Raw genomic sequence first — 127,365 nt, 5'->3', positions numbered from 1 at the left:
ACATAATCAATTCCATGACTCCCTCTTAGGAACGGTTGAAACCAGCCTGAGTAATGGACCAATCTTTTTCAATTGCTTCCCAGATCTAACTGTTAGTCTGGAAGATAAAAACATCCTTGATGTCCTCTTCCTAAATATCAAGCTTCACGGCCTTGATATGAAAGAAGATTCCATTCCAATCTCTTTGATCTACAGGGTTCAATACAAGGTAATGAACTCTATCAAATCTTATTTCTTGCGAACCAATTGTGAGAAATCTGGAGAAACTACCCTCTTCCTCACAGATTATGATAAGGCCAATGTTATTGTGCCCAAAACCATCCAATGGAGTGATATCACCCTTCCAGAAAAATGGTCTTTGGAAAAGGCTACTCCAGCCCAACCTGCTGAAACTCCTGAGTTTCGTGAAATCATCCAACACCAATCTGGCCAAGTAGATCTCATCTTTGATAGGAGAAATTCCTTCTCTATCCCTAGATCTATTAGGACGTCCTCAAATGATTTCCAATCCGCCATGTCTAGAAGATCTTTTTCTATGACTAGAAGGAACCAGCCTGAGTCTAATGCTCGACCTTCCCTCTCTCATGACGGATCTACTATCCATTTAGCTGGATATGTCAATACCACTCCTGTCAAGACTACCTATGACAAGGGTGATGAAGATCATCAATCCACCTTATCTCCAACGTATTCTTCTCTAGAAACCCCTGGAGAAACTTCTGATTTCATTGGAGCAATCACTACTGAATTCGTCATCGACAAAGGAAGTATCAAGGCAGATTTCTACTCTGACCGATGGACTCAGCAAAGAAAATGGTTCTTTGCAAAGTATCAGGGTGAAAAGAGAAAGAAGATCCAAGAAAAATTCTATGGGTTCCTTGAGAAAACCCAGCAAAACATCTTCTTTTTTGAATGGTTTCAAGATTATGCCAACAAGAATTGGAAATCTTACCCCTTCCAAATTGACATGGTTAAATGGCAGCATAAGGATGGAAAAGAAACCCTTTCTAACCTGCCACCTAAAACTCCTTTCCTTCTTAAAGGAGCTCAATCTACACCTGTCCTAGCTTCTCCCTTCAAGACTAGGAAAGAAGAAGGTGATGTCACTGGTAAAGACATCAAAGACCTCATGGAACAATCCAATTATACCAATAAGTATCTTCAAATTCTTGGAGAATCCCAAGTGCAGGATTCCTCTTCCAGGAAAGGAAAAGAAAAGGTCAAGATTGAACCTTCCTCTTCTAATCTTGATATCCCTAAAGGATGTCAACTTGAAAAACCTCTTTTCAAACCTTTTCAAATCAGTAGCCGTTCCAGACACTCGGCTCAAACTCTTCGAGCAAAAAAGGAATCTGACAATGAGCTCCTCCAAAAGGTGGTAGAGCAACTTCAGCTTCTCAAACAAGTTATTCCTGAGACTCCGGAACCTCCTGAGACTCCGGAACCTACTCCGGAAGCAGTTTCTAATCCCACTATTACTGCTCCTCCTCCTCCAAAAACTCGTACTTCTACTCGTAATACCTCTACTTCTTTAAATAATATTGAAGATGGTAAGGTTGAGTCTGATTCTGATATTCAATCTATGAAGTCTGACGTTCAATCTATCAAGAGTATTCCGGTCAATACTGTCATTCACAATTCTAAGAATCAGTGGAGAAAAGAAACCAAGCTCTACTATCCTAGAGCTACTGCTCCTGATCTTCTTTTAGAAGAATCTTCAAACTTCAAAAGCTTCAGTGCCAACAATGTCTATGAATGGAATATTGATGGTGAAAACGAGTATGGCATCACCAAAATCCTCCAAAATATGACTATGGTAGCCACTGCCTATGTTACCGCCAACAATTGTCCTGAATCTCTTATCGTTGAAGTCTTGGTTGCTGGTTTCTGTGGCCAGCTCAAAGGTTGGTGGGATAATTATCTCACTCAAGACGAGAAGGATCAGATCTTGACCGCTGTCAAGACTGATGAAGAAGGTAATCCTATCATGGAAGATGGCAAATTCATCTCTGATGCTGTCAACTCCTTAATCTTTACCATAGCCCAACATTTTGTTGGAGATCCTTCCCTCATCAAGGACAGATCTGGTGATCTTTTGTCCAATCTGAAGTGCAAATCTTTGGGTGATTTCAGATGGTATAAGGATACCTTCCTGACCAGGGTTTACACCCGTGAAGACAGCCAACAAGCCTTCTGGAAAGAGAAATTCCTGGCCGGTCTTCCTAAATCTTTTGGCGACAAAGTTCGTGAGAAACTTAGAAGCCAAAATCCGGGGGGAGAAATCCCATATCACACCCTTAGTTATGGACAGCTCATAGCTATCATTCAAAGAGTTGCTCTCAAAATCTGTCAGGATGACAAAATCCAACAGCAACTCACTAAGGAGAAGTCTCAGAATCGCAGGGATTTGGGTACTTTTTGCGAACAATTCGGAATTCAAGGTTGTCCCAAGAAACCTAAACCCAGAAAGCAAGATCCTCCTCCCAAACAACAATGGAGAAAGAGATATAGCAGGAATGATCATAGGAAACCCAAGCCTAGATCAAAACCCCAATCTTCGCAAATTCCAAAGAACCCTCCTGAGACTAGACCCTCTCAAGGAAAAGATGTTACCTGCTACAACTGCGGCAAGCCGGGCCATATTAGCAGGTATTGCAGACTCAAAAGGAGAATCTCTGAGCTTCATCTTGAACCTGAGATCGAGGACAAGATCAACAATCTCCTCATTCAAACTTCTGATGAAGAAGAATCTAATCCTTCGGATTCTGAGGTCTCTGAAGACCTAAATCAAATTCAGAATGATGATTCTCAATCATCATCTTCCGTCAATACCTTGTCCATCAACACTTTGACCAATGAACAAGACCTTCTCTTCAGGGCCATTAATTCTATCCCTGATCCTGAGGAAAAGAAAATCTATTTGGAACGCCTCAGGTCTACTCTTGAAGATAGGCCTCCCAAAAGTCCTATAACCACCAATAAATTCAATCTTAGAGATACTTTCAAGCGTCTTGAGAAATCTACGGTCAAACCCGTCACTATTCAAGACCTTCAATCTGAAGTCAATTCCCTCAAGACTGAGGTTAAAAGTCTCAAACAAATCCAAAATAGTCAGCAGCTTATCTTAGAAAAACTGACTAGAAATTATGAGGAAGATGATTCTTCTGTACCTGATTCCAATCCTGCTCCTAACAACAATTGCGAAGACTTTCTGGAGAATATTAACCAGGTCACCATTCAGAAATTCTTCATCCATGTCAAAATCCTCATAGGAGATTTTATTCTCGAAATCCCTGCCCTCTTTGACACAGGGGCAGATTCCAGTTGTATCTCGGAGGGACTCATTCCCACCAGATATTTTGAGAAAACCACTGAGAAGCTCAGCGCTGCTGAAGGATCTAGACTAAAGATCAAGTATAAAATCCCCTCAGCTATCATAAAAAATGGTAGTCTTGAAATCGAAACTCCATTTCTGTTAGTCAGAAATTTGAGTCAAAAAATCATTATAGGGACCCCTTTCATTAAGAAGCTCTTCCCCTATAATACTGACGAAAACGGCATCACTGTTCAGCATCTTGGACAGCCTATCTTGTTCAAATTCTCTGAACCTCCCATAGATAAGACTTTGAACGTCATATCCTACAAGGAGAAGCAGATCAACTTCCTCAGGGAAGAAATCTCTTACAGAACCATTGAGGATCAATTGCAACAACCTTCTGTTAAATCAAGGATTGAGAATATTTTGGAAAATATTCAATCCAGCATCTGTTCTGATCTACCCAACGCTTTTTGGGAAAGAAGGAGCCATATGGTGGAACTTCCTTATGAAAAAGATTTTTCAGACAAACAGATTCCAACCAAGGCTAGGCCTATTCAAATGAATGAAGAACTTCTTCATTTCTGCCAAAAGGAAATCAATGATCTCCTTGAAAAGAAACTTATTCGCAGGAGTAAGAGCCCTTGGTCCTGTGCAGCCTTCTATGTCAACAAACAAGCTGAGATAGAACGGGGAACCCCTAGGCTGGTTATTAACTACAAACCTCTCAATCAAGCCCTTTGTTGGATTAGATACCCTATCCCCAACAAGAAAGATCTCTTAGCCAGACTGCATGATGCTAAGGTCTTTTCAAAATTCGACATGAAATCTGGATTCTGGCAAATCCAATTGCAAGAGAAGGATAGGTATAAAACTGCTTTTACTGTTCCTTTTGGGCAGTATGAGTGGAACGTTATGCCTTTTGGGCTAAAGAACGCCCCATCTGAATTCCAAAGGATTATGAACGAAATCTTCAATCCTTATTCCAAATTCACTATTGTCTACATTGACGATGTTCTAATCTTTTCCCAAACTTTAGATCAACATTTCAAACATCTCAATACGTTCATCTCTGTAATCAAAAGGAATGGCTTGGCTGTATCCAAGACAAAGGTCAGTTTGTTCCAAACCAAAATCAGATTTCTTGGTCACAACATCCACCAAGGAACCATCATTCCTATCAATAGAGCCATCGAGTTCACGGATAAATTCCCTGATCAAATCATTGACAAAACCCAACTACAAAGATTCCTGGGTTGTCTCAATTATGTTGCGGACTTCTGTCCTCAACTCAGTACCATAATCAAACCCCTTCATGATAGACTCAAGAAGGATCCTCCACCTTGGTCCGATATTCATACCAATGTGGTCAAACAAATCAAACTTCGTGTCAAGAATCTCCCTTGTCTTTATCTCCCTAATCCTCAAGCTTTCAAAATTATTGAAACTGATGCCTCTGATATTGGCTTTGGTGGTATTTTGAAACAAAAGGTTTTTGACAAGGAACAAATTATTGCTTTTACTTCAAAACATTGGAATCCTGCTCAACAGAATTATTCTACTGTCAAAAAAGAAGTTTTAGCAATCGTTTTATCTATTTCAAAATTTCAATCTGATTTGATTAATCAAAAATTCTTAGTCCGTGTAGACTGCAAATCTGCGAAAGAAATCTTACAAAAAGATGTCAAAAACTTAGCTTCAAAACATATCTTTGCCACTCGTGAATATTTGCAGGGAAGATCATAAGATGTCCTCCAGAGGAGGATCCTCCTCCTCCCGAGGAAGAGGAAGAAACAAAGAAAAGAGCAAAGGTATTATAATCTCTGACTCTTTAATCTTATCTGGGCCCACTGCCCATCAATTTGGACCCACTGTCCAAAAATCTGAGCCCACTGCTCAAAACCAATCTTCACAACCAAAACAAACCAAAGCTGATTATGCTTTATCAATTCCAACTCTCCTTGCCTTCAAACAAGCAGGCCTGGATAATGTTCCTCAGGGACTCATCAATTTACCAAATAAATCTTGGGCCAGCATCGCTGATAAAGATGATGACCTAGATCTCCAATCCCTCCAATCTTTTATTGAAAGAACAAAAAGCTTAGCAACTCATGATGGAAAGAAACCAGTTGTTGTTGCCCAATCTAGCCCAGTTACCAAATCTAACCCAAAATCGGAATATTTGACCAAAACTATCTCCAAATTCCAAACCTTGATTGAACCAGAATGGTGGGACCATTCAGGAGGGAACCTCGCCAATAAAATTGGTACTAAACTTTTCCCTGGTTATCTTGATCCAATCCACCCAAACAAAACCCAGAGATTCTATGAGTTTATCTTGGTTGATACAAACAGTGTGGATATTAAGCATTTTAGGGATAAAAATGACAACTCCCTAATTACCCACTCCACACTCCAAATTCTCCGTGTCCTTCGTCCCACTGACTTTGGACCCAATCCAAACACCTACAGAAAATTTTCCCAGAATTTTGACCCTATAGGTTTTAATTATTGGGATTACATCAAAGCTTGGGAATTTACAATCCTTGGCCTGCAAAACCAAAATTTCAAGCATTCTTGGCTCATTTACTTCAAATGGACAAACAAATATTCCTTTCCAATTTGGTTCCATTCTTGGTGGAGCTTCTTTGGTCCAACTACTGAAATCTTTCCCCCTGAAGTTCTGGAGGGATACAATCTTTTCCTGAAACATTGGGACAAAGAGTTTAACAATTATCCTGATTGTTTAAACTTTTATACAATCTTTTCCCTTTCTTGGGTATTCTCTTGGAGGTACGGTCTTAAAGCCAAACCCCAACCAATTCTCAACAAACATGCCCTTATCAAGTGGTGGAAGGCTTTTGATGCTTCCAAAGCTCACAAGGATAAAGTAATTCAATGGTTCAAAAACAACCAGAAATATCTCAAGCATGCAAGTCCGCAAACCAGCCTCTTGCTAAATCAAAAGGCCCACATCACAGCGGCCCTTGCAGGAGCTTCAACAGAAGAAGACTTGCTAAGAAATCTTCAATCTGCTCTTCAATTATTGAAGGAACCAATTAAGCAAGCCTCATCTTCAAAGGCCCCTCAACACAAAGTCTCCGAGCCATCCTCTCTTGGGTCGTCAGATTTTGTCCAAACCACAGAATCAGATGATGATGACTTCTGCTAAGTTTGTCGTCTTGTAATCATTTTTATTCTGTAATAATTCAATTTTTGTACTGTAGCAAATAGTAAAATTGACTTTTTACTGTAGCAAATAGTGCCAGTCAAATAGTACCGTCTACCGGAACTATTCAACCGGAACTATTCAAACAGTGCCCAATCTTTTCTTTAAATAGGCTCATTCTGAACCTTGTTAAGGAGAGTTTTGGATAGAGCTTAGATAGAGAGTTTAGAGAGAGAAACACTGAGAGAATTCCTTCTGTAAGTTCTCCTTCAGTTTTCCTTTCTTTCAATCTTTTCTGTTTTTAAGTTTCAGTTTTTCAGTTTTTAAGTTTCAGTTTTGTAATCTATGTTTATGTAATATATATCTTGTTCAAGTTTTATTTTCCTGTTTATGGAAGGCTGAGCCTCCTGTTTTAATTCCTGTTTTTAATTTCTGCAAGTTTTATTTTTCTGTTTATGGAAGGCTGAGCCTCCTGCTTTAATTCCTGTATTTAATTTTCTGCAAAAAGCCCCTCCGTGGTGGCGTCCTACTTCTCTTAATCCTCTTCTCATTCCCCTCCTTCTGCTTCCGACCCCCTCTTGGTATATATATATATATATATATATATATATATATATATATATATATATATATATATATATATATATATATATATATATATACACGAAGTCATTTATTTTATCAGTTAATTTGGGATTTTTAGGGTCTTGTGTATAATCTTTAGGGTTTTAATTACTTAATGTTTTATGCTGATTGTGTCAAGTTGAGTGTGCATACTTGTTATTATTTTCCTTATGTATTTGTGCATTGTTGTACCACTTTATAAAATGTAGTCTCACATGTTGTAAGTACTGTTTCACAATCGTTTAGACTTCCATTCCAAACAATATTAACAAAAATAAATAAATTTATCATATATGACGCATGACATTCGTTCAGAATTATATATTATCTCTAAAATAAGTTAAGGGAGTAGTACCTTTAAAACCCAAGAATCACCAAAAGGAGGGAGAAGAGAAGAAGAAAAATCCGTGTTACCCACCATACCCTGTCCATAACGAAAGAAAAGAAGGTTCGTGGATGCATTTCCAAAATTGTACTCTTGTTAGTTGTTACTACGTCTTATTTCATTAGTTAATTAAGGACCAAATTGCTTTAAAAGGAGGAAGAAAGAAGAAGAAGAAGTACAAAATGGAGGAGTGTTGCTCGTTGTGTGAGAAGAGAGCGGCGATACTCTGCGATTCTGACCAAGCCAAGCTATGCTGGGGTTGTGACGCTAGAGTTCACAGTGCGAATTTCTTGGTGGCCAAGCACTCCAGGGTCCTTTTATGCTCTCTCTGCAACTCTCTTACCCCATGGAATGCCTCAGGTCCCAAGCTCACTCCCACTCTCTCCTTCTGTCATTCTTGCTCTGCCCATCGACGCGCCGCCAGGCTCCGCCGTGATGATGATTATGTCAATAATGATGATGATGATGATCGAGAATATAGTTCTCATTCTCACCATGATGACGATGATGACGACGGAGACGATGATGGAGAAGAATCAGAAGAAGAAGAAGGTGGAGAAAACCAAGTAGTGCCAATGTCATAATTATCTTAGATCGTTAGTAACTTTTCCAGTTCAGATATCATAATTATCTTTTTCGTCCTTCTATTTTCGCCAGGCATTGTAACCCACTATATGCATTATCAATTATCCAATTATAGTAACAGATTGACAATAGCTGCTATCTTCCAATTTGTAGTAGTGACGTATCTAGCGTAATTGTGCAGTGGTGACAAATATACGTGGCTAGCAGTTGAAGAGTTGTGGATGTTTTGGCTTTTTTAGCACCAACACATTGTCATGGGCTATAAAGTAGTAAGAATACAGTGTATATAGAAGGCAGATTGATTGAGTGGGACTTGGTAACATATGCGATAGGTGCGTGACAAAGAATTTAAAGATAATTGAATAAAATACAATTTAATTAGTGGGATAATCTGAGTTGTGTTTTATGGTTTTCAACTTGCCATTATCTCGTTCTTTTTTTCCTTTCTGGGAGAGTAGAGTTGTACGTGCCTACGTGGAGATGGGAATTGTTGGCCGGTGAAGATGCGGTTGAATTTTATGCTTGTCATGTAGCTTAATTAGGTCGTGTGGTTATTTATGTTCAAGTATTGAATTTGAATGACATATTCTAGCTAGTGTTTGAATTTGATTCGCAAAAGTGATGTCTGAAATGGATATCATACACACGAAGTAATATTGTTCAAGACTTCAAGTAGAGATATATTCACCATTTGGTAGAGATAGCTTTTTTATTTCCCCATACACATGACTAGAACTCAATATCTTAATAAAATGAATTAAACATGCAAAAATTGAACCAACCACATGTGAGAATACATGCAATATTTTAAGTGTGAAGTTATTTTTAAACCCTTAAATTAACTTCAATGTAGTTCGCACCCTTGTCTGATCTTTCACTGTCTAAAACTGTGGTCCTCTTAGCCATAGCCCACCACTGTCATAAGCCACCAACGATGTCGTCTCTTTGAATGCCATGTGTCATGTTTCTAAGTTCCAATAGCACCGCATCGTCGCCGAGACTTATCCCCATACCAAAGTCACACTGTACAAGCTCCAGCTCTGATGAAAAGCTTCGACCTTTCATCCAACTTTAAATTGATAGCTATATTTGCCTTGGCATTTATATATATTGATGTCTATAATCCTTAGACCAACCATAGGATTGTCCAACAAAAATTCAAACCGTGTTTATTTAAGAATAAATAGTTATTTTGCTCCTAGTTTACTTGAACTACTTGGTAAAACTGTAAAAGTATTTTTTACGATTACATATATGAGATGTTTGATAAGAGACACAACTAAATGGAGATAACAATAGGTGAGGCAATTCATGGTTAATGCCTTACGCCTAAGAAAAGTTTATGGTTTTTTTTCTTTTGACAAACTTAAAATTTATGGTTCAATAACCGACAGAACTCAAGTTCATAACTCTTACAAACTAACTAATGCATAAGACAACTGAGTAAAATAATCATAAAATCAAATACAAAATGGTAGTATCTTTCTACACGACATAACCCATTCATAAGACAAGTGAGTGAAATAATATCTTAGCATGTTTGTTTCCCCATTTGCCATCAAACACAAAAGTTCTTCAAACAAAATAATTCACAAAAACAGGCTTAGATATATGTGGCAAGCCAACTTGGCCCATATTAAATGTCGAGCAGCAATTAGCAAATCAATACTTCTTTTTTGCACCAAAGATATTCCTCAATTAAAGATTAATCCCTTTTGGGAATTTTCAAGCCATGAAAATTACCAGAGACAGTGAACTCCAGCACCGCCAACAAACCTTTTTCTACATTCTCAACCAGTTTAAAAGTTGTTTTAGGGTGTGTTTGTGAAGAGGGAGAGAAGGACGAGACTTATGAGAAACCCTCCATTGGGAGATTTTAAATAGGGCCCTGGCTTTGGGTATTTATAAAAACCCTCTCTTAGTTATATTATTTATACCCCCAAATCAGAGGGTTTTGGAAAACAAGGGAACTAGGGAAGGGCTTACCTCCTAACCCCCTTCCCCTCCCCTCCCCTAAAAACTCACACCCTTAGCAAAACACTATTCTATAAGTCAACCCAACTTAAGTCTATTGATCACAAAAGATGTTCATATTGTTGACAAAATATTAAAACTCTCCTCAAACATGCATAACAGTTGCATCACATTCAGACCTAAAACCAGATAACTTCAAATCAAGCCAAGCTAAACTTCTATGTTATGCCCATAAACTACCTTAAGAATTTCCATTCAAAAAATAGAAATATTATGTTCAGAAAAAGAATTTTAATTTCTGACAGATTGCCTAATACCATACTCTGGAAATCGTTATAAAAAATAGTTTAACCTAGTTCATGTTTCTGAAGTCTGAACAATGGTTAACCTGACAAATGCCCAAAATAGAGTCAGTTCCATCAACACAGTTCTTTAAAATCTAGCTAAGTACTCATCAAGATAATCGGATCTGTCACATACAAATTGGGAAAATAACCCCAAAACAAGTCACGGACAAACTTTTACATCTACATGAAAGAGTATATACCATTTCGGAACCAAAAACAATCATCCAACAGCCTAAAGGAACCGAGATCATTCATATCAAACCATACAAAATAATCCATAATCTTTCCAGAGTTCTCACATGCAGGAAATGCTCTAAGTACAACCTGACAGGAACAGAAAGAGTTCTACAACCATTTCCACCAATCCCTTACGGATCAGCTACATTCTGCGATCCAATAAAAAACGAAAAGAAAATCAAGATGCATGCAATTTACAAAGGATTTTCATAGGAAAGCTTAAATGAAAAAGTGCACCAACAAGTGTTGAATCTGATAAATCTAATGGTCTTAAGCATTACTGGCCAGACCAACAGGTAGAATCCCAGACAGTCGCAATTATAAAGATGGTTATTTGAACATTCAAATGCACATACGAGGGACAAAATGGTTGTGAGAGCACACCTGCAGAGATTGTTGAATAATTACTTGACTCCAGCTAATCCTCTGTAAAAACCACAAACTTCATATTAAACAGAACCCTATCTGGTTTTCAAATCAAATCAAATCAATAAAGCACAATTACAGGTAAAATGAAGTTTTGAGAGAAAGAAGTTATTTCAATGAATCAACATTCTATCCAAGCAATGCAATATAAAATTCATACTAAACAGAACTCTATCCAGTTTTCACCATCATCCAGAGTAGACTAATACTATAGCATATGGCATGACAAAACCAACATGAATTGCAATTAAAACTACTCAAGCACTTGAGCCACTAATTTTAAAATTCTCTTGCTAAGCTCATCAAATGATCACCATGGTTTTCACGAAGCTCTCTCAGAAATTTTAAAAATCCAGTCCAATGTGAATTTACTCTGAATCAGAAAAGCACACTATTGAAAAATATAAAAACTAGTTGATCAAGCATGTAAAATGAACGTAAGCAACCACATCCAGTCACTTGATATCACTTTTTAGTATTTGCAATGCATTGCAGAAAGATGACAAAGGGTGCCTCCAAGGGATTCCAATTATAGACATGGCTCACTCTGCTAACAAAACCAGAAGGATTCCAGTTGTTTTACAAGGTGGCTCCCTGATGTAAGCCAAGCTTAAGAGAAGCCCTCGTCCAACTAATTCATGAATGATTTGGATGCATTTGCAAAACCACACATCATCGATCATATGGCAAACCAAACATATCACAAGCTTAACAAATAAAACCTATTCATACCATCAGAGTGGTTTACTAGACTACTAATGATCGATTACTATGCCCCTTGAAAATCCATATCTCACTCACTCAATATGCTATTCAAATTAGTTCATGAATCACGACGACACATTAATTGTCCCTGCTAACATGGACAAAAAAAATCCACACAAAAATTGAAGATAGAACCTCCCTTGATCCATCAAATGACTCAATTCTAATATCCGGAAGCCATCAACCACCAATTACCAGAACCAAAACCTCTGTTGTTCACGGGAGAATAGAACCTAAGGTCGATACACCCCCTAAATTTTACACGAATCTTCCACCTCTCTCTTCTTCTTTTTAACACATCACTCATCATATCTCCCACTTATCTCAACACAATGTACAAAATATCATTTCTGTGCTACACAAATCCCAACCCACCCTTTCAAGTTGAATAATGCTCAAGCAGCACAATCCATATTCAAATGTCAAAATCAACACCCAGTTGGGAGGCACCTCTCATCACTCTGATCAACAAAAATAGAAAGACCAATACAAATGATTCAAGCACTACAACCAAACATAGCAAGAAACTAAATTCAATTGAAAAGTCTCAGTAAAAACCTGAAAACCCTAACCTTTCTTATGTTCAGAGACAGGCTTGATGACAGCCTCTCCTTCATCACCCTCTTTGACAGCAACAACAGCATCAGCAACAACAGCATCATCCCTGTCCTCAGGATAGCGAACAACAACAACAGGGCAGACACAGTGGTGAACACAGTAATCGCTGACGCTTCCAAGCTTCCCGTCGCTACCACGGCGGACGGCGCCAAACCCGCGGCTCCCCATGATGACAGCGCTGAGTCCAAGACGCTCAACCTCGAGACAGAGACGCTCCTTCATGTCATGGTCCTTCACGATGTGGATCTTGTACGGAATCTGCGCGTCGCGTATCGGCTTCGCGATATCGGCGGACTTGGTGGCGGTGAAGGCGTCGAAGTCATCCTCCAGCTTCCGCTTGCTCAGGCTGTTGCCGCCACCGCTACCGCCGGTGTTGTTGTTGTGGTCGTTGACGGAGGTGAGAGCTTCCTCCTCGGAGTTAGGGTCGGTGTTGATGGAGAGGTCGATGGAGCCCCAATCGGCGCCGAAGAGGACGTTGGTAGGGCTGACGTGGAGGAGGATCACGGCGTCGCCGGGGCGGATGTAGTGCTGTACGGCCCAGCGTACAGCGTACGCGCTTTCATCGGAGAGGTCAACGGCGACGCCGATCTTGCGGCGGGCGCCGGCGGTGGGGGTGGGAGTTGCGGCGGTGGAAGGGTGGCGTGGGGAGGAGGGGTGGTGGATTCTGATTTGTGGGAGTTGCGGGTCAGAATCCAGTGCGGGTGCGGGTGGGTTGTTCTGCTGGGGCTGCATTTTTTGGTTTGCGAAGGGAAAGGGAGAGAATCAGAGAAGAGAGATTTCTAGATGCTTTGTTTTGTTTCGTGCTTACTAGGAAGTAGCCAGTAGGGAACTGCGTGAATCAAGGGGATGGTGTTTCTTTATTAAGCTAACTTGCCAATTGGATTAACATGGAAGAAAGAGAGAGAAAGAGAGTAAGTTGGGCTTAGTTTTATGTGGGTTGGGCCTACTCATTGAACAAAAAAATGTCTAATGGAGTGTCATTGTCTAATTTTTAGTTTTGTATTTTGTTTTCGAGTATATTCGAACAGTCTGCGAGTGTCCCCGAATGATAACTTAAGTGGTAAGAGCTATGGAACATATGAATTAGGGTAGGGAGGTCCATGAATCAAATTATCAAAATCTCTGGTGGGTGCAAATGTACTAAAAAAAAACAGTCGGCAATTATGAGACTAATTCACTCAAGACTCTAAGATCACATTAAATAGGTATATCACACTATTAATAAATCACTTCTCATATACACGGCTAACGTATCAAATTTTGAACTAAATGTTTAAGGAGTTTAGCTAGTCTAATTTTAACTTTTAAGTGTTTGAGAAGTTGTTTGAGTTGTTTATAGGGAAGGGGATTGAAAGCCCCTTGTTTGTAGTTAGAGTTGTTTATGGGGAACATGGGAATGGATGTACGGTTGAAATTTGAAAATAATGATGTTTGTTGGTTGCAACTTGCTAGAAGATTCTGCTTTATCCATTCTTACCTACTGCTATGTGTACCGAGCTGGAAGGATGCAATGTATCTTTACTATCTTTGACAAAATTTTCATCATTCTCTGTTTACATGATACAATTGACCTTTGAGCAACTTGATGATTTTTTTATTATTAAAAAATGTTTGGTTTTGGTTTGTTTTTTTATTTGACGCCATAGCATAGAGCATTTTCAGATTCTGAAGGTAGTTTGTATTGACTTGAATGAACCGAGACTGGCGGGGAATGTTTGCGAATATGTATTATGCAGGAGAATCTCTACCATCAACTTGTGGACGTGCCGGAGTGGTTATCGGGCATGACTAGAAATCATGTGGGCTTTGCCCGCGCAGGTTCGAATCCTGCCGTCCACGCTTTTTTAATTTCTTGGTATTGTTTTGGACTTTGGTGATCAAATCATCAAATATAAGGGGTTGGTTTTGGACAATAAAAAAATTGAAAACATTATTTGCCTTTTTTGCAAGTTATTGTCGAGAACCAACGCCACAACTTTTTTTTTTTTTTTAATTATCAGAACCAGAATTTTGAGTTTCACAAATTCAAACTACTAAAGTGATAAACAAATATACTTCCAGAAGTTAACATGTGAAGCATAAAATATTAGCTTTTGATGTTAAACTTTTGGAACCATATTTATTTTGCAATTTCAGAATTTGAACTTGAACTTTAAGAAGGTAAACTTTTTGTGTTTCAAAAATTGATCTTCCATAGGTTCAAAACAAATACACTTTCGGATGGTTAATGTCTGAAACACAAAATTTTAGTATTTATTTAGCACTTCCGAAACTAGAATTATGATAGCTAAATTTTCAAATTCGATGGAGAGGAAGATTATTTCTAATCTCACTCTGGCTATGTTTGGCACGTTTAGCTGATAAGTTAGTAGAAAGTTGAAAAGCTAGCTGAAAGCTGAAAGCTGATAACTGATAGCTGAAAAGCTACGTAATTTGAACAAAAGTGTTTGGTAAAACTAGTTGTTTTTTTTTTTTTTTTTGATAACAAACTAGTTGTTAAACAAGCTGAAATTGTAAAATGACATAAAATGACACACTTGTATTTTTTTCTTTGTTACAAAAGGACACACTTGTATGATTCTTTTTATATTTAACGTTACTTTATTTTCACATTAATACCTATATGATATTAATATTAAAATTATTATAAATATTTTAATTTCACTCAAATTATTTATCATCTTAAAAATATAATATTAATTTTTACTTATTTAATTTTCTATATTTTTATTAAATTAAATAGAATAAAACAAATAATTTGTAATTTGTAATATAAAATTATTTATTTTATTCTAAAGTAGTAATTATTTCTGTGCGGGAACAGTGTACATATGAGACAAGTGTGATAACTGATAAGTAAATAAAAAAAATTTTTGGTACATCGGAAAATGAGTAGGTAAATAGGTTTAATAAAAAACATATAAGGCTAAAGGTGAAATTTTGATAAAATAATAAGGATAAAAATGAGAATATATTTAATAAGCTATAAGCTTTAAGCTTTAAGCTACCTGAGATAGTTTATAGCTTAAAGCTTTAAGCTACTGAAATAAGTTACTTCACCAAACATTTTTATAGAGCTTTTAAGCTAGTCAAATAAGCTTTAAGCTAGTCAAATAAGCTATAAGCTAGTTGAAATGGCATGTCAAACATAGTCACTATTGTCGGAATTAAGCTATAAGCTATAAGTTATCTTTATAGATTTTTTTTACTAAAGAAAACAAAATTAACAGTGAAGAAGATAAAGATGTATTCAGATTTCAGGCATGGACTATGTTCGAAGTGTTAACGAATCAACCGCACATTCTAATTCTAAATCTATAAGGATAACTTTTTTTTGACAGTATCTATAAGGATAACTTAATATAATCTTAAGGGTACTAATGATATTAAAGACCATGCTCAACACAGTTTTCTTTTTTCCGTTAACTATAATTTTCGGTTATTTAATTTTGTTATGAAAATATTATAAATAAATATAAACAAGAGCATTAAAAAGCTCATTTAGCATATGATATTTGATAATATAAGCTTATACAATACAATATGAGTTTATTAGTTTGTGTAATGTTAATATTGTATTATATTAACTTATCAATCAATCTAATCTTATATTATATGATGGATTATTTAATCAAATCTACAAAGGTGAGATAAGACTTAATAATTTTGTGACATAAAAACTACTTAAAAATATTTAATCATCTATTTATGCCCCCTTTGCCACTGCCACCACCGCTGCCCTCCATCACCAACACCACTACCACCATCAGATCTTATCCTATGGCTTTTGACACATATATAGAAGCTCTACCCTCGGCTTGGCTATGGCTCCTCTACTTGATCATGTACTTTCTCCCCAGATGAGGCACCACAAAGAACCCAATTGAAGTGCAGAGTATAGCACAAAACTTTCCCCACAGAATCAACACCAGAAGACTAGTCAAAAGAAGCAAACACATGGCCGTTGTGGATCCAAAATATCCTTTTCTACTATCTCTAACATCTAATTGCTTCTGCTTTTTCACCCCAAATCCATTCATTGGAAATGACACCAAAGCCAGAGTACCTTGGGAACTACTTAAACATGTAGAAGATGATGATGAATACACGGTGAATGCAGGGGTAGTAGTTTTCTGCTCTATGTTAGAGATTCTATCACCTTCTTCTAACTTGCCGATTCTTGATTTGGAAAAAGCAGTATCCTTCTTTATTTTTCTACTTTTAACAATCTTCTTGCCCTGTAAAAGATGATCACTAGTTATCCACAAATTTAATATACATGCATGTCAACATCAACCAACATTATACACTATAAACAGATAACATTGACGGATTGACCCAAACGGTTAGTTACCACAAGCATGCATGCATTCAAATTGAGGATTATGGTGAAAAACCTAAATTAGAGAATTAACAAAGTGTAAAGAACATAATTTCAAATCCATCAATTGCACAACACAATCATTGCAGTGTGTTTGAAAATTACAAAAAAAAAATTAATAATTACCATAACATGAGATTGGTATGGCTCTATAATGTGTGTATTTCATTTTGCTTGAACGTTTGTGATTCAAAACGGAAAAGCAACAATTAGGATTCTTAGTCAAACTCAAACTTATGTGGGAAAACCTGCACTAAGACTAACCAATGATGTGTGATTCAAAGCCGCCATTAATGCCCGGCGACAACTTCTCCCTATCTTTCTCCGACGACATGCACTTTCTTTTCCTTCACCCTTCGCCGCCGTGCAAGCCGAGGACAGAATGGTTTGTAAAAACGAGCCCTGCTTCTCCGCCACGGCAATGTAAGAGAAGAGCGGGTCGACGGTTTTGGGCTTTCGACGTGGTGGCAAACAGTGGGAAAAATAACGACGTTGGCCTGTGTTGTTGGGCATGTTCGGAGGTGGTTGGTGGCGGTTGGGATTTGACGGTTGGCGAGGAAGGAGGGAGTGTTTGGATTGCGAGAAAAATGAGGGACGTGAAGAACGTGAGCATGGCATAATTAGGAGGTGTTTGAGCAAATGAAGGGAGTTCTAATTTTCTACACTACTATGCAAAGACGGAGAGTGCATGTGGGTGGGGTTTGAGATTTGGGTCCGTTTGAAGTGAGATAAACAAGAGATATGAGGTGTGGTGTGATATGAAAATGTGTCACATGATATGAAAAACAGAGAAATATTAAGAAAAAAAATAAGGGATTCACTCACTCTAGGAGTAAGTTTCTTAAGATAGCGTTTGGTAGACAGGTGAGAAGGGAACAGAACATGACACATGAGTTCCGTTCTGTGTTTGTCATGTTTTTAAGATGGAACGGAACAGAACAAAAGACTCCAGGAACGAGACACTTTGGTTCCCTGAAAAAGGGTGGAACGGAAGGGAACAGAACGAAACACTCTCTTAAAACTTTTGCAAGTTCAAAAATACCCCTAATTTATATTTGAAATTTTATGTATCTAAACAGTTTAAAATCACTTCTAAAATTGAAAGCACTTATTATATTTATAGACAAAGTTAAATGAAAATCTACTTTTTCAAAAAAAATCACTTAAAATAAAATCAATTATTTTTTCAAAAGTAAAATCAATTTTTGTAAACAATGATAGACGAGTCCATTAGATTGCGTTTGATTCAACTTATTTCGGAAAAATCACATTTTAATCAAAAAATCACTTTTTAATCAAAAAATCACTTTTAAAATAAAAAAAATCACTTTTAAAATCAAAAAATCACTTTTTTAATCAAGATATCACTTTTAGTGTTTGTTTCAGCTGAAGCTGAAAACAGATTATTTGAAACAGTTACTTTAGCTTATAATGAAAATCTATGATGATAGATGAGAGGAGATAAAAAAAGTGATTTTAATAAGAGTAGTCAAACACGAATCAACTTATGCTTTTCTGAAAATCTCTTAAAATAAAATAAAAAATTATAGTTAAAAACCAATATTTTTCATTCTAAACAAACACACTTAAAATAGCTTCAATAGATAATTAGGTTTCTGCTTTTTTCAATAGCATATTGAAACAACTTAAACAATATATAAGTGATTATTTTAAAGAAATAAGTGATTATTTCATGAAGTAAGCAATAACAAACGGTTTCTATGCAAAATGTTCAATTGAGTTCAATTTGTTTTCCTCAATCAAATATTAAACGTGCAGGGTTATATATGTAATTAAAATCATGGTTCTGTTCTATTGACTTGGAGTTACCAAACACAACACACATAACATTATTGTCCTGCTCCATCCTGTTCTGTCCCGTTCCGTTCTGTTCTGTCATGTTCCGTTCCGTCATCAAACGCTACCTAAGTTACTCCAAATCTTTAACCGTTAATTATATTACAATCTAAATGCTCATATTCATCACTAATTGCCTCATGTGATTTCACAAAAAAGAAGGAACGACGATGAAATTTACTCATCATTGCAGCTCTAAACCAAAGTCGTCGAGGGTTGAGCGATGGCGGAGGTGAATCATATTTCTTTGTTGTAGCAGGAAAGGCATATCGACAGGAAAGGCATACTGACTAAAAATAATGACTAATCCACTTGTCATTGGTGTTCACCCTTCAACGGTGAACTATTTCGATCCAAGTGTCACAAGAATTATTTTTGTTATTGAGCTCAATGTATCAACCGCTGAAAATAATGACTAATCCACTTGTCATTGGTGTTCGCACTAAGCGTTAAACAATTGACAATATTTGTTAACATATGTGTCAAAATCTTAAAGTGACAAATATTAAAGTATAGAAAACTTGACAAAATGGAGATAAGCAACTTGATGTAAGTTTTTTCCTGTATAGTATTTCTATGAAAAACTAAAATTGAGGGCATACCATGACCACAGTAGTCTACCTTGGTCCCTTTGCCCTTGCAGTAGTAGCAAGAGATAAGTTAAAAATTGTTTATTTTTATGAGTAAGACCAATTTTTACCATTTGTATGTTAGTTCAATTTTTAATAAAAATTTTAATTTTAATTTGGGGTTAGAGTATTGGAAAAAATGTAAATTTGTTATCATATCCTACTAGTTTCTAACTCACCTCCCCTCTTAGAATAAAGTTTACATATGATGAATATGATATATGCAGGGGCGGACCTATAGCTATAAGTGAGGGGGTTCAACCCCCTGAACAAAAAAAATTGCACTTAATTTCCTATATAGTTTTTTTTAAACCCCCTTAAAATTTTAATTTATACTAGTAGACTAAGTTTTGCACATATTTGCACCAAAGACCGACCTATTTGTACAATATGTCTTGTATAATTTCTAATGTATAAACATATTAAAGTTGTTTTTAATTATATTTTTACTGATGTGTTTATTTGAAAAAATTCAACCCCCTAACCCTGGGTCCTGGATCCGCCACTGGATATATGATAAGGGACTAATTTTCATTATCATACAATGTTGGCTGGCGCAAACAAACAGCAGATCACAATAGAATATAAGATAATAAAAGAGAATGTGATAGTTGTGAAACATACTCTGTTTAACAAAAAAAAAGAATGATACTATGTAAACAAAATATGATAGTTGGGAAACATAATACAAGATAATGATAATGACCACTAACCAGACTCTTTTTTTCTCTTTAATGGGTTAAAATGTATTCTCATTAAATTAAGAATGAGACTCATGTAATCTAGTGGACCTTACATAAATTTTAGGCTAAAAAGCATTTTTGGCCCCTGATGTTTCAAGTTTGTGCAAATTCTGCCCCTATCTATTTTTGTCGATGTTTCTACCCCTCATATTTTCAAACAGTGCACCGTCTACCCCTCCGTCAGGGGTAGACACTGCACTGTTTGAAAACATGAGGGGTAGACGATGCACTGTTTGAAAACATGAGGGGTAGAAACATCGACAAAAATATAGTAGGGACAGAATTTGCACAAACTTAAAACATCAGGGGCCAAAAGTGCTTTTTAGCCTAAATTTTATTAAATCAAAGAGAGAATGTCAAATAGAGTGTTGTTAGCATTAAAAAAAATACAAGAGTTCGCACTCTTGTTTGCGCCATAGCGTGTAAAAAAGCCCTAATATTCTTAATTAATTAATTGAAGTTGCACTAACAATCAAGTACTTGATATGCAAAATGAAGTTGTATTAAACTCTAACAAAATGCTTTGTTACATGTTATTGAAGGAGATAGCACATAATGTCATATTTCACATCAATAATGTTTAAAACCAGAACGCAAGAAATACTACAATCTCATATATGCCACAAAGGGAACAATAGAGTGAAATTCAAAATAAGTTTAGAAACATACTTGTCTTATGAGGGAATCCAAGGTACCTTCGTTGGAATCACTAAAGACACAAAAGCGACCACTGACAGGGGAGCTCTTATATAGGGGACAAGGTAGCGACGAGTGCCACCGTTTGTGTCGGTAAGGATCCCTTCCGCCCCTTCCTCCGTCAAACTCTCATGCCCGCAATTGTTGCCTATTTCAGTGGTTTCTCTATTGAGGATAGCCCCTACCGATCAGCGAAGCAGAGCGAGAAGGTTGTCCCAAGCTAGAAAAATTTGTCGATGTTCCTGCCTCTCAATTGTTAGATCACATGAGGCAAATTAGTTATGAATTTTAGCCTTTGAATTTTAATATAATAAATGGTTAATATTTGAAGTAACTTTAAAGACTTACTCTTGAAGTAAATGGAGCACTTCTCATCAATTAATTTAGTTATGTTATACTCCCTTTGTTCATTATTATAAGTTACTTTTCGTGAAAATATTTTGTTCATAAATATTCTAATATCTAGGAAACATTAAATATATTTTTTTTGGAAAGAAAATCACCCTCATATTTAATACAAAAGAGATGGTGAGATTATGAAATATTAACTTGGAGAGAGAAGTTGATAGGTTATTAAATAAGGGTAATCTAGGAAACTTCATAATTTTTTTACAAATTTATTGCTAGTAACTACTTTTCTTAATCTCAAAGAATTAGGTAAAATTGAGTTATATATAAGAACGGAGGAAGTAATTTTGTATTGTAACATTTTCTTAATTAATTAATCAAATTGTATCTACCATAATTAATTAAATATTGTGAGACAAACAGAAACATAGCGCTACATAAAGAGGAAAAATCAAATAATTACACACTTCACATTTTCGTGGGAAACTCAACATTTTCTCTATTCAACGCTTTTTCTCTCGCGCGACGAAGTTTCTCTGTACTAAGCGATGACATGTATCTTTCTACTTTCAATGAATGTGTCATGCTCCATTGTGTATTTCAAAGTATTGTAACTCTGTTTTGCATTTACGGTGGTTTATATGGTGCAAGTGCATCTTAGGTATACAAGAGTCAATTTTACCTGTTATAACAAGCTAAGTAATAGTTACCAGCTGAAAAAATAATAAAAAAGTCATGTTACAATAATACCCTCACATGCTCCACCCTCTCTCCTCCCTTTGGATTGTCAACCAAAGCAAGTAACTGAACCTCTTGGATCAGCAACTTTGGAATGATGAGACTTTCTAGAATGTGCCTTTGATTATGGGCTACATACAGATTAACATGACACTATTCCAAACCAAACTTTAAAATTGCATGTCTACACATTAAAATTTCCAACCTTCCTCCCCATCACTGGCAACCAAAGCAAGTAACTGAACCTCTTGAATCAACAACTTTGGAATGATGAGACTTTCTAGAATATGCCTTTGCTTATGGGCTACATACAGATTAACATGACACTATTCCAAACCAAACATCAAAATTGCATGCCTGCACATTTAAATTTCCAACCAACCACGATTTGCACAAAGAGATTACAAAGCCTTAGATTGAAACAAATTGCAAGCAAATGCAAATTGCTTTGAACCACAAAAATAAAACCAACAAGAAAGTTCTAGAGTGGTTGGAAACAGGTCGAGCATCTTCCTCTCCTCACCCAATAACACCTATTTCCCCAACCTCACCTGCTTCCTTTCCAACTTCAAACTCTGTCTCTTAACCACCCTTCTCTCCAACCTGCGCCCACGCGACTACCACATCCCCCCTCGCATAGCCATCTACACCCACGAGACTCATTAAATCCATCACTGTCTCCAAGTGAAACTACCAAATCTAGTTCTTCCTCACAAGATCTAGTTCTTCCTCATGCGCAAAATCCGAACTTGGATGCGAATCAAACAAAGTCGTTTCATTTTCTTCCTTGCTGCATTGAACTGTGTGACAATGGGATTGGGGTGATTGACCTAGGTTAATAATTGTGTTTCGATAAATATTTCTGATGAGATTTAGGAACTTTCCACGCGTGATTTATAGAAATACATTTTGAGATGAGATTGATTTAGGTTATTTTACAGAGATTGAATTAGGAAAAATCATTGAAATACAATTGATCTAGGTTATTTTGCTGAGATTGATTTAAGAAAAATCACTGAAATAAAATGTTTCTTCAAATAAAATTGATTCAGGTTATTTTCATGATTTAGAAATTTCACCGTGTTTTACTAAAATATATGTCAAAATTTAAAGACACATTCAGCCAAATGGGGTAAACAATGCATGTAAACCACCCCCAATTCCAAACAGTTGTAGAAGGTGTTGCCAGCACAAATTAAGTGTTGAACCACTTAGGAACATCATCGCATCAATTAAATGTCGTTGTCATACATAACCTAAGACAAACTTTCGATGAACTACATTAATTTAGAATCAACTTGGAATTTGTTGAACATAGTGCCTACATGAATGCAATCCATGCTACCGGTGATATCATAGCACAAGGTGTCATAGCACATGCTCAAGCAATTTAACAGTATTGGATTGTACAACATATGATTATCCAAGTTCAAGCTGCCCTTCACCCTCATGGAGGAGGGGAAGGAGCTGCTCATGAAGGAGAAGCAGTTGCTGGTGAAGCTGCTCATGGGTGAGAAGCAGCTGGTGAAGCTCACGAACTGCTCATGGGGGAGAAACAGCTGCAGGAGCTGCTCATGGAGGAGGAGCCGCTGCAAATTAAAACTGAATGTTATATACTACACTATAAAAGGTACCAGATGAGAGAGAAAAGGACTGAAACAATTACAAACTACAGTCTAATATCAGCTTCTCTTATCATTTACATATTATCATTTACTTGTAGTCTCACAAACATGAGGTTAGATATGAAGTAACATATATCTTCCATCTTCTTCACGGTTAATATCTACTTCTCTTATCCTTACATATTATCATTTACTTGTAGTCTTACAAACATGAGGTTAGATATGAAGTAGCATATATCATCCATTTTCTTCATTGTTATGTGTCACTAAAGTTTAGTAAAACTGCATGTTATACAACATTATGAAAAGTACCACACAAGAGAGAAAGGAACTGCAAGAATAAAACTATTACAAAATATAGGCTAATATATGTTTCTCTTATCCTTTACACATTGTCCTTTACTTGGCAGTCTCACAGACATGAGGTTAGAATATGAAGTAGCATATATCTTCCATTTTTTACATTGTTATGTGTCACTAAAGTTCAGAAATTAAGGAATAAAAGTAACCTGCTTGTGTACCTGCAAGAACACTTTCTTCTCTATCTAGATAGCCTTCAAGAGCTTAGGGTGCTATTTCCATTCACACTGTCATATCTTCCATCAAATAACCTTCTACACAAAATATAAATAACACAACCATTTAATAAAACATTAAATTTGTATCAAATAAAGTTTTCCCTCTAATTTAATCAAACCAAAATCTCAACATATGGATTATTTCAAAGAATCCCAAACAAAAGAACCATATGCTTTGTCCGAAAGAGAAAAAAAATTCAAAATAAAATCTTCTCCTGATTCGCTACTGAATCTTACAATTCAAAGTTGCATCCATGTTACACTTAAGTCCAATATAGGTTTCTACTTGGTCTCCCTACTGCCACCTCTCTTGTTTATCACACCTTGGTTGTCTTTTCCCTTCCATTTTCTATTGCTACTTGGTATATGTTCAACTTTTCTTTTGCATTCTGTCCTTTTATTGATGTTTTTTTAGGGATTGAACACTTGAACTTTGTGTAACTAGCAACTATTTTTCTTTTTATGGCTAGGATTGTTTGATTATTATGAAGTATATTTATATGATATATCAGTTTGTTATACAATTTATGACTAATTTTTTTTTTTGTATCAATATATTAAAAGATACATTCACAATTCAAAAGTTAGGGTTTTCCAATTCACAATACAAATCTCAATTTGAAAACCATGATCTAGAAAACCAAAAATTAGATAACTAAAGATAGAGGTATGGTAACCATTGCAATGCACTAACCAAACATGAAGACATAAACGTTTTCATGTATTCATGTTACAGACAATCAACACAAATTCATATCTTAGGGAATATCTTACAGCGATAGAATTCACTTATTTCTCAATGTGAATATTTGCTCTCAGGACCAAATATGATATGTAAATGCCTTGATATGAAAGAATACAACTAATAGATCCACTGATGCACAAACATTTTGAGAAAATAAAAAAAATTAAATTAAAAGGAATTCACGAAATTTGTCCAGATCAGGGCCAATCACTAACATACCTACTGTTTTCATTTGGAGCAAATGCATAAATTTCATAAACTGAATTGTCACAAGTAAAAGGCTTGTTGTGCTACCTACCAAACTACATGAAACCAGAAGTCCCTTTATCTTGCACAGGTGTCGAACTCGTGTGTTAAGCTGATTTCACCTGCCTAATTTGAAAAAAAAATGCATAATTTAAATTTAGATAATACTTAGTAAATCTAAATTGACACACCTCTTGTAATTTTGATCCAAGTGTAATGAAGACTAAAGTTTTCATAAAAATGGAGTTATATATAGGAAACGAGGGAGTATTTGATTCTATGATAAGTAACCATTGAGTCATTTGATTTGTCTTTATTGTTTTGTTTGATCTATGGTATGCTAGTTTGATATTTGGATTTTGGATACTAATTTCAGTTTATACCATCCAAATTTCTTTCTAATGCAAAACCATCCTAGTTGGTTATCTTGATTACTCTTGTTTATTATAATCATTTTGGGGGTTAACAACTAATCCATAACATTCCCATATGATTTGAATGTGTACTCAATATATGAACTCTTTGATTATGTAGCCAATCAAAACTTGTAGTAGTTGTGTATTTATGCAGAGCTTGGTTACAAATGATAAGAAGGGAGTATTATGTCGGTATTGTGATGAAACTGCTAGATCTATGGGGGTGATAAACTGCTAGAAAACTTCCACAAAGCACCCATTATTCTCACAACCTCAAAAGAATAAAATGATCGCAACAATACAAGAGAAAGAGAGTGAACCATTGGCTTGAGGGAAGAGGACCAATATACAAGATAAAAGAGAATTACGAGGATAGAAGAAGTCATGTTTAATTGTAACCATAGAGTCTAACGCCCCAATTTCTCGACTGGGGAATCGCATTAGTAACTGACCAAATCTAAGGACTATTTCACGCTTCTAAAAACGTTACAGTTTTAAAAAAACTTATCATCACTAAAGCAAGTGCATCTGTCGCCTTGCTGGATAAAACACTTCAATTGTAAGTTTTACAACATGACTATCCTTAACTACGAAATCAGTACCCAAAAAGATAGTAGTATAACCGAAAAGTAATCCACAATAATATAACCGAAAATTAAAAGAAATACACACTTAATGCAAAAGTAAGGTTTCAGTAAACAGGCTTTTCGGACGGCGAAGAAGCCTCAAATGAAGCCCACGAAAAAAACATGAAACTTCCTATCTCATCTTTACTCCACCGTCTTTAAGATCTCCTTCGACTCATATGTTGGTTAAGCTTCACAAACGGTTGTCCATCGCCTAATAGCGTTACGCGCTCAAACAACATGTAGCAAATAGAAAGGGTTAACCCCAAAAAATCAATCCACATAAATGATGAATATTTCATTCAAATTTAAATCCATGACATGATAAATAAGCTAACAACTTAGTTCAAGATAGATGACAACACATCCAACAACATAGAACCAATCCAGATATCAACAAAATCAAGTGTTAGTGTCAAAATTCAAGCAGGTTATTGAGCAATTCATGTCATGTACACAATAAGGTGATCAATTAAACCAGCTATATTCCTACAAAATTTAGCAAGCGTACAATAGAGTAAAACATGCCAAATTCACAATCAAACTAAAACACCTTCATCTCAACCACAAGAAATTCAATTAAAGCATACAAGACTTCTAGGGCTGAGTTTCCCTTACCTTCGCAAGTAGTAGTGCATAAGCGTTGCATCCCTAGAACAAGGAAACAAAATCTAATTTAAAAGAGTTCTAAGAGAAAGCAATCAACGCCAATACTTAACCTGTGGCCAGTGGCGGATCCAGGACCCTAGGTTAGGGGGTTCAAATTTTCAAATGAACACATCGATAAAAATATAATTAAAAACAACTTTAATATGTTTATACATCAGAAATTATATAAGTCATAGTTGTGCAAATAGGTGGGTCTTTGGTGCAAATAGGTGCAAAACTTGTTCTACTAGTATAATTTAAAATTTTCAGGGGGTTCAAAAAATAAATTTAATATGGGGGGTTAAGTGCAATTTTTTTTCCAGGCTGAACCCCTTCACTAACAAGTAGGTCTGCCCCTGCTTGTGGCCAAGAGAGAAAACGAAAGTTTCAAAAACATTTTCTGACACCCAAACTTTCCCATTTGAAAACCCTAGTATCATGCATCAATTATAGACTTTAAAAATGAGATTCCCCCCCCCCCCCCCCCCGCAAACATGATGCATGCTCACGGCCACACCAACGTTCTTAGGGATCGAACCAAACTCTTTCTTCCAAAGCTAATTTAATCCTAGTCATTTTCATGGCATTTCTATGGCTAATTCATTAACTAAACTTCAATACAAGGCTTATCTTGAATTACAAACATCTCAAGTTTCAAAATCATACATCAATTTTGCTATTTTTAGAAGCTCAAGACATGCTGATTACTAGGGGTGAGAAGAATTTTCATTTCGACCCGAAACCCGAGAAACCTGGAAATTAAAAGCCGTCCACGAGTGGTTTAATTCGAGTTCGAATTTTTTCGGATTGAGAAAGTCAGTTAACTACGGGTTAAACGTTCGACCTCGAGTGTGGAAATTTTAGTCCATCAGAACCCGAACCGACCAAAAAATAATATACAAATCGTAGCCAACTTGCAACCATCATAGCATGTGCTAGGGGTGTACAAGGGACGGGTTGGGACGGGTTTTGGTTAACCCTAACCCGGCCCTAAATGTTGATCGGGCCAACTCATAGACCCTAACCCGTCCCTAGACCCGAAGCAACCCGACATTATGCGGGTCCAATTTAGGACGGGTCTATGTAGGACGGGACCGGGTTGGCCCGAGGGACAATAAGTTTAAGACTATTTGATACTAATTGTAAAATTTAAAGATAATAACATACTAAAAGAGTTATAAGTTGGAACTATTTTCTAGAAGAAATAACTTGAAAGGATCCAATTATTTCATAATCTATTGCACTTGAGATGTTTACATTTTGTTTGATCATTTCTTCACTTGTCTCACATATGCATAATACACACACATGATTTTCTTTTGTTAGAGCATGAAAGTGTCCATAGTTTGACCAACGTTTATTCAATTCATAAGGTAGATGTTAAACATTTTAATCTCATCTACATGGTATAAGATAAATTTGAGCACCATGTATCACATTTTAATCATTATAACAAATTAAAATTTTATAAAATATATATGTGGGACGGGCCGGGTGACCCGAGTGTCAACCCGAACCCGACCCTACCCGAAGTCGGGTAACTCGAAGATCAACCCGAACCCGGTCTCTTTTAATGATCGGACCGGGTTGAACCCGGCCCTAAAGGCTTGGGCCGGGACGGGTTGGCGGGTAGGGCCGGGTCTTGTACACCCCTAGCATGTGCCCTCTCTGTCTTGGCTTTTGCGTACCTATACTACAGGTAGTCATAATTTCCCTAGCTTGGCATGCTTTCCACTGTTATGCACTTTCCAAAGCTTGTTTTAATTGATTTGTTTTTTTATTTGAAAAAGAAAAACACTACTACCAATGAATAGACAAATTCTTCTTCTCTCATGACTTTCCTCACTCCCTCTTCTCTCTATATCATCTCATTTACTCATCTGAACAAAAAAATCAAATACAACCCTAAATCTTACAAGGCACAAACTCAGCCCAATTTTCTTCCTTCATCCTCGCCGTGCCACTCTCAAACCGCCAGGGACCTTTTCCTCCTCACAAGCATGTCTTATCCACCGAGTCCACGACGTCATTGAGGGAGCACCATCACCACCATCAAGAGGAAAAGAAGTTCCATTTTCCCCCATGCATAGTATAGGGTTTGTTCTCCCTACCTCTTGTTCTCTCATCATCTTCGATAAGAAGTTTGGGAAGTTATATCGTTCATCATCTTCAGACAAACCTTGCAAGATGAGAGCTTTTTATCTCTTGTGGTGGTGATTGAGAGTAAACTTTTTGTTAATAATATGCTTTGTATTTCTTTGTTCTAGAATCACAATTTCATGCTTATTCATTTCTCTGTAATTTTTTTAATCATTATTCTCCTCTATTTTCTTATCTTTATTTCTTAACCCTATGTGTTTGGTGATGGTCGGAACCGCCTGCACAACCCGCCACCCGACTTAGCCCGAACCTGAACCCGAAAAAATCGATGTTGATCATGACCGGCCACAGACCAAGATATGCTAGGTTCGATTTTGATCGGTAAGGCCAAAATGAGCCTGAACCCCCCCTCCCGCTGCTCAGCCCTACTCATTACTCTTTCAAAAGACTTAATCCAAAAATACAAACTTGAATAAACCCTAAAAATGCAAAGTTGAGGTTTTTCAAAATTGATTCCATATTTCTCAAATTAAAGACCATCCAAACATATTTGTGAAAACACTTAGCATAAATCAAGTAAAAAATCATTTACAAGTTTTCAAGCTTCACAAGTTTTGGGGATTTCCCCTTTTCATGCAATAATCCACACAACAACAAAGATCCAAGGTTCCAAGGAGAAATTAACCATAAAAATATAATCCTAAGCCTATTAACTCAAAGCTGGGGGCCATACATACCTCAACTCAAATAAAACACAAGAGAAAGTGTTGAAGAAGAAGATGATGAAGAGGTTTGAGAAGCTCTTCACAACCTCCAAGCACTTCACCTTCAAGTTCCAAAGATTCAATCTCAAGATAAAAAAGAATCAAGAAGAATTTTTTTTCTCTTCTCCTTTCCCCTCTCAACTCACAACCTCTTCTATGAATGGAGCGAATAATATTTTTTTCCTCTCTTTAATACACTTAAGAGGATTAATTGTGTGGTGAAGAGACAAATTCTCTTTTTCACCACACAATTGGATATGTGACCCTCCACAAGGGGTTGGCATGTGTTCCTAGGTGGCCCACCTATAAGAAAATATCTCCTTAGCCCTTAGAATATCTTGGGCCAACTTGCACCGAGATCAGCTCGTTTTCGACCCGAAATTCTTCAGCGTTTGGGAAAACTTTCTTTTTAGAAAAAGATTCCCTACGACACAAGAATGACTATGGGAAAAACATAATTTCGAAACAGAGTCCCGAACATTTTTGTTCGTGACCCGGAAGTCCTCTATACCACTTGCGGGTCAAGGAAAACTTCCCCGGGCTCTGCTAATGAAACCTAACAATATTACAGTCGAAACTAACCAAATTATGAGTACTTTATCGTAATGATAAGAAAAATATTTAATTTTCACTAAAAAAATTAATTGGTGTATAAATCTCGCTTTAGGCGAAACGCGTCGTTTTCGAGATGTAATCGAATTCTCCCAAAACCAAAATAACACACCAATCAAATATAAGTCGAGATCAAATAACAAGTCAACATTCTACTGATTATCATTATTCCCATGAAATACTAATATTAATACATAATATTTGAATATTAAAAATAAAGGGTCTTACATAGAGGGTCACTATAACAATGACTAAGGCTTCTCCCCCACTTAGCCTATCATTATTATGTGTATCCTTTGTGAGAACAAAGTCTATCACGGAGCATAACCCAAGAGAATGCATGAGAAAAATAAACACCCAACGGTATCGTACACATTGTGCTAAAATTGAAGCGTGATACTAGAGACGTTGTGTCATACATAACATGGGAGTTTAAAATATTGTCATTATTAGAGGTTAAATTACAAGATCTAGCATTTTAAGAGTGCAAATCACGACCTTGACTCCCACCACCAATCTTGTTTAACCCTAACTCTCATGGTTCAACTAGAAGACACTCGATAAGGAAGATTGTATATCTCTTCAGATTCTTCCAATACGAAGTACAAGGAGGTGTTTTCCAATCTTGATGATCCTACTTCACCTTACCTCCTCATCATTGCCTTTAGATAGGGTGAATGGTCACTTTCGTCTCTAAAGTTACAGACGTCGGGCAAATTAGTCCTTATTCTATAGAAATGTCGCTCGTAGTCCCTGAAGTTGTAAAACGTCGATCACGTTGGTCCCTGCCTCTACTTCCGTTAGTCAACGTTAACAGAGACGATGATTTAGCACGTTAAGTGTCATAACGGACTTGCCACATGGATTTAAATATTGGGGAAAATTTTAAAACTTCAATTTAGTCCATGGCCAAAATCCCCAAATCAGAAAAGCATCAATCTCTCAATCATCTTCATCCTCATCATCTTACCCAGAAAAAATAATTGAACAAGATAAAAAAATCTCATTCTTCTTCATCATCTCATTCATGAACCAGGTCATAAAAAAAATTAAAATCTTCATCATCAACTCATTCATCTCCCCCCTCCATCAAAGGAACAAATTGAAAATCCAAGGAACAAATTTTCACAATTTCCCATGATTTCCACTGCCCATCACCTTCCGTATATGATGAAGCATGAAGCTTTGTCCCACATCTCACACTACACAAATTTCATGTCCTCAATTTAAACAGTGGTGTTTCCATCTCCTTTCCAACATAAAGACTCAAGATCTAACAGAGATATAAATAACAGAGATACAAAGACAAAATCATTATTCAAAACAAAATCTAATATTCCAATACCCACAACACCACAAAAATCAATACCCACTCCCCATCATATACATAAACACAAATCAGTTTCTGCATAATTCACGTGAATTGCTAATATAGAAACCAATATTAAATTTTCTTTTGATAATGTCTGAATCAACAAAAAAACAACAAGAGGTGCCCAAATCCACATTACTTCCATCACAGTGATAATTATAATTTTAAAAAATCCCAAATTCAAAAAAACCCTAACACACAAACCCAACATCCAGATTTGACAAGCCATGACCTTGCTCAGATCTTCATCTTCATCCACTTGAGGAACCCATGAAGCAAAAAGAAGGAAGGAAGGAAAGGAACTCATGACCTTGTTCACTAACCTGTTCAAGAGCTCTTCAACTTGCAAACCCACCACTCCCACGCCACTCTAGCTTCCATCTTTAGACCCATGCCTATTTGTCACCGCCGGATCTGCAAGGTTCGTGAAGAGAGCATCGCTGCATCGCCAGATTTGCAGGTCGCGTGACTAGAGGGGATGAAGGGTTGTATAAGGTTACGATGGAGGCTTGACTGCAATTCACTTCATCTCCCTTTTGGTTATGGGTCGATCTGACTGAGGAGGTAGTGTGATAGCAGTGGTGAGGAAGAAAGTGAGGGGGTGGCCTATGAAGAAGAATAAGGTTTCGGTAGAGGATTTTGGAAAAAAAAGTGATTTTAGGGTTATTTTGTTTATGGGTTTTGGTTCTAAAGTTTCAGATGTGAAAATGAAGGTGGTGGGAATGAGTTGATGATGAAGAAATTAATTTTTTTTTTGATGATCTGAAGAATAAGGAGAGTTTTTATCTTGTTCAATTAATTAATTTTTCTGGGTAAAATGATGAGGAGGATGAAGATGATGGAGAGATTGATGCTTTTCTGATTTGGGGATTTTGGTCAAGGACTAAATTGAAGTTTTAAATTTTTCCCCAATATTTAAATCCACGTGGCAAGTCCATTATGACACTTAACGTGCCAAACCATCGTCTCCGTTAACGTTCACTAACGGAAGCAGAGGCAAGGACCAACGTGATCGACGTTTTACAACATCAGGGACTATAGGCGACATTTATATAGAATAATGACTAATTTGCCCGACTCCTGTAACTTTAGGGACGAAAGTGACCATTCACCCGTGTTAGATACTACGGAGCATAGTGCTATTTTATTTATTTTTATAATAATATAATCCATTTTATTTGTTATAGTCATTCATATTTTCTTCAGTGCTAGCCCAATATTCAACAACCAATAGTTGTGAGACTAATCATCGTCTCACTGTCAGCATACTAAGCGATAGGAGGCTGACCAATGAGTTTTTTCCATATCCGCAAGAGTGAGAAATCAAACCTCAAAATGTTTGCTTAAGGAATAATAGAGCTATAGTTATTTTACAAATTGAAAGGATGATTGTGAAATCTTCTTTGAAATGTGAGATTGACACATGATAGTGTTAGTGCTAGGGCATTGCTCAAACGTGCCGGTTCAAAAAGCGGTTCAATGCCGGTTCAAAACCGGTCCATTTTCAAATCCTATCGATCGACAACACAATAGAAATTGGCAAAACCCAGCCCCTCAAACACGGCTGCGCCTACCGTGTGTCAGTTTCAAACTGACACACGGTGCTTCAGTTTCATTTTTAGAGTAATAAGACAAAAATATCCTCTATTTTTGATAAAATTCCATCTTTCTCCCTCATCATCTCCACAGTCACAACACCACCATTTGCTCCTACACCACCACCGCTTCTTCAATGAATCCGGGCAAACTTCCCCTTTTTTTTTCTTCCATTCTACCCACAACCGCACAACTCTCTTTCCTCCGGCGAACCACCGCTAGATCCAAATCGCACCCTCCCCCTTCCTCATACTCCTCCCTCTTTCCCCTTACCTTTCCTCCCCTGTTCCTCTTCTTTCTCTTCTTTTCATCTAATCTCTGTTACGATGCAAAACCCGCCACCGCGCTTCGGATCTGAACAGATCAAGCTTTTTCTTCCTTCATCAGATCTGTAGTAGACAAAAAGATAAAGGAGAGATTGGATAATTTAAGCTTTTCCTTGCAGATCTGAAGGTTCAGATCACCCACCGCCACCGCGCCTCCAGATCTAGTTGGGTTTCTCGATGTCGTGGTCGTCTCTCACTAGTGAATTTACTCAAAGTACAAAGGCTGAGCAAGAAAAAATCAACAACATTTTTCCAAATTGTCAGCAAGCCTTTCCATTTTTCATTCTCACTCTCGCTAGTTAACCCTTAAATGCTACCATTTAGTAATTCTTTTAGTTTGCCTTTCAAAAAAAAAAATAAGGGGAAGAAGATTATGGTGTGGGTGGTGAGGGAGGGAGAAGGGGCTTCTGAAATCTACTTCTTATTTTGCAAATTTAAACTTTCCATATCTCTGTTTCTGTTTTGCTTCAAAATTTCCAGATCTTGCATCAAAATATATTCAACATCAAGAGCAGTGGGAAGGAGAAGAAAGGGTAGCAGTGGAGGAAGAAGAAGTGGTGGGTCGCCGGAATGGTGGTGGCTGGAGTTAACATGTCACCGGTGGGGTGGGTCAAGATTGGGGGAGAAGGTGGGGGTGGGTTGGGGAAGAAGAAGGGTGTTTTTGTAAATTAATATATAATTAACAAATGAATTGTTTTAATGCTAATTTATTTGAACCGTTAAAATTTAAAAATATCAGATCTAACGGTGCATATGAAACTGAAGCACCGTGTGTCAGTTTGAAACTGACTCAAACTGACACACGGTAGGCGAAACCCTCAAACGGCTCAAACACAGTGAGCGTTGCGGTGAGACTTGAAAAACAGACTATTCTAGACTTGTTTGACAAGCACACTCACTCATTCACAATCAAAAGGTGCTTCACGCAATCACCGGGAATTAGATTTCCCACCCCCTGTTTTAGAATTGCCACCCTAGCCTTTTTAAAAAAATGCCGGGACTACCCTCCGGGACTTAAACCTCCATACCAGTCCAGAGGTTGATGTTCTGGACTATTCCGAGAGTTAAAAGTTCGGATTCTTTAGTTACAGTTAAAATAACATGATCGGTGTCGTGGCCGTCTTGGAGGACTTGCCTAACGAATTGTTGGGTTGAAATGTTTGGTTTGTAATTGTGGTGGTGGTTGAGATTGTAATTGATGAATATGCCTTTTGGTTTGGTCTTAACTTACTGCATTCTGCTGCTTGGTAAGAGTTATCCAGGACTTTAAGTTTCGAATCTATCCAGGACTTTAAGTTTCGGATCCATCCAGGACTTTAAGTTTCGGATCAATCCAGGACTATAAGTTTCGGACTGCTTCATAATTAAATTTACCACCCCCCTTTTTTAGACGTCCGAGAGTTGAAAAACCGGATTAATATGAAACTTCAAGATTCGGATCTTTCAAACCAGATACTGTCACAAAGACAGAAACGTGAAAATGCAGTGACAATAATATGGGACAAACAGACCTCGTTACAATACTGAAGGAAAATATTCTTGCTAATAATATGGTTACAGACATGGTTACAACATTACAAACATGAATCATATTATCAATCTTCTGTTATGTCTGTTAAATCAAAGTTGGTAATAACACGAGGACCAATCCAAACAGTGTGTTCAGCCATAAATGGGGGGTGGTTGGGTGGTTGAGGAGTTTATGCAGGCCATAATGGTGGTGAGGTAGGTGAAGCTATGGAGTAATGGTGCTGAAAAAGGTGGTAGAATCTGTCAGAGGTGTCCGGAAGTTGAAGTTTCATACTAATCCGAAGGATGAAGTTTCGTACTGATCCGAAGGTTGAAGTTTCGGACTAAAACACGGAGGGGCAATATTGGTTTTTCCCCACTTTTAAATGGGGTGGGAAATCTAAAACAGGGGGTGGGAAATCTAATACCCGCAATCACCACACCCTTCTTTTCACTCTTTCATCGCATTGGGGTTAAACCAACAACACAACACTATTTCATTTAATTTCTAAAACCCTTTCTTCTTCTTCTTCTTTCTCTAACCTAACCCTCTGGATTTGTAGAACCCTATTTCACGATGATAACCGAACCCTTGGATCTGCTTCGCTCCAATCTCTCCCGCGTTCGGATCCCCGAACCCACCAATCGCATCTTCAAGCACGAATGCTGCGTTTCTTTCGACACTCCGGTAACGACGCTGATTGCTTAATCGACTGTCTGATTTTTTCAAATTTCAACCATTCTTTTTATTTTTTGCTCTTATTATTGCTTGTTTCGTATTATTCATCTGTATCAATGAGCATTCTCGCAGTGTTATTATTGTGTATTTGTTTACTCTCTTGAGGTGGGTTGGCGATTGGGAATTTGCTGTTTTTTTTCAGCATTGAGGGTTTTAGATATTGTTGCAAAACGGTTTTAGGTTTCTTGATTCCACTTTTTCAGCTTGTAGTTGATTTTTTGTTGTTGATGAATTTCAGAAGTCGGAAGGTGGTTTGTTCGTCGACATGTCCACATTTCTTGCTTTCGGGAAAGAGTTTGTCGCTTGGAATTATGAGAAGACTGGAAATCCTGTCTATTTGCATATAAAGCAGACAAAGAAGACAGATCCCGAAGATAGGCCTACGAAGAAACCAACTCTCTTGGCTATAGGTACGTGAATTAGGTCATTCTCGGCCATTATCATCTCTCATTATCGAACATTATGATGTGAAGTGCTTTTCAATATTTGTTCAGCTGTTGTTAACACTAAAATTATAGCATTAATCCTGTGTTTGTCACTTCTATATTTCTCTAATATTCTTGTTATTGGGTTGTGGAGTCCTCACTTTGGCAGATTTTTGAAGGCTAAGTGATTGTTCTTCCAATAATCTTGTTTTTGACAATCTGCTGTTTTTATTTTCGGATAACATAGTTTTATTCGTCTTATTTATTTTTAGGTGTTGAAGGTGGATTTGATAACAATGAAGTTGAGTACGAGGAGACTCATAGTGTAGTTATATTACCTGACTATGTATCTCTTCCGTTCCCTTCTGTGGAATTGCCAGAGAAGGTACTTATTACCTGTTTTTAGGTTTCTCAACTCGTTTCTCCCTTTAAGAATTAAAAAGAAGTTTATGCTATGAACTTTTTAAGGTTAATTATTTCAATTTGTTAAAAATATTTTAGGTAAGGTTGGCAGTTGATGCAATCTTACTAGCTGATGGGGCTGAACGGAAGGATCAACTTGCAGCTTGGACTGCTGATACGAAAAAAGTTAGTGCCTATGCGATGAATTTACAACAGATTGACAATGGCGTGGTTATTCCGCCATCTGGGTGGAAATGTGCCAAGTGTGATAAGAAGGACAATCTTTGGCTGAATTTAACTGATGGAATGATGCTCTGTGGGAGGAAAAACTGGGATGGAACTGGTGGAAATAACCATGCTATTCAGCATTACGAACAGACAGGCTACCCTCTTGCTGTAAAGCTTGGGACTATTACTGCAGACCTGGAAGCAGCAGGTGATGCCCCCGTGTTGTATATTCCTTTGGTTTTAATATGTTCATATTAGTTTCAATGGTTTACTTGTATAGCATACATGTTGAGGTCATGAAGGGGTACTGTTATGCCATCTGATTAATTTTTGGTTACAACTTTTTAAGCTTTTACCTTTTTAACTCTTCATGGTCAGTTGATTATGTAGTTTTTGCTAAACTGTATTTTTGCTACTGAGGCAATGAATTATGGAGACTAACTAAACACAAATATAATTATCAACTTTAATATCTCAATGCTGGTGGAAGAGTAATTCCTTATGAAACAAGGGAAGAAATTGAAAAATATTAATATATGTAAACTAGGCAGATTCTCCCACATTGTTTAGGTAGGGGGAAGGGATGGTGTGTGTTAGTAGTTTAAGCTTGGATTCACCGTACATCATGTGTCAAAGTTTCAAAATAAATACTATGAGATGATGACCATTGTTATTAATTATGAGAAGTGTGAGCTGAACGTCTTAGAATTGACGAAATCACAGTGGAAACCAAAGAATTAGAGGAAAGGAAAATAAATCTGATTCTCTCACTGAGAAGTGTAGTCAACCCGTATACTAACACCAATTTTTCCATATCCCCCCTCTTTTGTCATGTTACTCTCCCCCCTCTTCAATTGATTCCCGAATACCCTCTCCCTTGCACCCATGCCACCTATCCGACGGGTTCTTCCCTCTCTGCTAATCACAATTTCCATTTACTTCCCCTTTCTATTATTTCACTTTCCCCCTCATAAACCAGCAGGCCTTTGTTGGGGCCCGTGTTTCCTCTCCGCCCAAGTCCCAACCAATGTGTTAAAAGCCTATCAACAAGCAGTTCAGCCTTGTCCTCAAGGCGGAAACCCTAAATAACCGTCAAATATCATCATATTCCTCCCTGGTTTTCTCTTAATCAGCCTGATAAGGACCTCCTTGGAGTCATCAAGCAAATTCCACACAGCCAACACCTCACTGGGATCAACCTGCAATCTCCATTGTTCAATTGAAAACCTGGGGATTTGTTGGCTTGGAATGTCTACTGGTAATGCTCTCACTGGTCCTACCCTCTCTTTAATCTCCAACCTCAACTGCATACTGGTCGGTTCCTTCAAGCTATATTCCCAATGTTCTTAGTAAGTCACTGTAAACAAATGTGGTAGGCTCCAACATCCACCAACATAACCACCTTCCTTAAGATAGTCCCTCATAATTTTAGAGACTTATTTCAATACTCTCCTGCTACACTACTCATGTTCAATTGCATGATGCTCCCCTCCACACCTTGACTGCTCTATCAGGGAACCATTATAAAGAACAATATTTTGTTTACTTGTGTTTGTTACATGCCAAACATGGATTGATTTTATCTGATGAGGTATTTTTAATGGTAGAAGTATGTTTACTTTAAATGTTAAATTTCCAACTGCCACTACTTATACATTTGTTAATTTTTTCATTAATGATGTATAAGTCATTATTCAAGTACATTTATGACGCTTGAATGCACTGTTTCACAATTCATGCTAAATACTTTTGTGTTTTGACCTGAACAAATAATTTGAGCTATATAATTCCAGATATGCTATGTTGAGTAAATTTCCTTTCCTTCACCATGTGCTAATTATGAGTAATGTATTGTGGCAGCTCAGATGTTTTTTCATACCCAGAGGATGACAGTGTCTTGGATCCACTATTAGCACAGCATCTGGCATTTTTTGGCATTGACTTTTCATCACTACAGAAGGTTGATTATTTGTTTTGAAATGATACTTTTTCTTGGAAAGTACTACTTAATTACTTAGTCCTTCTGTAGGACTGCACTTGTTGACTTTCTCTGTCAAAACTAAAACGCTTTATGAACTGTCTGTTTAGACCTTAAAAAGTGATTTTAAGGTTGTACTAGTTGGAAAAAAGATCTTATTTTAAGAGATTCTTTGATAAGCAGAAGTTACACTTAATGTTTGTTTATAATTATAAAGAGTGCTTTTACTTTAAAAGATTATTTTAAATCATTTGGATTTAAAAACAAACAAATTTTTTTAAAAGAAATTATACTAAAGGTCCAAAGAGAACTAGGGGAAAATGAAATTTTGAGGTTATCTATTGCCACTTTAAGGAGTTATTGAGGACAAGTTAAAACTGTATGAGATAGTGTCACCGAAAAAATGGGAATTTTATTCTGCCTACTACTAGATTGCATTAGAATTCCGTTTTTCTAAAGCTATACAAAGTAGCTTCTATGAAAAATCAGTTTTCTGCCCTTTTTATGGTTTCTTCTTTTTGTAAAACGCAGCACTTTAAAAAAAATTTAACATGATTATTTTAAAAAGTGATTATTTAATGAAATAATCAGAGACACAGATTCATTGTTAGAAAACATGAGAAAGAGTGAATTTGATAAACTGAATATAATCTGTAATAGTTGCTTTACATGATCATTTAGATTTATTATTTTTTTACTACTCTAGCTAACTATTCTATAACTGATTCTAATCAACACACATGGAAGCCTAGTGGACTCTAACAAACACATACTAGTCATAACAGAATTCTGGCTAATGGAAAAACAATTACATCAGGAAATTCTCAACACAAAATATATCTAACACTCATAATTTATCAAATTGCCTTCTTTCATGAGATAGGATAAACAGAATATTTCATGATACAGTCACTGATTACTTTTGAAATATAAACATTTGTTTTTCTAATAATCTAGTGCTTCATGTAAAACATTGTCCTCTTTTTTTCCCCTATGTATCTCATGAAAACATATTGGAATTGGACCGCTGCACTGTTGCAGGATTGCATGCTTTATTTTCTTCCTCTACTATTTATGATGTTGAGATTAGAGGGTTGCATTGCATATCTCTTATGTCAAGGGCTTGCTATTTGAGATGTCTAGAGCTCTGGTTGTAGGATATGGCCTATGGGATACATATGAAATTGGTTTTTGGGATTTTCTGTGTCTTCATTTCACTTCACCATGATATATGCTATATTACACATTCAAACAGCGAAATTCAAAATAGTAACATCTCTCAGAATTTGAGATGTTCTGATAACTGGTGATATTATATTTATATTGCTTGTATTGTATCTGATACTTCCTGTCGATGGATAGCTTAAATGAAACTAGTGTAAGAGCGCACTTACTGTAAATTAAATATAAAGTCACTCATAATTTTTGGGTGACCTGCTTTCTTATGTTCAGACTGAAATGACGACTGCTGAAAGAGAACTTGACCGAAATACAAATTTTGATTGGAATCGAATTCAAGAAAGTGGACAAGATGTTGATCCAATTTTTGGACCCGGATATACGGGATTGGTCAACATTGGTAACAGGTAGAGTTGGTCCATGTTGCTTAATATAAAATACTACTTTACTGCTTTCTTATTTCTTCTTTTTGTTTTTTTTTTCAGTTGTTACATGGCAGCGACTATGCAAGTTGTGTTTTCGACGAGATCCTTCATACAACGGTCAGTCGTGTTTTTTTTCTTTTTTTGATACATTCTATCTTGTTTGGATTTACTTCAATTCCTGTTATTATTTCATTCTTAGGTACTACTCAAACCAAAGTCTAAAGAAGGCATTTGATGTGTCTCCCGCTGATCCAACTGTTGACCTGCATATGCAGTTGTAAGTGCATGCTTGGATTAGTTTATTATAATCTTATCTATCAAAATTTTGTAACTTTAGAAAAGCAAACGCGCTAACTAACTAGTTTGTTTTAAGTTATTACACTCCTGTTACGAATTATAAATTATAAAAAAATTCAGCATAGCGGCCATCCTGCTATGCGGTATACCGCAATAGCTTTTTTGTGGTCGGTCGCTACGTGCTGCAATCCGAGATTGACAACACTGGTTACTATTTCTCTTTGGTGGTCATGTGTATGGGGGGAGAGAGCACAAGGATCAGGTGTAAGTCTTGCCAAACTAACTTAGGTGTTAGTTTGTTGAGTTTGACAAACTTAAACCCTTTAATAACTTGTTATAATTGGTAAATTTTGTCAATCTAATTGTTGGATTGAAAGTTCTCATGTAGCTGATCATGTTCAAAAGATTTTTATACAATCCAGAAATTAGTTGATACTTAATTGAACCATTTTATGTTAACTATAATGTGCAATTGAAAACTTATTATCTATTTAGGATTGCCCTAATTATCCAAAATTTGATTTATGTGATCATAAAGTTAATATCATGTAGTAAAATGGCTGTGATCAGTTGATTTCACATTCTATAATATGTTATTATGTTGTGTAAGTGTCAAAGTCTTGCACGTGGTGTTAATGACCGTTTAACTAGTTCTAACTTAAAGTCTTGACAAACTTAGCATCTAAGAACTTTTTGTAAATGATGAATTGTATCAATCCAATAGTTGAATTGAAAGTTCTTATGAAGTAAATCAAGTTTAGAAATTTCGTACAAATTAACTTATAATTCTTTGTATCATTATATTTTTAATTTATAATATGCCACTCTGAATGTAAGTAAATTTTACTATTAGATTATATGCTTGTGAATGTTTAAATTATCTAAAGTATAGGATACATGGTCATCAAGATTAAACATGATTTAGCGGTCAAAAAGTTCTTAGGTGGTGCAAGTGCCTTAGACTTACACCTAGTGTCACTAGATCTTGACTCTGTGCTTGCCCAAATGTCCCAATTCGTTCTCAGATGACTAGATAGCTCTCTCTCAACTCCCTCTTCATATATAGGCAACATGCCTTTTTTCTTCTAACTTTACCTAACTAACAACTCTCACTCACAGTCTTCTATCAATATAATATATGAGAACATTATGTTTCATTTATAAATGAAAAATGAAAAATAATAGCAAAAAGGAGATACTTCAAGGAAGAGATCCTCTTTTGTTTGCACTATAATTTAGAGAAGTATTGTAATAGTTCCATTGGTTGACAGGACTAAATTGGCGCATGGTCTACTTTCTGGTAAATACTCTGTTCCAGCATTTGAGGTATGCCATAATTTAGCTAACTTCATTTGAAAATGTGTCGAGTCTTCATAAATTTTAATGTCAATTTCATCTGTTGTCCAGAATGATGATAAAGAAAATGTGGCTACCTCAACTACAACAGCTGTAAGCTTCTGGCTCTTTGATGATTAAATTTTTTCGTCTATGTATATTTTAATGACAATTGAAGTTTTAAAATTCATTAAGTAGTGTGGGAAATATGTTTGTTTTCCTTATTTCCTTCGGGGGTTGTATATTTTACTCGATTTTGGATAAAATTATTTCTCTCATGGGGGATGGACTTTAATTAAGATAGAGTGGAAGGTGTTGTTCCTATGGCTTCTGGTTGAAGTCTCAACTGAAAATGAACTGTTCATGTTACTGAATATTCCTCACATATACTTTTTCATGTTATAGTTTCTAGTCTTGATGAATTTTCTTTTCAATATTAGAAACAACAAGGCATACACCCACATATGTTCAAATCTGTAATTGCTGCAAGCCATCCTGAATTTTCATCTGTACGGCAACAGGTATGTTTAGCAACTTCATTTTTCCTGAAGAGTTGATATGTCCAAAATTGTTTATTTATTTCATTTGTAGAGGAAACGTGTGCATAAGTGTCAAGTGAAATGTATCTGTTTACTTGGAATTTTGTCCGAGTGTCTCTTGAATGTAAAGGCAAATCGGCTTTTACTGATGTCTTTACTCTGGGGAATTTTTTTGTATCGTTTAGTCAACATTTGGTGCACCACAATTCTTGGTAATCTTGATAGTACTTATGAAATTTAACATGACTTTCAAAATATTTATCTGATAACCAAGGCTGTTCAAATTATCTAGGTTATTCAAAATGTATGACTTATAAGTGAGTTCTGTGACTGCTTTGGTCCCTTTTCAGAATATTCCAGGTGCTGACCATTAGATATAGAAATTTACACTTTCAGTTCTCTTTCATGCCTGCATTTTTAACATAACTAGTTAATTGGTAGAGAAACTTCTTAAGTCGTGCATAATATCTCTCCCCCCCCCCCCACCTTCATGTTATCACATATCAAGTATCAACTGCGAGTGAAAGGAGTGTTAGTTTTGGGAGGAAAAGGGGCGCACAAATCTTCTCTATTAGATGTTGTACAAAAATGAAGGATAATTTACCAGGTCCCGTGACCTTTAAGAGATCATTTTATTCAGCCATGTCTTAAGCATCTAATGATAGGATTTGCATCTCTTACCTTCATAATCTACATGTCTCTGAATTTAAAATTTTGGTTCAGCACTTGGCCACTTGTCATTTATAAAATGCTGTTTTTATAATCAAGCAATAAGCGTTGCTACAAATTTAATTAGACAAATTGCACTGACTTCTCATTTATTATTTAACTGGATACTAATCACCTTTATTTTATTGGGGCATTGCACTGACCTCCCCTGAGTTTTGTCATCATTGATCTGACCTTCTCTTAGATTTATCATTATAACACTCATCATTCCTCTATTATTCTAAATGGTGCATTAGGGAGGAGAGGTCAGTGCATTTTGCAAAATAGAGGGGAGGTCGGTGCAATAATGATAAACCTCAGGGGAGCTCACTGAAATATGCCCAATTTAATTTCATGTCTTCTTCAGCTCATTACCTGACGTATTTCATATTGCTTCATTTTTGTAGTAAGGTTAGGAGGATCACATTTTGTATTTTAAAGTACATTTGCCATCATAATACTACTTACCTAGAAACATTTTGAACAATTGTTGATTTATTGATACATTCTAACTAGTGATTCATAGAGCATTTATATCGCAGTCCTAGTCAAACAAAACTAAAAGAACTATAACAATAAGATAAGGATAATGATCCTAACATAACTATCTCAAGATATAACAATAAGATATTTCAACAATCCTCTTAATTTTCAGCATTTGAATTTTATCTTTGGAGTCATATAAGTTTAAAACAGCTTAGATGGATTTACTTTTTTTTTTCAAATAAAATTTAGGCCTTGTTATGTTTGTTCAGGCTTTTAATAAAACATTAAATAGATTACATATAAACATAAGGTTTTTATTCTTCAAAAGTGTCTCCCGCGTATATTGTTCTATTTAAAGTGCTCTTACTTTGCTATCTTTTGACTGCTTTGTTCCAACTTGATGTTAGGATGCATTAGAATTTTTCCTACATTTTATTGACCAAGTTGAACGAGCTAATGCTGGGAAAACTGAACTGGATCCAGCAAGGAGTTTCAAGTTTGGTATTGAAGATAAAATTTTGTGTTCATCTGGAAAAGTTGCATATAATAAAAGAAATGACTACATTCTTTCTCTCAATATCCCTTTGCTTGAAGCAACTAACAAAGGTGAGTTCTTAAGTCAATAGCCTTGACTGATAACTGAGTAGTCTTTGGGATCTTAAATCTCATATTTGTATTGTTTGATAAATCTCAGAAGAATTAGCTTCCTTTCAAAAACTGAAAGCAGTGAAGCTTGCAGAGGGAAAGGAAATGTAAGTTCAGATGCTCAGAAATCTTACTATTTCCTTCATATGCTTTTTTAGACTATGCTCACCATATTTATTCTGACAGTGGTGGTGATGAGATTGTGCGTCCAAGGGTGCCTTTAGAAGCTTGCCTTGCAAACTTCTCTGCTCCTGAGGAGATACATGATTTTTACAGCACTGCTCTGAAAACAAAGACGACAGCACTGAAGTAAGCCCCACCTGAAGTTTCTAAATACCACTTGTTGCTTCATATTTGGCAGAACTTACATTAGCTATATCATGGGTTTTCCTTAGTTTCTTTATAATTTTTTTTATTAATGTGTTATGTCTTTGGTTAGTGGATGACAATTGCATTTGATAATGTACTTTGCCAAGTTAGAATAGTTATAAATTTGTGTTCTTATTATTAGAGCATGCAAAACCATTTTGATGCTGAAAATCATTTAATCTGCAGGACTGCAGGTCTGACTTCATTTCCTGATTACCTGGTGTTACATATGCGGAGATTTGTTATGGAGGTAGGATGGGTACCCAAAAAGCTAGGTATGTTTTGTCTTAATGTATTTTCATTGCGAAGTACTATTTTTAGTTTTTTAATCTGTGTATGTTGATAAACATTTTTCTTCTTTTAGATGTATACATTGATGTTCCTGATATCATAGATATCAGTCATATGCGGAGCATAGGTCATCAGACTGGGGAAGAGCTGTTACCTGATGGAGGTATGTCAGACCTTTTCCGTTCAGGCGATATCATACAGAAATTTAGTCATGAAGACGCTATCCTAAAAGTTGAAGCTGTTGGGCAAAACCACAAATTATTTATATTATATTTCTAAAAGAGGAGGGATCAAGATACTCAAAGAGTAACTCTTATCAAAGATACTCCACTTAATAACTTTTTATAGTATGAATTTGTCAAATCCAACCATTGAATTAAAAGTTTCGAATGAGTAGATAAAATGTACAAAATTTCATAAAATTTTAAAATCATTAGATACTTCATCAAACAACTTAAATGTGATGGATAATATATGTTTTGAAATATAAGTAAATATTGACTACATGATTACGTACCTACAAATTTCTGATTTAACTGAAATTTGGTGCACATAATCATCATGATAATATTATATAATTCAATGGCTAGATTTTTACAATTCATATCCGATGTAAATATATTAAGCAGAGTAACTCTTGCTTAGTTAGTCTTGGAGTGGGTGGATCCTCCTCTTTCTAAAATGCCACTTACACAAGAGTCCATTGGCCTTAATTTGATCAGCAGTTATGGTGCAAGCTTTGTCACCGGATACCAATTGGTGTGTGAAAATGAGACCCAACTACCTTGTGTTTAAATTCAATTTTTTTATTAGAACAATGAGGGATCAAAGATTGAACCTCAGACCACTTGGTAGTCATGTATATTGCCCACGCTTCAAGCGTTATGGTCTATTGCGTGATGTGCTACAAATAAATATAAAATCATTCATGTGTCTTCTTCACCCAATAGCTTAAGCTTTTGGGATAGTTGGTTCATGACCAAAAGAAGTTGTTGGGTGAAGACAAATAAATGGTTTCATGTTATATTTCTAAAGAATTTGAATAGAGAAAAGCAAAGCTGTTTCATAGAAATCAATTATGTGTCAGAGCTGAACTTTGTTATTAACTTATTATGCCCACGTGTCACCTTTCTTTTTATGTGTGACAATTCTATATCATAAAATCATAAGTGGATTTTGATGTTAAGAGATCTAGTTTATAAATTTGGTGGCTTACATTGATAATATCATTTTCCATTGCTTATGATTCCACATACTTTTCAGCCAGGTCCAGCTAAGTAAGCTTTTTAATTTGCTTTCAATTGAAGTTCATGTTTTAAATAAGATAAAATATAATTGGCTTGTCACTAATCACTATGTCCCTTGCGCAGTAACTTTGTCTTAAATAAATGCACATGATGAATCTCGTTATGCTAATTACCTTAGTTAACTTGCAAATCTCGCTTCTCATAAGTTTTGTAACTCTTATTGACATATAAACCGGTGCCTATTTCAGCTAAATAACATAATACTATTTTACTGTCTTAACTGGAGTTATTTTTTAATCTCTTGGCGTTTATTGTCTGGATCTGCAGCACCTGATGAGGAAGATTCAAACAAACTTGTGGCCAATGAAGAAATTGTCTCGCAGCTTGTTTCCATGGGCTTTAATCATCTACATTGTCAGAAAGCTGCTATAAATACATCAAATGTTGGAGTGGAAGAAGCAATGAATTGGTTACTATCTCACATGGATGATCCAGGTATCTGAAGTTGGGTTTTCTTATCATTTTACAAGGTGCCTCATTAGTACAGGACATAATGCTGGATAACTTTGTTTTACATAGATATTGACAATCCGATTGCCGAAAGTTCGGAAACTTTGACAAATGTTGACCAATCAAAAGTTGATACTCTAATTTCGTTTGGATTTCAAGAAGAGATTGCTAGAAAGGCACTGAAGGCATCGGTAATTTTCTTCTTGTATATTTTCTCTTTCTACCTTGTTACTGAAGGATTAGGTTAAGGACAAATTGAGCAGGAACGTAATTTCTGAATGGAAGTTATTGTTCTGTTTCTGTAGGGTGGTGATATTGAGAAAGCAACAGATTGGATATTTACCAGTCCTGACGCGTCAGTCTCCAGTATGGATGCTACCTCATCAGATGCTACCTCAACTCACAATGATGTCAGTCTGCCTGATGGAGGAGGGAGTAAGTTGCTTCTACTTTCATCTGGTGCACCTTGTTGATTATATTTAAAGAAAAAAAATGTAAAAGAAAATGATGTATTAACTATTTATCATGAATCATGATCGTGTATTTCTGTCATTTCACCACACACACCTGAAGCTTGATCTTGCTAGTTTTGCTTCTATTTTTCATATGATGTTACTGGTAAGTGGTCATATTTTCTTTATAGTATATAATTAAACTGACATCAACATATGATTTGCCTCATGTTTACATGCTCGAAGAAGTTTGGAGCTATAATAGAAATGCAAAGCCCTAGTTTCAACCCCCCCCCCCCCCCCCCAGAAAATAGGACCGAAAACGTTGGCACTTTAATATTCCTCTCTTCCATGAACGATTTACCACATTTAAAGAAAATATGTACAAGATTTATGTTGCAAGCAATACTTTTATGGCCAACTTTTTGGGAGAGAAAAATTGTCACATTGTTTTTCCTTATTATTCATATTATTTAGTCTGATTTTCTTTATTTTGGCATTCCTCAGAATATCGCCTTATGGGAGTTGTTAGCCACAGTGGAACCTCAGTGCATTGTGGTCACTATGTTGCTCACATTTTAAAAGATGGTAGATGGGTGATTTTCAATGACGACAAAGTTGGGGCTTCCATAAGTCCTCCCAAGGAAATGGGGTATTTGTACTTCTACGAGAGGCTTAATGAATGAAAGATATGCTGTAAAAGTTGAACAAGGTGAATATATCAAGGGGCTATGGACGTTTAGAATGGCGCAATGTGATAGATATTTCCCACCCTTGTCTTTGTGGCATGGTAAACTATTCAATCGGCTGTATCACTTTTTCTGGGTTTACCAGTAATGAGTTAATAGACTTTTCATTCCTGTTTAAAGAACTTGCATCTTTAGGAAAACAAATGACAATGGAAGTAACGAATAATCAGTTTTAGTGAATGTTATATTACATTTTCATATATGCGAAGCCACTTACCTTTTTGGGAATGCACCACAAATTGTTCCGTGAACATAGTTTTTTTCGTCAGTCATGAGAATTTCCTTGTTGAAAATAATGTTGTGCTCGTTTTATATCTTCATTCAAAACAGAAACAACATCCACATACCCTAAAGATCTTATTTGATAAGAAATTGGGCAATAACAAGTGTGTTGTTGAAGTTTCGTTTCATGTTTTTTCCACAAAAAACGTGTTGTTTCACAAAAGCAACTAAATATAGCTTCAACGATTTTCTACTTCATGTTCCACCACTTTTTTCTATACGTGCACTTAGTTGTCCATTGTCACATGATCAACCAGAAGTATTCGACGAATGGCCCAACCTATGAATTTACCTTTGATTGGAGCTGGTTCAAATTGCATATTCTTAGTTTCCCTGTTTCTATTTGCAAATGCTCCTAAAGTTGAGGGTTGTGTAGTCTCAAACAAAATTGAATACTTATTCATTATCTTTGCTGCTTGTTATACTCTACATCACAATCATTAGAAGAATCAGAAATTGTTGATTGATTGACTTTGAAATAAACAAAAGATTAATTTTTATGCTATTATTTAGGAAAATAACAGTCTTATTGACTGATAAGATAGAGCTGTTTCAACTTCTATTTTTTAGGCTTTCATCTAGTAGTTGTTATGTTTTTGAATTTGAATTTTATGTTGGTGATTTTGCTGTATAAAACCAGTTGCTATGCTGCTGAATAAAAATATGCATTATGCTCCCAATTCTCTGCTATCGTTCTTCTCTTCTACCCATACTATATTTTTAAAATAACCAACAAATTGGCATCAGAGCCCTTTTCTTGAGGGACCTGTAAAATGGATGCTGGATCAAGCTTCTCACATGTTGCTACTCCTGTCTTTGATGGGGAAAGCTATGACCTTTGGGCTGTGAGAATGGAGTCCTACCTAGATGCTTTAGATCTGTGGGAAGCCGTGGAAGAGGATTATGAAATACTTCCGCTGCCGAATAATCCTACCATGGCTCAGATCAAAAGTCACAATGAGAGAAAAACAAGAAAGGCAAAGGAAAAAGCTTGTCTTTTTACTGGCGTTTCAAAAATGATCTTCCCCAGAGTCATGACACTCAAAACTCCCAAAGAAATTTGGAACTACCTGAAGGAAGAATATGCAGGAGATGAGAGGATTCGAAGCATGCAGGTGTTGAACTTGATGAGGGAATTTGAGTTACAAAGAATGAAGGAGTCAGAGACAATTAAAGAGTACTCAGACAAATTGTTCACCATTGCCAACAAGGTAAGGTTGTTGGGCACTGAATTTCCTGATTCCAGGATTGTACAAAAAATCCTTGTAACTGTCACTGAGAAATATGAAGCTTCTATAGCAAGCATGGAGAACACAAAGGATCTTTCGCAGATCACTTTGGCAAAGGTGTTACATGCACTCCAAGCACAAGAGCAAAGAAGGCTTATGAGGCAAGAAGGAACTACAGAGGGTGCCTTACAAGCCAAACTGCAAAACAACAACGGTGGAAGAAACAAGAAGAAGAAGCAGAACAATTTCAACAAGGCTAGAGGTTCTAACAAGTACCACCAGAAAAACAATACTCAGGTTTCTCCACCTTGTCCTCACTGCAAAAAGACAAATCATCAACCAAAATGGTGCTGGTGGAGGCCAGATGCAAAATGTCTCAAGTGTGGCCAACAAGGACACATGGAAAAGGTATGCAAGTCTCATAAACAACAAGGAGAAGTCAAGGTTGCTGAGGATCAACAAGGAGAGGAAAAATTGTTTGCAGCAACATGCTTTGCTGCCAAAAGCTCCACCAAATGGCTCATAGACAGCGGCTGCTCAAACCACATGACTTTTGACCTTGAACTCTTCAAAGAGTTTAAAGAAAAAAATTCTAAAGTCAAAATTGGTAATGGAGCTTATCTTGAAGGAAAAGGAAAAGGAACAGTGGTAATTCAAAGCCATACAGGTCTGAAATTAATTTCAGATGTTTTATATGTTCCTGAAATTGATCAAAACCTTTTGAGTGTTGCTCAGTTGCTGGAAAATAGCTATAAGGTGTTGTTTGAAGACTTGCACTGCCAGATCAAAGATCCAGAAGGCAAAGAAGTGTGCAAAGTTCAAATGAAAGACAAAAGGTTTGTCTCGGATCTCATGAACCTAGAACATGCTGCAGTGCACAAAGAAGTTAGCAATAGTACAATACTTTGGCATAAGAGATTGGGTCATTTCCATCATGACGCTCTAATATTCATGAAGAAGAACAATCTTGCAAAAGGCTTACCAGAATTAGAAGAAGATCTTCCAACATATGCTGCCTGTCAATATGGAAAGCAGTCAAGACTCCCATTTCCACAAAATACGGCATGGAGGGCTTCACAAAAGTTACAATTAGTTCACACAGATGTTGGAGGACCCATAAACACACCATCATTGAATGGCAGTAAGTATTATATTGTTTTCATTGATGATAACACAAGGATGTGCTGGATTTATTTTATGGAGCTTAAATCTGAAGTTGCTGACATCTTTTGGAAGTTCAAAGCCTGGGTTGAAACTCAGAGCAAGTGCAAATTGCAGATGATCAGATCTGATAATGGATATGAATATACCTCAGGAAAATTTAACAAGTTTTGTGAAGAGGCAGGCATAGAACACCAGCTGACAGCACCTTACTCCCCCAGCAGAATGGTGTTGCAGAAAGAAAGAATAGAACAATTATGGAGATGGCTAGATGCTTACTTCATGACAAAAGGCTACCAAAGAAATTCTGGGCAGAAGCTGCAAATACTGTTGTATTTTTGCAAAACAGGCTGCCAACAAAAGCTTTACAAAGAAGAACACCGTTTGAAGCATGGTATGGTTACAAACCTGAATTGCTTAATTTGAAGACATTTGGCTGCTTGTGTTTCTCTCACATTCCTCATGTAAAGAGAGACAAACTAGACAAGAAAGCAGAATCTGGGATTTTTGTAGGTTATAGCTTAACTTCAAAGGCCTACAGGTTCTATTTTCCACATCATAATAAAATAATTGTTAGTAGGGATGTTAAATTCATGGAGTCAGATAGCTGGAATTGGGAAGATGAAAATAAATCTGAATTCCAGGAGGAGAATGAAGATGTGGATGATGAACCAGTCAGAGGAACAAGATTACTTTCTGAAGTTTATCAAAGGTGCAATCTTGCTGTCATGGAGCTTGCTGGATATGAAGAAGCTGCAACTGATCAAAAGTGGATAAATGCAATGATGGAGGAGCTGAAAATGATTGAAAAAAATCAGACATGGGAGTTGATGGACAGACCAAATCATAAGAAAGCCATTGGAGTCAAGTGGGTTTATAGAACCAAGCTTAATCCTGATGGTTCTGTGAACAAGCATAAGGCAAGACTTGTTGTCAAGGGTTATGCCCAAATGTTTGGGGTGGATTTCTCTGAAACATTTGCCCCAGTTGCAAGGTTGGATACAATAAGGCTGTTGCTTGCACTTGCTGCACAAAATGATTGGATTGTACACCAATTGGATGTCAAATCAGCTTTTTTGAATGGATACTTGGAGGAAGAAATTTTTGTTGAACAACCAGAAGGATTTGTTCTTCAAGGACAAGAAGATAAGGGTTATCGATTAAAGAAGGCATTGTATGGCTTAAAACAAGCACCAAGGTCTTGGTACAGCAGAATTGATACACATTTAGAAAGCTTAGGCTTCGTGAAAAGTCTAAGTGAGTCTACCTTATATGTTAAAAAGGTGGATGAAGATATACTTGTGTTATCTCTATATGTTGATGATCTATTTGTTACAGGAAGTAGCAAGAAGATGATTGACAAGTTTAAAAAAGAAATGGAAGATGTCTTTGAAATGACCGATCTTGGAAAGATGACATTCTTTCTTGGTATGCAAGTGCAGAAAAAGCAACATGAAATATTTGTGTGTCAGGAAAAGTATGCAAAGGAAGTCCTCAAGAAGTTCAACATGGAAGAGTGCCATCCAACAGCTACTCCAATGAATCAAAAGGAGAAGTTTTGCAAAGAAGATGGAGCTGAAAAGATTGATGAAAAGCTGTACAGAAGCTTAATAGGATGCTTGATGTATTTAACAAGTACCAGGCCAGATATCATGCATTCAGTGAGTTTGCTATCAAGGTACATGCATTGTCCAAGTGAAATTCATTTTCAAGCAGCAAAAAGAATTCTTAGATATGTTAGAGGAACCACTGATTATGGAATAAGATACAGGCAAGTAAAAAGCTTCAGCTTTCATGGTTATTCTGATAGTGATTGGGCAGGATGTGTTGATGACATGAGAAGCACCTCTGGTTATTGTTTTACTCTTGGTTCTGGAGTTTTTTCATGGTGTTCTAAAAAGCAAGAAATTATAGCTCAGTCTACAGCGGAAGCCGAGTATGTAGCTGCTGCTGCTGTGAATCAAACTCTTTGGATTAGGAAAATCATGGCAGATTTGCATATGGAACAACATGGTAGCACTCAGATTTTGGTGGACAATCAGGCTGCAATTGCAATATCCAATGATCCAGTGTTTCATGGAAAAACAAAGCACTTCAAGATAAAGCTTTATTTTCTAAGAGAGGTTCAAAGGGAAGGAGAAGTGAAGCTAATCTACTGCAAGACAGAAAATCAAGTAGCTGATATCCTAACCAAGGCACTTCCAAAATCCAGATTTGAGTTCTTGAGGCAAAAGCTTGGAGTTTGCAGTTCCAAAGTCAAGGAGGAGTGTTGATTGATTGACTTTGAAATAAACAAACAGCAGAAGATTAATTTTTATGCTATTATTTAGGAAAATAACAGTCTTATTGACTGATAAGATAGAGCTGTTTCAACTTCTATTTTTTAGGCTTTCATCTAGTAGTTGTTATGTTTTTGAATTTGAATTTTATGTTGGTGATTCTGCTGTATAAAACCAGTTGCTATGCTGCTGAATAAAAATATGCTTTATGCTCCCAATTCTCTGTTATCGTTCTTCTCTTCTACCCATACTATATTTTTAAAATAACCAACAAATTGGCATCAGAGCCCTTTTCTTGAGGGACCTGTAAAATGGATGCTGGATCAAGCTTCTCACATGTTGCTACTCATGTCTTTGATGGGGAAAGCTATGACCTTTGGGCTGTGAGAATGGAGTCCTACCTAGATGCTTTAGATCTGTGGGAAGCCGTGGAAGAGGATTATGAAATACTTCCGCTGCCGAATAATCCTACCATGGCTCAGATCAAAAGTCACAATGAGAGAAAAACAAGAAAGGCAAAGGAAAAAGCTTGTCTTTTTACTGGCGTTTCAAAAACGATCTTCCCCAGAGTCATGACACTCAAAACTCCCAAAGAAATTTGGAACTACCTGAAGGAAGAATATGCAGGAGATGAGAGGATTCGAAGCATGCATGTGTTGAACTTGATGAGGGAATTTGAGTTACAAAGAATGAAGGAGTCAGAGACAATTAAAGAGTACTCAGACAAATTGTTCACCATTGCCAACAAGGTAAGGTTGCTGGGCACTGAATTTCCTGATTCCAGGATTGTACAAAAAATCCTTGTAACTGTCACTGAGAAATATGAAGCTTCTATAGCAAGCATGGAGAACACAAAGGATCTTTCGCAGATCACTTTGGCCAAGGTGTTACATGCACTCCAAGCACAAGAGCAAAGAAGGCTTATGAGGCAAGAAGGAACTACAGAGGGTGCCTTACAAGCCAAACTGCAAAACAACAACGGTGGAAGAAACAAGAAGAAGAAGCAGAACAATTTCAACAAGGCTAGAGGTTCTAACAAGTACCACCAGAAAAACAATACTCAGGTTTCTCCACCTTGTCCTCACTGCAAAAAGACAAATCATCAACCAAAATGGTGCTGGTGGAGGCCAGATGCAAAATGTCTCAAGTGTGGCCAGCAAGGACACATGGAAAAGGTATGCAAGTCTCATAAACAACAAGGAGAAGTCAAGGTTGCTGAGGATCAACAAGAAGATGAAAAATTGTTTGCAGCAACATGCTTTGCTGCCAAAAGCTCCACCAAATGATTAAAACCAGTTGCTATGCTGCTGAATAAAAATATGCTTCGTGCTCCCAATTCTCTGCTATCGTTCTTCTCTTCTACCCATACTATATTTTTAAAATAACCAACAAAAATTATGTGAAGACTACAATGACTTTACAATGCAAGGTTGACAGCGTGTTCTTAGTCTCAAACAAAATTGAATGCTTATTCATTATATTGCGGCTTGTTATACTCTACATCACAATCATTAGAAGAATCGGAAATTATGTGAAGACTACAACGAATTTACAATGCAAGGTTCGCAGCATGTTCTTAGAAAATAAGAACAGCTGAAAAAGAGGCATGGGAAATTGTAGATCATCGGAATAGTTCTTCACCATGCTGCTGAAATATGGGGCGACCAAAATGGCTAGCTTTCATGGGGCTACCAGTTCTCCAATGGTGTAAGACAGAGATTCTGCTAAGTCAGCTTTAAATAGCAGTTTCTGCAACGCCTGCAATACATCATATTCTGGATCGAGTCTCCGTTGCCACCCCTACGAAGGATGAAGAAACAAATTGGGTCAGATATTATGCTCATGCTTAGAGCAAGACAAAGGACAGTGTTAGCTTAGAGCTCTGAAGCAGAACTACCTCAAGCCAGTAGCATATGGTTCAGAATTTTAAAAATTTGTTTACAAAACTCAGTTTTCCACCAAATTTCAAAAATGGATTACTTGTTTAATCAGTGAAGGCATTGATTTATGATTTTTTATTCAACTGTGATAATCAGTGAAATTAACTTTTAAATTGACGTGAATAAAAAAAATTAAATTGACATAAAATGATATCATGTCTTATATAAGATAAAAACAATAAAGATAAAACATAATAAACTAAGAGTGTAGATCTTCCTAATTTGACTATGGACCATTATTTGCATAAAGAATATTTTCTATTAATACAAAAAATTGAAAATAAAAATATGGCGGGTTTGAAGTGGTTCAATACGCCAATTTTGACTCAATTCAACCAATTCTTTGCTGGTTCTTGACCCACATCCACTAGTTCTGATGTGTTTTCCCCTTCATTTGGATCGGTCACCAGACAAGTTCCCGGTTTAACTAGTTGTTCCACCCAACCCGATTTCAAAAATTATGGTTCCACATTTGAGGGATAAGTGACTCTGGGAGGGTTAGAAGTGAATAAACCATGCTATTAGTCAGGGACATCAATCTGCATGTAGGTTAGATCCATATTTCCACTCGAGATTATTATCTTCTTTTCTTTTTCAAGTTTTATACATTATGAAATGGAGAATATGCAGAAACTCACATAAAGTGACTTGGTCATGCAAGAATACCAATAGAGGCTCCAATGAAAAACGTGAAAGATTGTTTGAGACTTTGAATTCGAACCATATTAAATGCAGTATGAGAATAAAGAAAAATTAAGAAAAAACGATTAGAAAAATACCTTTCTAACGTCTCTAGAAATCTATTCTCAATATACTCAAACGGCATCAATGATGATTCATGCAGTTCCCTCACTAGGGAGATAAGGTTTGGTTATAACTTACTTTTGCTGTATGTATCCGGAAATTAAAAACCAATGCTCTTGTTCACAAGAATAAAAGTATGACGGATTGGTTTCAGTTTTAACTTTTATACAAAGCTTATCCTAAAAGCATTCTAGCCATGTCATGCCAAGAAGGTGACAGAGGCAAGCTCCCTTTTGAAGCTTATTTGAAAATCTACAGACCAACTACACTAGCCAGAACATGGTGAAGATGTCTCCTCGGGTGGTAATGAAAATTTATGCATTTATGAACAAGTACTTTACCATACTTAGATTTTTAAATAATCAGTTGCCTAAAATTTGAAAAGTATATCCAGATAAAAAATGTGTCACTGACACAGCAAAGAAAAACGGTAATAACTTTCAACAGCCTACCAATAACTACGCACCAAAACTAAACATTACTCATGCTGTTAATATTTATGAGAATACAGTAGTTACTAGCTAGCTGTTAGATTGTTACTTTTGATGTCAGCATGAGTATTCTCCTAGTCTCTTCTTATAACTGACTCCATTCTAGTCTCTTAGAGAATACCAAGTGTGACTCAAATAAGTCCCACATTGGATAGATTAGCAAGTGTACAATAGTCAATCACATATAGGGCACAGAAACCTATTGCCTTAACTTATGAATTCTAACATATAGGACCTCACTAGACACATTATATCAATTCAAGATAATATACACAGTTAGATTTCTTTCTACTATAATAATATTCACCTCATTATAAAGCTACAGAGAATAATTTGATAAAAAGGGTGATTTAGAACAGAACTTACCTCCAGAACCAATGTTGTCACTATGACAGCACAGATATTGCCATCTATGTTGACTTTGCACCGCCTAACATGCTCAAGCAACTGTTGCATTCGGTCAGCTGTGTGGACAGATTCACCTTCTGAGGACCTCCAAAACTTGAAAGAATTATCCACTTCCTGTTAAATGGTAAAAATATTTACTCAGGAAAATGTATATACTGAAACACCATACAATATTACCAATTGTAAAATGTACATCAGTTTTAGAGATGCAGAACAGAATATCCAAAATGTTTTTTAAAATCACAATCTTTCACCATATTGTCTTGAAGAGGATGCATAATATATTGTGTAAAGTGTTTAGACTTACACTGGCTGACACAGACTAAGGACATCCAATTAATTAATACTATTTTTTTTTTCGAATTCAGAAGCGCATGCAATCCCCAAAGAAAGAGTTCGACCTTAAGTTTTCTGATGTTGCAAATTCATGATCCTAATAACTTGTCAGAACTATGGGAAAACAACAAATGACCAAAACATCGAAACACCAATCAATTAAGGACCTTTAACTCACAACTGGTGATCAGAGGTCAAATGAATAGCTGAATTTCAGATACAGGATTTTAAGTAACTGATAAAAATGTCAAAATGTAAATGCACAATTGCAGTTTGTGTTGATAAGTTATCAGGATGCTAATACAAACCATGCATGGAAACCATATAATAATTATTCTTTACCTCAATGAATGATTTTGGGTCAGGGCAATTTTGTCGTTTTGATAATCTAAGGGTGCATTCTGCAGCAGTGCGGCCATCTTGAAGTGCAACAGCCTTAAAGAATTCCAGTAAATATTCTCGTTCCCCCTTAGAAAGTTCAGTAGTCATGCCAACATCAAGGAAAACGACATGGGGCCTTGACTTAAAGAGCTGCATAGGCGGTGATTTCCTTTTCACTACACGGACAAGAATATTTCCAGGATGCAAGTCTGCATGGACAAAATTATCAACCTGGAAAAAGAGGTGTATTTGAGTTAAGGAAACCAATTATTTCACTCAAATGCCTAGTTGTCCTTACAATAACATATTAGCAAGTTCAATTTACCAAGATGGAAAAGGGAGAATCATTCTGGATCTCTAGGTTGCTCTATCACATGCATTTAAGATAAATAGTAATAACATCAAATGAAGATCAAGAATCTTCGTGATAGTCCCCCTCCAATCCCAGATCTAAGCTCCTGAGAGAGATGTTGCACTCTCTGCCCCAGCTAAAAAGCTGGAGAATGCTAAATGAATAAAATATCCTACTCCACTCTCCTTATATTACTCCCCTTACATGTGTATCCTACTCTCATTATCTTGCCAACCAAACAGGCCCTTAATATTCAAGAGAAAGAGAGGTGAGAGAGAGAGAGAGGTATACAGTGAAAACAGTAACTGATTCTGTTGGATCGGTTACTAACTGTAACTAATTCTAACAGAAAGTCTGAGAGGCTAACTAACTAACTTAATCAACTGTACATATTAGCATCCTAAAATGTACACCAGTTTTAGAGATGCAGAACAAAATATCCACTTTTTTTTTTAAAAAAAAAATGACAATCTTTCACCATATTGTCTTGAAGATGATGCATAATATATTGTGTAAAGTGTTTAGACTTACACAAATGATAGGTCCAATAACATTTTAGCATTTAATACTTTCATGAACTAGATAAAACTATCAACAGAATCTGATCAATACAAAATCTACAAAGTTACAATATGAGCTAGGGAATAATATGTTGTTACAGAAAACTAAAAAATTGCAAGAAAATTCATAATATTTTACCAAAAGCATCTTTAAAAGAGCATGTGTTCCAATATGAGCTAGGGCACTTTTGATATGCTCATGTCCTTCAAGCTCTTCAACAAAGTGCAACACGTTTTGACCATGTTCATAGGTTTCCACCAAAACAGAAGGATGCACAAGGGGATACAGAGGCATTGGGAATGAAACATCTTTCCATTTCCGGAAATTATAGATAAAACGACTAAGATATGCCGCTTCCCTTGAAAGATCAACTTGAGACATCATAAAAACAGCAAACTGCTGTATGCTTTCATCTAATCTCAACCACCTCAAATTAGGGATGAAAGATGAAATCTTGGCGACAAGATTGATAATGATGAAATCCCTTCTAATTGCTTCGGACACTCCTGGATGTCGGACCTTCACTGCTACAAGAACAGGCTTGATTTGCCGACCAGGGTATTTGTATTTCAGTATAGCTCGATGAACTTGAGCAATGCTACCCGAAGCTACTGGTTCCTCCTCAAAATTTTCAAATATTTCAGTCAATTTGCGACCAAATGCATTTTCAATACTTTTTTTGCTATAGCTAAATTTATGTGCTGGTGCTTTGGTTTGAAATTCCGCAAGTTCGCCACAGAGATCCCTAGGAAAGAGATCAGGTCTGGTTGCAGCCCATTGACCCCATTTAATGAATGCTGGGCCAGCCTTTTCAAGAGTAAGGCGTACAAAATGAATCCATGTTTTCCTAAATTGAATGCCAAAATAGTCAACCAAAGGAGCCATAGCGATGCAAGGAGAGAACAAAATTACCAAATAGACAGCCCTGAGAAACAAGATTAAAATCTCAAGAACTCCCAAGAGAGCTGAGGTCAAATACACACGCTTATCTTGTGCTTGAAGGTACAGTGAATCCCTTGTTGGGAAGGATTGTGCTTCGGCTAATTCCCCTCGTGACCAAGCAAGCTCTCCTATCACGAAAGCAATCATACCATGGACAACAAAATTTGATTTCATCATCGCCAGACTTACAGCACGGGCAATTTGACCTATTTGAGGTGGAACTGTCCCTTTATTGAAACACACCCTGTTCCAAAAAACTTGAGCATGATGATGATATCTTGCATTATTTGTAGTGATGGTATACAAGTTCCTCGCTTTGCCATTCATCAGCAAGTTAACCTTCGATTTAAATAACACAAATGGAGTTTGCCCTTTGTGTGCAACTCCAAAGTATGAGAAAAGTTTGTATGTTGAGTAAGGGACCCCCATAGGATAAAATACTTCCACACAGCTAGTGTTATGTTTCTTATGAACAGCACGTGCAAACCTTTTAACATTTCCACAAGCAAGAAGCCTGCACATTAGATTCTATCAATACACTTCACATGCTTAAACTCAACGAAGCTAAGGAAAACGAAGAATGTAAATATGCAATAGCTGAAAGCTCTACACAAAAACAAATTTAAAATAATCATAACTCTATGAAACAATGTATACAAACAAAGCCCCACAAACCTTTAGCTCAGCTATCAATGTAATTCGGTTTTGAGCAGAACGGGAAATTTCTATAGCAAAGTTTCTTTCTTGTTCTGCTACCATTTTATTTAGGTCCATGTAAACATGTTATAACACTAGTGAAACAGAGATAACTCATTTTGAAGTTAAGGGTCTTTCTACTAGGATTGAAGAATCACAAAAAATTCAAAAAAAAAAAGAAAAACATAAACAACATGGATGTTCAAAATGAATGAATGAAAAACATGCATGTTGTGATTTATAAGATAACTGAGCTCAAAATTGAGAGACAGGGTGGGTATAATTGAAAGGCAAGACATGAACCTTGACATGGTGGCGTGGATTTTGTGAGGGTGAGGTCGAATGTTGCACACAACATCCTCGTCCTAGGCTGCACACGGTGGCGTTGACATGAGCTTGTGTCGGAGACACCGCAGGTAGTGAGTGAGTCACCTTGTCGGTATGCAGTTTCTCTTGATTCAGTTTGGGCTGGTTTGCTTTATGGGCCGGCCTACTTGCTACAAATCACACACCCTTTAATTTTTATTTTTTTTAAGGTTCACCCCGGTTATTGACAAAAAAAAGGTTCACCCGAGTTATTTTAATTTAAGGCTCGTTTGACACGTCGTACTAGCCATGATAGTATGTGTTTATACAATACATTGTGGACTTATCTATAGTTTGGTGCTAACATTGAATTGTATAAGCTTATACATTAATCTTCTTTTATACATTAAAATGATGAATTATTTAATTCACCCTATAGATGATGGATAAGACATGATAAGAGTGTTATGTATAAAGTTACATGAAATATTTAATCAACCGCCACCACCCTCCACTTCCACCACCGCCGCCCCCACCATCACCATCCACAACTGCCACCACCGTCGTTGTCGCTATCGCCTCCACCGCTATCACCACTGTTGTTGTCGTCATCGCTATCACTATTTCCACCGTCGCCACCACCTACCACCACTGACATCGCCACCACCATCACCTTCCAATACTACCACCACCGATGTCTCCACCACCTGAACCGCCATAGTCATCGCCACCACCCTAGAAAACGCCATGGCCCACCGCCATCACAACCACCTCCCTCCACCACCGCCACCATCACCATCACTTCCAACACCACCGCTGCTGCCGCTACCACTTGAACCACTACCGCCACTGCCGCCACCACAACACCCTCCACTATCGCCACCACCCCCTCCCTTCACTGCCACCACCATCATCACCATAACTTTCAACACCGCTGCCACCACTCAACCTCGCCACTGCCATCTCTACAAACACCACCCTCCATAACCGCCATCACCCTCCATCGCCATCATTTTGCATCTATCCTAGCCGCCATCGCCTCTTTACCACCCACTTATACCATCCTTATTTTTATAATATATATATCATTATTTAATATTTCACGAAATATATGTTTACATTTATTCAAAAGAAATGATAAGTTGTATGAACAAACGATGTATAGTATTAAATTTTTATAAAGTCTCATACTATCATGTCATATACTATCAGACCTTATACTATATAGAATACGAAGCGAGCCCTTAGGAAAAATTACACACACCTCCCCAGATTTATCAATACAACACTCACCACCTGTTTATTATTTAATCATACATCGAGCCCCTTATTTTATTAATCAAACTACATAGACACCCCCTCGTATCTAACTTTCACTTAACACTGTTACGTTCTTGAAAAAAAAAGTGAAATCACTGAGCTCCCATCTATTATTTAATAAGACACTAGCCACCCTTACCTAATTACGAATATTGCACTAACTTCCCCTGAGATTTATTATCATTGCACCAACATTCCTAAGATTTATCATTATAACACTTAACACCCCTCTGTTTTTCTAAATGATATATGAAAAAAGGAGATATGTGCATTTCTAAACTAGAGGGAGGTCGGTTCAATAATGACAAATCACGAGAGAAGTGAATACAATTACATTTTCGATAAGGTGTTTAGTAGGGACAAGAGACAACTCCATGAACAACTAGTGAATATTTAGGTGATGATAGAGAACTTCCTCCTACTGTTGAGTCTCTACGTATAAGGCAGGTTATTGATTTTGTCTCATGATCATGGATCTGGAATCAAGATATGTAATCATGTCTCATTCAGATTCTCATAATAATGACTTTTAAGATTAATTAACTAATATACAGTAAGGTGGGGTGAGAATTTTTTTTCCCGATATTCAAAAGGGTGTAACTGTCTGACACACAGACAATCTCTTTTAAGAGGTGACTTTTCTGAGATACAAGTTTGTGTCATCATTCTTACTGTAACATAATTTGCCTATCATAGACAAACACTTTGTTAGTAGACTTTATGAGATTTTGTGTTCTTACACAACCGTCTACCCCTGAGATTTAGAATTTCGAGCCTTAGGGTTTCAATCATCAAGACAATCAACGTAAGAGTAAATGAGAGAACTTATCTTATATATTGAATGAGGGGCTCAGGCTTTTATAGTGGGGCTAAACCCCAACCCTAAATCTATTACATTTGAGCCTTATATTATCTACTGGGCCTTTTAGGGAATCAAGTCTGGCTAAGTTCCTATCAAGGCTGTAAGGAGTCGACCCGCCTAGGTCGAGGGTCCCTACCAGTAAAGGTTGAGCCGCCCCGCGCAGAATGAAGACGATCCACATGCCCGCAAGACGCCAAATCCTTTGCATGAGGATGAAGTGTCTTTAGCATAAGGAGTCAACCCGCCTAGGTCGAGCCACCCCGCGCAGGGCGAGGCTGGTCCACATGCCTGAAGACGCCAAATCCTTTGCATGAGGATGAAGTGTGTCTTGAGAATCCGCATGGGACGATGATCCCTGTTGATTGAGGTCGAGCCGCCTCGCGTAGGGAAAAGCCGATCCACATGTCCGCAAGACACCGAATCCTTTGCATGAGGATGAAGTGTGTCTTTAGCATCAGGAGCCGACCCGCCTTGGACGAGGATCACTGCTGATTGAGGTGTTGTGTGTAGTCCCATATGCATATAACTAAATCCAATATTTTTTAGGAAAATGATAGAAGACACGAGAATTTGGAGCACGATGAGGCACGACCACGTCAGCACATGTTTTATAATTTTTTTATTTATTTAAAAAGTGACAAATTACAAACTCCACACTCACATGGATGAAAATCCCTTTAATTCATCTTTCACTTCTTCAATTCAACATTGCTTTCACTTTATGTGCTTTGATCCCTCCAACTGTATGATATGACAAGAATAAGCATTCACAAGTAACCCCATCCCATACGCACAGTGAGCCAAAGACAGAGCACGGGCTTTCATCTTGAATTCCCCCAATTTCTTTTGTCTGGTGAAGGTGTTGGACTCCTTTAGGGGCTTTTGGTCCTCACCAATTCTAGATCCTGACGACTCCAATTCCAATTCCAACAACAGATTCAGAAGATGACAAGGCAGGAACAACCCAGGTCGATGTCTTTGATGTGGCTGCGAAATTCTTCAAGTGGGTTCGATCTATTGGGATTGTTCTGGAGAAGAGGAGGAGGGAGGGTTTCAGTGTCATGTATCTTTTCCCCACATCGAATAGAATGGTGGATTTCAAGAAGAACAGGAAACGAGAAATTAAAAAAGGAAGGGAGCGACAAAACCGTAAACAATTTCAACATCACTCGTGCCTCATCGTGCTCTCTCTGTCATACCATATAGCGGTGCTCTATTTTTTAAACACTATGATGACATTTAGCTCATTCCATTCACTACCTCATTTCATTTCCCGTCCTAAGACTCCGTAAGAATCAGTCCGCAACGGGCCTCTATTTTCATTTACATAGCCATTGAGTTAGCAGCCAATATTCAAGCAGCCTATGCAAAGGCATGACCTAATTCAATTTTCTTCTGTGCTATTTGTATTTGACTGATTCTATTGTAATTGTCAAAATTTTAAGGTCAACCAATGTCAAAGGATAAGATTTAAAAAAGAATATATCAATATCAAAGGACGCGCCAATAACTGAATTGATTATCTGAAAATTTAAAATATGACACGCGGATTAAAAATCAGTAGTTAAGGAATAGTAAAATATTAAATTTGTGTAGTTGGATTTAACAGCATAAACGGAATCCAAAAAAATGGAACCTTCCTTAAAAATGATGTGATAAGTCTTATCCATAAAGAATATTTAATCAAATAGTTAATTGAAAAAATAATAGACACGGCTTCATGAAAATTCAAGGCTGAGATGGAAAGTCCATATTGTGCAGTCCTTTTTGAAATCTGAAGATGATTATATTTAGTTGTGTCCTCGCATGAAATGTTCTATTCTTTTTTTTTTTGAACTAAAAATGTTCTATTCCTTACTTTATAGAATTGCGATGGCTTGCTTGTGAGGTAAAACCAGTACATCATAATTAAACACATTACATCCAATAATAATTTATCATAAGAGGAACAATTATATTCACTTTTAATTTAATTAGAATAAAAATTTATTTTTTTAATTTGATAAAAGTTAATTATATATCTGTATATATAGATAAAATTTACGCTAACACCATACATATACTTTTGATCCATATATTTTCTATAATAAGGCATTCAATAATGACATTTTTACTGACTTCTTTACAATGTGTAATTAACATTTATAGACAAAGCTAATTCATGCAAAGTAAGAGTATTTTTTAAGTCCCCGAGGGTTAACTCAAGTGGTAAGAGATAAGGGACATAAGGGTGAGGAGGGGGAGGTCCAGAGTTTCGAATCCTGGAAGGAAACTTTGAAGAGATTTTCTAACTTACTAACCACTAATATTTACCTATAAAAAAAAGAGTATTTTTTAATAAATACGAAAATTAAACTAAATATAATTTAAAGTGTAAGAATACTTGAATCTTTTAATTTCAAAACTTTTTTTTAAAATAATTTAAGTTATAGAGAACCAGCTTAGCGTCTGTCCTTTTGCATGTCAAAGAACCTTCTTGATTTAATACTACTAGCAGCCAAGCCATGCTTGCGCGTATTCGATTGATGAGGACAAATACATATTTGGCAGACATTTCTTCGTCGAACTTTCCAACATAATAATGATGACAGCAAAACAAAACTAAGGAAATTTACGCCTTCTTCTTTCCGGTCTTCCACCTTAAAATTCAAATTCAAAACTAGTAAAAGCCTCTGTGGCCCCACCTTCAACTGCTTCACTTATATATATAATTTAAAAACCTCATCAATTCTGAAATCTGAAATAAAAAACAATTTCTCTTCTTCTTCTTCTTCATCTTCTTCTTCTTTCTCTGTGCGCAACGCATTTCGTGAACTTTTATTTTCATTTTGAAAAAAAGAAGAATCGAACCCTTGCTTCGCAAGCTAAACACTGTTTCTCTTTAGGATCATTCTCATTCTTGAATATACACACACAAAGCAATCCCGTTTCGGTAAGGCATCTTCCTTTTCTTCTTCTTCGCAATTTGATACCTGTTTCAGCTATGCCACCAAACCCCTATTCACTTCATTCAATTTTCAAAATTATTTTTTAATTTTTTTGGAGAATCTTTTGCTATGAATCATGACAACAGTTTCGTGATGATTTTGTTATTCTCGGATAATTTTAGTAATAGTGAAACCTTACAATGATGTTCCATCGTTTCGTTGTTCAACAAAGTTGTTAGGAAGTTGAAACGGTTATAACGATTAACAACAACCGATGAACAAAATGCGTAAAAAGCTTTCATCATGTTCGGTTTTTAGTTTCAGGAATAGGAGGTACTGGTAGAGGAGGAGGATTAACGATTACCTAATTCTTGTTTTTTTTTTTACTATTTAAGCTATTTCAGTGGTGTGTGTGTGCTGTCAATGAAGTGTGTTTTTGTTTTTCTGAGTTGTGAATTCACATTTTTTGCCATTTGAATTTGGATCAATCATCAATGTGCTGGTTGAAATTATGCAGTGAGGAAACAACAGCCATGGGGGATGGCAATGGCGTTAGAACGTTGAAGGATTTTTCGATTCCGGATTACATACTATTACCCGGAACTGAGATTCGAACTTCTTCCCATGTTCCAACATGTCCTGTGATTGTCTTCATTAATACCAAAAGTGGTGGTCAGCTTGGAGGGGAGCTTCTTGTCACCTATAGTACACTTCTTAACAAAAACCAGGTATTGGGAATGGTCGGATGTGGGTTAAAATCAAATACTATATTAAAATTGTTTTGATTTTGATGGGTGGGTGGGATCATGGGAGGAGAACCTGTTTGTTCAGCTATGTTTTTTTTTTGTTGGCATTTTATTTGGTTTGATTGATGTTGAGGTAACTTGTTTACCAGGTTTTTGATTTGGGGGTGAAAGCTCCAGACAAGGTGCTGCATCAGCTTTATGCTAATTTAGAAACGCTCAAGCACAAAGGGGATAATTTCGCTGCCGAAGTTCAGAATAGGTTGAGGATAATTGTAAGCTGATCTATCCATTGCACTTTCTGATTGTGATTTTCTTTTACGTTCCTGCACCGTGTGCCTTTAGTCTCATGTTTCAAAGCTTTTGATTTCTGATTATCTCCATGTATTCCCTGAAAAACAGGTTGCAGGTGGAGATGGTACTGCCAGCTGGCTTCTTGGGGTAGTAGCTGACCTGAAATTACCTCGGCCACCGCCAGTTGCAACAGTGCCACTGGGGACTGGAAATAATCTCCCCTTTGCATTTGGATGGGTAATTTATTTGGATATTTACTCAATACACTGAACTAAAAGAATTTCATTGTCACCTGGATCAATTTTCATTTTGTTTCTGTTCCTTCTGATTCTTGAACATGTCAACATCAATTCATAGAAGTAAACATTTCTTCACCTTATTATGATCGCCTTGTATCAGTTATCATTTTGTTTCACTTTTTTGGTCATTTTAAGTACAAACTACAAGTATCAAGTCATGAATAGCGAGGCTAATTTTTGAATTTGAAATCAGACAATTAGGATTACTCTGGTTCAAACTAGGTCTTGTTTATTTTTCTTGGACAATTGACGACATGCACCAATTATAAATTTATTGCATCTGTTAATTAGATGTTGGTAACTTACAAGATTGGTATACAAATTTTACAAGCTTATATATTAGCAACAATCTTCGTTTGCAGTTATGGTCAAATTTAAGGTTTTACTCTGTGCTGGATGCTTTGCATGAGTTATGTATATGCTCAGTTTGATGTTTCATTCTCAGGGAAAGAAAAATCCAACCACAGACATCCAATCAGTGGGGTCATTCCTGAATCTAGTAAGATCTGGAAAGGAAATGAAAATAGACAGGTTAAACTCTGATACACAGTGAATGCACAACTAAACCAGTGAGACTTTGCTTCAACAATTTAGAAATGTGATGTGTATAAGTTGCATTCAATTATAACTGTATCTGAGTCATGTGAGAGACAATTATGTGTCTAGTATTTTAACGTTGGTTACTTAAACTACTTTCGGTTGTATTTTTATATCTTGTTTTATTATTGCATCTGTATAGGGTGATTTTGTTTCTTGTAGTCAAGATATTTTACTTCCAATCGGTGCTTATTTTCTTACACTCATTTTTCATTAAGTTTCTAAGATTTGGTATGCATTAAAATAAAACTTGTGGTTTCCTAAGACTTGCTAATTTTAAAATCGGATAGTGGGGCACTATATCCAGCATATGCAAATAGGAAAGCATGCACAAAGATAAAAAATAAAACATAGTTAGCATCTTGTGTAAGTTATTTCATGACTGATGAATTTCTTTGACTCTAATGAGATCTTATTTGTAAATCATCAAATGTTTTTCAGCTGGCATATTACAATGAGAATGAGGGCCCCAAAAGAAGGTTCATGTGACCCGATTGCACCCCTTGAGCTTCCACATGCTCTGCATGCATTTCACCGTGTCTCTTCAACAGATAAACTAAACTTGGTGAGTATTTTATTTTTCTTTTCCCTTTTTTTTTCATCTGTTTATGTCTGCGCGTCATTATTTTCACTAATGCATTTGTGTGTTCAAGAATTTATTGCTGTTGTCCACATGGAAATTCTGTAAAAGAGATTAAGAAAAATAAAAGATGCTTGTTAAGTGCTCTGAAGCAATAAAGTCTTCAATGAAAATAAGTTAATCCTACTAAAATACTATTACTAATTTGAGTTAGCTTCTTTTCTTTCCTAATTCCAAAATATTGTTGAAATTCATGGTCTCTCTCTCTCTCTCTCTCTCTCACCAGAATATGACTTCTGATTTGCTATCAAAGAGTTGTGACCCGAAAGATTATTGAAATTTCTGGTCTCTCTTAGTCTTTAGGAATATAACTTCTGCTTCACCATTGAACAATTGTGATTACTAATATAGACAACACAAATCATTGTATGTAGACGTTAGTATAAATTTTAATCCTAAATAACAAATATAGAAAAGAACTAATCTTAACATGACCGATATGATTTCAATGATTTAGCTGGTCACCTACACCTATGAATATGAAAGAGTCAGAATTTTGATTTTTTTTTATAAGCGTGTCAGAATTTTGATGGTGTAGGAAAAGCGAAAGTAATTCCAAACAGAATCACGAAATTGCAGTCTTAAGTTTTTATTTCTTTAGCAATTCTTTTTACTTCAAAGAGCAAGGCATCTATGTGTTCTCATGATCTCATTGGTGAGTTGTTGTCTGTTCTCAGGAAGGTTATCACACTTACCGTGGGGGATTCTGGAACTACTTTAGCATGGGTAAGAAAATTAAACTTGTCTTGAAGTTATTGGGTCAGTGGCAAGTTCATTTTTGAAAATTTTTGGTGGTGTACATTGGAGAGAGTTCAAAGCTGCAGCAGTACATATAAAAAACTTCAAAGCTATTAGATTAGTGCATCCTCTAAGAATGCCTTAAAATGTGTGTGTATCCCATGCAGGAATGGACGCCCAAATATCCTATGCATTTCATTCTGAAAGGAAGTTACATCCAGAAAAGTTTAAAAACCAGTTATATAATCAGGTACCAAATTCCTCAAATAGTATTATGTTTTGAAGCCATGAATAATGTCATTATTTTTGTTACTATAGTCAAAAGCAGGGACAAATGTTTTTGTGATAATATAAAATGGTTGTAGTAATCTATCTATCAGGGACAAATGTTCAGTCTTATAATTTACTGCAGTCTAATTTGATAAATTTTCTGTAATTATTCATTCAAGACAAATTTCAATTATCAAGTGCCTGTATAGTTTTTGAGGTTCTTGCAGTAGTTTATAAATCAGTAACTTACCATATGATGAAATCCAAATGTCATTATATTTTGAGGCTATATGGGGTATTTTTTCTAGTTAGGGGTGAACCGTTCACTTTTATCTCTCTATTGTCAATCATTCATTTCTTTTGGTAACCAGAGTGCCTATCTGAAGCTTGGATGTCAACAAGGATGGTTCTTTTCTTCTCTGTTCCAATCGTCGCGGTTAGTTATTAAAGAGACATCAATTTATAATACTTTTGAGTCAATCTATTTCACAATTTAACTTCTATGAGGGAAGTCTAATTCAAATTTTAAATATTGACACAGGAATATTGCTCAGCTGACAAAGGTTAAGATAATGAAAAAGCAAGGTCAGTGGGAAGACCTCCACATACCTCGCAGGTTAGACACTCTTTAAAACATGGAATCATGGATTGTCTCTCAGACTTGGTATATATTTTTAAGAAACAACTTGAACTTGGACAAACTCTATAAATATGTTGTATCCTGAAAGCATTAATGGAACTTAGTGGTACTTTTATTAACGTTTGATACTCATCTTGGTGATCTGACATCTTCTACACTTGAATTTGATGAAAATATATTTATGTATTTCATTAATAATACTTGACAATAGACTACAATATATATAGACTAACAAAGAGATAAAAACAAACTAAATCTATTTAAACCTATCTCTATTTAAATAGATATCATCTCTATTTAAATAGATACTAATCTAAGATAGAGAAACAAATCTTAACTATATCTCTATGAGATAAGACTAATAATAAACTAAATCTTAACAGATATTCAACATCTACGAGTGCTTTATTCTGTATCAATTTATTTTGATTGTGCAATGAGGCTTCTCCTGAGATTTTAGACATGGGCAAACTTCATTTTCCTTAGGTTTTGGTTTTCAAGAGAGTTACTAGCCAATAGCCATTGATATGAAATAGTTCTATTCCTTAGTAAGCATTTTGTTGTTAGTAGAGTATGAAGATTTTTAGTGGAAAAGAAAATAAAGTACTAGAAATATGACTAAATCAGTCCTTACTCCTTATAGAGAGTATAGCAATCCTCACCCTTAAGCTAGCTATAGGATAGATTCGGTTAGTCCGAATTCTAAGATAAAGTAACATAAGATAAAAGTATTACATTTCTAATGATGATTTTTTATGATAATTTTATGGATCATTTATCGTATTACTCAAGCATTTGACTTTTCATCTACAGCATACGATCAATAGTTTGCCTCAACTTGCCTAGCTTTTCTGGTGGACTCAATCCTTGGGGAAAACCAAATAAAAAGAAATCAGCTTATGTAAGTGCTTAATTTCATAGCTCTATATCTTTTAGGATACACAATTGTTAAAAACTATCTTTGTACGAGGATTTTGATTGGATATGTATATTACTTTTCCTTTCAGAGGGACCTGACTCTTCCCTTTGTGGATGATGGCATGTTTGAGGTTGTCGGTTTCAGAGATGCTTGGCATGGTCTTGTATTGTTAGCACCAAATGGGCACGGGACTCGTTTGGCACAGGTAGGACATATTAGTTTTGTGTTCATAGCAATATACTTGTTATCTCATGGCCTAAAACTTGATCAGTTGTCCTCTTTCATCTAAAATTAAGCTTGTGCTTTTAGGATCAGGGACAGACCTGAGTATTGTGAAAATGGGGCAGTCGCCCCAAAAGAGAAAATTTTCTTCAATAGAATAGTATTCTGTTTCTACCCCCCATAAAACATTTACACAGTATCTTTCAACTAGTTTGTAAATTTTGCCTAATCCATTAAATTTTCGCCCTTCTTACTCATTTCTTTTCCTGGTTTGCGAATTATTAAAGTTGTAGCTAACTGATATTTGTATGCTATTATTATAATCATGAAGGCAAGCAAAATCCGTTTTGAGTTTCACAAGGCTGCAGCAGCTGACTGCACATTCATGAGAATTGACGGAGAACCATGGAAACAACCCCTCCCTCAGGATGATGACACAGTTGTTGTTGAGATATCTCATCATGGTCAAGTGAACATGCTTGCCACCCCATTATGCCGCTCTAAAAGTGTGCATGACCCCTCCTCACCCTCTGTAGACCATGAAGAAGAAGATAGCAGTGATGACGAATCATCAGAAAATTGGGAAGAGCGTCGCAAGTTTGGTGCAGCTGAGACATTCAAATATCCCGATGGAACTGATGAGGCTCACATAAGTTAGCGTAGAGCGAAGTAGCATTGCATTGCTCCATTCGGGCGTGGTGTGGTGGTTAAAACTTAGAAGGCAATAATGGTAGGAAGAATGACAGGGTAGGAGTGAAATATTTTGCTTTTGTGCATATGATTTTTCTTGCATATAATTCTTAGTGTATAGAACTTTTGGTGGGTTCGTGTACATTCTGAATGGAGACATCAATGGCCAATGGGATTGGATTTGGGGGTATTATGGCATGTGGTATCCTCTGTACGTATGTTTCATAGGTGTTTCTTCAAAACCAAAGGGAATTCATCCAGTGAAACAAAATATAAGGTTTCATGCGTTATATTGTGTTTTATTTTCATACCGTTGACTCTTTTATTTCATTTTCGTCTCAAGTCTTCGGAAACAGAATTTGATATTTATGCTATAAAATACCATATATGTTAATTTCTAACACCATTTCAAATCAAAATGTACGGTTAGCGATGTCTAACAATTACTTTTATATATAGTAAAAATTAACACAAATGCTAAGGCCCCATTGTAAAACATTTGTATTTGTATTTTGTACAAGGAAAATACTTAAATACATTGGGCCTTGCATGTCTTATATAAATGCATTGGGCCCTGCATGTCTTATATAAATTGATTGGATTATCCTAAAAATATATTATTTCTTTCGATGTCCTAAAAGTATAATTTCCCTCATGTCCTCGAAAGATACAATGTAATTACATACTTATATGTATTACATCAACTAATTACCCTATCTGCTGAAATTTAACTTTCTATTCAATGGATTGAGGGTAATGATCGAATACTGGACCGCGGTAAGAATTGAAAACTAGACCGTTTGATCATAAAAACTTTGATATCATATATCAAACAAATAATTACTAAAAGTTTAAACTATTGCGTAAGAGTCATGTGTATGTCTATCTAAAAACCATACAATGTAGATGGACTTTTTTTTTTCTTATTTGATCGACGCAAAGCCACATGTTAATGATGTCGTAATTACTTCATCTTAAATGGTGTTTTGATCAACATTACGTTTTTTTAACCTAAAGTATTCACGACTGACAGTAATGATTAATTCCTTCATTATGGGTCTCACACTAAGCGGTAAACAATTAATCACAAGTTGCGCTCTATTCCTAGGCAAAGATTAAACCCTCAACCTAATGATTAAGAGACAAATTGAGCTAACCAACTACGTCACACCTTATGGTTGATCAATATTATGTTGATGATATTCCATATTTAGTTCTTAATTATCAACAATATATTGTTAGAATCAACAAAAGATGTTAATTTCATGTTCAAACTAGACTTTTGGTCCATTTAGTTTAGTATTTAGATAAAAATTAAGCAAAAATAGTCCGGGAGTTAACTTGACATCCAATATTTACTTAATTGCTGACATGACTAACTCTAATTAACTTCCCAATTCCCACTATTAACTGATTCACTCATTATATTTCTCATTACTTCTGTCCATGTATTTATTTTAAAAGTTCATATATCATTCATATATTATCATCAAATTAATTTAATAAATTAATTCATATTTATATATAACCTAAAATAAATCGGTGTAACTATATTGATGATAATATTTTAACCTATTTTGCAGAGTTCTTCATCTCTTCCTCTCAGGTTTTTTTGGCGGGCAGTCAGAGCAGGTTGTTTTCTCCTTTTGGGATTGTTTGTTGGAACACTGCCGTTTTGGTTCCTCTGCTCCAAAGCATACTACGTAGTTTCATTGCATCCTCGTTCCAATGAATCTCCTCCGTGTTTCATTCACCGCCACCCTCAAAACCTTTCGGAACGTTAACTCTCACAACATGATGATCCGCAGCTTCGCCACCGCCACCGCCGCGGCTGTGAAACCAGATTCAGAACCGAAGAAGTTGCAGGAAGCGTATCGAAAGTTGAAGCGGTTGTGCCAGGAAGGGAATGTGATAAAGGCTGAGGAGATGCTTGAGGATCGGAGATGAAATGGAAGGGCTTGTCCGTTGATGAGAGGACTTACTCGTCTGTCATTGGTTGGTTCTGCGACCAGGATGACATTGATTCAGCTCATACCCTTTTGAGTAAAATGATTGTTAAGGGTTTTTCGCCTTCGGTTGCTACATACAATAGACTTGTTTTTGCATATTGTCGTCAGGATAGTGTTGATGAGGCTGTGGGGATTCTGAGGGCCATGGCTGAGAGAGGTTTGTCTCCTGATGTTGATAGTTATAACCGTGTTATTTCTAAGTTTTGCGAAATGGAGGAGCTGGAGGAGGCTCTTCAATTGAAGGAGGAGATGGTTGATAAATGATAAGGGCATCTTTCCTGATGCTGCCACGTATTCGTCGCTTATGGAGGCCTTGTGCGTGGAGCAAAGACTGTCGGAAGCTTTTGATCTCTTCCTAGAGATGCTGCGGAGGGTGTGTCGCCAGATAAGCTTACTTATGCTAGATTGAAGAATGCTTGTTGTCTTGTAGGTGAATTCACTAAGGCTTTTCATTTGCATGATGAAATGATACTCAAGGGGTTTTTGCCTGATTTTGTTACTGGGTTTTCGCCGGCTATTGTTACATACAATGCGCTTATTCATGGGCTTTGCTTTTTGGATAGGGTTGAGGAGGCTTTGGAGATTTTGAGGGGCATGCCTGAGATGGGGTTGTCCCCTGATGCTGTTTGTTATAGCACTGTTATATCCGGGTTTTGCCAAATCGGGGAGCTGGGGAAGGCGTACGAATTGAAGATTGAGACGGAGGAGAAGGCCATATGGTGGCTTGATAAAGATACATATGATTCACTTATGGCCAGCCTGTCGTATGAGGATACTTATTCTAGTGTGATGAATGACTACTCAGCTAAAGGTAACATGGAAAGGGCTTTTCAATTTTTTGATGATATGTCACATAATGATTATTTGTCAAGTTATGATGCCTATAGTGTGTTTATTGTTAGAAATTTTGATCAGTGGAAAACACAAACAGAAACTGAACACGTGAAAACCAGCAGACAACAGACAAAGCAGGAAACAATCAATGCAACATAACAGACAAATAAGCCTATAATTAAAATAACAAGAGAATGAGTTCAGAGTGGCCTGGGTTGAAGCACGCTAGGCGCTGTCCTTAGAGAGAAAACGCCCCAACTGCACTGGGTAAATTAAGAACTTGATGCGCTCCTCTCCCAAGATACGTCAACCCGTTGAATCTGTCGTGTGCAGCGAAAGATCCCTGAACTGATGAACAAACTGTGCTCTTTGAATGTTAATTGATGGAAAAACAGTTTTCAGAGAGGATGAATGTTAAAGGTGGAGATCGAAAAATCGTTTTCTGCAAGTCTGATAAATAGAGGTTGTTCAACGTCTTTTTCCAAAGTGGAGAACGTGCATCAGAATAATAGGAAACACGTGAAACAAATCAGAGAGGAGTGGAAAGATATTTGTGTGTAACAAAACTGAAACAAATCCTTGCATAAAAATAGGATAAATATCTTAAAATCTAAACCATATCAGAAAATAATATATAGCTTTTAAGATTGACATATCACTAACGTAAAATAGGATTTTAAATTACCTAAATATGAAATTTTCCAACAATCCCCCACATAATTTAAAATCTAGAAAGAATTTTAACATTCAAAGAGCACATGATATTGTATATTCAGCATGAGGAACCTTCCGGGTTTGAGCCCCACACCTAGTGCATATGTACCTCCGCTTGAGTAGATATGGAGACTTGATTGTCTTGAGCCATATCCACTAAAACCAAACTTTAGAACACAGCACATACAATATAGTTGTTCAATCAAAGTTCTCATCATTGGTTGCGCGTTACGGCCTTGCGCATGTATCTTGTTTCGTGAGTGTCACTTAGAGATTAGCCCAAAATCTCACAAAGGCGGCCCCACCTCCACACTCACTAGGTGAACCCTCAAAGGGTGATCCGTGACCATCACCCCTACAAACCATTGTCATTGGGTCCATTAAGAGGTAATTCCAACCTCAACCTTAAAATTGCCACAGTTTAAAATTCAAAGTACACCATGCCATAGGAATGGGAAACGGAACAGCTCCGTCATATAAATATTTTGGTGTACCATAATCAGCAAACAACTTCGTTCTTACCCGTTGAACTCCTTTCATGGGATCGCCATTAATTTGGAGACGGGTGTCCGTTGTTGCGACTAATTTATGGGCTTTAGTCCCATTCCCCTCGACGTTTCAAGTACTTGTTGACGTGTTAGGCCTTTTGTAAGCGGATCTGCAAGATTGTTTTCTGACCTGACAAAATCAAGAGAAATAACACCATGAGATATCAAATTTCTAATAGATTTATGTCTCACTCTAAGATGTCTTCTCTTTTCATTGAAATTTTTGCTATTAACCTTAGCTATAGCAGATTGGCTATCACAATGCATTGAAATTGGAGCTATAGGCTTATTTAACAAAGGCAAATCACATAACAGATTTTTTAGAAACTCAGCCTCATTAGTAGCAGTATCTAAACTAATAATTTCAGCTTCCATAGTAGAACGTGAAATAATAGTTTGCTTTGCAGATTTCCAAGATACTGCACCTCCAGCCAAAGTAAAAACATAACCACTTGTTGATTTAGTTTCATCAGAATCAGAAATCCAATTTGCATCACTAAATCCTTCTATAACACCGGGAAAAATAGTGTAATGAATGCCATAATCAATGGTTCCCTTGAGGTATTTAAAAACTCTTTCTAATGCAGTCCAATGAGATTCATCAGGATTATGAGTATATCTCCCTAATCTACCAACAGCATATGCAATATCAGGTCTAGAGAAATTTGTCAAATGCAACAAGGAACCAATAATTTGAGCATATTTAAGTTGTGAAACACCTTCTTTTGTATTTTTCTTTAATTTTACAGCAGGGTCATAAGGTGTAGAAACAGGTTTGACATTAAAATAATCAAACTTCTTTAACAGTTTTTCAACATAATGTGATTGTGTTAAAACAATGCCATCATCTTTCTTTATCAATTTAATGCCCAAAATAACATCTACAGGACCAAGGTCCTTCATATCAAAATTTCTAGACAAGAAAGATTTTACATCTTCAATAACATGCAAGTTGCTCCCAAAGATCAATATGTCATCCACATACAAGCACAAAATAACACATTCACCATCATCAAGTGTTTTCACATACACACATTTATCACTATTGTTAATTTGAAAACCATATGAAAGAATAACTTGATCAAATTTTTCATGCCACTGTTTTGGAGCTTGTTTCAAGCCATATAAAGATTTAACAAGTTTGCAAACTTTATTCTCTTTTCCAGGTTCTTCAAAACCTTCAGGTTGATTCATATAAATCTCTTCTTCTAAATCACCATTCAAAAAGGCAGTTTTAACATCCATTTGATGAATCTTTAAATTAAAAACACAAGCAAGAGCAATTAAAACTCTAATGGTAGTGATCTTAGAAACAGGAGAATAAGTATCAAAGAAGTCAACACCCTCTACTTGGCTACACCCAAGAACATCTAGCCTAGCTTTATATTTCTCAATGGAACCGTCTGTCCTTAGTTTTTTACGAAAGATCCACTTGCAACGAATACTCTTACAACCAGGGGGAAGATCAGTTAAGAACCAAGTTTTGTTAGCTCTTAGGGAGTTCATTTCATCATTTATAGCTTCCTTCCAAAAAGGAGCTTCCGGGGATCTAACAGCTTCACTATAATTTTTAGGATCATCCTCAAGTAAAAGTGTACAAAAATCAGAACCAAAATCTGTAGCTTTTCTAGTCCTTTTACTTCTTCTAGGTTCATGTTCAACATCTACATTAGCATCATTACTGCAGGACAAACCAGAACTAGAGCACTCATTAACTGGTCTAGATAAGCTACTTTTCATTGGAAAAATATTTTCAAAGAACACAGCATCACGTGACTCCATAATTGTGTTGTTAGAAATTTCAGCAATCTCAGAATTTAAAACCAAAAATCTATAAGTAGTACTATGCAGAGAATATCCAACAAAGACACAATCAATAGTTTTGGGACCTATTTTCCTTTTCTTGATGATAGGAACATTAACCTTTGCAAGACACCCCCACACTTTGAGATATTTCAAATTTGGTTTTCTATTTTTCCAAAACTCATAAGGTGTTTTATCAGAATTTTTATAAGGAATTCTATTAAGTATATGACAAGCAGTATATAATGCTTCACCCCACAGATTTTTAGGTAAACCTGAACTTATAAGCATAGAATTCACCATGTCAAGTAAAGTTCTATTTTTTCTTTCAGCTACACCATTAGATTGAGGAGCATAAGGAGGAGTAAATTCATGAACAATACCATGCATTTCAAAATATTCACTCATTTCTGTAGAAGCATATTCTCCACCTCTATCAGATCTAAGAACCTTAATTTTCCTTTCTAACTGATTTTCAACCTCTGCTTTATATGTTTTAAATCTGTCAAACAGCTCACTTTTATGATTAATTAAATACACATAGCAATATTTAGAAAAGTTATCTATAAAAGTGATGAAATATCTTTTACCACCACGAGTTAAAACATCATTGCTATCACATACTCACTATGAATTAATTCAAGCAAGCTAGTTTCCTTTTCAACACATTTATTAAAAGGTTTTCTAGGTTGTTTCGCTTGAACACATATTTCACATTTTTGTTTTACATCAACAGACATCTTAGGAATAAGATCAAGTAGCATCATTCTTCTAACAGAATTCAAATTAACATGTCCAAGCCTACCATGCCAATAATTAGAGCACTCTACATTGGAGACAATCAAAGAAGAATTTCCAGAATTTTTATTAGATGAAAAAGGCATAACATTTAACTTAAACAAACCATCACAAGTGTACCCTTTACCAATAAAAACACCAAATCTAGAAATAACAGCTCTATTTGACTCAAGTACAAATTTGTAACCTTGTTTGACTAACAAGGAAACACTTATTAAATTTCTCCTAAAATCAGAAACATGATAAACTCCATTTAAAACAAGACGCTTTCCAGAAGAGAACTCTAAGCTAATTTGGCCTTCTCCAGCAACATGTGCTACACTCCCATTCCCCATGCTCACAGTTCGTGTACTTGATTCCTGGTATAAAGAAAAGAATTTTTTATCAGTACACACATGAACATTAGCTCCAGAGTCTAAAAACCAATCATTTGAGTTAAAAACAAAGTTTAACTCTGGGCCAGTGACATGGTACCTGTCAGATAGGGAATTGGAGGCAGCACCCACAGAGACAACATTGGCTTCAGGCTTATGGGTAGACATTGGTTGACGACGACGTTGAAAACAGTTCTTAGCAACATGATTCGCTCGTCCACATATAAAGCAAAAGGTCTCATTCCCTTGAATTTTAGCCACATGCCTATTGTTGTTATTAGGAGCATTGTCTTTATTTTTAGAGAAAGCTGGTTTTTTGAAAGACTTATATCTGTTTGGCCCGTGCCTATTGAAGGACTTTGAAGAGGATTTACTAGAGCCTTCAACCATGTGGACTTTAGCTTGAAAATTAGAGGCTTGCAAATTCTTTTGAGAAAGACGATGTTTTTCCTCAATACGCAGACATATAAGCAACTCATCAAAAGTAAAACCTTCAGGCTTATGTTTCAAACTTCTAGCAAAATCAGACCAAGAAGGAGGCAATTTTGAAATCATGAAGGTCACAAGCATGACATCAGGCAAAACAATTCCTTTTAGTTTCATGTCATAAACAATATTTTCAAACTCATGGATTTGATCTAACACAGACTTCTTATCAACCATATGAAACTCAATCATTTTTTCACAAGAATAACGACTTAACCCTTTCTCAGCTGAACCATATTTCTTTTCAAGGGCTTCCCATAACTCAACTGCAGTTTTGGTATGACAAAATATTTTATAAATATTATCAGACAATGCACTCAAAATACGACCATGACACAAGATATCTTTATCTGTTGCATCATCATTAGCATCCTCTTTAGTACTAGCAGGGGTTTTAGTACCATCAATTTCAACAACCTCTTTAGATGATGATGTTGTTTGTTTTCCAGTTTTAGAACCAGAAATCACAGAGAACAGACTCAACTCAGTAAGCCAAAATTTCATTTGTTGTTGCCAACAATAGAAATTTTCACCACTGAATTTTTCAGGTTTGCTAGACATAGCCTTAAGCATTTCCATAGCAGACATTTTGAACAGAACAAAACACAGAAGATGTAGACAGAATTAAAACTTTTCTCTCTAAGAATGTTAGAAATTTTGATCAGTGGAAAACACAAACAGAAACTGAACACGTGAAAACCAGCAGACAACAGACAAGGCAGGAAACAATCAATGCAACATAACAGACAAATAAGCCTATAATTAAAATAACAAGAGAATGAGTTCAGAGTGGCCTGGGTTGAAGCACGCTAGGCGCTGTCCTTAGAGAGAAAACGCCCCAACTGCACTGGGTAAATTAAGAACTTGATGCGCTCCTCTCCCAAGATACGTCAACCCGTTGAATCTGTCGTGTGCAGCGAAAGATCCCTGAACTGATGAACAAACTGTGCTCTTTGAATGTTAATTGATGGAAAAACAGTTTTCAGAGAGGATGAATGTTAAAGGTGGAGATCGAAAAATCGTTTTCTGCAAGTCTGATAAATAGAGGTTGTTCAACGTCTTTTTCCAAAGTGGAGAACGTGCATCAGAATAATAGGAAACATGTGAAACAAATCAGAGAGGAGTGGAAAGATATTTGTGTGTAACAAATCTGAAACAAATCCTTGCATAAAAATAGGATAAATATCTTAAAATCTAAATCATATCAGAAAATAATATATAGCTTTTAAGAATGACATATCACTAACGTAAAATAGGATTTTAAATTACCTAAATATGAAATTTTCCAACATTTATTAATGGACTTTATAAGAAAGCTAGGACAAGAGAAGCTAAGAGGGATCTTTTGGATATGGCTTCTAATGAGTTTTTGTCTATGCCATCTCACACAGTATATGATATTCTTTTAGAGAACTGCAGTAATAGTGAATTTAAGAGTCTGGTAGAGCTTGTTAAAGATTATAGTATGACGGATTTATCGGACGACTTAGCCACAGCTCATACCACAATGCTTCTTCACCTGAAAAATAAGACAGATGGAGGAATGTATAACCTGTTAATATTTGAACATTGTAGATCCGGTAATGTTCATAAGGCGTATAATATGTACATGGAGATGGTGCATTATGGTCATGCTTCGCACATGTTCTCTGTACTTGCTCTTATTAGTGCTCTAGATGATGATAGAATGTACAATGAGATGTCTTGGGTAATTAATAACACATTGAGGAGCTGTAATCTCAATGATTCTGAGCAGCTTAAAGTGCTTGCTAAAATTAACGTCACGAAACCTGAAATTAATGCTCTTTTGGATGTGTTAGCCGAAATAGCCATGGATAGCTTGTTACTTGATGGTGTAACGTGTTGATATGCTTCAGCATCAGACAAGAGAAAGTAATTCCGAACAGAATCACAAAATTGCAGTCTTAAGTTTTTATTTCTTTAGCATTTCTTGTTTGCAAGTCCATGATGTTTAATGTTTTCATTCACTTCAAGGAGTAAGGCATCTATGTGTTCTCATGATCTCATCGATGAATTGTTGCCTGTTCTCAGGAAGGTTATCACACTTACTGTGGGGGATTTTGGAACTACTTTAGTATGGGTAAGAAAATCATACTTGTCTTAAAGTTGTTGGGTCAGTGGCAAGTACATTTGTGAAAATTTTGATGTTGTACATTGGAGAGAGTTCACAGCTGCATTGCGAATAAAAACTTTGAAGCTATTAGATTGGTTTATCCACTAAGAATGACATAAAATGTGTGTGTTCCATGCAGGAATGGTTGCCCAAATATCCTAAACATTTCATTCTGAAAGGAAATTACATCGAGAAAAGTTTAAAAACCAGTTATATTATCAGGTACCAAATTCCTCGTATAATATATCATATTTGAAGCTATGAGTAATTTTCATTGTTTATGTTACTTTCTTCATTCATCGCTGGATCAAGATAATTGGAAGTTATTATAGTCAAAAGCAGGGACAAATGTTTTTGTGATAATATAAAATGGCTGTAGATGATTATGGTAAATTCTCTGTTCATGAATAATCTATCTAGTTGCTTTTGCTTGCCAATTTTTTTTTCCAAATTAGCAGAGCATTTGTTATCTGATAGGGGATGAAATGAAATCTCCTGTATCCTAGGATGCACGGGTACTGGTACGGTACCGGGTACGGGTACGGTACCGGATACGGGGTACGGCGTTTTCAAAAAATCCTAGGTGCGGGTACGGCCGAGTACGTTAATATAGATATATGTACATTTATGTATATAGTGAAGTAAAAATAGAAAATATAGGCTATAATCAAACCTCTAACATAGACAATAGCACAATTTTGAGGAGAAAAAACGGCATGAAGCAATGAAGGTGAGAACTGAGAATGTGAGAGAAGTAAATTATGTATTATTTACTTGTTGGGAATTTTTTTTAATTGTTTAATTATTAAATTAGTAAAAAAGTTTTTTAGGTAAGCCATATTGTATTAAGGTGCACAAAAAGTGCTAAAAGTAAAAAAGTTCAAGACAAAGAAGAAGAGGGGAGGAAAATGCAAAAGTAAACAGCAAAGCAGTAAACAAACCAGAGGAAAAAACAGGGAAACAGAGGGGAATGACTCAAAAGAACAAAAGACGCATGGACTGGGCGGGACATAAAGGATGCTTATGCCCACCCAAAATGAGCAATCACCCGGACGAAGACAGCCATGGCGGGAATCAACGACACAACGAATATCTTTGCTCTTCCTTAGGTGGACCCGCGAGCCAGCTGGAAGATTCTTTTGGATTTGTCTCACATGCATAGGGATTTGGGCCCTGATTGTCAGACCCAAATATAGGAAAAGTCCATATCATGACCACACCCTCTATAAAAGGGGAGGTCATCAACTTGTACGAGACACCTTTTTCAACATTTAATGAGAATTTACCTTTTATGACATCTTACCATTTTTAGTGCTCTGCTAGGGTTAGCTTTATTCTTTCCTCTTACGTTAGCTGCTCTAGTACAGAACATTGGCGCCGTCTGTGGCTCTAACCTAGATCTACCAGTGACGTAGAAGGTGGGAGTTACGACTCATGGAGACTCGTTCATGCGGCGTGGGTCGCCGTGATCATCGCCGGAGAGGTGGTGGACGTCACGGCGGCCGCGGCGGCGGACGAGACAACAATCGTCCTATGCTTCACGAGCAAGAGTAGGAGGCTTCCTCGGAGGGGGTCCACTCAGTGGCGCAGTCACCGGCGTCGCTGGTGAACGTAGCTCCGGGAAAACCTTCAGATCTGATAGCCAAATCAGATCCAGGTGTCAGGCGACGATCAACGCCGCCTGAATATGTTAACTTAGAAGACCCTAAAACCAGTGCTCCACGGAAAACGCAGGAAGTAGTGACGGGTATCACGCCCGCGGCTTTGCAACAAATGTTAGATACTTTGCAGAAGGTGCAAACCCAAAACGAGCAGTTACAAGCCCAAGTCGAGTATCTAACTCAGAGGCAAGATTTTAAGCAAGGACAACGTCTTGAGGCAGAGGACGTAGTCGAATTTCAACCTTTTGTTCCAGCCATCACCAAGATAGACATACCAAAGCATCTACAAACAATGGCATTAGACGCCTTCTCAGGCGACTCTGATCCCATGGAACACCTGAGATATTTTAACACCAAAATGGTAATTGGTGGGGCAACGGATGCGGTGAAGTGCAGATTATTGCCTTCAACATTCAAAGGAATGGCGATGCAGTGGTTCATCAGACAACCGCCTTTCTCCATTGACAATTTTACTGATCTGTCTACCAAGTTCCTGACTCAATTCTCCGCCAACAAAACTACAAAAGCAACAATGTTTGATCTCATCAGCATACATCAGCAGCCAGGGGAGAAGTTAAAAACCTACATGGCACGCTTCAGTAAGATGGCGGTTCAGTTGGAGGAGGATAACCCGGATGTATGCTTGGCGTCTTTCAAAAATGGCCTTAGGGCGGGAGATTTGAATCGGGACTTAACGAGGCGACCAGCGAGGGACATGATGGATCTTCGCGCTCGCGTTCAGGAGTTCATCCTCATTGAACAAGATGATCAGAAAAAACAGGAGAGGGAGGAAGACAGCAAGCAGGCCCAATCTGGCGGTGTTCCACAAGAAAACCCAAGGCAGGGAAGGAAACCAGGGTAGCACAAACTCCGCGTATGCCAAGACCTGGACCATATCAAAACTCCAAACCTGGATTTCAAAATACATGACACAGAAATTCCCAAGGTCCCACTGCAGCCTCACCTGGCCAGCATGGTGCCTCGCCAGCTCCAGTTCCACTTACTAAGTTGAATGCTCCCTTAAGTACCATTTTAAAAGCAGTTGGGCAGACAAATGCTGTGCAGTATCCACCGCCTCCCCGGCGGCCTCCAGCTAATGTGGATACAAACAGATGGTGTGAGTACCACAAAGCGTTGGGGCATACCACGGATAATTGTTGGAACTTGAGGCGGGAAATTGATCGCCTGATCAAGGCTGGCCATCTAGCAAATTTTGTTAAAGACACAACAACACCAGAGGCTGCTAAGATAACACAAGGGGACAAAGGCAAAGGAAAGGAGATAGTTGAAGAGTTAGGCGATCCCGTTGGGGAATGCTCATCCATTGCGGGAGGATTTGGAGGGGGTGCAATTTCAAGCAAGGCTAGAAAGCGTTATGTGGCGGCAGTACACTCGGTACATGAGGCGTACGAGGGTGAATGTTGGTTGAATCACTCTCCCATTATATTTACCCCTCAGGATTTTGCGCATGTTATTCCCCATGACAACGACCCAATTGTAGTAACAATCAGGGTTAACAATTACATGACGAAAAAAGTGTTTTTAGACCAGGGATCTTCGGCGGACATGATTTATGGAGATGCCTTTGATCGCCTGGGGTTAAAGGAATCAGACTTGAAACCATACAAAGGAACCTTGGTGGGATTTACAGGGGACCGTGTCAATGTGCGGGGATACGTGGAAATACCAACTGCCTTTGGAGAAGGAGAGTTCGTCAAGAAATTTCAGGTGAAGTATCTAGTTTTGGCGTGTAGAGCCAATTACAATGTACTCCTGGGGCGAGATACCCTCAATAAGTTATGTGCTGTCATCTCAACTGCTCACTTAACTGTCAAGTATCCAGCATGCAATGGGAAGGTCGGGATACTACGTGTAGACCAGAACGCAGCAAGAGAGTGTTATTTAAGAAGTGTGGCGCTCTATGGGCGAAAGGCCGCCAAGGAAAGCCACCGAATCACATAAATTTTTCCATAAGAAGGGTTTAGTCTTGACCCGAGAGACGATGCTGATGATTTTCGCCCACAACCTCTGGAAGAAACCAAACAGGTGCAAATCAAGGATAAGTCTTTAAAGATTGGCAGCAGTCTAACAAATGAGCAAGAGAAAAGATTGATCGCCCTTTTAGGTGATAATTTGGACCTCTTTGCATGGACCATCAATGATGTACCGGGGATTGACCCCAATGTGATAACCCATAAACTAGCCATACGGCCAGGGGCGACACCAGTCATCCAGCCAAGGCGAAGAATGAGTGATGAAAAGAATAAGGCAGTGCAACTAGAGACTGAGAAATTAATCAAGGCTCGATTCATCCGTGAGGTGCAGTACCCAACTTGGCTCGCCAATGTGGTGATGGTCAAGAAGGCAAATGGGAAATGGCGAATGTGCACGGACTACACAAGTTTGAACAAAGTGTGTCCCAAAGATTCGTATCCGCTTCCCAATGTTGATAAGCTTGTGGATGGAGCTTCCGGAAATGAACTTTTAAGTCTCATGGATGCTTACTCAGGCTATAATCAAATTATGATGCATCCTTCCGATGAGGAAAGTACAATATTCATGACTAATCAGGCGAATTATTGTTACAAGACAATGCCTTTTGGTTTGAAGAATGCAGGAGCTACGTACCAACGGCTCATGGATAAAATTTTTTCCAGACAAGTAGGCAGGAATATGGAGGTATATGTGGATGACATGATTGTTAAGTCGGTCAGGGCTGGCGACCACGGCGATGATCTAAAGGAAGCATTTGCTCAATTAAGAACATATAGAATGAAGTTAAATCCCGAGAAGTGTTCTTTTGGGATTCAGGGGGGAAAATTCCTGGGTTTCATGTTAACATCAAGGGGGATAGAAGTGAATCCTGATAAGGGGAAGGCGATCTTGGAAATGAAAAGCCCAACAAGTGTAAAGGAGGTTCAACGTTTAACATGACGAATGGCCGCCTTATCACGTTTTTTGCCAATGGCGGGCGACAAAGCGGCCCCATTCTTCACCTGTTTAAAAAAGAATACGAAGTTTCAATGGACAGAGGCATGCGAACAAGCTTTTACCAAGTTAAAAGAAACATTAGCAACGCTACCAGTACTTTCCAAGCCAATGCCAGGCGTTCCTTTGACACTCTACTTAGCAGTCACTGACAAGGCGGTGAGTACGGTGTTGCTCCAGGAAGAAGGAAATAAGCAGAAGGTTATATATTTTGTGAGCCATACTTTGCAGGGGGCGGAATTGCGGTACCAAAAAATTGAAAAGGCGGCTTTGGCAATTCTGAAAACAGCGAGGCGCCTCAGGCCATATTTTCAAAGTTTTCAAGTCAAGGTTAAAACTGATGTTCCCTTAAGGCAGGTACTCCAGAAGCCCGATTTATCAGGGCGATTGGTCAGCTGGTCAGTTGAGTTATCAGAATATGATATACAATACGAGCCGAGGGGCCAGGTTACAATCCAAAGTTTGATCGACTTCGTGGCGGAATTAACACCCACGAAGGGCGAGAAAACTCAAGGAGAATGGGTCCTATATGTGGATGGATCCTCCAATGACACTGGAAGTGGAACTGGGATAACTATTGAAAGTCCAGACAAAATGGTCATCGAACAATCTCTGAAATTCGAGTTCAAGGCGAGTAATAATCAATCCGAATATGAGGCTTTGATCGCCGGCTTAAGGCTAGCCATTGAGTTAGGCGTCAAGAAGTTATTCATCAAAGGAGATTCGCAGTTGGTTGTTAAGCAGGTGAAAGGCGAGTATCAAGTGAAGGATCCACAACTTTCTAAATACTTGGAAGTGGTGCGCAGATTAATGATGAAGATCAAAAATATTAGGATAGAACATGTCCCGAGAAGTCAAAATGAGAGGGCTGATGTGCTAGCAAAATTGGCAAGTACGGGGCGATTGGGCAATTATCAAACAGTCATTTAAGAAACCCTGCCTCGCCCAAGCATTGATTTGGTAGAAATAAAGTTCAAAGCAGTAAAGTCAGTAATTGAAGGCGAGCCTTCTTGGATGGAGTCAATCAAGATCTTCCTAGAGAACCCTCCAAAGGATGACGATCTGAACACGAGAGCAAAACGTAGGGAGGCCAGCTTTTACACACTGGTGGATGGTGAGTTATATCGGCGGGGAATTATGTCCCCTATGCTCAAGTGTGTTGACGCTAAGGATGCCCCGGGAATAATGGACGAAGTCCACGAAGGAGTGTGCTCCAGTCATATTGGTGGGCAATCATTGGCAGTAAAGGTTTTAAGAGCAGGATTTTATTGGCCGACAATGAAGAAGGACTGTCTGGACTATGTCAAGAAATGTGAAAAATGTCAAGTCTTTTCTGACCTACATAAGGCTCCACCGGAAGAATTAACAACCATGATGGCACCTTGGCCATTCGCTATGTGGGGGACTGAAATTTTAGGACCATTCCCAGTAGCAAAGGCACAAATGAAGTATATCATCGTGGCGGTTGATTACTTCACCAAATGGATAGAAGCTGAAGCAGTGGCGACTATCACAGCCGTCAAGGTCAGGAATTTTCTGTGGCGAAGAATTGTGTGCAGATTCGGGGTTCCCATGGCATTGGTAATGGACAATGGGACCCAATTTACAAGTAATGTCACCCGGGAATTTTGCGCGGAAATGGGAATTGAAATGCGATTTGCCTCGGTAGAACATCCACAAACCAATGGACAGACCGAGTCAGCTAACAAGGTTATTTTGAAAGGCTTAAAGAAGAAGCTGGATGAAGCGAAAGGACTTTGGGCGGAAGAATTACCAGGCGTCCTATGGGCATACAACACCACTGAAGAGTCAAGCACGAGGGAAACCCCATATCGTTTAACTTATGGAACTGATGCCATGCTCCCTGTGGAAATCGAAAACCAAAGTTGGCGAGTGGCTCGGTTTAATGAGAATGACAACGGGGGAAATTTGATAGCAAATCTAATCATGCTGCCTGAGGAACAACGGGAGGCGCACATAAGGAATGAGGCGGGGAAAGTGAAGGTCGCAAGAAAATTCTCAACAAAAGTGGTGCCCAGAACGATGAGGGTAGGAGACTTAGTGCTCCGAAAAAATACTATACCTGACAAACACAACAAACTTTCGCCTAATTGGGGCGGGCCTTACAGGATTATAGGCGACGTTGGAGGAGGAGCTTATAAATTGGAACAACTTAACGGTCAAAAGGTTCCACGTACATAGAACGCCTCACATTTGAAGCAGTATTTTAGTTAAAAGGAACAACAAAGGCGAATGAAGCCGCACTCTTTTTCCCTTTCTTTGGAAAGGTTTTTAACGAGGCAGCATATGTAAAGAATGAAGGAACAATTGTTCCTATGTATGGAAAGTAATGAAAAAATCATTTCAACAAGACTTGCTTATTTTTTGATTTATATTACGAGCTTATGCAGTGCAAATCGTATCAAGGTATATAATACCGCAAATAAACCTTTCGGAATAAGAAAGTATCGCCATCAAATATTACAAGCCTTGGCAATTCTAGTGGCCACTAGAAACCAAGCCTCGTCGAAAAATCGGCTAAGGTACATAAACCTAAATAACAACAAAATTTGGAAAACAACTTCAAGGTAACAACTTCAAGGTAACAACAAACGAACTTAAATGAACTTCATTAAAGGTAAGAAAGGGGCGAAGCCCATACATGACTTAAAACGACAGTAAACAAAAGGGCAAAGCCCAAAGCAAAATTTTGACTTAACAATAAAAACAGAATAAATTCAAGCCAAGTTCTCATTGTTGGCGTTGTTGTCCTGGCTTGCGACAGCTTGAGGGTCTTCCTTCCCTTGATCCTCATTCTTGTTCGGGTCATTCCCATCTTCGCCATTCCCTTCCTCAGGCTCACTTTCAGAATCAAACTGAGGAAGAAGGTCGAGGCCAACGTCATCATCGCCAACCACTTGACCATCCTTGATCACCTTCAGATACCCAATGCGGGAAAGATCAAAGCCCGGTTCAACAACACTTATTTGCTCTTTGGCCGCTAGAAAGCCTTGAGCAAATTGGAGGGAGGCGCGCCCTAAAATGGAAGCATTCAGGCGTTCATACTTCTTCTCCAGTTTTTGGCACTTAGCCTGAACAGCAGTGTGTTTGTCATTGATGGCTTCTTTCAGGGACTTGGTCTTCTGAAGGAGCAGGTTAGAAGCAGCCAAGTCATCAGCTAACTTAGCACATTTCTCCTCAGCAGACTTGAAATGTTTGTTGGCTGTCTCAGCATCGACTTTTGCTCGCTCATATGCAGCCTTATAATCAGTCGCCTTCTTCTCAAAACGATTCTTGGCCGACTGCAATTCTTTCACACACTGCGCCATGCCCGCCACGGTGCTAGCGGCAGAAAGCGCATGGAAAATGGCCAAGGAAGCAATGTTGGGGGGGCCTTGACCGGAGACATCTTTGTGAATGCGGTTGTCAAAAGTTCGAGCCATGAAGTCCAGCCCATTGAAGTGAGGATCAGATAAGCTCAGCAAAGGGGGAGGAGCCTCGCCACCAATGGCCGAGCTAGTGCCAGCATGGCTAAAGGGAGTTAGCGGGCGGTTGATCAACACACTTGGGTCCTGGTGGGGTGGCGGGACATTGTCATGTCCCTTCTTTTTCTCCGCGGGTTGACTCTTGAAAGCCAAGCCGGTTGGATTGAGAGTTGACTGGTGATGTTTACCACCAGCAGTTTTTTCAGCAGCGCCTGAAGTTCTTTGGCGCTTAGGGTCCCTGACGTTATCAGAGTCCGAAGCACCTTCATTCTTTTTCTTCTGATCAGCCTCTGCCCTTTTCCTCGCCGCCGCAGCAGATTGGGCGAGATATTCCTTCATCTTAAGCGAGTTAGCGTCGACCTTGCCTTTTCCCATCGTAGCTGCATGGAAAATATCAATTAGACAGAACACATGAATAAAAAGAAAAGCAAGTTATGTGCAAAGATTATAAACTTACTAAAAAATTGATTTAAAGTGCTAGATTTCGACGCCTCAATCAAGTCATGACCAGAGATTACTGGCAGTGTACGAAGATAATCGGCGATCCCTCGCTCAGAATCATCCAAGGCGTCATAAGAAACGGAGATTTTTCGGCGAGGATTTTTTGTCCAATAAAAGGGGAAGAGAGGATTATTGTCGGAATCTCGAAACAAGTTCTTTATTTCAGGCGACTCCATAACTTTGAAGTATTTTTTCTGCCACACTTTGTAATGGCTTTTAAGGGCGGTGAATCGGCTCATGTTCTTGCGGGCTAAAAGGGGAACCCACTTAACAGATGTAGGTTTTGTGGTGACTGACTTATAGAAAAGGAAAAACAAAGGGTAGGTGGGAGTGAAACTCAAATGTTCGCAAAGAATTTCAAAGCAACGGATAAAACCCTAGGCGTTGGGTTGGAGTTGACAAGGCGCCACGTTCAGAAAGGAAAGAACGTGACATATAAAAGGCGAGAATGGAAGTTTGATATTCAAGTCAAAGAAAAAATAACCATAAACGAAAAACAAATCTGGCGATTCATCGGATGACTCTCTGCGTAAAAGAACACAGTCACCCTCGCCACATGGAAGAACATTCAACTGAAGATCTTCGTTATTAGAGGTGGCGGGATTTATCTTCGTAAACCCTTGGGCAGATATTCGAAGCGAGTTAATCCTCCCAATGCTGCCCCAGATGGAACGCCAAAGACATTTATCTTCAACCAAATGCGCGTTTGAACGCCATTCGGGTGAAGACAAATCACCATTAGAAGAGAGAATAGAATCTACAGAGCCGGCGGGACCGAAATCCTCGTGAGTAGAAGGCGAGGAGTGAATTTCAATAACAGTGGGGGCAGAAACTTCCCCCTCCGTAGAGGGTGAAGAAAGTTCCAAGGAAGGAATACTAATATTTTGCAACGACATACTGAGTAATTTCATAAAAAGAAAAAAGAAGAAGATGAACAGGTTCAAAAGGAAAAAAGAAGAAGACGAACATGTTCAAAAAGAAAAAAGAGAAAGATGAACAGTTTCAAGAAAGAGAAAGAACTCACCGGAGGAAGAAGTGGAAGATTGGGTAAGGAGGACGTCGGCTATGGGAGAGCACCGCGCAATGACGACGGCCGGAGTGACGGAAGTTCGCCGGAGTTCGAAGAGGAGAAAGTAAGAATTGCAGAGAAAGTTTCAGGGAAAGAGTTTCAGAAAAGTGAAAAGTGAAAAGTAAAAAGGGGTTTTTATAGAGGAAAAATGAGGAGAGAGAATGAGTGGAGAAGATCGTAAAGAGTCGTGGGATTTGAAATTTGAAAAGGTATGAAGTGAAAAGATGTAACTCCTCGAGACGCACACCGGAAACTGCATTCATGGCAAATGATGACGAAATCCCGGAAAACAAGGATTACGTGCGTCAGTTGAAAAGACGTGATTGACGGTTATGACAATGGCGATGCATTAAGGAACATGAAAGTGGCGCCATATCGACGAACAACGAAATGGCGGTAAATGAATAAACAAGAAGGTGTCGACATGCCCGCGACCACGAGGAATGGTGATATCATGACACATCACAAGGCGAACAATAAAAGCGGGCGACGAAGCAGCATATTAAAGACATTTCGACTCAAGTTTCCCGAGCCTCATGTCTTGGGGGCATGTGGACTGGGCGGGACATAAAGGATGCTTATGCCCGCCCAAAATGAGCAATCACCCGGACGAAGACATCCATGGCGGGAATCAACGACACAACGAATATCTTTGCTCTTCCTTAGGTGGACCCGCGAGCCAGCTGGAAGATTCTTTTGGATTTGTCTCACATGCATAGGGATTTGAGCCCTGATTGTCAGGCCCAAATATAGGAAAAGTCCATATCATGACCACACCCTCTATAAAAGGGGAGGTCATCAACTTGTACGAGACACCTTTTTCAACATTTAATGAGAATTTACCTTTTATGACATCTTACCATTTTTAGTGCTCTGCTAGGGTTAGCTTTATTCTTTCCTCTTACGTTAGCTGCTCTAGTACAGAACAACGCAGTGAGAGAAAGCATCACACAGATGAATGGCTTTCCCTTCCCTGCCCGACTCCTTAACCTCTGAATCCAGCACAAAAGAACTGCAAGCCCTCCAATCCCGCCACTCTATTGATCCTATCTCAGCCATCCTACTGCAGCAAAGACACACGATAACAGAGACCAGTGCCAATTTTTACATCAGAGTACCCAATTACGTACCTGTGCCGCACCGCCGACGTACCCAATGACCCACGACGTACCCGGTGTTTTTCGGTGCGCACCGGAGCGTACCCGCACCCGGTACGGGTGCGGGGGCAGAAATGCCGTACCCGTGCTTCACAGCCTGTATTTGAAGTTACATAAAATGTTCAGTCTTATAATTTACTGCAGTCTAATTTGATAAATTTTCTTTAATTATTCATTCAAGACAAATTTCAATATCAAGTGCCTGTATAATTTCTGAGGTTCTTGCATTAGTTTATAAATCAGCAACTTACCATTTGATGAAATCCAAATGTCATTATATTTTGAGGCTATATGGGGTATATTTAGTTAGTTGGCTGTTAGTTCTATATAACCCATCATACACTTGTAGAAATTGTGTGGATTGATGATAATGAATCTCTTATCCCTCTATCTCTCTTCTCTCTCTGTTGCCTTGGTTGATGATGGTTTGCCCTTGAGTCCATTTTCGCAAGACACTCTGCTCACCACAGTCACAACCATTTAGAGAGCGATCATCCCAGCTAAGCTTATCAAGGCACTGGGAGGCCCTCAACCAGTCCACAAGTTTAGAAGACATTGTACCTGAAGCATGAAGGCTTAGAGTGTAATGGCTCACTGTGCCATTTGTCTTAGGCGTAATTACTTCATCTTAAATGGAGTTTTGATCAATATTATGTTGATGATATTTCAGATTTACTTCTTGATTATCAACAATATATGGTCAGAAGCAACAACAGAAATCAATTTCATGATTAAACCAGCTTAATTACCCTTTCGGTCCCCCTAGTTTAGTGTTTGGGAGATTTTGGTTCCGAATTATTTTTCCACATTTAATCCCCAAGTTTCAAAATTAAGCAAAAATGGTCCTAGAATTTACTTAAGATCCAATATTTAATAGAAATTGCTGGCATGGCTAACTCATATTAACTTGTAATCTGATGGTCCCACTATTAACTAATTCACTCATTATTTTTCTTATTCCACCATCCTTTTCCTCACCACCAGCTGACCCTTCTTCTTCCTCAAGATAAAAATAACCACAAACAGCAACCAAGGTAATACCTTCACATCAGCTTCTTTATTGCTGTGAGTGTTTGTCTGTGTATGAATGAGATTGTTTAACCAGTAATAATCTAATCTAAATCCAAATTCAAATCCAAATCCAGATCCAAATAATCAAATAGCGCACCCCACAATTTTAAATTTCTCTATCCATCTTCTAATCATCTCAACAATCAATCATGAAGGAAAAGTGCAAAAGAACAAAATATTATCCTATAACACAATACATATAACACTGTACACACATCCTAACAATCAAGACCAATGTAATTAACCAGAATATCAAATAAAACTAATGAATTAATCAATAACATTTTCATATATCATCCGGCAGGTGAAAACTCTGTGATCCAAAAATTTGGTGAGAGCTGTTCTGAAGAAAAACAGCCACACCACATTTGCTGCTGTTGAATCCTTTCCACAGAGGAAAATCAATGGTTCCTAATACAGTTTTCTTGGCTGAGATGTCTTTGACATTGCAGAGCTTTTCAAGCTTTCTAACGACATAGTCATTGGACAGAACACGCCCTTTGTTCTCCCCTCTTGGACAGTCAGTGACCAAACCACTTTCATATAATGCTACCATTACATTGGCACCGTTACTGTCCACCTTCGTCTTCAATGCTCCTGTTAGGGATACTTGTAATGAATCTGGTGCAGGCCTTGTAAATGTTGCCTGTAACCAAAGAATTTTGCTTCATTAGTTAACAATGTTAGTGTTGAAAAAAACATACAACAAAAAATTTGAAGCAGGATTAGAATAAATAATGTCGCTAATACGATGAAGTTAATTAAATCTATGTTTGCCATAAGGTTTGTGAGAATTGATTTTAAAAGTTAGGCCTCTCAAAGTGAAGTGAGTAGCCCCGACTAAGAGTTGACTCACCACAAGAGGGAATAAAATTGAGGTGAGCCGAGCTAGCTCACTTTTTTAATAAGCCTCTAAATTCTTGGTGGGAATGAGGAATTTGGATTATGTGCCGTTGGCTGCACTACCGTCACAAATGCAGGCAGTTCGATCTTAATAGAATGGATCATGTTTTTTAACGAATGCAAAAATTCTTTAAATTTGAGTCATTGAATTTTGATCAGATGGCAGAGAACCCTTGATCGCAATGAATGCAAGGACTCCCAACTACAAGAAATCCAAGAATGAGACATCATCTAAGATTACGAATCGTGATCCTAAATTCTTAACCCGACTTAACCCACAACAAGTTTGTGGATTAGGTGAGTAGAGTCATTAAAATGGAACGGAAAGTTTAAAAGTTACAATATGTCGCTACAAAAACATGGTTCACGAGCAGTTTGACTAACTTAAATTCCAACCCGCTTAGCTCACGAGTTAGGTGAGCCGAGCAAAAAATGCCCAATTAAATATTAGTAAAATTTTCCAACCAACCCATCCAAATAGTGGATTTAACCGAACTAGCTCACCGATGCCCAAACCGCCCTGATTAAAGCTATGATTGCCTTCTAGTTTGAGAATTTGCCTAACTAAGGATGGCAATTTCTCCTAATGAATGAAATCAGGCACATAAAAGGGATGCAATTGCAAACAAACCTGGAATGAAGGAGCAGGGAATGTAGGAGCATTTGTGATGGCCTCAATAAGGGCATTCTCGTCATTTCCAACACAATGGGCCTGACCTTGAACAACAACCTGAGGGGTGAACATGGTGTCAAGCCCAAGGGCCTCAACATAGGCCTTCTGCCTAACGGTCCACTGGCTGGACCCATAAGGATCCTTCCAGCCCATGTAGTCCCAATAGTCCACGTGGAACGCCAGCACCACCACCGGCACCTCCAGCTGAAAATCACCCCTCCCCAGCCGCGACAGCACCAGCTCCGCTGCCGGCGACGTGGCGCATCCCTGTGACGAGAACAACTCCACCACCACCGGACCCACTCGTCCCTGCTCCTCCGCGGATACCTCCGGCGTGACTCCCTCAGCGCCGCCGCGGCTCCCCTTGCTCCCGAAGCAGGTCCAGAGACGTGGCGCCATCGCTTATGTTAATCAGCGGTGGCGGTGGTGTTTGTGTGAGATGAGATGTTTGTTGCAGAAAATGGAAGAGTTAATAATGACAATGGTGGAGAAGTTGTGAAGAAAACAAAAAATGCAATATAGAGAGAGAAGGTTTGTGTGTGGTGGAATACTAATAAGGGGAAGGGGAATATGGAGATGGAAGGTGGAGAAAGAAAGATGGCGAAGAAAATGGGTGAGAATGATTTTCAATATCGAATGTTTTTCTGTCTTTTATTGTTGTTGCATGGGGAAGACAGGTTGCGTAACGTTCAAAAGTTACTTTATCATTTAATAAAGAACAGGGAAAACCTTTACAAATTGATATTATATAAATAAGACTGAAAAAAGTTAATGTAATTTTTTAAGTGGTCCATTAAAAAAAAATAAAAATTAAGTGGTGATCTAATTTAATTAATAGTCTTGAACTTGAGTTATGAATAATGCATAACTTTTTTCATGAGTTAAAAAAAATTAGGATAATGGAGATGATGTGTTAGTCCAAGTTTAAGATAGAGAAAGTTGTCTCAAACACTTACAAAAGACTTACATTATCTCATCTAAAAAAAATTAGAGAGTTCAAACCTATAACTTATTAAATACGAAATTATGTAATGCTCTACTTTACCAACACCTTGTTGTTCAATAATTAATGCATAACTTAGTTAAATAATAGTTTTCTTTTTTTAAAAACTGTCTTTAATTTAATTCAATAGACAATAAGATTGAATATGCCTAAATTACTTGATTCGAGTAGCATTCACTTCAAGAAAGGAATCTATGATGGTTTTTTTTTTAATCCAGAGTGATGTTAAAACTTATAAAAGATATATAAAACAAATAGTGAAATTAGTTACATCAAGTTGGTTAATCATTTAGTAATCAAAATCAAAATAAAAGTTAGTTTACATATGTATTATTCAATCAATTTTTTTTTAAATCAATCAAATTGATTCTTACATAAAAAATCTTTTAAAGATTAATTTAACTAATAACATATGTTTTAAACTACATACATATGGAGCGTCTCAGAGTTTGCGTTGATTGGTTTGCGTTATTTTAACGGTCTTTTTGTGTGTATATCGTGTAGGTTGGTGTTTGTTATTTTTGTTGTGCTACTTTTGTTTTTGCTTTACTTTGTATCTAATCCATTATCGAAAAAGATCTATATCTCGACTTCTTTCGCATTTAATAAACTTTTTCTTTCTAAAAAACATATATGTTTTAAATTTTTTGACATAAATTTGTTATTTAAAATATAATGAAACATTTCGCATCTGTTTGATTAATTTAATTATTTTATCCAGTTTGGAACTTTTGGTAATAGCAAAAAGGGTAGATGAACTAACTGAATTTGCAGAGTCACCATCACGGTATTAGAGATGCCATTGCGTTGTGGACACGTTTGTGTCGGTGGCATGGAAGTTGGGTTGTCAGTGTTGCTTTTGGGTGGCACGTAGTATGAAGGTGGTGTGGTCAGTGGTCACATGTGTCACAGTTTACCGACTTAATCGATCCAGCACTAGTAGTTAGTTTGAATCGAAGGGAGGTAGCAGGGCTTACACGGAATCATCTTCTTCTCCTCCTAAATATATAATCAAAATATTATTTATACTAGATATAAAAAATTATTAATACTTTCTTTAATTTAATTTTTTATCTTATCTTTTTTCGTTCAAAAATGATTTCTGTACACACCAAAATAGAAGTAGATACTGAATCGCCACAAATTGCTTGTCCGCCACTATATTAGTGTATATGAATCAACGCTGTTTTTTATTAGTTAAATTGAGAGATATAAGTAGGTTAGACTGTCGATATGGATCTATGACTAATATTAAACTCAAATCAGATCAGGTCAAATTAATAATCAGATAAAATTAATGCCTTTCTCAAAATTAATTTAGTTCAAAATATCACACTTAAACCATTCAAAATGTCTCACAAGCCTAATATGTTGCCATATTTAAATAAATATAAAATTATTTTAATTTCTATTATTTTTACACAAGATTTTTATGATAATAGCTTAAAATTATATATTTATTGACTTATTATTTAAACATGTTTGAAGCCTGTTTGGAAATGAATTGATGATATATTTTGTTTTAACATAGGCGAAAGATGATTTTAATATATATTTTTTTTGAAAATGAAAGATGTATTATTGAATAGGAAAGCCTGAGCAGAAGAAGCAAACAGGCAAAGTACATATCACAAGAGAGTGCGTATCAAAAACCCATCACCAATCCGCAAAAAGGCAAAAGCAAAGTCCTAATAAAGAGCCTCATTAAAGCCTTACTAGGAAAAATCCATTGGGATAAAAAACCTAGTAAGGAAAAAGAGTACCACAATCCTGGGATAGCCAATTTTGCAACTAAATACAATAGGAAACAACCTCCTACTATTATGAGAAAGCTAATGTAAGATAGCTGAGTGAGAGACACTAAAAAACGATTCCAGAAGAGAAGAGCCAGACTTCTAATTTTCATGTTACAACAAACAACAAACAACACCAGCAAACAACACCAGCATTCTTCAAACTTTCGACTTACAGTAAACAGCAACAGCACCAGCACCAGCAAACAGTAACAGCAACAGCACAAGCAAACAACATTAGCAACAGCACCATGAAAGTACAACAGCAACAACAAGCAAATGCAAAACTGCTGTTTTTTACAGCCTCCCTGGTTTCTCCTAGACCCCGTACGATCCAAGAAAGCCAAGGCCTTGACATATCACTTAAGATGGGGATGATTTTCACGAATCTGAGCTTCTAATCCTCTCAGCATTAAAGCTTCCGACCCTCTTGGTTTAAGTCCCAGGGCCGGCCCTGGGCCTGTGCAAGCAGGCCCACAACCCAGGGCCTCCAAAAAAGAAGGGGCCCCAAAAAAAAATTGGAATACTTTTTACAGCGTTTTTACTTATAAAAGCGCTGTAAATAGTCAATCTTTTACAGCGCTTCGTACCGCTGTATACTATTTAACAGCGGCGAGAGGTCCGAAGCGCTGTAAAAGGCCTTTTTTTGGCTTAGTGTTCCTATTAAACTTTCTCAAAAAAAAAATTTAGGGGTCCATTTTTATTATTAACCCAGGGCCTCAAAAATGTCGGGACCGGCCCTGTTAAGTCCCACCTGTTTTCCAATCAGCCAAACTCTTTGCGCCTGTGTCGTCACACCGTCTTCTCCTGGTACAGGCTCTAAGTAATCCTCAAGCAAGGATTGGGGTTTATTTTTGCTACCCTTTAGACGCCCCCGCTGCGAGCTTTTCTTTGAAGAATCTGTATTTGGGGAGACCACAACTACTATCGACACTGGATCGATGACCTCCACGCACGTAAGGGGCAAAGCGCTCGTCTGAGGTATATATGGTGAATTGTTTTCACGCACAACATGGGAAGCAAGAATGTTGGGAGCTTACTGCCTAAGGATTTGATTTGGAGACGTACGCACAAAAACATCCACCGCAACATCGTTATTTTCTTGAGAAGCTAAAGATGGTGAAGTTAGGCTCGAAAACTGATTCTGATTACTAAACCTATGAGGCAAACACGACCTTATCCCTTGAGGTTGAAAAGAGATACGTGGGTCCCAATTAGCAGTGTGATGAGGCCAACAATAATTCAGAAAGAAATCCTGTGAATTAAAAGAGTATCCTGTAACAGAAAATCTGTTATCACAATTAAAAACAGAATTTTGAAATTCATTATTTAAGATTTGCTTCCCTTTTATTTTGATTCCATCTGCAATTACTTTTTTCCTCCAACCTTCAATTTCTTCTAACGTATAACTTGATTCATATAAGTCCTGTAACTGCTCCTTTTCATCCTCCTCAGAATTAATGGCTTCTTTACTCACGTTAAATTTGGAATGCAAAAAAACCGCTCCTGTCAAGTTCTCACCCGACGACTCCACCTGCACCTCCGCCGCCTCCGGCAAGGCCTCCAAACCGCCATCATCATTGGCCTCAGGTACTGCTTTTTCCATCTTGGCTGGCGAAACATGCTTCAAAACTTGAAGACCCTCCATTCTATCATCCCTGTAAACTTCGTCTTCTTCGTCGATCTCGACGTCGACAGCGGACTTGTAATCCTTGTCATTTGGGCTTGGAAACACAACGTCAATCTCGGGCGTCAAACACTTGTTGACATCATCTGAATGATCATCATCCTCTAAAGCGCCATCAACCTCATAATTGTAAACTTTCCAGGGATTTGACGGCATGCCGTAAATCGTACCATAATCAAAAGAAACATCATCCTTTTCTACCAGAATTATACAAGAGGTGCCATCCACATCCACTGCCATAGTGAAGCATTGTAAAAGTGGATGATGCATACGAACTAAAATGCGTGCGTAATCAGCCCTATGGCGCGCCTTTGTTGCTGTATCAAACTCCATGTAACTCCCCAATCTATTACCGACGGCAGTAAAGAAAGATTCGGTCCATAATCCCATCGGAACTTGCCACAGTCGGACCCAAACTAAATGTGAAACACCAAAGGTTAACGTTGTGCACGGTCTAATATCAGACAACTCCTGCGCCAAAAAATCGCCACACTCCGAGATGGTTTCTTGCATATCTTCCTTATTCTCAAACTCTAGCAAAACCTCATTAGCACCAAGAGGGATCAGACGGAAATTATACAAGCCTATTTGTGCTAAGTCATCTTGTATTACATCAACTGGCTTTGCAGCAAGTGTGCGTGCTTGAGCCCGTCGTTGAAACTGTAAGACCTAGGATTTTATAATTAAATAATTAATTTCCAGCTCACGCATAGGACTCTGTGTAAGCGTGAGTGGAACTTGACTTGTGTTTGACTTTTTGACAAGTAATGTGAAGACGAAAGTTCACAGTATGTTTAAGGATGACACTATAGTCATTTTGATTGATAGCACGAGTCATATTCGCACCCGACTAAGGTCGAGAGTGTCCAAAAAAGGCTATATCCGCTCCTAGAGCACTGTTAAAGAGACTTTTAGAATTAATGAGAGAATAAGAACCTCTGCGTATTTTTCCCATAACCATCTTTCTGATACGAAACCCTGGACTGTACGCTTATTAGGTTTTGCTTTCCGGAAGTCCGCCGAAGCTAGACTTTAACTTCTCGGGAACTTTAACTAAGACCTTGAATGATGAGTTTTTCTATTCGGAGCTTCTAACGAAGTTTCCATCAGCGTAACCTCATTTCTTTCGACATTTGTGATCTTTTTCCTGAAGGAAGTTTCTTCATCCGACGTCGACTGCAAAAAGTAGTTTTTCGGCATAAATCGACTCACACCGTCTTTGAGACGTTTTCCTCAATTAAATGAACCTTGATTTTAGTTTCGACATTCTGTCGCCGATTACTCGATTTTTATCAGCAGACGAAAGTACCAAAACGACCGGAACCGCGAAATATTGATTTTTCGGATTTTCCCCTCTCCTATAAAAAGGGAAAAAATGAGAAAATATCTCATTTTCTCCCAAAGTGGCCGAAGCTTAGAGAGAGAGAGAGAGAGAGAGAGAGAGAGAGAGAGAGAGAGAGAGAGAGAGAGAGAGAGAGAGTGGAGCAGAGCTTTTTCAATTCTTGCCTGATCGTCCTGATTTCAGAAGCTACGCGTAGGCACAGAGGTAAGGATGCTTAATCTTACTTCTATTTCTGCTTTCTGTCGGCTTATTCTACGTGATCGTCCCGTCCTTCGAGACGTTATTAAGTTGCAGTGTGGTGGATATTGTCCCACGTGATTGTCCCGTCTTGCGAGACGTTACTTGGTCGATTGATATTGGTGTTTTCGTGGATAACTGATTTAAGTTTGTATTGTTGATTTCATGTTGTTGGATATATGTTGGCATCCATCTTGAATTAAGTTGCTAGTTTATGTGCCATGATATGCGCTTAAATTTGATTAGCATGTTTTTCTCCTTTATATGTGGTAGTTGCATGGAGTTAACCCTTTCTATTTGCTACTTGTTATTTGGGCGCTTAACGCTATTAGGCGATGAAGAACCTTCTGGCGATGCTTAGCCAGGCTGAGATGGAGGAGGGATAGTAACTGACGGAGCAAGGATGGAAGAAGATGTATAGTTTTCCCCTAAGTAGTTTATGCTTTGAGTCTTCTTCGTTAATCTGAAAACTCTGTTACTAAAACCCTGTTTTCGCCACTGTTTAAGTGTGCGTACTTATTTTGGAAACTTGCTTATGCTATTGTAAGACACTATTATTATATGTCGGGAACGGGTTGTTTAATTAAGATTATGTTATGTATTAAACTGTGTTTAGTTGTTTTGAAAAGCAAAAAATTATCGTGTTTTCTTAGGATTACGAAATAGTCCTTAGACTTTGTTAGGTTACTAATGTGACTCCTCAGTTGAGAAATTGGGGCGTTACAGAAACCACTCTTCATCTAGATCGGCAGCTGTGAAACGCAATTGGGATGTTCCAACATGTGATGTAGGCTTCTGTGGTTGTAAACCATCACTATTCTTGAAAACAATTTCGTTAGCAGTGGCGTTATGCTGAGAAGGTGCCTTTGGTCTCCATACTTTCCCTTGAATTTCAAATTAGTGACGTTCTGGTGACGGTACCTTTGACGTCCGGGAGGACTTTTGAATCCTTGCTTTATGCACCACGAGTTAATTTCCTTCTAAACGCAACCCATGAAACATTCGAATCGCCGTCCATGCCTCTTCGTCATTCTGGAAACGCACAAAACCGAAGCGAAAACGGCGTTGGAATTTCTTCTTAAACTGAATATACACATGACGCAACCTTCCTGCTCTCCCAAAAATAGCGCTTAATTTCGCCAGTGTTATCCGATCGCCCATTCCATCAACGAACACAGAAAATGACTCCTCATGTACCTTTGTTTTTTGTCGTTCTTGTTTCTGTACAGGTGCTCTGTAACAGTTTTTCTGTTGCTGAAAGCGAACAGATCCATCTCAGGGCCAGGTAAACGTTGATGATCGACTTTGAGCGATGTATGGACACTGCCATTGATGACCGCCACTACCAGGTTGCTGAGACCTCCGTGAATGCCCACCCTCTGCCCGTGAATTCTGAACAGGTCTGCTTCCTGTATTCCAATCCCGTTGCCGACGCTGGCCATTGAAGCGAGCTTGAGAGCTTCCGTTCCCAAAGCTCACCGCCGGACGCCGCCATGGATGGAACCGCCGAGGCTGAGGCCCTGAACGCTGCCATTGATGACCGCCACCACCAGGTTGCTGAAAACGCCGTGAATGCACACCCTCTAGCCGTGAATTCTGAACATATCTGCTTCCCGTACTCCAATCCCTTTGCCGACGTTGGCCAGTGAAAGGAGCTTGAGACCTTCCGTTCTCATGGCTCACCACGGGACGCCGCCATGGCTGGAACCACCGAGGCTGAGGCCCTCCTCTCATTCAAAATTCAAAACCCTCCCAAAGAAAGTCATAATACTAAAAAAAAAAGTGTAAGCATACATAGTATCAAAAAAGTGTAAGCATACATAGTATCAAAAAAGTGTAAGCATACATTTAAATAGGGGCTTAAAATTTTCATTAGGTAGCATACTAGCATAGGAGTTTCACCCACGAGTGAATTGGGTGGTGTTAAGAGAAAAATCCTTGGTGCAAATAGGGGACACTATTTCCTTTTCCTTTTTTTTTGTCAACGGGTTATCATGTGTAACATGGCGGCCCAAAAGAAATATGGGTAATGGAATAATATGAGAAATGTTAAAATTGAAGATTGCAAATATTCCTCAAAAAGTACTATGTATAAAATTCAAACAAAATAATGAATATTCTGGTGATCACTTTGAAGATGAATATGCCAACCAAGTTATGGTTCACACTTCACCCAAGCATTATTCAACAGGCTATTACCAGCCATGAGCTACTTTGTGGTGATCATTCTTGGCTCAAGGCTTCTCGCTTTGTCTGTTTCTATATATTTATAAACTAATTGAGAACCTGTATTAGTGAACTAAACCCACGTGATGAATAATTGAATCATGTGATCCTGAAAATTGCAAATGTGCCTTGATTAGATATTGTTTTAAAACAACACAAAATAGCAAACATGGTAAGCTGGCTTTAAGCTCATTGTAGTTTTTTTCTTTTTGACATGCGCTAATTAAACAATTTTCTATCATATACAACATGTGAACATACTCATAAACTTCTCACTAATTTCTATCACTAATTGACACCTGTTGGCCCAATATTTTGGCCCAAGAAAGAAAAACGCATTCAGCCCAAAATACTCAAGGTAGTCGAATTCTTACTAAAGAAAGGAAAAGGAAAACGCACCAAGTCAAGGGGGCAGCCAAATTCGACAACAACAATTACTACTAAACACAGGCACATGTAACACGTGCCACATTGACCAAGTCAAATTCTTCCCACGATGGTCGAAAACGTGGCCAGGAAACGGTTGAGGCAGTTGAGAAACACGACCCCCACCACTACGCATGAAACTTCCGGAGCAAGCATCAGATCGTGGGGAATCAGACCCACTAACCCGTCTGACAAGGAAGAAAATCGCCAGGGACACGCAAGACGTGGAGCTCTATAAATAGGAAAATCTGATTCAGAAAAGAGGTTCCCAACTCAAACTCTGAAAAATTCACTAAAAGCTCTAATGTCCGCATCAATGAGACTCAGGGAGCGAGGCGTGATGATGGAGGAGTATGTTGCAGAACCAACATTTTTAGTTTTCTTGTATTAAGCTTGTTTAGTTTCTTGTCGAATTCTACATCTTTGATAGTGTTCATGTTATTTTGATTCATCTGACTTTATGTAATCGATCCTTATGTAATTAAATCCAGTTTTCTTCACCATTGTCGAAAAACACTAGTTCACACACGACACTTTGGCAAGACGTTTTCTCAAAAAGACCCTGAAATATAAACTTCCTTTAGTCGAACTAAGAGGATATTTGTTTACCAAAAATCCGTGTAAACAAATTGGCACGCCCGGTGGGACCGTTTTTGTGAAAACTAAGTTTTACAGAAGCGTTTTGTGTGTTTAGTTTATTGCATGCTATTCGGTATTTGTTACTTGCCTTGATTGTGATTTATATGCACCTCCTCCCAAGGGTCTAACGTGGGCAATCAGGGTAGCCCCGGAGGAAGTATGGCAAGCAATCGAGGAAGAACCTCCTCCCAAGGGTCTAACGTGGGCAATCAGGGTAGCCCCGGAGGAAGTAGAGGTAATAATAATGAAGAAGTGTCTACTGGGATGGGACCTGGCGCCACTATGCCAACCCAGAATGTGGCAATCTCTGCAGTTGCAGAAATGCCTGTATCTACATCAGTGCAGGCACAAATTGTTCCAACTATTACGAGAGGAGACATGCCTTATGGTATGCCTATGTCTGTAATGCAAGGCATACAGGGCTCATACTCGACATTCCCCGAGAATGTTCCCCCATTTAGCATACCCCCCTTTGGGGCAAACGGAACAATGTTGAACTTAGGGAGTCAAGTCAGCCCTCATGGCTCTATCCCTGGGTCCAGTTCACAGATTTATTTGTCTACAGGTATGAACATTGGTTCACTTCAAGCCATTAGGCAGCAAGTAGATGATAGTAACCATGAAATGGTTAACATGCTATCTCGACAGATAGGTGAACTAATTAACCCTGTACTCCAAAATAGTAATGCCAATAATCAGCATTTGGCACGTCAAATGGATCGTTTGGCTACAGCCCTGGGGGCACCAGTCGAAATGCAACCAGCACCAGGGATTAACCAAATCCCATTGCCTAACCATGTCCCTGCCCCTGTGCGCTATCAAGCGCCACAACGCCAAGATATGGGGGCAAACCCTTTGTTTGGGGGAGACGAGGCAATGCAACCACCATTGCAAAATGTGTACATGGTAAACAGGGAAGAACACGCTGATGGTGTGCTAGAAAGAATTCGACACCAGAACGCTGGGGGGCAGCAAAATGTTGCTGCCGTAGTGGAACAGTTGTTGAACCAACATGGCTTCAACGTGGGTTTCGCGAATAGACCCCATTTTGTGTCGGCCTTTACAGAGGAAGTTCTCGAATCAGAGCTTCCTCGAGGCTGGAAGGTCCCCAAATTCACTAAGTTCTCCGGGGATTCAGGAGAGTCTACTGTAGAACACATAGCCAGGTACCAAATCGAAGCAGGGGACTTAGCCATCAATGAAAACTTGAAAATGAAGTACTTCCCGAGTTCTCTAACTAAGAATGCATTTACCTGGTTCACCACCCTCGCTCCTAGGTCAGTCCATACATGGGCCCAGTTGGAAAGAATTTTCCACGAACAATTCTTTAGGGGAGAGTGCAAAGTGAGTTTGAAAGATTTGGCTAGTGTCAAAAGAAAGCAAGCAGAGTCCATTGATGATTATCTAAACAGGTTTAGGATGCTTAAATCTCGATGTTTCACTCATGTCCCTGAACATGAGCTAGTTGTCTTAGCCGCTGGTGGTCTAGAGTATTCTATTAGGAAGAAAATCGATACTCAATATATTCGAGATATGTCCCTACTCGCAGACAGAGTAAGGCACATCGAATTACTAAAGGCTGAGAAATTCGAGGAAAGGGCCAAGACCACTAAGTGGCCAAAGAAGGAGAAAGTAGCGTACATAGACACTGACCCAGTGTGTCAAAGTCCATGTGTCTATCGAGAAATCCCTACCGATGTTGACATAAATGATGTCAATCTGGCTGAACTCCAGCCAGGTGATCCTTATGTTTGTAAGGCATTGAAACCATATGAAAACAAACTTGGGGAAGAAGGCCCCAAGAATACCATTCCTGCAGTAAAAACTTATACTTTTGATGTGACCAAATGTGATGCAATCTATGATATACTTGTGTCTGATGGTTTGCTTGTGGTCCCTAAAGACCAAAAACTTCCTTCTCCTGAGCAAAGGAAAGGGAAGAAATACTGCAAATATCACAACTTTTTTGGTCATTGGACCTCACAGTGTGTTCGTTTCAGGGATCTTGTGCAGGGGGCATTGGATTCAGGAAGACTCAAGTATGATGAAAAAGCCAAAAACCAAATGAAGATTGACTCTGACCCATTGCAGATAGCTGAGGCCAACTATGTAGAGCCTTTCTACATTGGCATGGTCGACATTTCTGTAAAGCTAGATCTGGGTTTGACACTTGGAGAGGCGAAGGAGGAAAACATTGCTATGGAAGAACCAGAGGTCGAGAAAGAGGTGAGCTTAGAGGAGGTTTACCCCAAGGCCGGAGAAACTCTTGTTGAGTTTTTGTCCCGGAGCAAAGATGGCGAGAAAGAAGTCATGCTGTGCCCTCGATGCAGCGCCGTTTTCGACAAATCTGCAGCCAAAGCCTACCAAGATTCTGAAATGAAGAAGTATTACCAGAACAAAATGCCTGTGTCTAGGAGGTTGAAATACCCCCATGAGGAGTGGGTTGAAAGAGGCCAGGAACTCGATGACCATAAAGGCCAGAAGTCGAGGAATAAAGACAAGACTTACGTTCCTGATGCTGGGTTGCCAAAGAATCAATGGTTCAGGCCAGCACCTCCAAGACCAAAACAACACCAAAAGTGGCAGAAAATCGACTTGGGCCAGGGATCCTCTTACATCAACAACTCCCGTGTGTCGCGAAGCTATTCCTATGGCTCTGGGAACTACTATGCTCCTGAGCAAATGACTAGGACTCAGTTCAGGCGTTTTTTGAGGAAAAGGAAAGCTGAAAGGGAAAGAGGTGGCAAGTTCCGTTCACTATGGGACATAAAGCCAGAAGATAATCCCTGCAATGAACCTAGTGTGGTGTCGATTATCAATCAGCTAGACCACGCCATCAAACAGGGAACAACTGCGCCACCAAACCCAACCAAAGAAAAAGGGAAAGATGTTGTCGAAGATGAGGATGAAGACATGCTCGAAGATTTCGACGACAGTGATGGGGAAGACCTTAACATCATCTGCATAGTGTCTATCTTACCTGCAGAATTCGATAGAATCTCAGAGGTCACTGAAAGCGAGGAAGACTACTATGTCGAAGAAGAACCAGATGATAATCCTTTGTGTTATTACGTGATGCAGAGAGGATCTGTCGAGGATGAGAGAGCTATCTTCCAGAGGCCAACTGAGAAAATGAAGAGCCATTTGAAGCCGTTATTTGTTTGGGCCAAAGTCGAGGAGAAAGGAGTTGCCAAAGTCCTTGTCGACGGAGGAGCTGCAATCAACCTGATGCCTGGGTTCATGCTCAAGAAGTTGGGTAAAACTGAAGCAGATCTAATCCCCCATGATATGGTACTTTCTGATTATGAAGGAAAGACAGGTTCTTCCCTGGGGGCAATCATGCTGAACGTAACCGTAGGAACAGTGGCCCGCTCCACATTGTTCATTGTGGTCCCTTCAAAGGCTAATTACAATTTGCTGCTGGGAAGAGAATGGATTCATGGCGTGGGGGCAGTGCCTTCAACTTTACACCAACGTATATCCATTTGGAAGGCTGATGGAGTTGTCGAAAACGTACAAGCAGATCAAAGCTACTATTTAGCAGAGGCAGGCTACGTTGGTAAGAAGAATTTCGAGAAAAGTTTAGCCACAATTGCTCCTTTAGACACAGTGGCTAATCAATATTTCAACCCATACTCAGAGTACTCAGTGACATTGGATCCCATCCGGGGTCTAAACCTCAATGAAGCATGCAAACCTGACGCCATGAGTGGATGACACAGCGATGAAGAAAAAGATGCCACTAGTGAGTGGCAAACCAGTGGTAAAGATGATTAATTCGAGCATAGCTCGAATTTCGGCTTACGCAGCCGAAAACAAAATAAGGACGGCCTTAGAGGCCGAAAGAATGGCCAAAGAAATGGCTATTGACGAAGCTAATGTCTCAATCCTGCCGGTCGAATTGACACCTCAGGAGGAGGCAACAACGAATAAGGATAACACGTGTTTGGAAGAAGACGAGCAGAGTGTCGAAGAATTTGAAGACCTCCGCAATTTGAGGCTGGATTGCATCTATGACGATAGCCCATTGGGTTTCGAGAAGCCAGCGATCGACATTTCCAAGAAAATGGAAGCTCAGGACCCTTTGGAAGAAGTGGACTTGGGTGATGGCTCAGAGAAAAGGCCAGCATATATCAGTGCACTTATTGACCCAGAGTTAAAGGATGGGATGGTGAAACTGCTCAAAGAATTCAAAGACTGTTTCGCTTGGGATTATGATGAGATGCCACGACTTAGTCGAGAACTGGTGGAATTGCAGTTACCCATCAAAGAAGACAAGAAACCAGTCAAGCAATTACCTAGGAGGTTCCATCCTGATGTGTTGGTAAAAATCAAGGAAGAAATCGAAAGACTCCTCAAGTGCAAATTTATCAGAATAGCTCGATATGTGGATTGGTTAGCCAACGTGGTCCCAGTGATCAAGAAGAATGGAAAGATGAGGGTTTGTATCGACTTTCGTGATCTCAATGATGCCACTCCAAAAGATGAGTATCACATGCCTATTGCCGAGATGATGGTGGATTCCGCTGCTGGTCACGAATACTTAAGCTTGTTGGATGGTTATTCAGGATACAACCAAATCTTCATAGCAGAAGAAGATGTGTCGAAAACAGCTTTTCGATGTCCTGGTGCCTTAGGGACATACGAGTGGGTGGTCATGCCATTTGGATTGAAAAACGCTGGCGCGACCTACCAAAGGGTAATGAATACCATTTTTCATGATTTTATTGAAACTTTCATGCAGGTTTACATTGATGATATTGTGGTAAAGTCCCCATCAAGGGATGACCATTTATCCCATCTAAGGAAATCCTTTGAGAGGATGAGGAAATATGGCTTAAAGATGAACCCCCTTAAATGTGCCTTTGGTGTTATTGCAGGTGATTTTTTGGGTTTTGTGGTGCACAAAAGGGCATCGAGATCAACAAAAATAAAGCTAAAGCCATTCTCGACACAAGTCCACCAACCAGCAAGAAGCAACTACAATCGTTATTGGGAAAGATTAACTTCCTAAGGAGATTCATTACCAACCTTAGTGAAAAGACCAAGTCATTTTCCTCGCTTCTTCGACTAAAAAAGGAAGATGTGTTCCGCTGGGAAGCAGAGCACCAAAAGGCATTCGATGAACTCAAAAATAAATTGTCCAATCCACCTGTAATGGTGCCACCCACCAAGGGGAGGCCAATGAAGCTGTATATTTCCGCCACAGATGAAACCATTGGGAGTATGCTGGCTCAGGAAGATGAAGATGGCAACGAAAGAGCCATATTTTACTTGAGTAGGGTGTTAAATGGCGCAGAAACTCGATACACCATGATCGAGAAATTGTGTCTATGCCTGTACTTCTCTTGTGTAAAGTTGAAATATTATATAAAGTCAATCGATGTAATGGTTTTTCTCATTATGATATAATAAAGCACATGTTATCCAAACCAATCTTGCATAGTCGAATTGGTAAATGGGCTTTGGCCCTAACCGAATATTCATTAACTTATGCCCCATTAAAAGCAATTAAGGGGCAAGCGGTTGCTGATTTCTTAGCAGATCATACTGTGCCTAAAGAAATCGTAACTCACGTAGGCATACAGCCTTGGAAATTATATTTCGACGGTTCCAGCCATAAAAATGGAACTGGAATCGGGATGTTTATTATGTCCCCGCAAGGCGCCCCCACTAAGTTCCAATTTAGGATCGAGGGCAATTGCTCGAACAATGAAGTCGAGTATGAGGCACTGATATCAGGCCTCGAGGTCTTGCTAGCTCTGGGGGCAAAGAACGTTGTCATAAAAGGAGATTCTGAGTTGGTGGTAAAGCAGCTTACCAAAGAATACAAGTGCGTTAGCGAGCATCTAGCCAAATATTATGTAAAAGCAAATAATTTGTTGGCTAAATTCAACGAGGTTGGAATAGGTCATGTTCCTAGAATAGAGAACCAAGAAGCCAATGAATTGGCGCAAATTTCTTCTGGGTATATGGTAGATAAACTAAAGATGACAGAACTAATTAAGATCAAGGAAAAGCTGAGCCCATCAGACCTCGACATTATGTGTATTGATAATCTAACCTCCAACGATTGGAGAAAGCCAATTGTCGAGTACCTGCAGAACCCAGTAGGGTCAACTGATAGAAAAGTTAAGTACGGGCTGTAAGATCAAGTTTTGATCTAGTAGTACAACTCTATGTTTTGATGATTACAAGTTAACCTTTTGATATGAACAATTGTGGTACTCTAACGTGTTTTTCTGAGTGTGCTATTTGCAGGTTCTGACCTCAACTCAATCTCACACAAATCAGAAGCACTGTGTACAAAGAGTGACCCAAGCAACGCTTTCGCATTCACCATGTTCAGTATGAACAGTGGAAAAGCTTCAGAAGTTCTGAAGTTATACAAACTCTGATGTGGACTCAGTCACTAGAAGCTCTGAAGATCCAGAAGTTCTGATAACCAAGAAACACTGAAGGTTCAGATGTTCTGATGGTGTAGAAGACTCTGAGGATCCAGAAGCTGAATAGTGGAAACTCTGAAGTCCAGAAGCAAGAAACTCTGAAGGCCATGTTCTTCCCTCTGAGTTCAGAATCAGAAGATACAATGGTCAGAGGATCTGTGCTTTCCCTCTGACTCTGATCAACCGGCTTCACAAGTTCCAATATGAAGCATTCCCCTGATCAGAAGTCTCCTAGGTTTAAAGGTCGCGTCGCTATCCAAGTACAAAAGCTCTGTACCTTCCTGACGACCTACCTAACGTTCTCAGCCACAGCAGAAGCTGGATTTTCCAGAACTGCCCTCCAACGGTAGCATTTCCCATGCATCGCTCAACCCTAATCCTTGGAGTATATAAAGAGGCTGAAGACTGAAAGAAACGGCTAGAAGAAGAAGCATTCACATACGCAAGACATATTCGAAAATCTTCTAAGTTTTCTTTCATCTGAAATTCATTGAGTTTACTATTAGCTTTTTAGAAGCAAATCTCTTGTAAACAATTCTTTGATAAACAGTTTGTTTAGTTCCTTTAGGAGATCAAGGTTGATCGGATCCTAGAGAAGACTAAGAGAGTGAATCTTAGTGTGAGCTAAGTCAGTGTAATTGTTAGTCACTTGTAGGTTTCAAGTGCAGTTGTAACTTTTACCTGATTAGTGGATTGCCTTCATTCTAAGAAGGAAGAAATCACCTTAACGGGTGGACTGGAGTAGCTTGAGTGATTTATCAAGTGAACCAGGATAAAATCCTTGTGTGCTTTTCTATCTCTTATCTTTAGCACTTAAGTTCTCGAAAGATTTGTCAAAATCTTTAAGGTGGAAGTTTTATACTGAAAACGTTATTCAAACCCCCCCCTTTCTACCGTTTTTCATACCTTCAATTGGTATCAGAGCGCAAGTTCTGATTACCACACCTAACAGTGTTCAGTGATCCGGGCCGGTGTGAAAAACAATGGCTGCCACCACCAGTGAAACTCAAAGAGATGGTTACAATGCAAAGCCTCCTATGTTCGACGGTCAAAGGTTCGAATATTGGAAAGATAGACTGGAAAGTTTCTTTCTGGGTTTCGATGCAGATCTCTGGGATATTATCGTGGATGGCTACGAGCGTCCAGTTGATGCAGATGGCAAGAAGATCCCAAGGTCAGAGATGACTGCAGATCAAAAGAAGCTGTACTCACAACATCACAAAGCAAGAGCAATTCTTCTAAGTGCTATTTCCTATGAAGAGTACCAGAAGATTACAGATCGTGAGTTTGCAAAAGGCATTTTCGAATCTCTGAAGATGTCTCATGAAGGAAACAAGAAAGTCAAAGAATCAAAGGCATTGTCTTTGATCCAAAAGTATGAATCCTTCATCATGGAGCCAAATGAGTCCATTGAAGAAATGTTCTCCAGATTTCAGTTGCTTGTAGCTGGCATACGACCTCTCAACAAGAGCTACACAACAAAAGATCATGTCATAAGGGTCATCAGGTGTCTTCCTGAAAGTTGGATGCCTTTGGTGACTTCAATAGAGCTCACGAGAGACGTTGAGAATATGAGTTTAGAAGAACTCATCAGCATTTTGAAATGCCATGAGCTGAAGCACTCAGAGATGCAAGATCTGAGGAAAAAGTCCATAGCCTTGAAATCCAAATCTGAAAAGGCTAAGGTGGAGAAGTCAAAAGCTCTTCAAGCTGAAGAAGAGGAATCTGAAGAAGCATCAGAAGATTCTGATGAAGATGAGCTGACTCTGATCTCCAAAGACTCAACCGCATCTGGAAGCACAGGCAGAGCAAGTTCAAAGGCTCTGGAAAGGCAAAAGGAAAGTATGAGTCCTCAGGCCAGAAGAAGTCTTCAATCAAGGAAGTCACATGTTTTGAGTGCAAAGAATCTGAGCACTACAAAAGTGATTGTCCAAAGTTGAAGAAGGACAAGAAGCCAAAGAAGCACTTCAAGACGAAGAAGAGTCTGATGGTGACATTTGATGAATCAGAGTCAGAGGATGTTGACTCTGATGGTGAAGTCCAAGGACTCATGGCTATTGTCAAAGACAAGGAAGCAGAGTCAAAGGAAGCTGTTGACTCTGACTCAGAATCAGAAGGAGATCCTAACTCAGACGATGAAAATGAGGTATTCGCTTCTTTCTCTACCTCTGAACTGAAACATGCATTGTCTGATATTATGGATAAGTATAACTCCTTATTGTCTAAGCATAAGAAGCTGAAAAAGAACTTATCTGCTGTTTCCAAAACTCCTTCTGAACATGAGAAAATTATTTCTGATTTGAAAAATGATAATCATGCCTTGATCAATTCTAACTCTGTGCTTAAGAACCAAATTGCTAAGTTAGAAGAAATTGTTGCATGTGATGCCTCTGATTGTAGAAATGAATCTAAGTATGAAAAGTCTTTTCAAAGATTCCTAGCTAAAAGCGTGGATAGAAGCTTAATGGCTTCAATGATCTATGGCGTAAGCAGAAATGGAATGCATGACATTGGCTATTCTAAACCAATTAGAAATGAGCCCTCTGTGTCTAAAGCTAAATCCTTGTATGAATGCTTTGTTCCCTCTGGTACCATATTGCCTGATCCTGTACCTGCTAAAGTTGCTAAAAACCCTCTTAAAAAAAGATCTTTCTCTATGACTAAATATCATGCAAATATTCCTTTAAAATATCATGTTGAGACACCCAAGGTGATCAGAACCTCTGGGGTAACTAACAAGAGAGGACCCAGAAAGTGGATACCTAAGGACAAGATTATCTATGTTGCAGATATCCTTGATAGCTCCACTGAAACACCAATCATGGTATCTGGACAGTGGATGCTCGCGTCACATGACGGGAGAAAGGCGTATGTTCCGAGAGCTGAAACTTAAGCCTGGAGGCGAAGTTGGCTTTGGAGGAAATGAAAAGGGTAAAATTGTTGGTACTGGTACTATTTGTGTAGATAGTAGTCCATGCATTGATAATGTGTTATTGGTAGACGACTTAACACATAACTTATTGTCTATAAGTCAATTAGCTGACAAGGGTTATGATGTTATATTCAATCAAAAGTCCTGCCGGGCTGTAAGTCAGATCGATGGCTCTGTTTTGTTTAACAGCAAGAGGAAGAACAACATTTATAAGATCAGATTATCTGAGTTGGAGGCTCAGAATGTGAAGTGCCTTCTGTCTGTTAATGAAGAGCAGTGGGTATGGCATAGACGGTTAGGGCATGCCAGTATGAGAAAGATTTCTCAGCTGAGCAAGCTAAACCTTGTCAGGGGCTTACCCAATCTGAAGTTCGCTTCAGACGCTCTTTGTGAAGCATGTCAGAAAGGCAAATTCACAAAAGTCCCTTTCAAGGCAAAGAATGTTGTCTCAACCTCAAGGCCGTTGGAACTTCTGCATATCGACCTTTTTGGACCAGTGAAAACTGAGTCTATAGGTGGCAAGAGATATGGGATGGTTATCGTTGATGACTATAGCCGCTGGACATGGGTAAAGTTTCTAACCCGCAAGGATGAGTCTCATGCTGTGTTCTTTACCTTCATTGCTCAAGTGCAAAACGAGAAGGCTTGTAGGATTGTGCGTGTCAGAAGTGACCATGGTGGAGAGTTTGAGAATGACAAGTTTGAGAGTCTGTTTGATTCCTATGGAATTGCACATGATTTCTCTTGTCCCAGAACTCCTCAACAAAATGGTGTTGTTGAGAGGAAGAACAGAACTCTTCAGGAGATGGCTAGAACCATGCTCCAAGAAACTGGCATGGCTAAGCACTTTTGGGCAGAGGCAGTAAATACAGCATGTTACATTCAGAACAGAATCTCTGTGAGACCAATTCTGAATAAGACTCCTTATGAATTGTGGAAGAACATAAAACCCAACATTTCTTATTTTCATCCTTTTGGCTGTGTTTGTTATGTTCTCAATACTAAGGATAGATTGCATAAATTTGATGCTAAGTCTTCTAAGTGTCTATTACTCGGTTACTCTGAGAGATCTAAAGGCTTTAGATTTTATAATACTGATGCTAAGACTATTGAAGAATCTATTCATGTTAGATTTGACGATAAGCTTGACTCTGACCAGTCAAAGCTAGTTGAAAAGTTTGCAGATTTAAGCATTAATGTTTCTGACAAAGGCAAAGCTCCAGAGGAAGATGAGCCAGAGGAAGATGAACCAGAGGAAGAAGCTGGTCCCTCTAACTCACAAACTCTGAAGAAGAGCAAAATCACTGCAGCTCACCCTAAGGAATTGATTCTGGGCAACAAAGACGAACCAGTCAGAACCAGATCTGCCTTCAGACCCTCTGAAGAGACCTTGCTCAGTCTGAAAGGATTGGTGTCCTTAATTGAACCCAAGTCCATAGATGAAGCTCTTCAGGACAAGGATTGGATTCTGGCCATGGAAGAAGAACTGAATCAATTTTCCAAGAACGATGTTTGGAGCTTAGTGAAGAAGCCTGAGAGTGTCCATGTTATTGGAACGAAGTGGGTATTCAGAAACAAGCTGAATGAGAAAGGAGATGTAGTCAGAAACAAGGCAAGGCTAGTTGCTCAAGGCTACAGCCAGCAGGAAGGAATAGACTACACCGAAACATTTGCTCCAGTAGCAAGACTGGCGGCAATCAGACTGTTGATCTCTTTCTCAGTAAATCACAACATAGTTCTACATCAGATGGACGTAAAGAGTGCCTTCCTAAATGGTTATATCTCAGAGGAAGTCTATGTTCATCAACCCCCAGGTTTTGAAGATGAGAAGAAACCAGACCATGTGTTCAAATTGAAGAAATCACTCTACGGTCTGAAGCAAGCTCCCAGAGCATGGTATGAGAGACTTAACTCATTCCTTCTGGAGAATGAGTTTGTAAGGGGTAAAGTAGATACAACTCTTTTTTGCAAGACCTATAAAGATGATATCTTAATTGTGCAAATTTATGTTGATGATATTATATTTGGTTCTGCTAATCAATCTCTATGCAAAGAATTTTCTGAGATGATGCAGGCTGAATTTGAGATGAGTATGATGGGAGAATTAAAGTACTTTCTGGGAATACAAGTTGATCAAACACCAGAAGGAACATATATCCATCAGAGCAAGTACACTAAAGAACTTCTGAAGAAGTTCAATATGCTGGAATCTACAGTGGCCAAGACTCCAATGCATCCTACATGCATTATGGAGAAAGAAGATAAAAGTGGTAAAGTATGTCAGAAGCTCTATCGTGGCATGATAGGTTCACTTCTATACATAACTGCATCTAGGCCAGACATATTATTTAGTGTTCACTTATGTGCTCGATTCCAATCAGATCCAAGGGAAACCCACTTAACTGCTGTTAAGAGGATCCTAAGGTATCTGAAAGGCACCACTAACCTTGGCTTGATGTATAAGAAAACATCAGAGTATAAGCTTTCAGGTTACTGTGATGCTGATTATGCTGGAGATAGAACAGAGAGAAAAAGTACTTCTGGAAATTGTCAATTTCTGGGAAGCAATCTAGTCTCATGGGCAAGCAAGAGGCAATCAACCATTGCACTATCAACTGCAGAGGCAGAATATATCTCAGCAGCAATATGCAGCACTCAGATGCTCTGGATGAAACATCAGCTGGAGGATTATCAGATCCTTGAGAGCAATATCCCAATCTATTGTGATAACACTGCTGCAATCTCATTGAGTAAGAATCCTATCCTGCATTCAAGGGCAAAGCACATTGAGGTAAAGTATCACTCTATTAGAGATTATGTACAGAAGGGCGTACTTCTTCTGAAGTTTGTTGATACTGACCATCAATGGGCAGATATCTTTACAAAGCCCTTAGCAGAGGATAGATTTAATTTTATTCTGAAAAATCTAAACATGGACTTTTGTCCAGAGTGAAGATGGATCAGAACCTCTGACTATGATACTTCTTGATCAGAAGATGTCTAGTCCAGAAGGTAACTCAATCAGAGTGTGTGTACCCACTGGTACTGACTCTGAAGCTGAGACAACAACACGTGTGTCAGTATTTCTGATGCATAGTTCCTTGTGCCCGTGTGACAGTCTGTTATGGTTGCGTGTAGATATGCTTCTCTCCTGTGTGTGATTGTGTATTTACTGTTACTATCTATCTTTAATTTTCAACCGTTGATCTTAAAGTGCTTTTTGAATCAACAACGGTTATTTGATAAAACCCACTATACACACACGATCTAGTTCACTTCCGGTTTTCACTCTCGCTCTCTCTGCCTTTTTCAAAACCGCTTATTCTCGATTTCTCTCTCGATCTCTCTTCATCTTCCAACCTTCATCTTCTACCTCAAACCTTCAACCACTTCAAAAATGGTGAGACAAACCAGAAGAGCTACTGCAGATGCACCCCAGTTCCCTCACATGGTAGTTGGTCTAGCAACGGGTCAAAGGGGCCCTGAGAATCCGACACAAGATCAAGGTCAGGCTCAAGAGCAGATTGTTCCAATTGCAGAACGGGGCTGTGCCGTTCACTGCGTATATCCTCCTGAGGAACTCCAAGTCCTGGCAGAATGGAGATTCAACCTCGACAACCTGGCTACAAATGGGTATGATCTTCGTCCTGAAGTCCAAGCTCAAGGTTGGGGAAATTACTTCAACAGACTTCGAGGACCGGTGTATGAGAAACTGGTAAAGGAATTCTGGAAGCACGCCGACTGCGATGATACTCAGGTGGTATCTCACATTCTTGGAAGAAAGATCATCATCACTGAGAAGTCATTCGTGAATCTGCTGGGTGCAGACACTGCTTATGGGTATCGTTTCCAACTCACGGAATCGAAGCTGAAACCCAGCACCAAGGATACAATCAACCAGGCCCTGTACACCACTTACAAACCGGGCAAGACGAGTTACAGGTGATGGACCTTCACCCCAAACTCAGGATCTGGCACAAGATCCTGCTCCACTGCATAAACCAGAGACCGAAGGGCAGTTCTCCAGACTACATCAACTTCAACCAGAAGGTGATGTTGTTCTTCATCCAAGACCAGAAGAAGATCTGCCTTCCCTACTTCCTGTTCTCCTACTTGAAGGAATGCATCCGGAAGTCTCGCACCACTGCATCCATCAAGTCAGCCATCAAATATATCCCCTTTGGGAGACTGCTCTCAGACTTTCTCATTGAAAGCAACCTGGTGCAAGATCTGGTCAATGCTGGATGTGTAGAGGATCTGAGCACCATTGTCAGTGATGTCTTCACTGCAAATTCTCTGAAGAAGATGGGTTTGGTCCAGAAGAAGATTGTTCCTGCTCATGAAGACACATCTTCTGAGATCAGAAGCAGAAGGATGCCTCTCACGGACTACCCTCTGTGGACAAAGGCAGACAATCCTGACGCCATCAGGTGCTATGTTGAAGACCTCAGGGCTCAAGGATTCGAAATTGATCTTGATGATTTCGTCAGCAGACTACCGCCAGCTCCAGAGTTTCCTTCTCCTCCCAAGAAGAAAGCTCAGAGGAAGATGGTTCTGGAAGAATCCTCTGAGGAATCAGATGTCCCTCTGATCAAAACGAAGAAGAGAAAGCCTGATGATGGTGATGATAGTGACAATGAGGATGGTCCTCCTAAGAAGAAGAAGAAGAAGCAGGTCAGAATCGTGGTGAAGCCTACTCGGGTGGAACCAGCTGCTGAAGTGGTCAGAAGGACTGAACCTCCTGCCAGAGTGACTAGATCATCAGCACATTCAAGTAAGCCTGCACTTGCTTCTGATGATGATTTGAATTTATTTGATGCACTCCCTATATCTGCCATGCTCAAACACTCCTCAAATCCCCTCACTCCTATCCCCGAATCCCAACCAGCCGCACAAACCACCTCTCCACCACTTTCCCCAAGATCTTCTTTCTTTCAACCTTCCTCTACTGAAACACCTCTCTGGAATTTGCTTCAGAACCAACCCTCTAGGTCAGAAGAACCAACCTCTCTCATTACCATCCCGTACGACCCATTATCTTCTGAACCCATCCTCCATGAACAACCAGAGCCCAACCAAACAGAACCACAACCCAGAACGTCTGATCACTCTGTTCCCAGAGCATCAGCACGTCCTGCTGCCAGAACCACAGATACAGACTCTTCCACAGCCTATACACCTGTATCCTTCCCAACCCATGTTGCTGATTCTTCTCCCTCCAATAACTCTGAATCCATTAGAAAATTCATGGAGGTCAGAAAAGAAAAGGTGTCTACCTTAGAGGAATATTACCTCACTTGTCCAAGCCCTAGGAGATATCCTGGCCCTAGACCTGAACGTCTAGTTGACCCAGATGAACCTATCTTGGCCAATCCCTTACAAGAGGCAGACCCTTTGGCTCAACAAGCTCACCCTGTCCCTGACCAACAAGAGCCTATTCAACCAGAACCTGAACCCGAACATTCAGTGTCTAACCAATCCTCGGTTAGATCACCCCATCCTCTGGTTGAAACTTCAGACCCTCACCTTGGAACCTCTGAACCCAATACTCAAATGATTAACATTGGTTCTCCACAAGGTGCCTCTGAAGCTCATAGCAGCAATCACCCAGCCTCTCCTGAAACCAACCTCTCCATAATTCCTTACACTCACCTCCAACCCACATCTCTCTCTGAGTGCATCAATATTTTCTATCATGAAGCCTCTTTGAGGCTCCGCAATGTGCACGGTCAGACTGACCTCAGTGAGAATGTTGAACGTGTGGCTGATGAGTGGAACAATCTGGGTACTTGGCTAGTGGCTCAAGTTCTAATTATGATGCAGCTCCTGCATGCAGAGGGAAGTCAGAGCATTGAGGCTGCAAAGCAAAGGTTTGCTCGAAGGGTGGCTCTTCATGAACAAGAACAGAGGAATAAGCTTCTTGAAGCTATTGAAGAAGCCAAGAGAAAGAAAGCTCAGGCAGAAGAAGCTGCACGTCAAGCAGCAGCTCAAGCTGAACAAGCCAGACTAGAGGCAGAGCGACTTGAAGCTGAGGCTGAAGCTCTTAGATGCCAAGCACTTGCACCAGTTGTGTTTACTCCTGCTGCTTCTGCTTCCATTCCAGATCCTCAAGCTGCTCAGCATGTTCCTTCCAGTTCTACTCAGTCAAGCTCGTCCAGACTCGACATCATGGAACAGCGTCTTGACATTCATGAATCCATGCTGATTGAGATGAAGCACATGATGATGGAACTTCTGCGACGAACTGACAAACCTTAGTTTTAGGATCTCTTCATTTTTCTTTCTTTTTCTTTAACGTTGTTATATTTAAACTCTGTTTCTTTTTATTTATTTATTCTACTTTATTCGTTTGTGATTCTATATGCATATCTATATATATTTATGTCACATATGTTTGCAAAAATCCTTTTATTCATAATATTTTTATGTTTACATCATACATTCCTTCCCTAAAAGTCTAGAATGGAGGATCTCTCCTCATTCTTCTGCACTCCTGGCGCTGCTCTGACCTATTCTTCTCCAGACGCTCCAGTACATGCTGGATGTTGCTGAGCCTGTCCTTTAGCTCATCCCTCTCCAGAATCTCTTCTGCAGTCTTGAGCTTCTCTTCCAAACTTTCTTTTTCTTCCAGCAGCTTGAGTTCAAGCCGGCTGAGTTCTTGCACCTCCTCAACGAAGGCAAGAAATTCCTTCAGGTCTCTCTCCAACTCTGGACGCAGGTCCTTTTCCAGCAGTGTCCGTGTCAGCTCCGCGATGGTCGTTGTACCCTCTGGATGCCTGATGTTCAGGAACAAGTCCTCCTCAAAGGCCTTCTTCCTCAGCTCTTCTAGTGCTACGATGTATGATGCCATTTTTTTTCTCCTTACTGAAAATTGTTCGAGGTGTGAAGCTTACCTTCTCTCCAACGCTTTATATAGGCTTCACTTTCTCTCTAAAAGTTAATGCTCCTACAGTTTCTCGAGGTTAAGTTCTTGGTAACTGACCCTTCTCTTTACTCCCTTGACCGGTGGTAAACGTTCTTCTCTTGCATTAACTCTTCTATTTATTTCGCCTAACTCTGATTATTGCATCGTTTTCTTTTTCTTTAAACTTAGACCTTCTCTAAGGGGGAGTACCTTGTACTTCAAGCTAAGTTTTTCACACCCCAAGCTTTTTGCTTATGACAAAAAGGGGGAGTAAACCCAGTTTTTGATGTGTAAGATGTGTTAGTGTGATTTATTTTTCTTTTGGAGAATTTAATAGTTCCACCTTCATGACCATAGATGTGTCACTGGGCAAATACAAGGAATACATTTCACTTCTTCTGAAGTGATTCTAAGTTGACTCTGATACCCAAGACTCTGATACCTTGTCCGTGACTCTGATTACTTATGCGCTCTGATTATTCGTTTTTCATCTATGTCATAAGTTTTTCACTCTGAACTCTTATATTATTTAGCTCAGAATCTAGACTTTACTAACGTTTTCATCAAGTATTAGATTCAGGGGAGCTAAGCTCAGAATCAAGCACTGACTTGAATTCAGAATGAGCAAGATAAACTATTCACATCAGGATAAGTCTTATTCTATATCTCTAAACTCTGAGTGAATTCAGTTTAATGTTTAAGAATTGTTCATCAAAAATCTTAGTTTTGTCATCATCAAAAAGGGGGAGATTGTAAGATCAAGTTTTGATCTAGTAGTACAACTCTATGTTTTGATGATTACAAGTTAACCTTTTGATATGAACAATTGTGGTACTCTAACGTGTTTTTCTGAGTGTGCTATTTGCAGGTTCTGACCTCAACTCAATCTCACACAAATCAGAAGCACTGTGTATAAAGAGTGACCCAAGCAACGCTTTCGCATTCACCATGTTCAGTATGAACGGTGGAAAAACTTCAGAAGTTCTGAAGTTATATAAACTCTGATGTGGACTCAGTCACTAGAAGCTCTGAAGATCCAGAAGTTCTGATAACCAAGAAACACTGAAGGTTCAGATGTTCTGATGGTGTAGAAGACTCTGAGGATCCAGAAGCTGAATAGTGGAAACTCTGAAGTCCAGAAGCAAGAAACTCTGAAGGCCATGTTCTTCCCTCTGAGTTCAGAATCAGAAGATACAATGGTCAGAGGATCTGTGCTTTCCCTCTGACTCTGATCAACCGGCTTCACAAGTTCCAATATGAAGCATTCCCCTGATCAGAAGTCTCCTAGGTTTAAAGGTCGCGTCGCTATCCAAGTACAAAAGCTCTGTACCTTCATGACGACCTACCTAACGTTCTCAGCCACAGCAGAAGCTGGATTTTCCAGAACTGCCCTCCAACGGTAGCATTTCCCATGCATCGCTCAACCCTAATCCTTGGAGTATATAAAGAGGCTGAAGACTGAAAGAAACGGCTAGAAGAAGAAGCATTCACATACGCAAGACATATTCGAAAATCTTCTAAGTTTTCTTTCATCTGAAATTCATTGAGTTTACTATTAGCTTTTTAGAAGCAAATCTCTTGTAAACAATTCTTTGATAAACAGTTTGTTTAGTTCCTTTAGGAGATCAAGGTTGATCGGATCCTAGAGAAGACTAAGAGAGTGAATCTTAGTGTGAGCTAAGTCAGTGTAATTGTTAGTCACTTGTAGGTTTCAAGTGCAGTTGTAACTCTTACCTGATTAGTGGATTGCCTTCATTCTAAGAAGGAAGAAATCACCTTAATGGGTGGACTGGAGTAGCTTGAGTGATTTATCAAGTGAACCAGGATAAAATCCTTGTGTGCTTTTCTATCTCTTATCTTTAGCACTTAAGTTCTCGAAAGATTTGTCAAAATCTTTAAGGTGGAAGTTTTATACTGAAAACGTTATTCCAACCCCCCTTTTCTACCGTTTTTCATACCTTCACGGGCTCTAAGTTACACCATTTTAGGCAACGAGTTGTTTAAAAAGAACATCGACGGCACATTGTTGAAATGCTTAAGCGAGGACGACGCATTTATAGCAGTATCAGCTGCTCACGATGGCCTGTGTGGTGCTCACCAAGCAGGGGCCAAAATGAAATGGATTCTATTTAGGCAAGGTTTGTATTGGCCAACTATCATGAAAGATTGCATTGAGTACGCAAAAGGTTGTCAAGATTGCCAAAAACACTCAGGAATCCAGCACGTGCCAGCTAGCGAATTGCACTCTATTATCAAGCCATGGCCTTTTAGGGGATGGGCAATAGACCTAATTGGCGAAATTCACCCAGCCTCATCAAGGCAACACAAATATATCATTGTGGCAGTCGATTATTTCACTAAATGGGTCGAAGCCATTCCACTACAGAACGTAACACAGGAAACGGTAATCGAGTTTATACAAAACCATATCGTGTATCGATTTGGATTACCAGAGTCAATTACAACGGACCAAGGCACAGTGTTTGTGGGACGCAAAGTGGCAGCTTTTGCAGAATCCTGGGGGATCAAACTCTTAACCTCGACCCCTTACTACGCTCAGGCAAACGGTCAAGTAGAGGCGGCTAATAAAATTCTAATAAGCTTAATCAAAAAGCACGTGGGTCGAAAACCAAAAAGTTGGCATGAATCTTTAAGCCAAGTCTTGTGGGCTTACAGGAATTCTCCAAGAGAAGCGACCGGAACAACGCCGTTTCGACTGGCCTATGGCCAAGAAGCCGTGCTACCCGCAGAAGTATATTTGCAATCGTGTCGAATTCAAAGACAAGAAGAAATCCCAAGCGAAGTTTACTGGAATATGATGCTAGATGAAATGGTCAACCTCGACGAAGAAAGGCTCTTGGCACTAGACGTCTTAACAAGGCAAAAGGATCGCATAGCTAAAGCATACAATAAAAAGGTTAAAGATGGATCTTTTATTACAGGGGATTATGTGTGGAAAGTTATTCTTCCAATGGATAAAAAGGATAGAACTTATGGGAAATGGACCCCCAATTGGGAAGGGCCATTCGCAGTCGAGAAAACGTTACCCAATAATGCTTACGTGATTAAGGAATTGGGCAATCAGCGTCAATGTGTTACGATAAATGGCAAGTATTTAAAAGCATATAAGCCAATGTTGCACGAACTTAAACGCGAATGAGACATGAACGTTAAGATTGCTAAATTATATTCATTGATCGAAAAACATTACAGGTATGGCAAAGTACAAATAAAGCTAGAAGCCTAAAAGGGAAAAATGGCTATGTATCCGTCATATCTAGCTTGCATGGGTGCTATTCGATCCACCAGCGCCACCATTTGGTCCTTAAGCCGAGCCTTCTTTTGACGAGCAACCAGGTCTTCAAGGGAGGCTGTAGATATCTCGACGGCTAATCGAACGAGACCTTCGGGATCTTGTTGATCCAAAGAGGCTTGGAGAAAATCGAATTTCTCCCTCCACTCATCGATTTGGTGTTCTTGAAAGAACACCATTACTAAAAGCTCCCGGAACTCTTCGAATAGAGGCTTGGCTTCCAAGAGGAGCCCTTGGAACTCCTGAAGAGGAAATCTAACGCGCGCGATGATTGGCCTATGAAGCAGTTGATCAATGAGCCCTAGAAGCTCATCAAGGCCAGCAGAGGAGTCATACAGATTCTGGAAAAGGTTCTCCTGGAAAGCCAAGTCCCTGATACGACGAAGAATAAGTCTGCTATCCATGGTGAAGGGTGAAAGGTTCTTAGATTGCAGGAAGAAGATGAAAATGGAAGGAAAAAGAGTTGCTGGTGGAAGACGAGTAAAAAACGGCACCATTTATAATGGGGAAGTAACAAACAGACGCATTAATGCAAGCATGCAGTTACCAAAGCGTCAGCCAAACACGGCAAGCCACGTCAACCACCACCACAAGTGGAGGAAGTCCTTAAGTCGTTGAACAGAACGTGATAAAAAGCGTTATAAATTATCGTGGTTTTCAAGGAAACTTGGGAGTTGAAAGGTTAGTTTGAGCGCCAAGTTAAATGGTGTGAAACTCAGCAATACAATGCAGGAAGTAATGTAACGAAAACTGAATCGACAATAAAATGCAAATCGAGAAATAAAGCATGTCGAGCATTGCCAATACAAATTCATTCATTAATCAGAAATCGGACAGAGTTACAGGAATGATTGTTACAAAGTTGGCAACAAAGGCCATAATAGATCCATGGCCATTACAATAAAACAACAATTATGAAGCCTAAATTCTCGACTTGAAGGCTTCAAGCTGAACCCCAGCAGCAGCAATCCTAGAATCCAAGCTTTTCTTTACGCGCCGCTCCGCTGCAACCTCTTTAGAAAGTTGAGCTGTCGATAACATCACATTTGTACACTCAGCAGCAAGAGTATTCAGCCGGGAATTCACAGCTGGGCCTTCATCAATCAACATTGCCTTCTGTTTCTCTAGCCTTGCCACCTCCCTTTGAAGCTCGTCCAGTCGAGCATCGACGCTTGACAACTCATCTGCTATAAGAGCTTTTCTTGCAGTCAGCTTCAGAATTTCATCCTTTGAAGGCAGGAGTCCATTGGTGTTGGAAGTCACTTGTGCCTGCTTGGTCTCAATGAGTTGCTCCACCGCAATAGCCTTGTCAAGTGTGGCCAAGATATCGACCACGAGAGTTTGAAGCTCGACGAGAGCATCTGCTCGAATTTGGTCAAGTCGTTGGCTCAGTAGGAAGGCAAGCAGCTCTTTAACCTCCTGGCCTGATCGAGGGTTAGCTCGAACCCCGCTGATGAAGCCCGCATTGAAAACCAACCCTTTTAACTTTACAAAAGCTTCTTCAATCTGGCTATCGTCGGCTACCCCACCAGACTGAGCAGTCTCAGTAGTTTCAGCTTGGCGTGGTGGAGACTCGAGATCTAGAGTACCATCGAAGAAGCTCTGAAAGATGGAAAGAGGGTCCTCGACTAAAAGAGCACTGAGCCTCTCGCCAGAAGTATGGGAAGAGGCAGCCGTCTTAGAAGAAGCTGAGCCTCCCTTAGCATGAGGAGAAGGCAAAGCGACCCTGGCACCTTGTTGAGGTTGCTGAGGAGAAGGTTGAGGCTGTTGAGGAGAAGTTTGAAGCTGTCGAGAAGAAGGTTCAGAATGAGTCGAGACCAGAACATCAGCCTTGGGAGGGGGCATCACTCCAATCACTTGATCAGGCTGAATGATTGGAGGCTCTTGACCTTCACTACCCTGCACCTCATCATGTGGTGCATTTTCTTCGCGAGCAGGGGAAGGCAGGTTCTGCATATCCTGTGGAGGAAAATTAGAAAGGTTATCTCGACATTCTTTGGTATAATAGGGTTCACAACCAGGATGTTGCCAAGCAATTGGTTTCGAGTTAAAATAGAATGTCAGTTTGTCCCACACAGGGTCCGACTCAGTAGAGTCTAAACTCGAGCTAGAGGACTATAAACCGCTCGAAGAGCTAGATAGGGCAATTGGTGGAGGTTTAGGAGAAAACCATGTGGCTCGAGGTACAGCCATTTTAGACATGCCAACCCTATGAAGAATAAAAGTAAAAATGATTGAGAAAGAGGAAAAGAAAGCAAATTGAAACGAGATGTGAACTAATGATTCACCTTAGGGCCAGATGCTTTGAGGGGACTGGAACTGGTTGAACTCTTAGAATGGTGGGAAGAGGAGCTGCCAGATTTGCGACTAGACCTTTTCCCGGAGGTCTTCTTGGCTTGAGCCATCTCGACAGGAATTGGTGTAGTACCTTGAAGCAGAAGATTAGAAGCCTGCTCATCAACACCTTGTTCACCACCTTGTTGCACTTCCTCACGTTGACTGGTTGATTTAGCCGGGGAGGGATTTCCCGCAGAAGGTTCACCAGCACCTTTAGCCCTCTTTTGGCTCGCAGAAGTAGTAGGGGTGCCCCCCCGTTTTCGACTCTGAAACAAAAGCAAATGATCACAAAGATATACACGTCGAGTAAAGGTCAAAGTGTCACAAGGTTCAGTATTACCTTAGGAATCTTGAGCTTATCAGCCAAGGCAACATCATCATCATCATCATCCTCCACTTCGACAATCGCAGAAGCCACCCGAGGAGGAGCCTGAGGGGTCGGTCGAGGAATTGGTTCAGCTACAAAAGGAAAACAAAGGAAGATTAAGCCATAAATATCGCAAAGATGCCAGGTCGAAATGATTACCTTGACCAATAAGCGTTCTTATCGATATGTGGTTGAAGATTTCAACCGGCACATGGAGAGGATAATTCCATAGGTAACGCTTGGTCCAGGTCACCCGCTTCCGAGGGGGCAGTGCACCGTGGTAAAAGTTTTTGATACTTACATGATCAACCCACTTAGGAAGCACCACCGGAAAAGCCAAAGCATACTTACAAGTAGGCAGTGGTGGGAACCTAAAGCCGGTTTTTCGAATAATAAAAGAAAGACCATCCTCATCAGAAGGAAGGCTCAATTGGGTTTTCTTGGCTTTAGCTTCCCACATTCGCCTTAGAACTTGGGCTGCTTTGGCAACCGTTTCCTGAAGTCGAGGACCCGGAAAGTATACTACACCGAAGAATTGTTGAAAAGCGTTGATCTCAGATGTATGCATACCTTTGCTTTTCATTGGGGCCTGCCTCTACAAAAGAAAAATGTTTGTTATGCGCTGGAAGCAACCCTCAATTGGCGTCGAAATATCATGCCAATAAGCAGACCACCACGCCTTGAACGCCTGGGTGACGTAAAAGGATGGAGTAAAACTGAAAGGACTAAGACCAAGTAGCTCCTCCTTGTTATAGTAGCCAATGGTAGTGACGAAAACACTACGTTTGGTGATGGTACCAGGATAGAGGATGAGGGATTTGTCGAACAAGGTATTGGGCAAATCTTGACTCAGCCCAAACTGTCGAGACACGAGCTGAGGATTGTAACCGCAAAGAGTAAAATCATTACTGGCAAAGTTGATGGTTAACACCCTAGGAGACAATATAGTTTGCCAAAGCTCGACTTGGTGCTGAGAGAGGTTCTCCGAACCGGGAAGATTAGGGTATGAATTCCTTAGCCACCGAGGGCCATAAGAGGGTTTGTGATACGGTGCAAAGCTAGAGCGGAAACGTTTCAGCTCGAAAAACATGGTGAAATACTTCTTAAAGTCAAACTCGAACGTGGAAGCATCATAAGGAGGGGTAAGAACTTCAAGCCTGAAAGCATCGAT

General features: G+C 38.5%; 9 protein-coding genes and 1 non-coding gene across 11 annotated transcripts; 6 read left to right on the top strand and 4 right to left on the bottom strand.

Moving 5' to 3' along the window:
- Window positions 1-7,480: 7,480 nt before the first annotated feature.
- On the top strand, window positions 7,481-8,233 carry LOC130742397 (B-box zinc finger protein 32-like). The gene has a single exon (XM_057594497.1). It carries the CDS (start codon window positions 7,677-7,679, stop codon window positions 8,076-8,078), a length of 402 nt encoding a protein of 133 aa, XP_057450480.1. The 5' UTR covers window positions 7,481-7,676; the 3' UTR covers window positions 8,079-8,233.
- Window positions 8,234-10,481: 2,248 nt separating this feature from the next.
- On the bottom strand, window positions 10,482-13,328 carry LOC130745506 (universal stress protein PHOS32-like). Of its 2 annotated transcripts, none has more exons than XR_009021794.1 (3): window positions 12,401-13,328; window positions 10,994-11,063; window positions 10,482-10,786 (listed from the first exon to the last, which is right to left on the bottom strand). XR_009021794.1 is itself a non-coding variant. In XM_057597801.1 (3 exons), the coding sequence occupies exons 1-2, from the start codon at window positions 13,176-13,178 to the stop codon at window positions 11,056-11,058; spliced, it is 786 nt and encodes a 261-aa protein (XP_057453784.1). In that variant the 5' UTR covers window positions 13,179-13,328; the 3' UTR covers window positions 10,482-10,786; window positions 11,022-11,055. The 2 variants fall into 2 exon arrangements, 1 of the variants encoding a protein (XP_057453784.1); XM_057597801.1 differs by having other exon boundaries at window positions 11,022-11,063.
- An 875-nt stretch (window positions 13,329-14,203) lies between these two features.
- TRNAS-AGA (transfer RNA serine (anticodon AGA)) lies at window positions 14,204-14,285 on the top strand. The gene has a single exon. It is a non-coding gene; the product is annotated as a tRNA-Ser (tRNA).
- Window positions 14,286-15,949: 1,664 nt separating this feature from the next.
- Window positions 15,950-17,424, bottom strand: LOC130742393 (uncharacterized). Its single transcript, XM_057594495.1, has 2 exons — window positions 17,092-17,424; window positions 15,950-16,684 (listed from the first exon to the last, which is right to left on the bottom strand). Exons 1-2 carry the CDS (start codon window positions 17,338-17,340, stop codon window positions 16,280-16,282), a joined length of 654 nt encoding a protein of 217 aa, XP_057450478.1. The 5' UTR covers window positions 17,341-17,424; the 3' UTR covers window positions 15,950-16,279.
- Window positions 17,425-35,449: 18,025 nt separating this feature from the next.
- Window positions 35,450-48,205, top strand: LOC130745504 (ubiquitin carboxyl-terminal hydrolase 14). Its single transcript, XM_057597800.1, has 20 exons — window positions 35,450-35,689; window positions 35,979-36,150; window positions 36,438-36,550; window positions 36,667-37,003; window positions 38,661-38,755; window positions 40,226-40,359; window positions 40,438-40,494; window positions 40,577-40,654; window positions 41,946-42,000; window positions 42,082-42,123; window positions 42,450-42,530; window positions 44,150-44,348; window positions 44,437-44,494; window positions 44,574-44,696; window positions 44,943-45,031; window positions 45,121-45,210; window positions 46,622-46,789; window positions 46,874-46,995; window positions 47,110-47,239; window positions 47,764-48,205. Exons 1-20 carry the CDS (start codon window positions 35,579-35,581, stop codon window positions 47,940-47,942), a joined length of 2,433 nt encoding a protein of 810 aa, XP_057453783.1. The 5' UTR covers window positions 35,450-35,578; the 3' UTR covers window positions 47,943-48,205.
- A 5,023-nt stretch (window positions 48,206-53,228) lies between these two features.
- On the top strand, window positions 53,229-54,242 carry LOC130744603 (uncharacterized). The gene has a single exon (XM_057596774.1). It carries the CDS (start codon window positions 53,268-53,270, stop codon window positions 54,240-54,242), a length of 975 nt encoding a protein of 324 aa, XP_057452757.1. The 5' UTR covers window positions 53,229-53,267.
- A 144-nt stretch (window positions 54,243-54,386) lies between these two features.
- On the bottom strand, window positions 54,387-60,327 carry LOC130745503 (uncharacterized). Its single transcript, XM_057597799.1, has 5 exons — window positions 60,171-60,327; window positions 58,368-59,685; window positions 57,278-57,547; window positions 56,558-56,713; window positions 54,387-54,756 (listed from the first exon to the last, which is right to left on the bottom strand). The coding sequence occupies exons 1-5, from the start codon at window positions 60,176-60,178 to the stop codon at window positions 54,637-54,639; spliced, it is 1,872 nt and encodes a 623-aa protein (XP_057453782.1). The 5' UTR covers window positions 60,179-60,327; the 3' UTR covers window positions 54,387-54,636.
- Window positions 60,328-65,103: 4,776 nt separating this feature from the next.
- Window positions 65,104-71,624, top strand: LOC130745502 (diacylglycerol kinase 1-like). Its single transcript, XM_057597798.1, has 13 exons — window positions 65,104-65,287; window positions 65,800-66,010; window positions 66,178-66,300; window positions 66,428-66,556; window positions 67,064-67,149; window positions 67,657-67,780; window positions 68,533-68,581; window positions 68,761-68,843; window positions 69,235-69,299; window positions 69,405-69,479; window positions 70,317-70,404; window positions 70,511-70,627; window positions 70,976-71,624. Exons 2-13 carry the CDS (start codon window positions 65,816-65,818, stop codon window positions 71,300-71,302), a joined length of 1,461 nt encoding a protein of 486 aa, XP_057453781.1. The 5' UTR covers window positions 65,104-65,287; window positions 65,800-65,815; the 3' UTR covers window positions 71,303-71,624.
- A 1,653-nt stretch (window positions 71,625-73,277) lies between these two features.
- Window positions 73,278-74,336, top strand: LOC130744602 (pentatricopeptide repeat-containing protein At1g62720-like). Its single transcript, XM_057596773.1, has 2 exons — window positions 73,278-73,500; window positions 73,774-74,336. Exons 1-2 carry the CDS (start codon window positions 73,278-73,280, stop codon window positions 74,334-74,336), a joined length of 786 nt encoding a protein of 261 aa, XP_057452756.1.
- An 18,711-nt stretch (window positions 74,337-93,047) lies between these two features.
- Window positions 93,048-95,156, bottom strand: LOC130745501 (uncharacterized). The gene is made up of 2 exons (XM_057597797.1): window positions 94,501-95,156; window positions 93,048-93,612 (listed from the first exon to the last, which is right to left on the bottom strand). Exons 1-2 carry the CDS (start codon window positions 94,939-94,941, stop codon window positions 93,253-93,255), a joined length of 801 nt encoding a protein of 266 aa, XP_057453780.1. The 5' UTR covers window positions 94,942-95,156; the 3' UTR covers window positions 93,048-93,252.
- Between the last annotated feature and the right edge of the window lie 32,209 nt (window positions 95,157-127,365).

The sequence above is a fragment of the Lotus japonicus genome, chromosome 3, assembly GCF_012489685.1.
Source record: "Lotus japonicus ecotype B-129 chromosome 3, LjGifu_v1.2".
NCBI classification, from domain to species: domain Eukaryota; kingdom Viridiplantae; phylum Streptophyta; class Magnoliopsida; order Fabales; family Fabaceae; genus Lotus; species Lotus japonicus.
The sequence above is the reverse complement of the archived record's forward strand: the minus strand, read 5'-3'. Positions and strand labels throughout refer to the sequence as shown.

What these genes read in the sequence shown, in the direction of transcription:
- LOC130745503 (XM_057597799.1), bottom strand. An exon ending in CTCTTTTAAAGATGCTTTTG is followed by an intron (nt 57,548 to 58,367) that starts GTAAAATATTAT and finishes CTCTTTTTCCAG; the next exon opens with GTTGATAATTTTGTCCATGC. An exon ending in ACCCAAAATCATTCATTGAG is followed by an intron (nt 56,714 to 57,277) that starts GTAAAGAATAAT and finishes ACCATTTAACAG; the next exon opens with GAAGTGGATAATTCTTTCAA.
- LOC130742393 (XM_057594495.1), bottom strand. Translation starts at nt 17,340, where the DNA reads ATGCCCAACAACACAGGCCAACGTCGTTATTTTTCCCACTGTTTGCCA. An exon ending in CTTTGAATCACACATCATTG is followed by an intron (nt 16,685 to 17,091) that starts GTTAGTCTTAGT and finishes CATCTTTTACAG; the next exon opens with GGCAAGAAGATTGTTAAAAG.
- LOC130742397 (XM_057594497.1), top strand. Translation starts at nt 7,677, where the DNA reads ATGGAGGAGTGTTGCTCGTTGTGTGAGAAGAGAGCGGCGATACTCTGC.
- LOC130745506 (XM_057597801.1), bottom strand. Translation starts at nt 13,178, where the DNA reads ATGCAGCCCCAGCAGAACAACCCACCCGCACCCGCACTGGATTCTGAC.
- LOC130745501 (XM_057597797.1), bottom strand. Translation starts at nt 94,941, where the DNA reads ATGGCGCCACGTCTCTGGACCTGCTTCGGGAGCAAGGGGAGCCGCGGC. An exon ending in TCCCTGCTCCTTCATTCCAG is followed by an intron (nt 93,613 to 94,500) that starts GTTTGTTTGCAA and finishes CTTTGGTTACAG; the next exon opens with GCAACATTTACAAGGCCTGC.
- LOC130745504 (XM_057597800.1), top strand. Translation starts at nt 35,579, where the DNA reads ATGATAACCGAACCCTTGGATCTGCTTCGCTCCAATCTCTCCCGCGTT. An exon ending in TTTCATCTGTACGGCAACAG is followed by an intron (nt 42,531 to 44,149) that starts GTATGTTTAGCA and finishes ACTTGATGTTAG; the next exon opens with GATGCATTAGAATTTTTCCT. An exon ending in ACAAAGACGACAGCACTGAA is followed by an intron (nt 44,697 to 44,942) that starts GTAAGCCCCACC and finishes TTTAATCTGCAG; the next exon opens with GACTGCAGGTCTGACTTCAT.
- LOC130744602 (XM_057596773.1), top strand. Translation starts at nt 73,278, where the DNA reads ATGAAATGGAAGGGCTTGTCCGTTGATGAGAGGACTTACTCGTCTGTC. An exon ending in GAGGGCCATGGCTGAGAGAG is followed by an intron (nt 73,501 to 73,773) that starts GTTTGTCTCCTG and finishes GTTGTCTTGTAG; the next exon opens with GTGAATTCACTAAGGCTTTT.
- LOC130744603 (XM_057596774.1), top strand. Translation starts at nt 53,268, where the DNA reads ATGGATGCTGGATCAAGCTTCTCACATGTTGCTACTCATGTCTTTGAT.
- LOC130745502 (XM_057597798.1), top strand. Translation starts at nt 65,816, where the DNA reads ATGGGGGATGGCAATGGCGTTAGAACGTTGAAGGATTTTTCGATTCCG. An exon ending in TCCCCTTTGCATTTGGATGG is followed by an intron (nt 66,557 to 67,063) that starts GTAATTTATTTG and finishes TTTCATTCTCAG; the next exon opens with GGAAAGAAAAATCCAACCAC. An exon ending in TCTCTGTTCCAATCGTCGCG is followed by an intron (nt 69,300 to 69,404) that starts GTTAGTTATTAA and finishes ATATTGACACAG; the next exon opens with GAATATTGCTCAGCTGACAA.